Genomic DNA, 144,179 nt, shown 5'->3' on the forward strand with positions numbered 1-144,179 from the left:
CACCAGCCCTATGTGAGCAATTTTGGACCGGCCCAGGGGCAGCCCACCACCCCTGTCCTAATGTGGCTCTCCTCTGCTGAGTGACATCTGGGGCAGACCCCATCCAAGTAGAAGCATCATTTAACACACGGTTACGTGACTCTGCGGTTAAATGTGAGAGCGCTCACAGCTTGGGGTAATGGGGTGAGTGAGGGAAGGAAGGAGAACCGAAGGAAGGGAGTATGCATGTATAACTGTATGTATGTTAGTGTATAAGTGTTCGCATGTGAGCATGTACGTATGTGTGTGTGTGTGCCAGCATGAAGGTATCTGTATAAGTGTGTGAGGGTGGCTTAGCACCGTTAAGCTGCTTGGGTACAAAGATCTCATAGACAAACTGCTTGGGCTCAAAGTTGACACTGTTAAGCTGGGCACAAAGATGTCAAAGACAAGATGTTTGGGGACAAATATGACACTACTGTGTGTATGCCGCAAATGGTGTGTGAATGTACAGTAACAGCAGTTTCTGTTACACACATTATGCTCCCATCATTCTATTTCAATAAATGTGAGCATCTGTGATCATCTTAGATTAAAGCTTATTATCTCTTAAAATAAAAGATAAAACATTTGAAACAAGGTACTCCATATCCATGCTTAACACACAGAGAGGAACAGGTGGGTTTCAGATGAAAAGGTGGAGCCTGAAGAGGAGGGGTGGGATCCAAAGATAAAAGGGTGGGGTTTACCATGAAAGAGGTGTGGCCTGGACAGTAAAAAGTGGAGCAAATTAAAATTAGGAGGAGCATGAGTTTGTCAGGCCTAGGGCACCAGAGAACCTAAATACACCGCCAGATCTACATCATAACAAACTGATAGCAAAATCTGAAAATGTCAATAGTGTACCATACAGAAAAACATCCGTTTAGGCATCGTATAGTATACATTAATCACCACCTGGTGTGAGTCTGATGTACATAAAAATACAGACTTAAGTAGCAGACTCCAAGCCACTTCTCTCCACATGCGGTGGTCTTGTCCCCTCCTTTTTTAGGAACTAAATGACTAATTCTGCATAGACAGAACTCCTGCTCCTTGGGTTTTTCTCTGCATTAAGCACTATGACAATCTCTCCAAAAACAAGAGAAAACTGTTGAAATAAGCACAACCTCTTCTGCTATGATGAGCCTATGCAGGAATTTTATTAAAGGTTCATTCATTTATCTATAGTTCCGCTTAAATAAGCAGATCACAATGTGTCCTGTTTCTTTTATACGCTACATATCCCGATGCGTCCTGTTTCTTCTGTACTGTGTAAAATTCCAGTTTCATCATTAATGCAATTTGTGTCTGCCTTCCTCAAATTACAAGTTAGGACAAGTTAACGTGGTTACCTGCGTCTTTTGAACAGAATTGCCAATGGGGGTTTCTCTTGAGGTTTGGTTGAAAGCAGCTTTTGTAGGAAATGCCCTTTACTTGCACAAAACTGCAGAATCTCCTCTGGGTATTTCTTTTCAAAGCCGGTTTGAATCTCACTTTCAGCTTATACCAGGCATAATTGTTTCTCTATAAGGAGGGGAAGCTGGAGTAAATTGTTATCCAGAAAGTGCCCTCCCATTGTAAAATAAATTATCTCCAATGTGCTTAACTGTAAGAATGCAGAAAAAAAGACTTCTTTGGAGAATTAACCCCTTGCGTTCTAGAAGGGCAATAAGTTATTGAAGACATTGAAGAGTCTCGGTGCAGTCACCTTTTTAATTGTGATTAGGAAAAGGGTCTATGGCTAAGAAGTTCTGTACCTGAATAAATACACACATAAGGACGGTGAGCGTGAAAGTCAAGTACAATGTTGTTGACCTAGCAATGAGAATATATTTAGAAATTGTGAAGAGCTTTCCTTTGAACATGTATTTCACTTTGACATCCCCTTGTTATATTGAGGAACGAGTGATTGCAGCTGTGGCTTTTGATCATTGAAGAATCCTACTGACATAAACATGCCTGATCATTTGTGTAACATGCCAGCAATTTCACATCTTCCATCAGTTTCTCCAAGAGGATAATGACCGTGGAAGATAATCAAAAAGCTTTAACTTCACCCCCTTGACCTGTGCTGTCTGGCTATTCCTTTCAGACTTTAGGTGGAATTACAGAAGGTAATTTCAGGGATCAATATCTACAGTTTCAAATAAGAACATTTTAAAAAAGAACAAGGAAGCTTTAACAATTCTTACAACGCACACTAGAGGCATACACAAGCAAAACAAGATTATGTATCTCCACACAGTACTAACATATCACTAATACTCCATTATCACACAACGTTCTTTGCACACGCAGTATACATCCTATAAACCCTCAGGGACATATTGAAAGTAGGGTCCACCTGATGAACTAAACTGAAAAGACTCGGTCATCTAGGACCAGGGCATCATGTGGCGGTTGGACATTGCAGGGGGTAATAGCAGACTGTAGGCATTTGTCAAGTCAGTGAACTTGTGTAGGTAGTGAACTGAAGTAGGGAAGATATTTCTAGTTGGCTGTGTTTTGGGCATAAATGTAGCAGAACAACATTAGGGTCCATTTTTGCCAGGGACAAACCTACCTTGAAAGCTACCCCCCCATGTCAGACTTTTTATTAATTCTGCTGTGCTTTTTTATCGAGGAATTAGTAACCTTTCTAATGAAGGAAAGGGGGTTAAAGTTAGGGAAAGAACAACATTCAGACTGCCAGGGCGGAATTAGTTTATAGCGGTGATCCCCCGGGTTTAAGCCCTTGACTTTGTGTTTAAAGATTGTTAAACAAGTCTTATGATGTTACTTAATGTGTGTGTTTATAAGGTAAATAAAACACCACAGCCTTTATTATCCGAAATATTGTGTCTACGTGTTTTATGTTTTTGTACCCATATAACCATGTACCACTGGAGCCAAGAGAAATTCCCCATTAACCAAGCATGACTCAGCTCCTGCAAGCTCCACCGCCATTAATTAAACTTGCACAGGGAACTCAAGCAATTTAAGTGCTCTGTGCATTTAATGGTACCAGCTTAGGCTAGAAGAGGACCCCTTTGGGTTTCTGTGAGGACAGGGCCTGGTGCAGGGCGACTGCACTCACCCGGGTGGTGAGCATCTAGGGTTGTACAGAGCCCTGATATAGCGAATTTTAGTGAATACCCATATTTGAAAATTGTATTCATCATACTGGGCCAACTAGGCTCGCCACCAGAAAGGCTCCCATCACTGTAAATGTGATATGGAATCTGTTGGCACTCTTAAGTAAAATGTAATAATATTAAATAATAATAATAAGCCATCCTTCTGGTACTTTGTGGGTAAGTAAGAACAGCTTCTCCAGAATATTTTCATATATCAGCTACCCAACTACCCAAAGTTTAAAGACTGTCATACTTGAGTTAAACATCTGTAACAATGAGAACTGTGGGACACCTCTCACCTTCAGCACCACATTTCTAGCCAAACAAAAAAAGAAAAGATCACATTTCTAAATAATGAATGGAAGGCTTAGAGACAGGCATAGAGAAAGCACTTGCTTTGAAAAGACTTCGAAAATGGTTTCAGGTGACATGGTGGGAAAGGTGAGAATAGAAGGAATGACGAGGGTCACCGGCGCTGGCATTGACCACTTTTGGGGCTTCATGCCAAACCAGAGTCCAAGTACTAGTTACAGTCTGTATAGGAAAGGAGAATTTGCGGTAGTATTTTTTTGAGGGAGGGTAATTTTGTAATAATTGTAAAAATGGTACATGACAGTAAACAGTAAAAATAAAAGAAAAAGCATTAAAATATATATGGTGAAGATGGACTAACCAACGTTTCTGTTGATTGTTTTGTTTGAAAGTTAGGGTATATTGCACATTTTATTCCTTCAAGAATCAAGGGGTTACCTTGTGATCTGTGGAGATTCTTTTTGAAGAACAGGTCCTCAGAAAATTGGCTCTTGGCTTTGGATGTATTTTTTTTTTTTACGTTATCATACAGCCTCCATCCACATCCCTTTTGTCCTGCCCCATCTCATTTTATCATACTAGTGCTGTGAAATCTGTCATTTCTCTATAAGTACAATGTAATGTAGTCCAAATTCACTTATTCATTTTATAGATTGTCGTTGACCCTTTTCTAACTAGATATTGCACCCAAAGTTGCACTGCTTATTCATGGCGGAGTGTTAAAGTCATATTGCGACAGTGTTAAAGCCTTGTGGTACATGGTCCAAAGGGTCCCTATGGCTCTTCATTTAGGTAGCTGCTTACCTTAGCCTCTACGACATCTGTTGGGAAGCTGCTCCACTCATCTACCACTCTCAGTAAAGCAAACTTCTGTACATTGCATCTTAGCCTCTGCTTACCATTTTGGTAGCCCTCCTCTGAACTCTCTCCAGGGTGTCAAGATCATTCTGGAGATAACTGTACACAATTCTCTAAGTGACCAGAGATCTGTACAGAACCACCTCCCGCTACTAACGCCCCTAGCTATCAATGTTTGCATTGTGGGCAAAGACACTTCGACGACATAGTCGTGGGGTGAAATAATGGCAGATGTTTGGTGGATCAGTAAGTATATAGATCATGTAATTGTATTGGCAAGCATTTAATGCATACAAACTACTGACTCCACAACATAAATGAAAAATCAGACGTATTCATTTTTGCCTACATCTGTTAGACATGTCTCAGCAGTGGAACACCATAGTTTTATATAATCAACTGGGGAGAAAACAAATGTATTGGCGTATATCTTCAGCATTTCACAGTATGTTTGTTTTGCCACCTAGTGGAAAAAAGTTCACATCACTTCCAAAAAACTGTAAGCGGCTGAATGTACTACTGATAGAATAAAATAACTGCAATTTTCTCAAAAATTGAAAAACATGGTAGATATCCACCCGTACTTCCTCAACTACTCTTATTATGAGCTAGGCCACAATATCATAACGGAGTCATTTAGTTTTGTGACATATGCTCAGAATAGTGCTCAAATAAATAAAAACTTAGTTACGTTGTTCCTGATATGTGATCCCTTCTAATTTAGTTTTTTAGTAACATATGTATATTTAAGAATACAATCAAAAAATCAAGAGAGCAGTATGTTCAACATGAAAAATTATAATCAAAATGAATTTATTGTTTAATTATTTGAATTGTGTTGAAGTTTTTTTTTATGGTATTAAATTCCTTAAAATCACTCCTTCTAGTAATCACAAACGAAGACAGAAAACCTTACATATAATTCTAGATTTTAGTATTTAATGCACAGAGCTGATCCTGCAGGGCCTATCCATAGGGTGGTAGGAGAACCTCTACTCGCACTCGAGGCCCTTGCATTCTTATCTCATGGTTACGGTCTTGAGTGGTGGAGTTGCAGATGGCAGGGAATGATCCTTACAAAGATTCTCATGTGATGAGTACCCAGGTCGAATTAGAGATAACAGTAAAACCATGTTTAGTTAGCTACTTCATAGGACTCAATTTGGCCCTCATAGGGAAAACATCTGACTGCAACAACAGTGATGCCAGCAAAGCCATTGCAGCTTTAGGTTTAGTATACAACAAGTTACATCGTTTCACACATGTCCTACCGTGTCCAATAAATGCCATGACTCCAAACAACCCCATAGGTAGTTGGCTTTAGGAGAAATGAACAAAGGTCCAAGACAACTGGACTTTATGCATGAAAAGAGAACAGTTGCTATATTAAGCATGCTGCAACACCCCAAGCTTTTAGAAATAGTTTTCATAAATAGTACATTTAATTTCCCTAACTTTTTTAAGTATTATTTTATAGAGCAACCAAAGTTGCAACAACCTTGTAGCTTTGGACTACATGGTTATCTAGACATGTATGGGATCATCAAACATCAAGTAGCTTTAAAACGTTTAAGAAAAAAAGAAAAACAGACAATGCAAACATTTCTTGGTGAAACTGTATTTTTGACATTTGTACACTTTGTTACAAAACTGTATAGTACTAAAATTATTAAATTCCTTTTAAAATCATAATTTGGTAAAAAAAAAAAAAAATCCATGTGCATTTTCTGGACATTTACAAAAATGTTGTTTTTTTTGTGTTAGAAATATTCATTGATTACCCCAATAACACTCAACATAAGACTTCTCTTAAGATAAATATATTAGTAAATAAATATTCCGAGAACATTTCCATAAATGAAAAGGGCACACATATACACAAGATTTTTCTTAGCATTTACAAACATCATAAAAAAACTGTTAATAATTGAAACGTCTGTTTGGAAAATACATTGTTACGACTCAAAAGGTTTATCCAAAAATCTGTTTTGCTTATTGGCATAAATTTAAGTGCTACAAGATACCTTTTAAAGCTGCAGTACCAAACGCCAAAACAACAATGACATTGAAACAAATTTAAATGTAAATAAAAAAAACAAACAAAAAAAACAACCATTGCTCCCTTGGATTAAATGTGACAAAGAAATAATTTAAGGCATAACATGCAGTCCTGTTCATTTATATTTAAAGAGGAACTTTTGCTTACAAAATCCTTTATGTTTACCATTACGGCCATAAAAATTTATTTTTTTAATATATTTTTTTAAAAGACTGTCCAGTGTTTTAGATTTTACTTGTAATAACATATTTCAGCATATCTTGTTTGAATAAGACTCACAATCAAACCCAGGCTGTGCATATTGGGAGTTGTAAGCACAAGAGACGAGTAACGTTAGTGCAAATTTATCATTGAAAATATCTGAAAAACTTTCAAATTTAAAAATAAAATTTTAAGGCAACATAATGTCCTTTAATATATTCTAGTAACGAATGCAAAACCATCATAATGAGTTCCTCTTTAAACATGTTTAAAGCTCTCACAGATTAAACCAATCAAAATATCTTATGTTGAATCACTACAGTCAAGGCACTTGCTTCGGAGGGTAAAAGGGTGTCATGATATTTCAGTATGGGGCATTCTGATTGGGTAATCGGTCATGCTTGCTTATAAAATGAAAACATTATAATTCATTAGTGAAAGCCAATGTGATCTACTAGGCATCCCTTTTACAATGCTGTGTTATTTCATCCCACTGTGCATAAGACTGGACTTCCCGGAAGGCACATAAACAGTCACCTGTAACTCAAGTTTAGGGACCGCCACTGGTCAAGGGGGAGTGGCTTAATGCTAGCCCCTCCCATCAATTATTTCATATAAAAGGAAATATATTCAGCCTATACAATATTTTTACATACCATGATCCCTGTATATTTTACTATTTTTCACAGCGGTTTCAAATGAAAATCTTTCAGCAATCTAGTATCTCACCTCTTTGTGATCGGAATTTAACTTGGTGCTTAGTATTCGCTACCCTAGTCATGACAATGTTGCATGAAGTCTGCCTTTTTCTCAATAATATATATATATATATATATATATATATATATATATATATATATACATACATACATACATACATATATAGCAGCATTAACTCTTCCAGTGTTGGGAAAAATACAAATGCACCCTTTCAGCATTTTTGAGTTATGCTTGGAGTACAGATCTGACCCTGAAAGGGCTGATAGAATGTGAACTTACACAAACAGTTGCAATGACAGGTAGGAAAACCATTCTTTTTCATCCTGCGGTTTTAATTTTTTTTAAAGTCTGCAATGCACCCTGGACACTATACAGAGAACCAGAATTAGCACTAGCTTCGAAAACCCCCAAATTGTCATATACCTATACATAAGACAGGTGTTACCCTGAGCTTATTTAAGAGGAGCTTTTCCTCAAAACAGCTGTCTGCACATATTGTTTCCTTAGTTTCCAGTAGTATTAACAAACAAATAAAAATAAAATAATAAAAACTCTTACTTAGCTTAAATTTGTCTGCCTCTTTAAACTGAACTTGTTTGGTAGCACCATACTGCCATCACATGGCCACTTGCTAAACTGCAATTGTAATCACATAGAATCGACACAAACATAAACAAAGCCAACAAATCAACATTGCCCCGATTTCTTGGGTTTCCGCTATCATGATCACCAGTCAGACAACAAAAGTATTTCTGTAATATAATGTGTCTAATTTTTATATGCGTTAATCGCGTATCTGCTTCATTGCTTTCTAATGCTCTTACTTTTACCAAGACTTACCATTAACAGCCATACAAAACAAACCTGTAGGATGTGCAGCCATTCTATATAACCAAGTGGTGATTACAAGCATTCCCTCAATATACATACATACATACACACATACATGTACACACACGCACAAAGGGGTTATTTCCTGCCTTGGTATGATTGGTATGTAATGATACAAATGAACAGAATTAACATCCTTTATAACTTATGAATCTAATACTCTTCTTATAGAATTAGAAACATGGAAGTTGATAGCAGATAAGAACCATTCAGCCTGTCTGGTCTGCTCATTTTTCCGAGCGGCTGGGTTAGAGTGTTAGGGATTTAGGACAGGCCTTATGTTATGCCTATGCCATTCATGTTTAAATGTTCTCCTGTGATATCTTTATAAATAACCCCATAGTATTATGTTGCCACTAACTCATGCTAAGGGAATGTCTTGCATTACCATTTAGATAAATATATATATATATATACATACATATGTATGTGGATAGCCATGTTAGCCCAATGGTATAAATAAAAAAAATATATAATTTCAGCACATAGTGCCTTTTTATTGGACTAAAATAATTAATTGGGTTTTTGTCAGTAGTGTCAATGTCCCTTTATCATGTCAAAAGCATTGGAGCATTTAAATAGCTCTATACATACACAAAATGTACACATATAATGCATAACAGATATGCCTATATATTTTATGCAGACTCCACCCAAATCTTGACACATTCTGACAATGGCTCACATTTAACATGTTGACCAAGAACTGCTCTTTTTAAACATGGCCCATTGAGCCTTAAAGGGGCAGTCATGTCTATTATGTTTTAATTTCAGGGATCAGTGAATTGAATGGAGTTTGATTTACTGATCAATGGTTTGGAGAAATCAAATCAGAAGGCCAGCTCAGGGGTATGTAAGAACAGTGTGAGGGGTCAGGGAGGCCAGTGAATTTTCTTGACTCTTCCTTCAACAAATAACATTTAGTGTTTTTTCCTTCCTTTCTTCTTATCCCATTGGCAATGTCCCAGGGGCTGAGAGCATGGTCTCATACTTACAATAAAGTCATGATATAACACAATAAAATATGCCTAATACATATTAGGACCAATACTTTGTATGAAGCACATATCTTAGGTAAGGCGAATGACCCCTACCAGGCTTAGTATTCTGAGATTACTTATTATGAGTTACATAAACATAATAGCATCTACAATGGCGATGGGATGGGATGGCTTCCAGAACATACGATGGAACAATGGATTTGTTTCTTATGCTTGGAAAACTAGGTAATATTTAAATTAAAAATGAAAGGAAAGATGGTGTATGCTATCATGCAAAGTTCTGACTCTATACCCAGTAGCTTATTTACTGAGACATGAAAAAGGGACAGTGCATATGCTGTGAGTCTAAGTAGCACTGGAACGTTCACTGTTTAACTTATCACTTCTTAGTAAAATTACCCCCTTTGGCCTAAAATGTCACTAATTATCAAGTTACACTTACTAACACTTTGGGAATATGAGAAAATTTTCTGATGCTTAGTTTGGTGGTCTTGCATCACCATAATCACCACTGGAATGTTCTTGCAAATTGACCCATGCCCAATGTGTTGAGGTGACAAACCCGTTTATTCCTCCCCAAACTTTGTACAGGATGGAGCCTCTTCTGCAACAGACACGCTATGGGAGTCATCCACCAAACCCTAGGTTTGCAGGTTAACTGCTGGGAGAAGAAGCATGTTGGCTTACAGATTTGACTATGTATTAGCTCACTAAGAATATCCTTTCATAAGGCACAGTTCAGAGTTGCAATGTTTCATTTTGCTCCATCTAAAAAGGTTTTAATAAATACATGCCTACGCCACAGTTCAGATTACAAATGTGTGGAGATTATTTATGAAATGTGGCGCACAGTTTTAGACATAAAATGTAAGAAATCACCTTAGCACAATAGCAACCAATAAAATCTTTCTGATGATTCCATTGGTGTTATGGTGAGCAGGCAACATTCAAACTCTGGACTAGAATCACGCTTTATAACTTACCTCCTAAATGTCAAAATATATGTCTATTTTGTTGATACCGTCTTCAAAAATAGCTCTAGCAGCGCAGCTGGGCCACTAGAGTACAACCTTACAATCTATACCACCTAAGACATGGGGCAATGTATAAAGCCAAAATAAGGGTAATGGGCAAATTCAATTAGTTTTCAATTTAATAGATTCTATATTACACATGTGCATATTGTGCATTTACCCAACATGTATAATGTATAAGTTTAGACATATGAATAATATTAAAAAAAAACAGCATAAAAAAAACTATGATGTGTACAAATACATTCATGAAAAGTAAATGATTTAGGTATTTTATAAAAGTGGTTTTAGCTTATGGTCATTAAAATTAATGCATTATAAATATGATAAACTGAACCTATACAGAATAAAAATTAGAAATCTATTTAGCAGAACAATATTTAAATAAACACATTATTTATTAAGTCATTTAAAGAGGCAGAAAAAAAGGATAAATCCCAATTATTAATTTTCTTTTTTTTTTTTTTTTTTTTTTTGTTTTGCCTGGCTTAAAAGCCATCAGATAAAAATAATAATAATATTTTCTTGTTTATTTTATTGAAAAAATATATCTCTTTTTCATCAGGAAAGACAGTTCTTTTGCATGTACAAACTCACAAGGAAAAAGGTTCTAAAACAGCAACCAATATAATATATATATTTATATTTATATATATATATTTATAAAATAAATGATAAAAAATAAAACTAAACAATAACACATTCTCCAATTGCCGAGTCCAGGGAATAGAACAGATAAAAGTGGTTGTAGCAAGTGATGGATTCCAGATCGCTGTGAGCTTTCCATCCAACTTACATTATGATAAAAAGATAGATTTACAAAAAAAAAAAAACTTTAACGTGTGATTTTTTTTTCCTTTAACAAAAGTTCATACAATATTTCCCAGAGTTCGTTAAAAGACCTGGAAAGTTGTCTTTAGTGCTCAGTCTCTGTCTGTTGATTGGAAGTCCTGACCTGTAAGTTAAAAGATACACAAAGAGAAATGTATGTGAGGACAGAGGGGAACAAAAGTCAACTATGAATTCCAGGGCCGGTCCTTGACCAAACAGCACCCTGGACAAGACATACATAGACATGCCAGAGTATATACAGACCCCCTGTGCCCATGCCCCACAGAGTATGGAGAAATATATATATATATATATATATATATATATATATATATATATATATATATATATATATATATATATATATTCCAAACATAGTTAGTCTAAACACTATATATATAGTATATATAAGAGCTCCCGAAAGCTTGTCATTCCAAAATTCTGTTAGTCCAATAAAAAAGGTATTATCACAAGATACTTATTCCATCTGTTATTATATATATATATATATATATATATATATATATATATATATATATATATATATATATCTTACATGAAAACAACCACTGTGCATAATCTCTATAAACAAGCTTTTCAGAGGCACATTCTAAAATAGACTCCAATGTCTATGCATTCTAGTCAGTCTCATATTGTGTAATGTTCTTCATCCGCACAGCACTGAAAATATCTCTAATGCTTTTATTTTAGTGCCACTTCAGCCAAATTCTATAATAAGTTGTAGATGTGCCGAGGCTCCCTGCCACAATGACAGCCTCACTGGCGCCCTGACTATTTGGAGCAGTACTGCTAACCCATTGCATCTGGAAGCCTGTTCTATCAGATGTACTCGTTTCTGTTATTTATTTTTTTTGCTCCATTTTCCCATCTTGCCACCATGTGTCTGGAGTGTTGTACATCCATATTCTGTGGGTCAAATATTATATGATTGTTCTCTATATTTCATCTAGTAACCTTTGATTACTCTACAATGATGTGTTGCAGGGTTATTGTTTTTTGGGTTTTTTTTTTGCATTTTCTGTTTTACTTTTCTGGAGACTTGATTCTAGTTCACTCTAAAGGAAGATTCTAAAATTCCAAAATGCATTAGTGTAAACATAAATAATATTCCCCTGATTTGGTGCTAGACTCAATTTATGGCACATCTAAAGCAAGGGTGTCAAACCACACAAACAATACTCTGATTGGTTGAAGACAATTGATTTAATCAATTTCAACTGTTCTGAGATTATATATATATATATATATATATATATATGTTCAGCAGCACATGGTTTTTGTCACTTGAGGATAACTTTCACTTTGTGAAATGTATTTTGTGTTCTGTACACATTTTGAAAACAAAAATAAACAGAGAATTCTTTAAAAACCTGTTTATAAGGTACCTGTATATCAGTATCAGCCGAGGACATACCACTAGAAATAATTGTCCTGTAGAAATAATACAGATTTACATGATGAACTGCCGCTTATGATTACCTGTGAGATTCTCAGCTTCTTCTTCCCTTACACTGTGACAAAGAGCATATGTTTCGTCTACTAACGCACAGCAAGGTCCATCTTGGCAGTATAGTATTTCCTCCTCATCCTCTTCATCCTGCATCTTTAAGGAGACATGCCGTTCATGGTCCAAGCCCCCCTCACTGCCTGGATCCTCAGGAATGATGGGGATTGGCTGGCTGGCCTCACATCCAGCCACTGCAGCTGCAGCTGCGGTAGCAGCAGCTTCTGCCAGGGCATACTGAATGCTGACTGCATAGTCCTCAGTATAGCAGCTCCCATTGCTCTCCTCATAAAGGCAGCAGGGCCGGGAAGAATGGCCCAAACCTGTCCCTTGGTCTGTCCGATGCAAAAGGCTGGAGGTAACACTGTACAAGCCCCCAGTGGAAGTTGGCCCACCTGGTTGGGGAGGCTCTGGACCCAGATACATAGTTGAGCAGTCTGAGCTGGGTTCTCCAGCTGTCCTCTGAAAGTAACAAGGACAACCATTCTCTGGGCTCCGCCAGTCTCTTCCACTTCCTTGGGACATAGAGACTGGGGCATCTGACATTAACCCAGATGCCAAAGCTGCCCCCCGGCGCTCCAGTGATGAATTGCTGCTGTAATTCATCTCCAGACTGCAGCTGGAAAGACGATCCTGAGAGGAGGAATTTGGAAAAGTCTGATGAAGTCTACAGTCCAACCTCCCTCTCCCTGGTCCAACACCAGCTTCCCCAACACTTCCTGTAGTTTCCCCTCCTCCAGTCCTAGCTGGGCTGCGACTCCTGTACACATACGGATCAAAGTCACTGCTCAGAGAGCTACGGAAAGTGGAGCAGCTGCCATAGACACCCTGGTTGCTAGCCTCAGTGCAGTCCAGTATGGAGTCGCTGGAGGATCCATGTCCCTGGGTGGAGCTGGTGCTGGAACTGGTATCACTGCAAGGAACATCAGCTAAATATCCACTGCATACCGAGCGATGTTGGTGTTGAGCATGAAGGTAGCAGCTCCCTCCAGCAGAAGAAGGTGCCATATGCATCATGGCTGGGGCAGGTTGATATAGCAAATTAGTACCTTGAAAGGGATGTGTAAGGCCTTTTTCCATTCCTCTAGAGGTCTGGTTCCCAGATGTTTCCTGCTGATGAGGATAGCTCAGACCCTGGAAATAGTAGTGCTGGTACATAGTTTCATACTGAGAATAGCAAGTGCCAGTGTTAAAGCCGCGCCCATTATACTTGGTGCGGCGGAAGGCATGACCAGGTGGAGGAACTGGATAAGGAGGGTGTTCCAGGTCACAGTGATGTCCAGAAGATGAGTGGTCCAGTGAAACAGGTCTGTATCCTGCCAAAAATGCAGGGGTGTGAGCTGGGTATAAGTCAGGCTCCACAGGTCTTTCTACAGTCAGTACCGTGATAGGATTACCATGTGGACCCATACTTGTGCGGGTAGGGTAGGCTGCAATAGGTCCAGACCGTTGTACCCTTCCAGGGTAATGGACTGGTAGGATGACTCTTTGTTGCTGTTGCTGATGGCCACGACTAGTGGAACTTTCCACGCAGACAGACCCGTGCCCGCCTTTCTTTTGCTCTGTAAGAAAAGATAACATCAAATAAAACAGGATGCACAGGTTTGCTTGTAACATATCACGTGTAACTACTGTTTTAATAAAGCACCGGAAACTCTTGGACATTTATGTCACTACTTACTGATAGCTTAGTATGAACCATTATTAGGCCAGATTTAGCCCCATGGAATCTATGTTCTTTGAGCATTTAACACAGTGCTATACACTACAGTTTCTCATTAAAAATACAGTTTTCTCATTAAAAGAGTTCATTTTGTTTCAAAAAACTGCCTTTATTTGCATATCTGTAGGTCAATACAGTACAGGTGTGCTCAAACACTGCATCAATCTGTTTATGGCAGCGCTAATGAAGTCCCGCTTATCCACCGCATAGACCTTTATTAGTCAGTGACTAGGTCATTATGAATGAGCCATTCTACTGTTTACTATAAAGCAGTATGATAAGAAGTCCATAGATTGTCTAGTAGATTAGGCTAAGATAACAGAGCTAGAACACAGCTTGACTATCATATCCAGCTATTATATGTTGTTATGACTGCGTGATATAAAACAACTTTTGTCAATTAAATGTGAAGTAAATGCAATTCTCCCTGTAGACAATTTTGCGCTATAAGTTCTTAAAACAGGAGGGGAAATATGTTTACACAGTACAAAAAAAGTTCCTTCAATTGACTGGTTGTTGACAGTCTGACAATGGTTGCATTTAAAGTACATCCAAATGTTCCACAACCCAGCTGGAAATGTGTTTGTGCTTCTCAACTTAGCACACTGGACATTCGTAATGAACCAGAGAACCCAAGAAAACTCAATCCCAACAGATGACCCAAAAATAGATGTCCTTGTACCTTTATTTTTGTGTAAATGTATGATTTAAAGATAAAAACTAGGAAGATACAGACTGCCGTGTCACGCACACCAAGAACTTTGTAATAAGAACACAATAGCCCAAAACAGAATTTTAATAAAGGCACCAGCATTTAAAAGGAAATAACACTACTCGGGGTTGTGTTTGAAGGCAAATATGATTACAACATTTGCCAATAATAGATTTCCTTTCAGATCAAAAAAGCATTTGTCAAGTGTATGTTCTTTTGTAACTTGAGATACTCTTTAATTAACCAACTTCAAAAGAGAGTAAAATGTTGAAAGAGTCATGCTTTTAAAGGCAAAGCATCATTTAAAATAACATTGGATTACTAAAGGACAAGAAGGTGAAAGTCAGTTCTAGTATGCGCTTCAATGCGGTACAACGGTGTAGCCAAATAGATGGCCAGGTAAGAGTAATACCAATGTCACTTATTCAGACCATTTTGGTGCATTAATATTGGCTATCTTAAGAACGGCCAGTTAATTTCCAAGTTACTGATTGTATGATGAGACTTACCAATAATGTTATGTCTACAGTGCGGGCAGGTATGGTTCTGTAAAAGCCATGGATCCACACACCTCTTATGAAATCGATGTGTGCAGGGAATGACTCTCAGCTCCTGGAGGAGAGATAAGAAGGGGGGAATAGTGATATAATGAAAATGAAATTATATTCACCTATAAAACAAATTAACATCCCAGGTCACAACGGTGAGGAAAGTGAAATTCCTTAATTAGAACTACCTATAGTTTGTGCTTTTTGCTTGCCAATTGGAGTTTAAGGATCTGAGTATTGAGTTTATGGAACTTGAGATGACAAAACTATCATCTAAATTTCCCGTCCTCGTGTTGTCTTTCCTTCTTATCCATCAACCGCTAAAAAGGCAACCAGAACAGATCAACATCCACCAAAGATGACGTAGCAAAGGCAGTGGTGGAAGAACCATCCAAATCCTCCAGATGTTCATGATGGCATCAAATGCTTTACTAATACGTACATATTATTCTTTAATCTGTATACACAATTATTACAAAATGATTCATGATTCACAAAAAGCACCTTACCTCTCCGTCAATGTATTTTTCTAGGCATATGGCACAGTCCGAGGTGGAGCTACTACTGGGAGAGTCAAGTCCCCCACCACTCCCCTCCCGCACCCCTTTGCCTTTGGCCTTATACTTCCGGGTTTCCATTTTCTCTAAAGCCTGTACAGCCATTCTGTTCATTGAGTTCTAGAAAAGAAGAGCATGAACATTATTTTAACAATGCTTTGACCTATACATGGCTACAACAAAAAGTTCATTGAATCTGGAATATTCGGGTTCACATATTCCTACTATATGGCTTTAATCTATCAGATGTGGCACAAAGTCTAAATATATTTTAATGCAGCCGACTGCAAGAAAGACACCCAGCAATAACACTAAACCACATCCTTATGTAAATGTAACGATGTCAGGATAAAAACATCCCTACCACTTGAATCATTATATTATATTATATATATATATATAATGGAGGGTTCATTTTGAGCTTCTACATATTGTGCATCTTTAGATCGTGACTAAAAATGTTCTAGTGTGTTTTTAGTTTAATACCTGGCTTCTTCTCTGTTTTAATTTGATCTTGATAAGCAGAATAAGACAAACAAGTGACACCACCACGAAAAAGGCCAAGAAGATCCCCATGTCAAAATACTCCGCAGGTTGCTAGATTAAGATATAAAAAAAAACATTATAATAAACAGGGTGGTATGCAGAAGATAAAGTTTTGTCATCATAGATAGCTTCAAATCAAGCAGGATGAATACCCCATGTCATGCATTTATACAAATTAACAACGTCCATTAATTTAGATCATATGCTAAGAGGGCATGAGAGAACCCTCAACTCCTTCTTCCAGTGGTGAGAATACCCACAATTTAAGTTGTCATTCATAACATATTCATATTAACTTTCATAAGTGTAATACCAGTAGATCAGTAAGTGCTAGAGTAAGTCTTGCATGTCTTACCCGAGGCGGTCTGTGTTGAATTCTTGCACGTGCGCCTTTCTGTTTGTTAACAATATTCATAAGCTTTATGGCATCCATGCCCTTCATGTAGACAACTGGCCTCTTCAGTGGGTCTTCCAAACCCTGATTCAGCTTGAAGACAAAGGCACACAATTAGAATTTCACACCAAGAACCATCTAAGCTCTAGTATAGTCAGCATGCTTTCTCTAAAAGAAGCCACAATGAGCCTCTGTAGCAAGGCATATTATGCATGGTTGGGTCAAGTCCACAAAGACAGATAACACCATTTAAATGTCAAATATATTACACAGTATATATCAGTTAGGTGAAGGTGAGGTATGTATATGAAAGTGACCTTCTTAATACATTTGTCATCATTGTTTTTCCTTATGCAGATATATAGCTCTAGAGATTTCACCTGGGAGGTCTTACCCAGAAGAGGGACTAGATAGGGGCAAGGCTAATGCAAGGAACGTTAACTGGGGAGAGCTAAAAACTACAGTTACTTCAACCAAAGATTAGAAGGACTAACTGGTGGCTTGAAAGCCAGTTGTCATATCTAGAGCCCCCAAGTATTATGGCAACTTGTGATGTCACTTTTCAGGAGGTACTAGGCAGTTAAATGGGAACTGAGCAGCAGCTGACGTGAATGACACAAAGAAATACATCCACAAAAATGTCAACTGTAATATTGCCTAAACTAACCCCACAGTTTTTTGGCATGACATCAGGGTTTCTATGGGGTCTGACCTTCCAGCTTATGCTGAAAGAATGATAAACCAGCTCTTCTCATACCCCATTCACAGAGAAATATATCGTCTGTAGTACTGAAACCTTTATTTAGTCACAGCATTTTTTACTAAATCTAATTGTGCTCTAGATTGTTTGCAATTTATTCTTGATCTTTTATTATGCTTTCTTTCCTGTCGTGTTAGTTTCTTAGTAGTTCTTGTAACAAACAGATGAGCCAGCTATAGGAGTGTGCAAACCATTTTGTTTTCCGGCTGATCTGATCATACCTGTTCAACTGCATCGGGGTTGTCAGAGACATCAAATATGACCGCTGTGGCTCCTCTCTGCACCGCCCTTTTTGCCTGAAATGTGGAAACATAAGATATTGTAATCGAGATCAATCGAGAAACATGCTGTCCCGTGCACATTGAAGTACCCTGAAATCCCATTCCTTATTACAATAATATTTGTTTTATTAAACTCAATGTAGCAGATATAAGTGCTAAAAAATATCCAAGGCATTGCCATAAAGAGTCTGCTCAGTGTGAGGTTTGAGCAGGGGAAGTCATCCCAAATATGGAAGCCTCCAGGTCTGCACATAAAGGTAGTTTATTGTAACAAAATGAAAAATATTTTTAGAACGTTTTGTCAGTGCTAATATACATTACTGTATACAGCACTGTATTCTATATGGAAACATACACAATTCTATTGAAGTTTGCTTTGGGCTCATGATCTGGTTAGAACCTAGTAACACCCCAGATGAGAAATAATGCAGCATTCCAATTGGTCAGACTGTTGTACCACATAGCCAATAGGAATTCAGTCTGCATATCTCAATGGCAATTGACAAGCTGATATGTGTTACACATGTGATTTGTAGAAGTCATAATAGGGTGAATATTTCATCCACCACATACACTTCACATACAGATAAATATCCCTTCGCAACAGGGCTCTGAACAATAAGTGCTGTTTAAGCATCTTGCCACTAGATGTCACCCTAGTACAACCTGTTTCTCCGACGTGTCCAAGAAGTCAATTTACCATATACCTCAATATAGGAAATCTAAACAGCCTCACATGATACTGTATGTGCACTTACTATTTCTCAAGTACATCCATATCTATATCCCAATGATCTGCCAGACTAGAAGATGTAACCAGCACACTCACGCATGCAATGAGAGGTTTGTTGTTTTTTAAAGACAATCATTTTTAACTAAGTAAATTAAAAACAGAATATGGATATGGGGAATATGAGTATCTTTGTATAACGCTCTGTCAACATTACTTTACCTAATTCGAATAACTTCAAATGTGCCATTTGTATAAAGGCATTGTACATGTATATATTATTATGTGATGAACAATAGCACTTTCCAACTAAAATATGTTCATGGCGAATGCCTATTGTGTACAATAACATATGCAACCATAATTATCCATGCATCTCACTAAACCACTGAAATTACGTTATGTTTAATTATATAGTGCCAGCAGCCTCCATAGCGCTGTTAACAATAGGGGACAGTGAAAATATTTAACATTAACACACGTTAAAACATACTGGTACAGAAGAACAAGGCCGCCGGAATGGAGAAACATGCGCAGTAGAGCCCTAGTTCCCCACTTTTGATATTAAAAAAAGTTACTAAGCATGCTGGCAGGTGGGCTTTAGCCACTCTAGCACAAGGGGCTTTGCAGCCACCACCAGCAGTCGAAGAATTAAAAACTGGAGCCCATTCTTGGGTCAGGGCATTTGAAAATCAGAAAGTTATTACGCTGTACAGGGAAAGAGAACGAGCAACAGCGAAGGCACCCATCAAACACATTACACACACTTCATACATCCACTCCAGCATTCCACTCGCTTCCCATATCCGGAACTTTAAGGCTGCCGGCTTCGACCTTGCAGGTTCTCTTGGCAGGAGATCAAAGCGCAGAAGCCACAAACAGCATGGAATGCAATCACTCTCCCTCTCCTCTCTTCGCTTGTTCTCATTTTCCTCTCTCGCCTGAACTCCTGTCCTTCAAGGAGAATTTTTTTTCATCAGATTTTTGTCTTTTTATCCCCCACCCCTGTTTGGATTCTGATTTTTGTATTTCAGAACCTTTCCATTTTGTAAGGTCATTTCATTAGTTTTCTTAAGCTTCCTTGGTCACCTCTTTAGTGTCATTAGTCCTTCGGCAGACACCTAGTAATTAGCATTATCTATTCTAAAATACATGTTTATTTGCGAAGCAGTCACAGAGGCATGTCAGTTGGGGTCCAAGAACATGCTAAACATCTTACAATCCTGTAAGCTACTTTTGAATTGTGTTAATAATGCCACTTTTTAGTATTTTCAAATTAAAACAGCTATCTTAGCTTATGTGTTCTTTTCCCAACTTCCACTTCTCTGGCGTAATACACATTACTTTGTAAGCTTGCGAGCCGGGCTCTCTCCACCTAATGTATCGGTTTGTGTTAGTCTGTCAATTCTCGTCTTGTCGTTCCCCTTGAATATATGTATTGTATTAAGCGCTGCGTAAATTGTTGGCACTATATAAATAAAAGATAATAATAATAACAATCATTTGTAAATAGCTACACAATAATAAAACAAAATACTGGACAGTTGCGTAAATGTTAGGGGTGAAAAATTGAAAAACATCGCTTTGGACACTGAGAATTTGATTTCTGTTCTTTTTTTAGTAAATGACCCAATACATTTCAAGATTAAATATTAAAAAAACCTATAGGTGTCACGGTTATATTTTTAAGGTTTTTGTCATGTTAGCTTTTTGAGTATAGCCAGCTTGGTCAACCTGAGTAACTGGCTGCGTAGATGTTAACAAAGAAACATATCTCTCCTGTAATCCACCCATGTTATGAAGCTTTAAGGGAGCCCCAGGGAAGAAAGGTGGAGCGGAGAAGAGAAATCTTTTGAACTTCTTTTTCACACAAGACGCTTCGCTTTCTTAATTAGGAATGAGGTTGCAACAAGCACAAACCAGTACAGGGAAAGTCTGTGACCGGGGGAATGGTCAGGGATGGAAAAAGCTCAGGATGCACCTGACCACGATGACATCACATGTTAGTCCTCCAGAAAAGTGTATCAATACATTTACAATAGAAGGAAGGCCTGCAAATCATTTCAGCTAATAAGATTTCACTACCAATTATTTCATGTTTATGCTTTTAAGGTCTGAGTCCAATTTTCATTTCATAAGTTAGTAATTGTTCTTTAAATATTTGTTCACCGCTACGGGCAAATATTCACATAATCAGAATACTTCTTTGGTCTGATAATAGCGGCCCATTAAAATGATTCACAATCTTCAAAGTATAACAAGAATACATATGGTTGTGAGCCAGACACAATATAAACAATGATGTAACAACGTAATAAAAATAAGCCTCCGCAACGGACTACATTTTACAGATTCAGAAAAGGGGAACACGATCAGGAAATTTATGAGAATTTTATGTTCTGTCGCTTTAAACAGAAGGAAAATGCCGGACGGGGAAGACGCAGGTGAACCGGTGTATCTCGCAGCGTAAAGATAATGCTGACACGTCCATGTCAGTCCCAGCGCGAGCCAGGGGAACATGTCATTCATAAATTGTTAATTAGCACTTAAGAAGCTTGCAGAAATATGCTTGGCGAAGGCTGTGCTTTTGGTTACAAAGAACAAAGCATTTATATGGCCATGAATTGTTCTTAGTCGTATAATTTTTTTTTTTTTTTTTTAGAACAGGTACACAATACAAAAGCAGCCTTTTAAATGGAAGGTGCAGGTTGTACTGATAATATCCCTGCATACCTGCCAAATGCCTTTGATTTCCACATAGGAGCTATTCAGTTAGCTGCTAGTACTAGAGTCTTAACCCTTTTAGTGCCATAAAGGGTTATCTACTCACCTGGAGCTGAAAGGGTTAAAAGTATATATATATATATATATATATATATATATATATATATATTATTATTATTTATTTTTTTTACCCTGAATACCAAAATGACAGCCTTTCAGAAAAGGAGCATTATATGTCCTTTCCATTTAGTTTTACCCATCTTATTTATTATGTGCTCATGTAGATTTGGGTTATATATATATCTACTATGTGGAGCAGATCATCATTTGAAATAGGCTTCCTAAGTCAGTATTTATGAACTGATTGGATGATTTCGTAACCTCATATCCAGTACGTAGAAACAAATGTAATGGAGACTCCATGCTGTAAAAGCCTCACATCTTATTCTTCTTGTCCCCGTCTTACATTCAGGATAGCATTATGCCATTATCTGCAGTTACATTGCTTACCAATCAAATAGATTGCAAGACCAGGGCCCCCCTTTGCCTTCTGTGACGGTATATTTAACGTCAGTTAATGGTATTTAAATTGTCATATTTGTTTTCACTGTAGCCTTTTGTAACAGCGCTATGGAATCTGCTGGCGCTATATAAAATAAATGTAATGTCATTCTGGCTCTCAAGGGGTTAAAGGTCAACTGACCGTATTAAACGTTTCCTTCTGCGCATTTAGAATAAGTGCAAGTTTACATAAAAAAGTAAAGTGCAGACAGATATATAAAGTTGATAAGTCATGTCACATATACAGTGCATGAGCAGCGCATTAGCAGAAGCTCAAGGACACTCAAAGTCCATAACTTTTTCCCTCTCACTACCCTGTTGCATCACCTGTACTACTACATGCCTTTTATTGCGGCTGCGTTCTGCGTAGTGGAACCTAGGCTACGCTCCCGTGCAAAGGCCACAGATCAAAGCATCAGTTACCTACTATTGCTTGGAACATTGCAGCTTCATGGCCTTGGAAGTATTAAACGATATCAAACGTGGCAATAATTCTAAAATTCCTAGCATGCCTTTAAAGGAGCATTCACATTTATTAATGCTTTACATAGAGCAGAAATATGGCCAAAAAGGGATCTTTGTATGTGCGTGTCCTAGAGCAAAGCCAAATCTGGGTCCCAATATCCGGGAAGGATGCACAATTATTTATAGCACGCGCTTTCTAATGCAAAGGAAAGTTGAGGTTTCCCCTTTTTATTTCATTGGGAACCTAGATGAAGATTAACACATCATTTATCTTCCAAGGCGAAATAAGGATTCCATGGCTTTGCTGGTGCAAAAAGATGTTTGTATGAGAATGTATACATTTGTACCCTATGTGTTGTGTTATGCTCGTACTGGATTCAGACGCAACATTCAAGACGGATCAGCCCCGTAAGTATTTGAAGGGATGGTGCAAAGTGACCTTTGCAGACATAGAAAGGTAGCCAATCGGCATGTCAATACACCTCTTTGTTTCAATATTCACCGATCACGTACAATATACATAGACGTTCCCGAGTGAACGCATTCAGGCATGTAACACCTAGTATGCAAGTTTTAAGGGTTCAAAGCCAGCAGACATACCGTTTAATGAGCATACTTTAGTTCTGTCATTCTGTACAATATTATACAGTACATACTTTCATGTCTCCTACAAAAAACACACACGTGTAACTAGGTCAAACAGAGAGATATAAATGCGGTAACCTGATTTCTGAAAGGTTCGTTCAATATTTATGCTGTAACCCCAAGCACAAATATGTGTATGTGTGTGTGTATTATTTAAAAGGGACACACAGCCATGTAATGCAAATAATAGTTGAGTGGTCCCGTTAAATGTCTGCAGAATCCCCCTCCTTACACTTTTGCCCTTTTACACCCCCCCCCCACCCGCAGCTGTGCAAGGGATGTTTTCAGTTGAACACATCTCCTGCAGCATGATATATTCACCACCAGTCGGCACACTTTGCAGCCACTGATTGGCTACTTCAAGCAGCCAATCAGTGAGTCAGAACGGCCAAGGAGGAGTTGTTACACTGCAGCTTCTCATATTTTAGGTGCTTTTTTCCGCAAAGTCACTTTAATATGCATTCTTTGTTGATGAGGCTGCCTGGGATATTAGAATGTCGCTTTAAGGTTTTAATTATAGGAGGTAGACTGCCATTATAATAAGGTGCTTATTACAGAAGGTGCCCTATTGTTATAATCGGGTTTTGTCATATGATGCCAGCTACCATTATACTTAACATGTACCGTATGAGGTGACATCACCTCTTACACCAAGTTGCTTATTATATGACGACACCTGTATATATATATATATATATATATATATATATATATATATATATATATATATAAAAGTCCTTGAGGAAACTTTAATTGTCCCTGAAATTTGGAAAACAATGGAAAGGCCTACAACTGTTTAATGGGGGTCAATTTAGACAATTTATGTGATTTCACAGAAGCTTCAGTTTCCACAGCTACGACATATGTTTTAACTCAAATGTGAGGCTCGTCTGCCGACAATGTATATACAGAATGTGTGTGACTTTTCTATGGGTGTCTGAGCCACCTGGCTTGATTGCCAAGTTCACCCGGGTAATTTCCCTCGTTCCTCAGGCGACCCCAGCCTTGCGGGCGAGGCAGGAGCGGTGAGAACACAAGGCAGGAGACCAGAGAAGCCTGTTGATTCTTGCTGTATTAACGGACAACATTAATGATTAACAGATCAGAGGCAGTGGGTGGTTAATGTACAATTCACAGGTCATTCTGGCGGTGTCGATGAAAGGGAAGGAAGCAGGCAACATTCCCAACCTCTGAAAGAAAGGAGAAGCTGAAGAAGAAAAAAATGGGGTAGGAGGAATAAAAGAGAAGCATGTGCAGGATATTAGAAGCACCAGTTATGATACTAAACAATGATGGGTCAGCCTAAACCTCCTCATTGTATTCCATGCTAGTATTCATGCATTGACTTTGAATAAAGTGTATGTGGCCAAAATTTTGGGCCCCACAAAAAAAAAAAACTGACCTGAGGGAACCTTTTATAAGATACGTGTCCGTTTACTCCCTTCCTGATCCTTGAATTTAGCATCCTGATTGAGAGGACTGAAGGTGAAATATATCTTTTTTGATGTCTCCCTTTGCACTCCTCCCAGTTAGCATCCTCCTACTGATATGGGGAGCTTCTCATGTGAGAACGGAAAGAATGTTAAAATTCTAATGTAGAATAATTACTGCACAATATCAAAACATAACGCTGGAAATTAAACAATGTGTGATCTAATCAAATGTCATTTCCTTTGCATATACAGTATGTTTATGTCCATGTCTACGTGAGCACAAATGTGCTTTAGCATTACAATGTTCAGAGTATTCTCTCAGGTATTACATGTCATCAGCTAGAAGCGGCAGCTGCCTTGGCTGCTGGATCTAAAGCGCATTGCCTGTCTTTCTCTGATGTCTGCATGCAGTACATCGGCTGTGGGTGGCTGAAGACTCAGGGGGCTTTTTATGTCGCACATGACAAGGACAGCTTCCCAGGGACCATGGTTACAGTCTTATTGGACGCTTCGGGAAGGGAACCGGCAGCAGGGACGTGCACACAGGGTGTAGAATGAAAGAAAAATGGGGCAGTGTAGGATGACCCGCTGAGACAGCTCTCAAACACTTCTCTTTTAAATTACTTTACTTTCTCCCTTTCATCCTAATCAAAGACTTTCTGTGAAATCCTCGAGCCGCCTAAGAACACAATGCTGTGAAGTCTACTTTGAGCAGAGTCAAACGGAGCTACAAAAAAAATTGCACGTCTATATTTTAAAAATAAATACATACCATTCCCACAAGGAACGAACAGCAGGAAAGCTGCCAGTCCGGTGTCTCTCTACCTAATTCTTATGTTCCAAATTTTAAAGTGAGGTTTATATTTGCTACATTTTGTTTCATCTTTTGTTCTTCTACTAGAATACAGCTCTGGGCAGCCCATAAATAATTTGTCACATATACGCATTCAAAACATTCTGCTCATTATGACAAGGATGTTAGCTTGTATGCCAGGGATGGGTATGCAAAGCATCGATACACGTGAAGTTAGCCGGCAATGCTGGCAAGCAGGGTGCTAACATGCAATGCATCCATATATATATCCAAACTGGCATCTTAAAAAGTCAGAAATGCAAGATACAGATCTTTCAATGGACTAAGTCAGAGGCCCACTTCATCAGAAATGTATGTACGTGTGAGATGCGCTAATTTTTTATTGACAGAAAATATAGAACATATACAGCATGACTCCTTTCATTATATAGTGAGCCAGACACAGATGGTGGTACAGCATAACTCCCAGTAACTGTAACTTGGTAACTGTTCTATTTGTAGCTATATGTATTTTTGATAACATTATGCTAAAAAGCTGACTGTTCTCCCTTTAACACTGGTCAAGTCCAGCATGAATTTCTTCATTTAGAGGGATGCTAGACAGATTATTGGAGGTACCTTACCTCGTTTTTTCGTTTTAGTAATTATGGCCTAAATCAGTATACAGGGAATTTACTGAACCCCAGCCATTATCTCTTAACACCACAAGAAAAAAAAAAAACTACTGACAAATGCACATGGTATGTTTATAATAAAACACAATGATCTGCATATTTTCCAAGCTGTTGCCAAGACCCCAATACATTAAATAAATTACTCAGTGTGTGTCCAGGTGTTGTTACCGCAGATCTCTCTGTGTAAAATACATCCTTCACGCACTGGCGAATACCTACAGGGGCTGTTACGGCATGTAACACAAGCCCCCTTTATTCTGCACTGTTCCTAGACTATTTTCCTGCCTCTATACATGTTCTTGCCCATCACACCTGGGATTACCACTTAAAGCGTATGTATACAAATCAAGCAGATCGTCTTCTCTATCCCACAGAACCACAGTGTCTTGTTTGATTTAACTACAATTCAAAGCGATAAAAGGAGTCCGTGAAATCCACTTATATGATAGGAGAGGAAACCATGCATGAAGGTTCAGGAAAATAAATGCCTTGTGACTTCAAATTCCAGAACTTCTCAGAACTGCACGTGCAATCAAAAGGGCACTGCTAATTTAGTGCTTCTTTGAAAGATAAAGGCATAATAGAAAATGACTATAATAATCATTATACAAAACATACAATGTTATTTATGAAAAAACTCGAAAGAAAGGAACAAAAATGCCATGGTGAAAAAAGGGCTTATAGTTTAGCTCAGAACATGTGTCTTCTCCCTTTTAGACTTTATCCCAATATATATAAAAACATACACATCAGGAAGAAACATCTGGAACAACCACACTGCATTAGATTTAACCAATAATGAAAAAGGATACATTAAAGTGAAAAAAGAAACAAAAAAGGTTTCACTAGTTTTGCTGTCGCCATCCTCCCAAGAAACCTTAAGAAGTTAAGGCTGATATGCCTGCATCCAAGTACTTGTTCGAACAAGTTTCTGAAATGTCACTTATCAGAACAAAGCTTCGGGATGGGAATGCTATGTAAACCAGCATGGAAAGAGTTGCTAGCCCAATAGCCCTAGAGGTAACTAAAAGGCAGACAGGTTTTGGCTGTGCAATAAGATAAGCAGATTTAGGAGAAAATCAAATGACAAAGAATAATGAGTCTGTGGTCCCTGCAGCTCCCAGGTCCTAATTAAAAAGTGATTGATGTGACAAGAGGAGCCTTAGAGGTCTCTAGAAAATGTTCAATATTAGTGTGCCTCTTCCTGCCTTAAAATCCCAAGTACCACTTGGATAGCTAGGAAAAGTTCTCCCCAGGTTCCACAGAGGATTAGTAGACCTTAGAATTCAACTCCGTAATACTTTGTACAACAAAAGAGAATGCACATAACAATATATACCAATGGAGATTTGTTATTAATTTATATGAAAAATAAAAAACCCAAATCAACATAAATACACATTTACAAACATAAATTAAATCTTCTAGATCATTGCTAAAACAGGGAACTTGCAAACAAACATCAATACATTCTGCGGTCAAACTATTTTCTGGATGTCTCTGATAAGAAGATGTGGCATTTAGGTTTGACAAGCAGTGTCATTTTCTGGCCTGTGCCAATTAGGCTGGAGAGCAGAGCGAAAGGAGCACTATGGGTGATCTTGGAGAGATCTCATTGTAACTGGACCAAACCCCCCCCCCCAACAGTATCTCCTTCCTTGGGCATCTATCGGAGGTGGACATGACATTGTGTAAGTAAGTATGGGAGCATAGATTATGATGAAAGGGGGATAAAAAAAACAACACAAAGATCAGATGACACGGGAACAGGTGTCAAAAAGGTCAAAAAGGTCATTACACATACTTAATAATGTTAACAAAAAAAACATTATTCCCTCTATAAAGATACAAAATAAGTCTGTACAAGCAAGGATTCCAGACTAATGCAACGTTGGAATACTTAATACAATGAACTATAGGACGCTACTTTACTGCACACAAAGCTAAATACCTATTAATTTGAAGATTCCCTTACGTGATCTGTGCTTCAGATAAAAATACTGCATTGCATGTTCTTTTACGCAGGACACATTCAAGGCTGGTTACTTTAAATCTACTTATCTTGTGATTGCACTATATACAACATCCATGGCAAAGACCATATTAAAGAAAAAACATCTTTCTATGTGACATTTCCCAATTGCATTAGCTTTGGAAACTGATCTGATGTCTGTCACTCTGTCATCTGAGGATTTGTTCAGGATTTCTCTGTTTTACAGGCACATGGGGAGAGACCACCCACTAAAACCTTAGGCCAAGGGTCTGGATCCAATTACTTGTGGAAACTCCATTACTACTTCTATATACAACATTATCTTCTGCTGTCAAAATGTGGAACGCAATGCAATAAAAAAAGTAGCTGGTAAATTATTGAACATTGCATGGCATTTATATCTAAAATCCACTTCTTTGGTGACATTGGCACCCTTATCTTCATAATAGGTACCCTTGCTGATGGCATGAATATCTACCATCAGTCGGAATACTATCGGTTTCAGTGCCAAGCCTAACATTCAGGCAGAAGGCATTTTAATACGTTTCCAGCGCTTATTTATGTAGGAGAAAAAATGAACTTATGGGCACTTGCGTAATGTATGGGCACTTGGGTAATTTAGCTGATCTACTCTATTTACTGACGCTGTTGGGAGATAGTTGACAGGCAGCGTTGCTCATTGAATGACAGTAAATCAAACATGCTTGCTTCACAAAATCACAAAACTTGGCTGTGACTACCTATTTAAAACAGTTATACATTGATTATAAATACAACAGATATACTTCAACAGCTGTTAGAGCCATGCACGTTATACATTCAAGCTGAGTAAGGAATCATGCAATCATGGTTTTTGACTGGTAGAAGAGCTGCTTGGGGGTTTGTAATAAAAAAAAAAAACACAAGAAAAAAAAAAGAAGAGAAAAAATATATGTATAAAACAAATACTAGTATATATATATATATATATATATATATATATATATATATATATATATATATATATATATATATATATATATATAAATATGTATGAAAACAAAGTAAACTAGGAAATAAAGAGGGTCTATGGTGTCAAGAAATCATAATCTTTGCCATAAAAGTACAATATTGTTGAGGTTTTTTTTCCGAGCATTTAACAAAATGTTATTTCATTATCAAAAATAAACCCAGCTCTTCTCCATAGAGAAGAAGGGTGCTAAAACAATAAACCCAGCTCTTACAGAATGTAAAACCTACGACTTAATTCTTGGCCATCTGTACTTACTACAACACAAAATGTACTTTTTATACTAATTCAAGAATAAGAGATCTTTCAGAGATACTATAAGGTGACTTTTTGAGGTCAAGGTTCTGGCACTGTCTTGCCAATGGTTTCCTTGGCCATAATTTTTTTATTGCCCCATGCCTTATCTACCCCCTCTGTGTCATATGTCTTCCCAAAAGTATGTCTACGGCTATTTATGGTTAAACAATAGCCCAAGACTTTCATGATAACTAAAATGTGAATTTTGCATAACATTCTAGTCATTGAGTTTCTTTCTCACGTACAACACATTTAACACAGAATAAAGGTGATTTATCCTGATTTAATGAAATTCCAGTAGAAAACTAGCGTCTGGTGTTGCACGTATCTGGGTACAAAAGGATGTTGTAGTCTATTATTAATGATGTATAAATTATGATTCATCTTCCAATATCTGGATTTACAGGAACAAAAGGTAAGGGGGGCTTGCTGAATCAAGCTTGTATTTAATCAACTTTATTCTCACATTGAAATTAGCCCAAAATACCGTAAATTAAAAAAAAAGTAATACTGAGAATTAAACAGAAAACATTAATAAAGATAATAATAGGTATGACAGCGCTTAGAACCCCACTCTCCCCTTTTTTTTTTTATTAAGAGCGGGACACTCCCGTTTACTACCTAATTGAAGTTACGTGTGTCTATTTCTCATTTTCCCGCTGTCTCAGACACACACCTGAGAGAATGCCTCGGGAGGCTGTGGTTTATATAGATAAACACTCAATTCCTCTTTGACAAGTCTGGACATTGCTTGGCTTTTAGTCTAGGAAGAAACATCACCATTGCTGCCTCCTCCTTCCCACCCACTGCTGCCTGCTACACATCAAAGGCACCATGGTAATTCAGTAGAGGCAGGTGTCCACCCCGCAGGGGGAAGGGGTAGAGAAGGAGACCACAGGAACATGATCGGGGAGATCCAGAAAGGTTTCCACTTGGAACGCTCATGGACTCTGTTTTGAGTAACCAAGGAAACAGACATGTCAGGAGTCTGGCGCTGGAGCCAGCCTTGCTGATGTTTGGCACTTGTGGTTTCAGAGGCTAATAGGATCTCAGCCGTGGAACCCTCACTTCTTTTTTCTGAAATGTCAGGATCTGGTTTGTAGGATTCCTCCGGCATCAGAGCAAGACGTGTTTCAGCTCTCTGTACTGTAACAGCTTTCCAAACAGCTTATGGTTTACACAGACATGGTCACTTTAATTCCTACATCCAGATCTCTAGCTACATATTAAAATAGCTTAACTTCTGGTGCCGACATCTTACAAAATTCTACTGTAAGAGCACACTGAAATATTAAAAAGAATTGTCAATACCCTAACAAACTTGTAAGCTATGTAGTCATAAGTCTCCCCAGTGTGTACATATATATAAATATATATATATATATATATATATATATACATACACACAGTGTGTGTGTGAGTATATGTACACACACACATATATGTACACACACACACAAAATAAATCAATTTTTATATTTATCCATACAATCATTGATCACCAATTATGTCAATAGTATGGTACGAAAAAGGCCCGTTAATATCCCACTTTAGTAATTGCAAAGAATTATCATTAAGTAAAAGACTTAGTCTTGTGACAGCCCTAGAGGAAATCACTATTAGTTGTTGTTTTTTTTTTTATTCACTTTTATTTTTCTTAATTTTATTGGGGACAATAGGATTTACTATAGTTTCCCCTTCACAGTAAGAAAAAAAATGGGGGCTGAGTTGTTTTTCCCGCCCGTACACTAAACTTATTTCATGCAAAGCTGGTCATTAGAGTTGTAGCCCCTCGTGACCTGTCCTACTGATATCCTCTACATCCAGAATTTAAAAGGAGAGCTGCCATCTTTGATGTAGATGAGCATTCTCTCTCTCTCTCTCTCTCTCTCTGATGGGCAAGTTGGAACACATAACCAAGGAAAGCTTTCAGTGTGGCACAAATCGGATTCACCTCAAGCTTCTGCCACTAATTAGTGGCTTCGCCAAACATTACCCCTTGCCCAGTACACTAACCGTGACATGGAACAGATAGCTCTATCTTTGGTGCTTAACATCATTTAAAGGTTTGTTTTTATAATACAGGCATTTAATAAAGTTGTTTTTTGTCTCAATTAATGTTATTTATGAAAAATACATATTTTAATTTGTTTAAACATGGTTGTCAGTAAAAGCAAATAAATGTATGGGTTTTTTCCCCACTGCCTACATTCCAGCAGCTCTAAAACTCAGGTACGATACTGAATTATTCCATGCGCATCCCGGTCAGACGTATGCATTAGCCTTGTGCTCGTCCCCCGGCAGGCAATGAGTTAAAAGCTTCCGCCGACGTGTTTGAGGTATACACAATATGTGGAGTGTTAGCAGGGTGACTAAATGGGAAGAAACTAGACCAATATTCTTTGTTTTGGCAAAACTCCCATGAAACCCGCAGGGAAATAGTAGGAAAAGGTCTGAAAATCAGATTTAATTGATTAAAGGCCTGCGGAAACCAAAAATAAATAAGCTTTTCCATGCCAAAAAGTCTAACACCAGAGTAATTATAGACACACTGAAAAGAGTGTGCATTTCGTGAGCCTTGTGTAATACATATAATAAAAGGGTATATATATATGTATATATATATATATATATGTATATATATATATATATATATATATATATATATAGACAGGGCTTTAGTTATTTTTAGTTATCTTTTCAGAAGTTAAGAGGCTGGTTATTTTTGAAATCCAGAAAAGATGTGTCGACACAGATCAATAATTAAATGCGGCATTAGAAGTAACGTTGAATGCCTAAACATTTCGCAGAATTAATTCTTTAATCAAAATATTGCCTCGTTCATCATATTTGCCAGAAGCACGTAATTGTTCTGTGACAAAATAATGGATTGTTGCCATAGAAACTAAAAAAAAACTTCTTAAAAGTTTGTGCTTCCTCTGTGATTAAAACTTTAGATGAAATAATAAAATGACAGACCTCCTAAAGTTTATTTGCAAAACATGCTATGCAATTCATGTTTGGACTTTGTGGAACAGCAGCTTTAATATATCTATCTATCTATCTATCTATCTATCTATCTATCTATATATATATATCTATATCTATATGTATATATATATATGTATATATATATATATATCTATATATATATATATATCTATATATATATATATATATAGATATATATATATATATATATACACACACACACACACACATAAAAACTATGAACTGAATCACTAAGGTAAGAGGCTAACAAGTGCAGCAGACAATGCGCGTACTAAAATAAAACAATTGGAAATGTATATATAAAAAAGAACGTATTGATAAACATTGAGGTGCAAGAGTATAGGACTGGACTGGCAAATTACACATTTATACAGTAAGGTAGACACAAATCTGCACCTTACCCGCTTTACATGGCTTTATGAATCACTTAAATTGATATTGTTTCCACCCATTAATTTAGAGGGGAAGCAAAAATGTAATTTGGCATAACAAGCCCACCAGCTCAGGTCTCACAAGATGACCTCTTGTCTTCTGGCCAACTAAAGAACAGGTCATATAGACCTTGAATCTGTTTGTATGAGATTATCCTACCACTTCCAGGTGCTTCTTGTCCAAAATAAATAAAGCCATTTTTGGACAGTTCGTTCTTGTAACTGAAAATCTTCCATTTATTTTGCGGATTGTTTCTCAATGCTTACCTGCTGTATAATGTCTATTTCATAAATAGTGGACAATGAAACTTGTATTTAAAGTAAGTTCTTCTTGAGTATTTATAAAACAGGCCAACAGACACTTTGCCTAATTTTCTGATATTTTTGTAACCCTCTGGAGCCCACTGTAATGTTTCGGCCACGTCACAAAGTCTGCCAACATCCTTCTACTGAGGCATACTTTGAATGATGGCCAGATAAAATGGTACATAGAACACGTTGGCACATAAGAACCATTTGGCCCATCTAGTCTGCTTATTTGTCCTGACATAGAGACTCAGACCTTAATCAATCCTTGGTCTTGGTCTAAAGGATAGTTTTATGTCTAACCCATACATGTTTTAATTCTCTCACTGTATTAGCCTGTACCACTTGTGATGGTTGGCTTTTACATTAATCTACCATCCTCTCTGTAAAGTAAGATGGCACTTTAAGAACATGTAAGAGATATTCCAATGCATCAAATGTATTTCCGAACTGAAATATCGCTGGAAGATGGAAGAATCTGGCAGTGCCCACGCATGCTGTCAGATCTTCATTATTTGTTCCCTTTGAAGATCCAAAAGTGTTCATTGACACTGTCTGCATCTGTACTTTTGGGGGCCGGTTCTGACCACTACCACAGTGCCATAAGCATTGGAGAAAGTGGGCAGTTTCTAAAGAATTAGTTTAATAAAACACAATGTTAATAGAAAAAAAAACATTTGGTGAAAGAAGAAAAGTAATGCTTAGTCATCAAGCTTCTCACCTTTCCCAAAACAGTAAGACATGGTTTAGGGTCCATCTCAGGTTGTTCCAGTTTCACGACTCCAACCCAACCGTACTCATACAAATCTTCCTCATCATTGTTGTTGCACAGTCCCAGCGGATGCATCTGAAAAGAGAAAATTGAATGCCCCATTAATAAAGCCATTTTATAACATATACAGGGGTAACAGGATAGATTGCTCGTAGGAAAAGATCAAGCATGACACTTGTTCGCTTTATTAAGTGTTACACATCATTCTTGCCTAAGAAAACAAGCCCAGCACAATTCTCAAATTCAGCTGCTGTATTTGGCAGCACATATTTCAGTTTCAGTTATTTTCCAGTTACCCACTGTTTAACCACCGGACTGCCAGAAAGCAATGTAATCATGGTGAATGTTCTCAAAAAACAGTTTGCCTAATTGCCATACCTGGGAACTCTCAAGGCTTTTGCCCAAGTCCCTGGGTCTTGGGGTGAAGGTTCTCAGGGTCACACAGTCTGTTGCTGGCTATTTCCTATTCACTGCTGTGATCAGGGATGGATTTACCTTCTGCACTGTCCTAGGGCTGACCAACGGCTGCACCCCCCAACTCGTCAGAGTCTACACCGGCTTTAAAGGCGTTCTAATACAGAGTCAGCACAGCTTCCATAGTGCAAATGAGCCGGATGAGGAGATCAAAGGTCTCCCCTGAAAGCGGCCCACTGAACAACTAGATATGGGGGGGGCAAGCTCCCCGGTTTGGCAGAAGGGGGACTGCCGGCCTAGGCCTTAAATGCAGTCGAGTCAATTAAGTGTATCTTTAACTAAAGACAAGTCAAGGGTTAGATGAGGTTCGGCAAAAGAGCCATTTGGGCAACATTTGGGGAGTCACTTCATAGAATCTTCATGTTGGGTTATTAAAGGGTTAATATTTTAAGCGTCTCAGGGTCAGCTCGTTAAGAAAGTTCACAGCTACGCTAATTACCTTTAATATGCGCAGACATTCCAGGCAGATATACAGAGCTGCACTTTTATTAAAAAAAATTATAGCAAACCTGTCAAGATTTTTTTATGTGATAAAATGATAAAACCACAACTTAGATGAATTGGGCTCATCACTAGTTCGTTGGCTAGAGCGGTAACAAGCAAAAGCTGGCTCAGCATCCTGTGCACTCTGCAGCAAAAAGAAATAAATAACAAAACTCAGATTTATAGCCCATAAATGAATAATAGTTACATTTTGTTAGCAGTATATAAACTGCGTGAAATGACGGGCATAACACAGGACTGAAAAGCTGCACGCAAAAGAAACAAGGTAGAATAATCAAAAACTTATGAACAAAAGCGATTCGCACATTTTAATAGCCAAAAACATTAAAATACCAAAAAATTCATTTAAAAAAGAAGAAAAAAATATATTACTACCAAGAATGAAATACGGCTTAAGGTTTTATCATCTTCACACGCAACAGGGGCTCAGATCATTTATTATTAAGATTTCAATGAAGAGGGATTTACTTCTTGAGTAATATTTTGGGGGATGTGCAAGATTAGAATAGAAAGGGGGGAAAAGGGGAGGGCAATCCAAAGAGGGACCTAAAAGTTTCTTTGAAATTTGTGAGCCTTTAATCCGATTAGCTTGATAATGACAAAACAAAAGGGGGGAAAAAAAGGAGTTCTGTGTATTGGGAGGGTGCACGGGGCGAGGAGAAGGGACAGAGGCAAATTATTGTCCTCAAATCTTTCTCATGGGTCACAAATTCTTATGACAAGTTCTACTTTCATTTACAAATCTCCTTTATTCCCCATTTATTAGCACAGACATCTCTGCCATTGATCCAAACATTCTCACCACATTGCAGCAAAATTCTTGGAAGTGGTGGGGTACGGCACCCCAATAATAGCAACCACCATATATACTATTCACTGCGCAGACATGTTATGCGTCCATTTTAAATTATGTTATGGAAAGAAACACGAATGATGCAATAGGACTAGAATAAAAAGTAGGACATTCAGCATTAAACATTCAATTTAGATGCAATGTGCAAGGTTACAGATTAAAAAATGATTGCTCTTGGAGATAATTAAGATGTTCCAACATAAGTACTGTATACAATGACACTCAGGCATATATTAGGTATATATATATATATATATATATATATATATATATATATATATATATATATATATATATATATATATATATATTAGTCCAAAAGCACAACAAATGCCTGCCCAATATCTATAAATCTGTCTATCCATCCAACTATTCACTGAACAATATACTCCAGATCTAGTATACTTGGTTGTTCTGTTTATTATTTTTTTTTACCAGCAGTTCAAAACTACAATTGGGTTCACCTATGGGAAAAACCAGCCGGACCTGACTTCACACCATGGTAGGATAACATTTATCCATATAATGCTTAATGCACCAGGGATGAGCAACGTAATGTTCGCTCCTGAGCCACTGAGACAGTTCAACGTATGAACAAATGTCTCTGCATGTTGGGTTTCCAAATGAGCGTCTTATAATGAGACATTAAGGAGTTGTACATGTCGTACACCAGCCTCGCCATGCAGCCCGTATAAAGTGAATTAATCTGAATCGGAAATTAGATTCTGATTCTACACATAACCCGGTCATCAGTAGGACGTAGATTTTATGGACAATTGGCAATCCCATTTCTGGCTGTCACTTCATATCTGAAGCAGCTGGGCGCAGCCAGAGGGGACCTAAATTATTAAGTAGATACATCATGAAGATCAAGAAGAAGATGCATCAGTTTTAAACAAAATATATCTAAATTATTGCACCTTGGCCTCGCTGGCCAAGGCTGAGATGTAAGAAATCGCTATTAAGAGTGTTAAAGGTTACTTGTTCCTGTTAGATTAATAAACAAGAAGCCGCCGTGATTCCTCACTCCTACACACACAGCCTTAAATATTTAGATTGGCTATTACATTTTTAAGTAGGATGGACTCTACGTTTCAGCTACGGGTTTTGCCTGCATATCCCAAAGCTTTGTACGAAGAATACAGACAGTGTAGTTGTACTGCTGCTGTTACAACTTTCTGTAGAAAACAGGAGGACCATTGGAGCTTACAATCTAAAAAAGTATGTTTTATACATTTAGTAAAAGCTTTCAGTATTATGATCTTTGTTCAGTACTGCTGGTGAGTCAGATCCTTATGCCATGTTTATCGCCCATCACAAGCTATGGTCTCATAGGGCACATCTTTGTTTGGTGCCATGTAAGCCAAAACTATTGCAAATGCCAGTGATATCACTAGTTAGATTTGTAGAACTGTCGTCGGGCTAAGTCGCAGATTCCTACATTTTATATTGTTGTGTCTGTCCTCCAACTTCTACATATCCATGTTAGGTTCGCTCTTAAAATAATACTAATATGAATTTATGGCACCTTAGAGTCTAAAAACCGGAGCCCAAAACAAAGTCCGGCTTAAGAGGTTCTTTCCCCACAAGTATCTGCATCTCTGGAGGTATGGACTTAAGAGCCTGGGTCCCTTCGAATTATTCAGTCATATAAGTTACCGTATATCATAAGATAACACCTATGAGCGGTGTGAAAGAGAGAAAGCAGATCAATAGAGGGAAATTTTAGCAGCACCAACTCCACATGAATAAAGCTTTTCATGAGACAAAGCTGACGTCCCAGCAATTTGGACTACCAATTAACGATGCCATGGAAAAAGCTCTCCTAGATGTGTGCTTGTACATTTAGAGTAAGCTGTGCCAACCACAACACCTCTGTATATGTTTGTACTTTCCTGCGTCAGTCATTCCCCAGCTGGATATGATGCTATAACATCTTAACGTGACACTGAACGTGGCGATAGTTCTGACACAAAAGGTGCCACACAGGACACATCAGTTATTATTTGTTCTTTTATATAGTGCTATCATAATCCGTAGCGCTGTACAATGGGTAGACAGGACATAACAAGTAAGTATGTAACATAACAATTTGCAGATGAGGAGGGCCCTGCTCAAAAGAGCTTACACTCTAGAGGATCAGATGCGATGCATAACTGGGCAACCATTCTGGCCCTCTTATAGTTGAGCAGATTATAACACAATTCTTGACATACATTACCGATTACATTACATTATCCCTCCGACACGTGAAAGAGTCCTAGTTTTTAAACCATGCCCAATGTTAACGGAATTGTTAACCTTCAACTAACCTATAGTGATTCTGTTGCTTGACTAGCGTCTTTTCTAGATGCTCTGATAGGAATTGGAAGTCTGTAGCTTTAGTGCCGTGAAAATAAAAGTAGAAGGTACCTTTTTTTTTGTTAAAAATGATAATACTAATGCATCAGTGTCACTTTAAACACTGTGTGCGCTAATGATATCAATGTTTGAGATTAATGAATAAAGACTGCAATACTTGTCAGGTTTTAGAATAATCCTATTATTGCATTAATCTCAATGTATTATCTTTCTTTGGCTGTAAGTGTCACGGCGCCAAAGACTGGCTTTGGGCAGACCCCTGGCCACGCAGAGGTTAATACCAGGTAATCTGATTCTACTGGCAGGGCTGCCTAATCATTCTACCCTGGCAATGTCAACACTATTTCTTTATGTGGCAATCACTGCACCCAAGGACAGGTACAATAATTGTCATTGTCCTTACGTGCTTGCGGTTTCGGCAGCACATACGTGTTCAAATCAATAAAGACGCTTTTGAGGGTTATTCACTAAAGGAGCAGTTGGCAAGAGAGTCTGCCGGTGAGATGCAGTTTCATCTACCGGACTTTACTTTATGAGGGGGCAGCCTTTTCCTGCAAAAGGAGCTTGGATGGCCCTGTATAAAGCAGTGCAAGTTACCCCACTTACAGAACTAATGCAGAGCCAGCTGAGCCCCTGCAGATAAATTAGCCAGGGGCCCTTTATAATATATAGCGGATTGGGAGTCGAAACCGCCGCTCTCCTGTAAACTCATCTGCCGACACTTTCTTCTTTAATGAATAAACCTCTTTATCTTGTCTGCCGCCAACACTTGTTCTTTCAGTTGGACTAAACATTTCCTTCCTGCCACAAACGGGAGAATTTGCCCCCATTGTCAGATTAAACCTGTTATGTTACAAGGATTATGAGACATTTTAATCAAAAACCTTAATTTACAATTTATATCACTGGTGCAAGTAGCATGAATCAAACACCCTAATGAATGGCCAAAAAAACAATATAGTGTTTTTACCTTAAACTTATGACATCATCTCACACCCAATTTAATTGACATTCATGATTGTACTTTTAAAGAGGTGGAAATTTCACCAACACATCATGCTATCATGTCAATGTTGGATTGAAGAGGATTAAGGGAAATGTAAAGCTCAAATATAAATCCTATATGAAAGAACACCGTGGCATTAAATTTATATTAAACCTTTTGTTTAATAAATTGCATCTGTTTTTGAATCCATAAGTACTTTAATTCACTTAAATACACTATAGACTATTTAACTTCTGGATCTCACTTTGTTTTGTTTTTTTGGACATAGACGTTTTCTGGTCCATGGTTCGTGGTGGCTTTATGCATATTGAAGAAACAATTATGTATTTGTACATACTGCAAAATTCATTTTCATATGCAAGCTTTGGCTGTACTTTTAAGTTAATCCCCGGGTTAGTACGGCCTTGAAGTTTGCCAACAGACGGACAAACTGGAGGCAGTTTAAGGAGTGTTTTGAACGGGCAGTTGTCAACTTTGCTGTTTTTGGATGGCATAAAACCAAAACAATAGAAATGAATGGAATGAGGAGCTGCCAACTGCAGAGAGCAAGTGTCACTAAAGGCATTGAAGGCAGGAACTAAAAAAAATGGAAAACAGAGAGACAAAAGGAAAACTCAGCCAACAGGGAAGGGAATCGGTAAGGAACCAGAAGCACAGTTCTGCAATATGGAGCCTGGAACCAGTTTGACCTCCGTCTACAAAGAGGACCACCGAAAGAGAAGCTGCATAAACTAGTTCACATTACATTTTAGAACAGCTCTAAAAGGGAACTTGTGTAATACCACTAGCCAACTTTAAAATATTTTGATCCTTCTAGGAACATAACACATAAGTGATATGAAGCACTCGTAAAAGCAGTAACAAAGAGTAGGTTGGGACAGGTTTCTAGAACTCTAATTAAGGAGACAATACGTTCATATGATCCAACAGATCTGCTCCTTGAAATGAGGGACAGTTGGTATGTTCATGGCTAAGTAAAGTCGTTTCCATTGACTGTATGACATTGCGTATACTTTTTTGGCATTGTATTTTTGGAGGGTGGACGCACTTCCCTAGTTATTCCTAGGGTTGTCAGATAGCTGAAACATTTGACAATACATCAACATCGTATTTTTCCTCCTGCAAAAAGTGTCCATATATCAGACCATCAAAAACAGGACTCCTGATAAACCTAGAACAGAAGGATGTGACTAGAACACGGGATACCACTGGTTAACGTTTGCCACCAAAACCTTGGGTAGTGTACATCCTACCATTTAATTCCTGGACAAAGTTCCCACATACTAGGCGCTTGAGTTCAGAAGTGGACAAATATATGGTTCCAAAGGTACATGAATGTCTGTCCATACCAGACACTAAATGTTTTAAAACATTTCTAGGACAAACCTCTATAAAAGTTAACTAATTCCTTTTAACACAACAAAGACACCTTTCACGCATTGATTAACAAAAGAAGGAACAGACTAACATGTACATGTTCATAAATATTCATTAAGGAAGTAGCTTTGCACACAATTAAAGAGGGAGAAAACAAACTTTAACAATGAATCAATAATATGTTAAGTATGGTCACCCATCCACCTTTAAGTTTGCTATATAGCCACTGGGAGACAGACAATCAAAGCATCACTGCTTCTAGTGGGGAATGGGTCTTAGAGACAATCACACAGCTTTTGTGGGTCTGAGAGACATTTTTCCTGCACCACACCACTTTCACCACTACAACCATTGTCAATCTCGGTCAATCAAAAATACAACATATCTGCACAGCCATAACTCTGTTGATGATCTTGAGTTTATTAAAAAGTTCTCACAGCTTTGAGGTTCACACTGTGTTAGGATCACCAATACATTAACATAATTACAATGCATTGTGCAATGACTCACTATTAAACCTTTTCCATTCAAGTAAAATAGCACACGCGGCTAGTGAGAAGGGGGAGCGGATAAGTGCGGATATCTCGGAGATATGTGCAGTGCTTTGCACCAACACAGAGAAGGTCAAAGTGGGAAGACTATCAGACACTGGACTGTAAAAAGCCGGCTTCTCTTAGATGCAGCACACTCCCAAATCAAAATGAAGGATCAAATACTTTCCCAATTCTAACCAGGGTGCCAGAAAGAGCAGGATAGGTGGGACCAAACAATTTTCATCTGCTGTCAGATCAAACTAAAGAAAAACAATATCTAGCTTGATTTTATAGCCTTATTTGAAATGTCAGCCTATGCGATCAACGATTTTGCTCTAAAATGCTAGCAGTTTTTAGGTTGTTGCTATGATGATATCCAACTAAAATAAATGGTAATCAGGAGCGTTCAGAGTCGAAATGCGCCTGTTCTATTTTTGCTGTCTCGTCTTTAGTGGTCAAACAGACAGCTTCATTTAATAAATATTTATATGTTGCTGGATGGGTAAGATGTGTTGCAGATGAAGGAACGCGACCAGAAAATTTATATGGACAGAGAGGTTGTATCTAGATCAGAGACAGGCAAGGCCTTCACCCGTTTACGACTGCCTTCCGAGAACAAGTGCAGATTTACCGGCTGCCCGTCTTTGCTAATGAAGGAAAACGGTATTAATGCACTCACAAGCACACACACTGCAGGAGCACAATATAAACTAAAGCAAAGACTTGTATTGGAAAAGTAGAGTCTTGGATTGTGCAATGTTTTTCTGCCTTTATGCAAGCTCACATCAGAACTAGGAGAAGGCTTCCTGTCTGACGAGGCGGACCTTGACATGTGTTCCATCACTCGGTAAGAAAAAAAAAACCTCAGGATCACATTTCCCACCTGGAGGATGTGAATCTGGTGACATAATTGCTGTCTGGAGGCTGTGAACCTACAGCCACACTGCCCACATGTAGGATCTGACCTCAACATCAGGCTCTCCAGAAGATGTGGTTTAATACAAATAACCATTCATTTACATGAGCTAACATGCTAGGACAGCTTTTTCTGCTGACGTCTAAGACCAATAACCCAATGTTTATACCCAACACTGTGACAATTCGATATGATCCACCAGAATTCTCCCATAAAAATTGGGTCGATCAGCTGCAGTCACCTATATACACACTATATATATATATATATATATATATATATATAAATATAACTTTCTGATCTAGATAAGTGATGACACAGGGATCTATGAACTGACAGCTTTTTAATTTGTGGTATTAGAAGTCTGGCATCCTTTGGCAAGACTCGAGGCAGAGGAGACATTAGACTGAGCTAGGGAGGTGTTTAAAATAACTTCAAAAGCAGCAAAGCGAGGTATTAAAGCAGGTTACAGTTACACACAGAACTCGCGGCATCTGAATCCGACAGCACGTAACAAGATCCACCTACAGAGGGACATTCCCTAAATGATTAAGAGAAATTGCTTCCTGCCTTTTGTCCTGAAGAGAACAGCAGCAGTGAAAGGACCAAGCCATGAATATGGACTGGATGTCCCACAGGGAACTACGCTGTAAAACAGGCTGTTTTAATCCATTATCTGCAGGGCTACAGGTGTTGATCACAAACTTTAAGACAAAAAACAAAGGGCTTCATAGTACAAAAGTGGTAATTAGTCTACTACGGCTCAATAAAAATATTTTTTTTAAAAAAGGAAGAAAATCTACACACAGCTGCCCTGGTTTAAGGGGAGATAGGTCATGAAAAGCTCCCCTTTATGTAACTAGATAAAAATAAAATGTCCACCTGGCCTAATTCCACATTCCAGTGTACAGATCACACAAACATAATTTAGGATAAAAAAAAATAAAAGACACACGATAGCTAATTTGTATTAAATATAATAGATGGGGTTCTTCACACATAAGTCAGGACCAAGTACTAGATTGCACTCAAGCACTGAAGTGTATCAGAATATTGAACACTAATTGCACAACTATATATGTCTGCGATATTACTGGTCTAGGTCACGGGAAACAAAAGTTTGAAGACCACTTTAAAATATCCATTCCTGATAGCCCCTTCTGCATTAGGTTGCATCTTATAAGATGTGTTTATTTTACATTAAAAAATCATTTTGGTGACAAAGAAAAAAGTGCAATTGCAACAAAGCATTTATTGGTATAAGGTGGGAGCTTGGCTACATACCAAACCTGGCCCTTTAAGGCGGCCTGATGAAGTGTGCCGATGGCTGGATACACTCACGTAGCGTGCGTCTGGCCATATCCAGCCACCTGCCGTACGCTGCAGCATCAGAGAGCATGGCTCTGTGGGCCAGCGGCCCGCCGGGGTGCCAGATCTGGCTCAATAGACTTCACCTTGGTGATACAAAGAGCATAACGTAGAAAAAAAATTGTCTAATAATATATAGTTTGCTTTACTTTACAAAAGCTTATTTTAAAAGTGCTTGGTGGCAAAATGTATTTCATAATGAAATATATTTTTCTAGAATTTGAGCAATTTTTTAAAAATTTTTCGTTAATATGCCTGAAAAAGAGATCCAGTCAATCTTAAAAGCTCTAATTAACCAAAGGCATCATATCTTTACCAAATTTGCTCGCTTTCCTCCTCTATTTTCTAAATACATCTTTTTCATATTACTTAAAAAATAAAGTCACTATGAATCTAGATTAAACCATAAAATAATTTTATCTTCAAATATTGTAGTAAAAAAAAAAAAAAAAAGGCTTATTAACCATTCAAAGTTGACAATCTTCTCCACTTGGCTAACTGTAATAAACAGGAAATGAGGGCACGGTGCCAGCGGCGGACCACGCACAACAGACAGCAATGTCAAACAACAGATAAGTAGCAAAGGAGATCAAACTCTAGGCGCTGCGCCCCCGTGAAATATCCTGCGACCAGGAAAACTTGACTTAAGAAGCAAAGAGCTATTAGTCACTTCAACTGAATGCAATCACGGTCAAGATACTGGTTTATGGTTAACCCTATCTCTGCTAGAAGGCATGCTAAAGGGTTAAAGCTCCTCAGCAATCAGCAGCTGGGCAAAGCCTTTGAAGTGTCCACCCTCCCCCAATCAATGCTCCTACAAAAGGAAGAAGTATTGTGGAATGTACTCAGAGGAATGACCTCCGCTCTGGAATGTGCTGAGCAAAGAAGCGTGGAATGCAAGGCCCCTTTTGGGGTACCCAAAAAAAAAAAGAATTGGGTGATCGTACACCCCTTCACAGCACAGAGCCATCCAGATTAAGCCCCATTAAGCAAGCATCGAGAATGAAAAGCTGTATATTCGGCGTAAAGAAAAATAGTTGCCTAAATTGCTTTGATCCAAATCATTAAAAGGGAATTATACTAAAACATTGATTTCATAAAGTAATATATCCGCACAAAAGATATGTGTTTCTTCCCATTTAAAGATCAATCTGCCTTACTTTACAATAACGTACTGTCATTTTTAAGTCCCACGATGCTTTTATTACTGACCATAGATTTACCATTACGCACACGTAACCTTATTACTATGCGCTAGACATAATACAGCAGGTTCCTTATTATGCAGAACGCAATAGATACAAATGGTAATAAGGCAATCAAATCACTTTGCATTACAACAGACATGATAGACTGCAAATTCTCATATTAACGCCGGCCAATCAAAGCTTGCGTCTTACCGACCTCTTCCATTCTAACCAGTTAGAGGACATGTTATAATGCAAAGGCAGTCAGGATGAAGACATTAAAAACATGTTTCTCACGTGGAGATGTGCTATACCGTCAAAACACTTGATTGGTTCATTATTATAGCGCCAACAGTTTCTTATTATTATTATAGCGCCAACAGTTTATGCAGCGCTTCTTACAATACATACATTCAAAGGGTCTGACAAAACTAGAATTGACAGACTGACACCAACCAATATGTTAAGTAAAGTGGGTCTTGCTTGCAAGCTTACAATGTGAAAATGTTTGTAAGGTTAACAGGTACCTTTCACAATAAAATTTGCTCCAGCTCAAATAATTCGAAAATGGTCTAATATTGGACATTTGACTGGGAACCATCGGAATACCAACAGAATTTTCTCAACAACTGTGGTTATGCCGTGTCACAGACTTTTCCCGACAGCTCAATGTACCCTAAGAAAAATTAAGATGGTTGTGACATACAAGGAGCACTGTCTTCCATAGTATTGTCCAGTTTATTAGTTAGCTGACTGTTTCCATAGGATGGAGGGATCTGCAGTATTAAATGTATGATTTAAAACAACCGAGAACTTGAGGATAAACTGCTTAAAAGCCACATTATCTTACCTGGGAAATTATCAGCTAAAGCCGTTAGCTCAATAGCATTGAGTGGATATTAAATTGTGGATGACGAGTCAATAAGATAAGAGAGCAAGAAAAAAAAGCCCACATCCTATACAGTACAATCAGCTGTGACAACCCAGAGCAAATCACATGTCTTCTGTTGAACAAAGCCAGATATCTGGACCACGCAGCTACCATACCACATAGTACTCCATAATGATCACGGCCATACCAAATCCCAATTGAAAATTTTACACGTGTTGACAGTACCAACTTTATATAACATTACGGCAATTTACACATCATTTGCAGAATGGTCTACTCCAATCTACGTATCCTTATCCTTTCTTGTTCTCACCCTATATTTAGCAAAGGAGGAATCTGCTTGTGAAATGATTTTACAACATAATAACTTAACCATTTAAACATTTTGTGATCCATCAACCTGTCTCCGTCTCTCCATCCAACAGTCTAGTTCGGTTTGAAGAAGATAGCTCGATTCTATCTCCAATGATTACCCCGTGTAGTCACATGGGCATAATATGTCCATGCTTTGTCCAAGTCACCCCTAGAGGCGGCCGACCCCCCAACTAGTTGTGTACAGTACCAGGCAGTATGTTGAAATGTGTCTCTTATCCCAGTTTTGACATTACTGTTGAGTGTATCAATAAATAAACCCGACATTCTTAAGAACTTTCTCAATTTCAGCTGATTATCCAAACTAGCCAGTCCATTCTCATTACATACAGCAAACCCAATGTGAGGGATATATGCGAGTCAAGATAGCCTTCCTTGCGATAAATATTCTCAGCTTTAACCTGCTTGATTTTTAAATCATTTCCAATCAAATCCCTACAATTTGACCTGTTAAAGGTACGACTAGATTATTTTGCATTGAGTGTCATGATCGAGCAATATGGTTGTCATGGTGGTCAAAAATTTTTTTTTTTTTTTTTAAATCTATGGGTAAAATACTCTTTTCCCATCACAAATTAGCATAACCTGCACTTCTCCCAGGTAGACAGAATATTGTGACTCTTCTATTCTTAACCATATAGATCATACAGAGGAATTTGGGCAGACGTTAAAAAAAGTAAAAAAAAATAGCGGAAAAACAATTTTAACAGTTTAGGAAATACTGTGGTAGAGGTTGAAAGGAAGTCATTAGCGGTCTTAGTTTCCCTAGTGTATCTAAAACATCCACAACAAAAATGTGCAATAAAATGTTATTGCTCAACAATACAAAGGCATATTCAACTCTTTGCTAACTTCAAAGGGAGAGTCATAAAATGATCAGGGTTTGATAATCTCTTTACTATTACTAATAAATGTTAAACATTACTTATCTTCTGAACCGCGGGAACACTCTGCAAACACAAGCTAGTAATTTTTACCTTATGGGAGATAAGCTAAAAGCGAGGTAAAATATACACGGCCGTCAGCTTGGATCAAATCTACAGATTTTCCCAAACAGTTATTTTATTTATCTCAAATCGAAATTCCCGGTAAGTAAACATGGTTAGCGGGGCAAATCAGGAGGAAAATTCCACTGGTTTCTATGGTAATTCCAAAACTTTTACCTTTATGACCCCCATTAGGTCTGAACGTCACTAGTTCAAATTTAAAACTTATAACAAATAAACTTAAAGTGCATACGTCGGTTTCTTAAAACCTATATTTCACAGCTCGTTACAATTAATAATCCCATATTATGGCGTTTGGTGGAAGGCAATTGATTCTGTATTTGTAAAGGTGGGGATTTAAGGACAGATAATGAATTATCATGCAATTTTGCACCTTATACCACCAATCACAGATTCCATACATTAAAAAAAAGCTATTTAGTGTAAACTTATGGGCTATTTTAATCAGTGTAATTGAAGATGTGCAGCTTAAACAAATGCATTTAATGAGACCTAAAGCTGTGTAGGCGACAGATCCTCTTTAAGACCTGTGTATGGCTCCACGGTGTTAAATATATGTATTTAAGGTATTACAGCAGCTATACAGTTCAAGGAAAACTATGGCTATAGCTCCAGGTTTTTTCCCCCCATATGAATAAGCGTGTTCCAACAAGAAAACGATACAATGCTGCACAAAGCCTTTTTGAAATGATGTACATTTTTTGAGCTCCGGTACATAATAAAACTGAAAGTTTTAGCGTGTCCTCCCTTTACCTTCAAAGCCACTGAAATACGTCTAGCGAGACTTTATAATCGTTGTGAAATAACTTAGTGTAGAATGCCGTGCGCCTCTTCCAGGGCATTCCAGTGATCTCTTATATTCCTGGAATTTGTTTGAACCCAGTCTTTGTTGAATTAGTGCAAAGATGGCCACTAATGCGCTGTTCTGAGCATGGTAAGGATTTCCATTTTTGGATGTTTTAAGTATACCACCATCATTTTTGGGGGTCTTTTACATTTTTTTTTTTTAATTCAGACCGCATAGTCGTTGTAAGGAGGAAAAAAAAACTTCTGCCTTCCTCAACGTAACACGCAGGAAATGAACTTTGTGATAAAATGTGATGGAGACGCGGTTTCTAATTGTTTACTGTTCAAATATAGTTAGACGACACTTGAGACACCGAGCAGATTTATACCAAGAGATCCGTATCTCTGTCTTTGATGGTATCTCAAAGGTTCCTAGAGAGGGAAAGGTAAGTTAGGTAGTTGAAAACTGTGTAGGGTTTGAGGCTCATATGCAACTCTATGTTTAAATCTATGCACTTAAAGCCTTACGGCAATTCTTATCCATCATGTCTTTTTTACCCTTACTATCTCGACATCTCATCAATCAGTAAGTAAGCATTGTCTGCTTACACACAGCTCTCAGACAGATAGAAGCCAAAAGAATCAAATTTAAACCCAAGCGGGTATTGGCTCAACATATTCAAGAAGAGAACAATAATTACAAATATATATAGATTTGAAGTATTTGATGCTAAGAAATTATTTCTTACATAGACCATTTCCGGTAGACATTTATGGAATTAGACTCAAAAACAAGTCATTTTTTTGCCACTGAAAACAGGGAAAGGTTTGCTCAAAAACAGTAAAAAAAAATGAAATATTGTGCCTGTGGATTTAGAATATATATATATATATATATATATATATATATATATACATACATATACATACATATACATACTGTATATACATGTACACGCACATTCAAATAATAAAAAATAAAATTACACTTCCATAACGTGAGTGTCAAAATGACGTAAATGAAATTAAAAAAATGAAATAAAGTTTTTTAAAAAAAATTTTTATCTATGGGAATGTCAGTCTGGTTGGCTTTTTAGTTTTTGAAACGGAATGTAAGTTCCTGAAGTTTCCATCAATAGTTGACATGTCACTATCGCTTTAAAAACAAGATAGCCTTGGGAGGGACGTTACCGCGTGGACGCTGAATGCGGTGTCCCGACTGTGACCAAGGGAAGCCGGAAGCCAGCATTCATTAAGCAATACTACTGCACCATTGAGACAAACATAACCGTACCAGCAGTAATAACGCCAATATAGGTGTTATAGAAAGTTACTTAACAAATATGGCCCTTTTTCTTTAAAAATGCACTCATGATGTATTACTGGGGGAGCGGACAGCTGTGGGCCTTTAAATGGGACACGCAATACGACAGATTATTCTTTGCCGACGTAATATTTAGCTACCCCTTCTCAATACTAAGGGGTTAAATAAATGAACAGCTGCCGTTCCCTTCTCTTATTGATAAAATACTACTCAAAGGAGCTTTACCCATGTGTTTAACAGCTGCACACATCAGTGCCGAGGATATATCTTTTGCTCTTTTTTGTCAAAACAACTTAATGTGTTTGGGGCTTTTAACAATACTCCCCAGCAGGATTTTACTAACTCACAAAAGGGCCCACGAGGTACTGCGGAGTCTCGTGTAGGAATTATAACACATTTGTGATTTGAGCAATCGAGGTTGCGTTATATGTTTACACTCTGAAACCGCCACTGAATTTATTATAATTACTTATTATTTATATAGCGCCATCATATTTCACAGCCCAAAATACCACTAAACTCAATTTTTGAGAATATCAATTGAAAAAAAGAGTATAGAGTTTTAAAAAAAACTATTTACGCCAATTTAAAAATAATTTCAATTACCTTTTTAAGCATTTATTTTTAATGAAGCCATATTGTCGACTGTTTTAACCATCACAAAAAGTACTCCTGAATACAATATATCAGCACCTCCATGTTTTCTCTCTAGAAAGGCACTTGGAATGTCATAGTTATAAGTTTGAAGTGTTACTTTGTGTGACTTAAGGCTTTGTTCACAAAAGTTTGAGTTTGATCAGGTGATTTGCTATGAGAACAATCCAACTTCAGTGTGTAATATAAAAGGCTATGCACCTGGTGAGTTTTTCTGGCAATAAGGACCCTCTAGATAGATCATTTCGATTTCTTGAAAGTTCTTTCACCAATTAAATACATAAGCAACACATAAGAATATAAAACGCGTTAAAAATACACACTGGTCACCAAACAGACAGACGGGCAAACAGACCTCGGGCACATCTCATGATCAGGACTCAAAGTAGAGTCTGGATGAATTACGCAGTAGTGGAAGAAAACACCCGTGTGCATATTATTTTACAGATTAAAGGACCAACACCTTCCTTTTGGCTGAAGAAAGTCACAACTGATGCATCAACAAAGAGTTTGCAGGAGAGCTGCAGTTTCATCTCATTTTACATTATGAACGGCCAACCTCAGTGAGCTTTTGCTGCCTTTTCAGGGTAATTAGACGGGGATGGCCGTTTATAATGGATAATGAATTCAGGGAGCGGAAATCATAATTCTCCATTTGGAGAATAAACCCTAAAACAATAAAATGTTTATCAACTGATTGATAATTCCATCCACAAGAACTATAGGTACGTACATGACGAGAACATTACATACCACCTTTAGATGGTCCAGAAAAGTAAAAGTCAAATATTTCAGTGACATTTTCCATCTCTTCAAAGATGCCATGTTTAAGTAGAGCTAATAGGTCGGACAGCACCTTGAGTACAAACATGTTCATTTACATTCCTGCTCATGACACCAAGAGACCAGTCGTTTCCTTTAATCTTATGTAAACTTTACCTCACCCACTTGGGTTTCAGCCAAAGGTCAGAAATCACAGGAAGAAACAATGGAGATTAGAGATAAGTGATAAGTGTCTATCCTCAGGACCAATGACTCCTATTCATAAAGGCAAAATCCCTGCTACATGTACCTGAGAGCACGCACATGTGTGTTATATATATACACATATATGTATTTATGTATGTAGCTGCCAGATGAGCCATGTACAGTATTACACCTTTGAGTTTGACAATCTGCAGGTCACAGTTATACACATGGCTGGTGAGAACTCATCAGGAGCTTGAGTGCCGTATGCAGAATTCATAGATGACATGATTTAAGAGACAACGTTTGAAATCCTATACAAGGATTCAAATAACCTGAGATTTTTAATAATCCCACAGATTAGATTTTACTGCTGCATGCTCCACTGTATGTCTGTATAGCGCATGCATGAAGGAGACAATTTCAGTAGTAGACCGCGACATTCCAAGGTAGGGTGCCTGTGGCCCTTGAGGTCTTAACTAGGACAGACCGACCCAGATCTAATATAAAAAAGAAGATAATGGAGAATATTTAGCCCTTTAAACATGCAAGAACTGGGCACGTTTGTTTACATGTAAAATATAAAGTGAGACGCTTGACCCATATCAGTGTGTAGCAACCCCACAGCAGCAATGACGGAGTTAACAATGACAGAAGAAAGGCCAACACTGCATCCAGGGGCCCAGAAGGAAGCCAGATTATGTAGACCGGTAGCTTCCTGGAATATCCTGCGAGGCGTACAATCAAGGCCAGGCGGCTAGCCCATTAGGGAGGGGACCCCACCAAGGCTCCGGAAGCTGTTGGAAGTACTTAAGACTTACAAGTTGTGGCAAAGACCCTCCCCCAGCTCCCCCAGGGAGTATAATGGTGTGTTCCAGGTCTCAGGGGGGCTCCGGAGGGGCAGCAGCAGCCAAGATTAGAGGAGGAAAAAGGAAGAAGCTGTTACTGAAGAAAACAAATGTGCATAAGGGCTCATCACATGCATGATATATAGCTTGTGAAAGCGGGGCCGTGCACATAACTATCCCCTATGTGTAGAAATAACAGTTTAACAACCACCAAAAGGACATTGGAACTTAACTGCATATACGCAAAACACAATGTTTTATCTACACAAATGTAAAGAGAGATGTGCAGAAGCAATGTGGCAAAGTTGCCATAATGTAATACATGGAGATACAGAACATGAAGGCGTGACATGGTAAACACCAGATCATGACACGGTAAACACCAAATCATGACACGGTAAACGCCAGATCATGACACGGTAAACACCATGGGCCATATACAAAGGCTCTCTTTTTAGGAAGGACAGTCACCCTTTGACAGCCAAAATTGTTTAGGTCTCAAAGTCACATAAAATGTCCCAGTCCAACCCTATTTCTTTCTCTTACCAAAAGTGTCCAAGGGGAGACCAAGAAGTGTAATAATCTAACAAAACCAATTATATACAGATCATTGTAAGCAGTCTGTAAAAATAAGGTACTAACATTGTAATGTGTGCATTTTTAATAGATGCACCTTAACTAAAAGATGACATCTTCAGAAAATGTCTATACTTGGATGCCAATATCTCCTTACAAAACACAAATGGCATAAGTATTTCTAAGTCTAACGATACTAATGATAAAAGGCATCATTTGACAAACTTTGACAAAAAGGTCTAAAATCTGCATAAAACATAGAAATAAGTAATAAAATTAATTCTCTATATTGATCTCTATTCTTGATCATAATATCCATCTCTAAAAATAATATAGAGATACTTTACCTCTATACCTTCATTGTCCCTTAAGTCTAGCAGGTCCATCACTGAAGGCTAAATAAGTTTAAGAGTGGAATATGAGCAAATAAAGCACTTTGCACTGGCGTGATATTGTGAAATACAAATCCCTTCCCAAAAAGTTATTGGCTATTAACACATTCAAAATAAAGCATCTTTTATCGTAAACGTGTTAAATCAGCAAGCTTACTTACATAAGACCGGGGGGGGGGGGGGGGTGATGCATGGCGTCATGGCCTGAATATTTGGTCCATTCCTTTCTCAATTATCCCAAACAGGCACAAAGTGGGTCACAAACAGTGCATAACCAGACTCTTATGGTGGTCCAAAAACATTGTGCCACCCACGAACACTACAAAGTAACTCGTACAGTACCATGAAGTGAATTCATACCTTCTGCACTAATTCTATGTATGTATATATACATATATATATATATATACATATACATACATACATACACAGTATGTATGTCTGTGTGAGTTAATGGATAGATCCGACTCCTAACCTCTACAGAAATGTGTCCAGCCCTGTATAAATATATTTCCTCCTGATCATGGCAATTCCATTTGCATTTATATTATATTATATATATATATATATATATACATATATATATATATATATACATATATATATATATATATATATATATATATATATATATATATATATATTATAACTGCCATCATAATTATATGTAATTCAGTTTCCTACAAGCTGCATTTGTCTTCTGGAGAATTACAGCTTTCCAAAAAGTCTTTGATATAATTTAGGAAAACAGAGAGTGCTTCATAATGAAATTACAAGACACAGCTTTCCAAACTTAGGTGGTTTGTTTTTCAAGGGCACCGTTTTGGTGAATTGATGGATGGTATAAAAGGGGATTCTTAGGATGTTCCTTATGAAATCACAAGGTATTACGTCAAGCTATTATTTCATGTACAGGTTTTTTACAGTAGGTTTGTGACATTCAAGCTCTTGGGATTTGGTGCCCAGCAAAGTAAAGGTTAAAAGAACAAAAACACACATCCAGAGTTTTACAGTTTTCTTTTGTTCAAGCTCAAATTCCTTACTGCTACAGGGCATGAAGCAACAGAAACGGAGTTATGTTCCCAACCTCTTTCAGCTTGGCAAGAACCCTGCACATCACTTCATGCATTCTTCTGTGCTTTAGAAATGAAATCAATGAGGATGTACTGAGGTTTGTTTTTTGGGAGGGGGAAATGTGCGTATGTGCGTGCGCAGGGTGGGACCACGGCAGGGCTGTGACTGCGGTATTCTAAATCCAACTTTTTCTGGTGCTAGGACCGAAGAGTCCTGGAATATAGTCGCTTGTGTTGGCTAGGCCAGTGTTTCCCAACCTCCCCACCATCAATAACTCTTAAGAACCTCTCCCTCCAACTGATTGATTATCCGTAATGATAACATGTATCTGTCAATAGTATCTGTTATAGTTCAAACTATGAACTGGCAACCACCTCTAAACTGCACCTTGCCACACATTTTTGACTGTATCGGCAGGGAAGAAGTTCAGGGCAGCAAGTTGCCTATACCAGACTGCTGTTGAATTAGTTGGCTCTTTATTACATGATTGTATATCTGTAAGGGTTTAGAAGAAGATCAAAGTGAAGGAGAGAGGACCATTAGCCAACTACATGGGTTGGTAGCAAAGGTAAAAAAAAAGAAAATGGGAAAAAGGGCACCAGACTAAAATGAGGCTGCATGGCGCAGAAAAAGGTATGTATCAGAATGATTTCTGCTCTCACGTCGTATAGTTACCATAGCAACCAAGTATGGTGTTCCTTTTCCACTTTACCAGTATAGGGTATCAACGAGTGAGATTTCAAGTGTAGCACTGAGATGGGGTTAATTGGTTAAACATGTATCTCCAGTTATGCTGTAATGGGGCAAATTGGACATGTGTGCTGCCTGGGAAGGGAAATGGTTACATGACCAAACAAGCACAGCTAGCATGCACTACATTAACATTACATGTCATGCACATAAGCACCAGCATAAATCATAGGTATTTCCCTTTAATGCACACACATGCATAGCATATGTGCACATGTATCATGTATGCACGCATGTGAGCATAATTCAGATTAACATGTAAGATGCAAAGTATCCCTGGGAAAACTTACAAGAAAACACTGTGAAGTCCAACCCCTCCCCCGCCCCAAACTCCAATCAATAATTCTACACAAGGGAGACAACAAGCAAATCGCAAGGGGGTCATCTTCAAAGAGATGGTTGCCAGGGGAGCAGTTGCCTGGGTAGAAAGCATGCTTGCCCTCCCAGTCCTGCAGCTGCTACGGCTAACTCTGGGGTGCGGCTGAGCCAAAGTACATAGGAGGGGGGACTCTCAACACAAGCTATTTTTCAGAAGAAAGTTGGTGATGAAAGATGTACAAAAACCCAGGGAGAAATTACCAAATTCCTCTGTAATCACAAATACAAGTATACAAGACGTACAGCATAAAGCAGTATACTTAGAATAATCATGCATACATAAAAGGACCTTTTGGAGGTCATCTGATTTGTGGGCACGTGCATTATACAGAGGGACCAATCTGATTATGGTGTAAATTGTACAAACAAGGAAGGGTTTACCCATTGTACAGTGCTACGGAATATGATGGCAGTATACAAAACAATAAAAAATAATATGATTAAGGACAGAACAGGCAATTCATTCTGATAGTTTACATAAAAATCCATGGGAAACAGTAGTAATTAAGAAACTTTACGCAAATAACAGATGTCCAGAAGGTGGGTAATGCTTTATTCCAAAGACATCCCTAGTTGGAAGGGGAAGTGAACATATAATATTTGATAAAACAAAAATGGGTCAATCTTGGCCAAGTCCTGTGGGTTCAGTATAGCACTTTAACCATCCCATCTACTCTATTCAGAACTGTACGAATCTGTGAAAGATTAAAATGTCACATAGAAAATTTAAGAGCCAGCACAAGTTTCTTTTTTTGGGAGCCACAAAGGGGTTAATCCACAGAGCTCAAAAAAGATAGCACACCAGCAGTAAGCCTTTAGAAGCCATGGCTACCTAGCTAGATTTGTCCAGCACTGGCTCCATATAAAGATTTACTTCTATTGTCGCTTGGCTAATTACTAACATTCCATCATGAGGATATTTCATTCTTATCCTTGTACTAAATACATTTTAATAAGCAAATTCTTAGCTGTCATCCTAGGGAGGAAAAAAAAAGTTATTTTAACTTTTTCAAACGGGTTTTCATAAAATATTGTTCCTTCTCATTGTGCAAGGAATTGATTCTGCAAGCGCAGAGGGATTTGTAATAAACGCCCCTCACAGCTTGTATATTACAGCCAGGGCTCCAGGGTAAAGGAATGCCAGGCCGGTAGCTGTGATGTGCGTGCGTGTGTGTATATGTTTGTGTATTGGAATGGCATGTGTGGGATGAAGTGCCAGTTGCTCTTAACGAACACCCGACCTTGAGGAAGTTCTGACAAGGACTCTATCATCCGAGGTCTCAGCCACACACTCAATATAACAACGATTTGCACCAAGAAAATCATCCAAGTTCTTGTACTGGTCTGTGAATGGAGAATACAACTCTCTTAAGTCGCTTGAAAGGAAATTTTAACTATGTTGCCTTAAAGTGGGGAATGTATCATTACCGCTTTAAGCATAAAATACATTGATTAAAACCACCTATAGCAAATATAAGTTTATTGAATAAAATGTGTGGTTATAAAGTTCACCTCAAGGAAGCTGAGATATGTGGTAAAAGGTGACAAAATTAGTCTGTCTTGACGTTCTTTCACATCACTCCCCTTTAGAAGGCTTCCTGAACCAATCAACAACCATCAGGAACAGTGGAGTGATAATTTAATGGGGAGGAATAGTAGTACAGTTACGGTGGCTGCTCTTTTTACAGATAGGAGGGGTTTGTAGGGCAGATTCTGAGAGCCTGGTATAGGTATGCTTTAATCTTTGGAGGACTTATTTAATTTAGCAAAACAATATCTCAAGGAAAGTAGTATATGCCTTATCCACTGCATCTGAGCAATATTTCTTTGTCCCAATGATTATTAATTATTAAGATTTCTTGGTGGCATCTGGTGATGGATCATCCACGTTGATCTCCTTGTTTAGTACTAAAGTAACTTCAAATGCTGACCGAAAGCAGACAATGACTACCTACCAAAAAAATGCAATCAAATCATGACAATTAACATTTAAATTGTAGATGAGTTTATAAATTATTTAGCACAATTTCACATCCCATCCAACCTGTCTGGAGCTCATTACTATTGTGGCGTTGATGACATACCTGCACAATTAATCACATACTTATAAAGTGCACCAAATGATTAACCAATTCAGAAGAGGAGGCCACATGCTGGTACATCTAAAGAGACATGGACATTATATATATGGCGGGATGAGTTCTACTTTGTCTCTCTGTCTCCAAAGAGCAAATAATTGAAGCAGTTGTCTTAGCCCACTAAGCTACCCTGCAATTTACCCAGGGAATTCCCCAACAACTTTGTCCTTCAGTAAGTATCATCAGTTAACACCATGGCGTTAAATCTGCATCCTGAGAAATCCCTTCTTGAAGACACAGAATGAGCTTTGAAACTAAATCGGAAAAATTCAGGCTACATTCAGAGTCTCCCGCAGATTTCATACCGTCAAAAAATATGCTTAAATAATAATACGTTGTCAGGAATAGAAGATTAACACCGGGTTGAAAGAGTCAGACTTAAAGGCTACAGAGAGGCCTAATGGAAGGGGAGATGGCACCGAGACCTCTGATTTGAGCCGCGGCTTTGAAGAAGGTATAATAGATGAGGTATAGTATGCAGAGCATGTTAGCAGGAAGTAAGACACAATCTTTCCATTGCACATCATTCCTCACTCACTAAGCATTTGGCTGCACTTTAAAGTTCTCAGCTTTCAAAGGACAGCAGGGCTGCAGCCGGCAGGTCTCCTCTCTCACGGCCAGAGACATTAAACTGAGACTTGTTAGCGAACGCTGCACTCAGCAGACAGAAAACCCATTCCACTGGATATAGGAGTCTCTCCACCTGTGGGGCATATACTGGGGCAAGATTCTTGCTGACAGCTACCCCTGCCTATTTCGTGGTAAAAGTGGGACGGAGAAAGACGAGATGAAGAAAAAAAAAAGTTATCTAGGAAAACGACATATTCTCCCCCATACAACTAGTAACAGGCATGTGTATTATACATAACATACACCAAACAAAAGGGCACGAGTGCTCCGCGTAAAGAAGGGAGCGGTAGAGCTGGCGGACTGTAGCCCATATTAGGTATATGGCCAGAAAAATATATATACACAGTGTAGAAATTGGGGGTAATAGACATAAAAAGTAGTATATAGCAGTGTATCCCTAGGATAAATCAAAATACTTCCATTATGCAGGATAATCTCAGAAGCAGCATGACACAAGCATGGTCCTGAGGAGGTTTTTGCATACATCCATGCCAAAAAAAACTAGAACTAGTACGTTTTATTTTTAAATTTAAAAGTTAAAGTTAGACTGAACTTTTCAGAAGTTCGTGAAATAGTGACCCATCTAACTAGCAGCCAGCAGTTACAATGGGTTTGTTAAAGTATGCCAAATCCATATGTAGAACCATGAACCTAATGTTTGAGAATATGAAATTCCATATCGACACAAAAATCTACTCTTTTCTTGAACTATTACAATTCTTGGTAAACATTTCATATAAAAAGCATATTTAACCCAGTCGCTGCCTAACAAAGTGTTTAAAACATGGAACTCTTCCCAGGGTCACTAAGCAAGTGGCCAGACGGGAACGTTAAGTCTTTGTTTTACTGTTAACCCGACATACAATACCCAGTGCTTTGAAAAGGCAAAATGCAGTAATCCATCAAAGAGGCATTGAGACGGCTCAGGAAGTGGGGAAGGAACATCAAAAGAGCCCAGTAATACTCTTGTAATTCAAGGTGACGCTGTGTCCTGCACAAACAGACACACTTCAGCATACTGGCAGGGAATTAATCGGCCTGTAGATAGAGATGCACATCCAAAGGGTGTGAGGCACAAACTCAAAAGAAACACCGGGTTCTTAATGTTCCTCATTTTAAAAAATGATGGGCCGCAAGATAAGAGAATAATTGCTGGAGGACAACAGAGGGTGATGTTTAAGGGAAAATGCAAATATACAGGCAGGTGCTCCGACTGTTCTGGATTCAAAGATCCAGATGAGAAGAACCAATCTACCAGATGATAAATATATATAGCCGATTTTATTGTTTTAGAGTCATCTGGAATGAAACATTCAATCTGGTTCACAGACCACAGCTCCTTTCTAAGGTTTGATATTTGGCCAGGAGGCTTTACTGGGGACCTGGGAGATATATATATATATATATATATATATATATATATATATATATATATATATAATGGAGAGAGGCAGAGTGATAACCAGAGCCCTGGCCTTTACCAACCACCACTAGTAAGCCAACAGCCTCCATTCATTTTATTATTCTTTGCTTAAAATGTCTGCATGGTTCCGAAAAATCTGGAATTTAGAATAATTTACCTGAAAAACATTGTCCGTTTGCACCGACATGCTTTGTTGTAAGCTAGTTTTAATAAAGGAGTCTTTGTGTGATAATTCTCCGTTTAACCCAAGATACAGTTAGTCAGCCAGTTACAGAGCACTTAGTAAGTCACCCACGCAAGTTCTAGTGTTTGGAATCATTGCAATTCATGCACCTACAGACAGAAAACCCACATATACATTCATGTGTTCACGTAGAACTTCTCAAAAATAAATTAAAAAATCTTCTGAACTAAATAATTCAAAATACACAATTAATTATGCACTACGTACTTATAACGCTTCGCAACTAGTTAAAAAAAAAAACAATTTGACAAAACAAATTGGATAGCAAATATAATGGAGATAACCTATACAAAGAAGAACTTGTTACTTTGTTTCCCTTCTCCTCGCCGCTTTATCATATAATTTATTGGTAAGGATAAAATATATCTGCAACAACTATCTGGACTTTGTTACTTTGTCAGTGGATCTCCCTGGGAACCCTATAACCTACTCCAAGTTTATTGAGATTGAAGTAATTACATGTTCTCTCCAACAGGAGACCCAGTGGAGCGATAGGGTATTTGCCCTACATGTACTATGCTTCATTTTTACAATATAATTGTTAGGCTACAGTAAAATATATTTGTTTTATGTTCCAGAACGGACTTAAAATTTACTGCAACTTTCAAATTGTTAACCAAAAATTGCTAAGAATCACAGAACTTGAAAGGGGCTCTGCTCAGCTTTACATTAACAATGTTTCTAGCCCATTACAGAGGTCTCATCCAAACTGCCATTTTTTGCCATGCGTAAAGCTAATTTTGCCATTAAAGCACACTGTATATGCATATTTCCCAACATTCCAAATGGCCAGAGGGACAAGGCGTTTTTATGTGACTGTGACCTATTGATAGCTATTCGTGTAAATTATAAAAGAAGAGTACGTAGTATAATTTATAAACATTTTTCGCCGTTACACATTTTGGGCTGTAGAACACTGTGATAAACTCATAACCGGGCAAAGATTGTGAGCTCCTACAACAGAGGGACATCAGGGGAAGAAAGAGGGAGAAGGTTTGAATATATTAAGTAAATATCTCTTGTGGCTCCTAAATACACATAAACCCCCTTAATGCCAGAAGTCAGTAACAGTCTTGTCCCTACTAGCCGCTCTGTTAAATGTATTATTGCTTAAAAAGACAACCCAGCAGCAGCAATGGGGGGAAGAGACAAGCACCAAATCAACCTGGGTGGCAATGGGTCTCTAATATCTGGCACCGTTCCCCGAAATCAGGCTATAGTTTGAAATACCTAGGTATCTTTTCTAGTTCCCTCCCCAACTCTCAGCACACTTTGCTTCTCTAAATAAACAAGGGTGGCCTTTGTTTAAACAGAGAGATTGAGAGAGAAAAGGAGGGAGGTGGGGTGAAATAAAAAGCTATATTACATCACCAGCAGCTTTTCCGTTTTCAGTATCAATCGTGCATTGCTTTGAAGGATGTGTGTGTGAGTCTGCAGTGTGTGCTTTGATCTTGCCATTTCAATGAGCCTGGAGGAAAGGTGTGGGTTTTTGAAAGGATCATTATGGCTTTGGCTGCGCAGGTTTATGCACTGCCACCCGCTTCCATTAACTATTGACACAACTTAACCCCTTGAACAACAAGACTCCCGAGGCTGGTTTTCATAGGGGATTCAACTGGCCAAGAACTGAATGGAAGGAAGAGGATCATTTTTGCTACCACACACTTCATCTTATTTAATTGTCAGGCTACAGTAAAATATATTTGTTCTAGAACTGACTTAAAGTGTACTGTAAACTTCAAATTGTTGACCACAAATTACTAAGAATCAAACCACTTCAAAGGGGCTCTGCTCAGCTTTTCATTAACAATTTTTCTATCACATTAAAGTGGGCCTGCCACCCACAAACAAAAGGATAACTCATTACATATACACATCTATATATATGTATATATTTTTATATATATACACATCTATATATTATATAATATACATAAGCGCACACACACCACAGGAGCAGGCACTAAGCACCAGCAAGCACCTACCGTATCAGACAAGACTCAAGGTTCAGACCATGTAGGGAGGCTTCTGAGACAGTCCAGCACATAGTGGCAGGTTGTAAGATGCTCGCAGGAACAGTGCACACTGAACGGTACAACTAAGTAGCTGGTATTGTGTACAGGAACAACTGCACAGAGTACTGGCTAAACCCTCCCAAGTACAAATGAGAGATTACAAAGAAGGTTGTGTAGAATAGCAGGGCTAAGATCCTGTGGGACTTCCAGATCCAGACGGACAGTCGGATACTAGCCAATCAACCCAACATTATGGTGGTAGACAAGGAGCAGAGGACAGCGGTGATGATAGAAGTACCGGTGCCAAGTAACAGTGCCATCAAGAAGAAGGAGTATGAGAAGCTGGAGAAGTACCAGGGCCTTAAAGAATAACTAGAGAAGATGTGGAGAGTGAAGTCCCAGTGGTCATAAGAGCACTTGGCTCCAACTCTGTCCAGAAGAGCGCAGCGCTAGGAACAGCTACAATACTGCGCAGAACCCTCAAACTCCTTGGCCTCTGGTAGAAGACCCTAGGTTGAGGAAGACACATACCACCCATAGGGGCGAGATGGGAATATTATATACATATACACACACATAGCAGCCACCAACAATGCAACTTGGGCACTGGGTGTATATTTTCTTATAGTCTTTTGGGACATATGCAAGGACTCTCTGCACTTAGCTGGAAAGTTGGCCATTGCCACCCCACTTGCTGGGCTGCTCATTGTTATATTATCCACTGGGTTTTTCCTCTTTTTTTTTTTTTTTACCAGAACTGGTGGCAGGCAACATATTCTATGACCAATTTTTACTGCCACCTGAATGCATATGTTAAACTGCCCCGCCCTAGACGGTGACAGATTATGCTTTTTCATATGTACCGGTGCGCATGAAACAATAATACTTTTCTTGTGATTCATAGAGATCAAAACATTCTACTTGAATTTGAAAGGCCTCTGAGTGCACTCTGTGACAGTACCCAGCACCATAATATAATTAAGTCAAACTTCCATACGGGAAAAAAATGGGAAACATGGTTTAACAATCTACAAAAGGTTTCCTGGTCTTCCACACAAGATCTAACAAGGCGAACCTATGGTGGTGATCCTATGTCAACATTCTAGATACCAATGGTCAGACACAGAAATATGGCAAAGTGCAGTCAGTCCCATATTTGCCAAGCTCTGTGGTGCTGGATAATCTACAAACACATCAAATATTTATGGTCATACAAAAAGTATATTTAAACCAAATAAATATTTTATATGAAATATTATCCAGTGAATAAAATGCCTTAGTAAGACAAAACATACTCAAAATGTAGGACAACTGAAAAAATGCCAATAAAAGGGGTACCTGCAAATTTCCCCCTTTGCCTCAATAAATACTTTTAGTTGTATTTCTTTTTTTCTGCAGAACTTTAAAAATTAACAGGATTCCCCCGGAGTTCTCACAGGAGACTACATCACTACATGTTGTAAAATGTATTGGACTTTCCCACTTTGTTTTCCTACTGATAGCTGGGCAATTAGTTTAAAGAGATCCTACGTAGAACAATAATTATAGCTATTAGGCCAAATAATAATACTATAATTAAACAGTCAAGGAGGAGCAAACAAGTAAAAAAAAAAATATTAGGCTGATTACTTATTCCAGATTGAGTGAATTACATTTATATGGTGTTTATAAATTATAAACGCTCTTAGGGTGCGGATCAATCCCTTTAATAACATTTGAGGGTTAAATCAAGGCGTAGGTCATCAATATACTCAATTTCCAAATGTTTTTCAAGCCCCGGGAAATATAGCCCACATTGTTGTGTTCCTTTGAAGCCACAAACAAATAGGTAAATAAATTGGATGCCAAGGAAGAAATAATTGGCAGTAAAATCCTATATTGAAGGCAAAAGCTTGGTTTGCATTAATACATATATACCACAGCAAATTTAACAATAGCGCCCGTACAAAAAACTTAATATGACAGGTAAGCATAGTTATAATCTAACGGCTATATATATATATATATATATATATATATACACACACACACACACATATACACACACACACACACACATATATATACATGTATCAATCAAATGCAGGATAATCTCCACCTGGTGTCAAACAAATGTATAAAAGGAGCTGGTGGGAGGCTAAGGTTTCTATTAAGTCATTTTGGCTGTTGATCCACAGATCTTGGGAACCTGGCCAGCTCTGTATATGATTTTTTTAATTTTTTTTATTTAACCGCATGGTGTCTGTTTCTAGCTGGAGTCAATTACACTCGGCTCCGCTTTCAAGAGGAGGTAACTGAACTCCACTAGAAAGGATGCTTTTGCTTCCCAGGCTGGTGCAATCCTATCTCAAGCGGGGGCTTTGCTGAGAGTGTTGCCTTTCTAACAGTATGCTGCGGGCAGGCAGCAGCACCTCCCACAACTCATTTATAAGAAGGAACAAGAGCTTTGATGGCTCCCTAAAGCAAGACACAGGAATAGTTCTTGTTGGTTACAGAGCATATAAAAATAACTCTAAACGGTTAACCGAAACAGCCCCCCTTTGCTTTGTCATTTAATTTTTAAAAGTAGAAAAAAAGAATGAAAGTCCCACTGAAGGAGCACATCATTTGCTCTCTGTCTGAGGGGATGTATTTTGTTACCTAAATGCAGCAATACATCAGTTATTGGACTATAACATCCCAAAATGACAACCAGCTTTTGGCTGTCAATGGCCTTTCAGCATCCTTAGCCACCTCTATGGTCAGTCGAATTATGGGCATCCTCGGTCAGCATTATGTTTATAGTTAGACTATCAGCATGCTCAGCCAACTCTATGATTGTAGTTGGAGTATCAGCAAGTTCAGCCAACTCTATGGTTATTGTTGACAAAAAAGGAAGTAATGGAAGCCCTATTTAAGACAACTGACACAAAATATTCATTGCGTAATGTGTATTTTGTTTAGATTCTTTGAAGGAGGCCCATTGTAACGAAGTTATGAAGTGGCCATATAGATCATCCACTGTTTATAATGATCCTATTTATTTCACTATAATCTGATCTTTGTCGTCGAAGATGTATTTTTTTTTTAGTTTCCTGTCAAGTCTACTGTTGACGCATGCCTATAAATAAATGTTAATCTAGCGCTCTCTCAATTTTAATGCATGGCCATTTAGCATCCTGCAGTGCTTCATCAGACTTCCTAGGTGTTAGATAAAATCAACAAGTGATGGTTCTGTGGTAAAATGAGATTTTCCACAATATTTCTCCTACATATCTCTGCCAACTAAGACCTCAGCCAAGCCCCAGCTATCCCAGTGTTGGGCCTCCCACAAGCAGTGAACAAGCCAACCTAGAGTTTGTAATGATTGCAGTAACAAACAGCCAGGCACTGAAATCCAGTCTTGTTACAAAAGTTACTAATTGTCACCATCAATTTGAGCCACCAAATGCTCTGCTGCTTCCCTAGCAGTGTGCAAAATTTGGATCATTAAAGTCGTTAATAAGATGCACTCCAGCTCGAACAGGTTTCCTCCGCACAATGCGCAATATTACACACTACCCTCTAGACAGATAGAGCATACCAACACATTAATGAGTGGTTTTATCGCCATAGCAACCAGTGGAATGTCTGCACAGATTGGACTGTTCTATTGGCTGATCTGGTGACACTTTTCAAACTCTGCACCAGAACCCTTTGTATTTGTAACATTCAATGCGTTTGAACAGACACACACATTGGTTTTTGGGCATATCCATGAGGAACCATCGTGGGTTTCAGTAAAGCAGAACCTAATTGCATATATGATATGCTTCAGAAAAGTTATAACTTTCTAAAAGGTATTCGAATGAAGCAGAACACTGTCCTATCTGATGCATATTCTATGTTATGTCAATTGTGGAGGGGTGGGAGTGCAGTCATCTGTGTAACATTTTACTACTGAACTCATAATCATGTCTGCTACAAATGAACACCTCCGGCCTTAGCATACACCATAATTTGCTGGTTTATTGGACAATTTCTGGTCCGGTGGTGCCATAAGTAAAGCCAAAGCAAAGCCGTGACTCTCATGGGGAGCTTCATTTTCATAATACAGAATGAGCTGTATTAAACCTTAGAGTCTACTCTTCCTCTTACTAATCCACCACGATGCCTTGACTCTTTTCCCAAGCCCATACTCTTCACTGAGACACAAAGGCTTGTAATCCCAGGCTTTCCCTCCAGTGGGAAGACGCCGCAGTTTTTCTTTTAAGATTGGTTAATATATCCACTGTGTCTGTGCGGCATGTTTACACGGTACAGGGTGAGTTAGAGAAACATTCAACTCCACCATGGACTTAGCATCTGTAGGCTACGTAGGGACTAGCTGGAAGTCTTAGCACTATGGGTTTACTGCACGTTGGCCAGGGATGCTATCATGCAGGTCTTATACTAGCTGGCAGGTAAACAAAATTAATTTACAATTAACAAGATGGAAATGATAACCTTCCTGATTACCATCTTACTTGCTGTTATAAGGTAGCAGCTAAGCATCAATGATGACTTCTGTCAGTTTTAGATGTGCTTGGCTTGTTCTTTTCAACAAAATGCACCTATGAGATCCCCTTGCAACTCTCCATTTTGTTCTATGAATTTGTTGGTGAACAAAAAAGTATTACAAACCACAGCAATATCTATTATGTCATACCGAAAATTATTAGGATTTATTTTTTAGGAATTATAAGTCCAACGTTGACACACCGAACCTAGCTGTAAATTACATTGGTCCATCTTAAGTGAAACGATGTATCAATTTTGCTATAATGCAATGAAATTAAACATTGTCATCAGTGGTGTATTTATCTTGGGTGTTGCCCTAAGCCTGACCCAGCGCCCCCAAGACACACCCTCCGCTGTCAACATCCTGAATGCATTAAGGTGCTACATATATTTAACACAAGGCGTGCTGGGATATGACATTATATCCCAGTGGGGTGTCTCAAAGGCACGAAGCACCTTTTAATGCAGACTCCATAGCGTAAGTAGGCTGCTCAAAGATCTCCCCTGTAACCATCCCATTGTGCAGAGGGACATCCAGGGGCTTGATTTTCACAAAAAAAGCAAGCCCCAATGCCCCCCCCCCTGATTTGGTAGCATGAAGATTGCAGGCTGTCTAGGCAGGCACTGATTGGCATAGATGCATCATTAGATGGATATCTGATGGATAACTGGGGGTCAGATAAGCAGTTTCAAGTCAACACTACCAATGCATCCATAGTAAATAGATCCTAAGATGCTGGAGATCTAGTTTACTGTTAGTAACTCATAGCTTCTGGCCAATCGTGCTGGCACATAGTAAGCATATGCAAGCATGTTTTACCATAAGCTTAGGTTTGCATGCAGAACTGTGCCAGTCTTATCTCACAGCGCAAGGGACGTGATAAAAATAGACACAATTTAATAAAGAATGGAACAATAACAGCCCAAAAAAGGTTTTGCAAAGTTTATTTATAGAACCACTAAAGCACCTATAATGGACAGTAATGTCCATTTAAAAAGTAGAATGCCCATTTACAAAGTATAATAGACTTATGTGCCATTAAGTGCAAAAAAAGAAATACGTAAATTCACTCACACAGAGAGAAATATTTTCACCGGTCCACTTGCCTGTTACAACTAGCATGTTTTAACTACATAGGCTGGAAGAGATATATATATATATATATATATATATATATATATATATATATATATATATATATATATATATATATATATATATATATATATATACACACACACACACACACACACACACACACACACACAGGAATATATTCACACACATAAAATTCCCAATGGAGTTATCTAAACCTGCCTATAAATATTTGAAGAACATCAAAGAGAGCACTATTAAATTAAAAACGCTGTCACACAAACTGGCCCCTGGCGCTGCCAGATCCAACACGCAGGAACCTCTGATCCCTGAACCGACAAGCGGAGGAAACAGTGCAATCCGAGACACACACGAGGCTGGGGGGGTTATGCAATCAAAATAAAAATTAGATGAAGACTAGGTAGGAGACAGACAGAGAGTGCACAAGACAAGCTGTTTACATCTTAACTTCAATCCAAGGTAGCCTCAAACATCACTGAAAGTCTAACATCCCATGTTAGCTAAATCAATTTTAATTTTGGTTTCCCCTCTCTCAAAAAAGCAGATATTGGCTGTAATTCAGCAATGCACAGACCATATACATGAAGAATTCACCATTATATATATATATATATATTATCTTACTACTTCTCACAAATGTACCAATATAAGGCAATATATTTTTTATATAAGCAAACCAGTTACAAGTAGTTTTCTTAAACACTTCTAAAAGTGAATGCTTATGCCTTAAAAAAAAAACACCATCTACTCTCGCTACTACATAACCAGAAATTGTGACCAAATGATAGATATTGCGCAGTGTAACGCTGTCACAATAGTAATTTATGATCCATAGATCCAACCACAACCCTGTCCCTTTCCGATTCCTATATGTATCACCGACAAAAAAAATAAGTTTCCACTCCTACTCATTAAACTACTGTGTCAGTCAATGTCATCGTCATAAAACATTGCGCGGTTATTTAGAAATAGGCTGCATCAAGTGGCTTATCTGTATTGATAACTAGGAAGCATGCCAGTTTTTCTGTACCACCAACCCACGCAAGAATGATCATTCACACCATCCAGGTCTGACAATGGCATGCCACCACAAATTCACTACGATACTCCAGCATACCCACCCTATTTAATTGTAATACACGGCATCGTTAGGAAATTCAATTATAACAGTTGCTAAATCATTCTGTCAAACTATAACCTAGTAAATACGATACCTTTCCAAAACCACATAGTCTGATACATTCACGTAGAACTGGTCCACTGGCATCTCACAATCTAATCCAAAATGACCCCCGCCCAAAAGAAGTGGCATTTTAATCATACTTTCTAACATCACTTGACCGTAATTCGGATACCGTCAAGTAGAACATAACTAAACTGCTCCCAAGTTCATACATGATCCCTTTGTACATTGCTGCGGAATATGATGGCGCTATATAAAATAAACAGTAATATCTAATGTCACCACTCTATATATATTTGGCTATAGCTACCGTAAAATATCACGTATGACACTATTTTCCTTTATTTCAAGAGACACAGTGCACTATACACAGATCTATAATAAGGGGAAAAAGGCCATCAAGTTCAACAGGTCCAAGATGTCCTCAATCGCAGATCCTGGTGAAAGGGGGAAAACCAAATTTTTTTTGCCAAATGCCAATTTTACCCTGAAGGGGCAAAATACCTTCATGACTCGATATGCATGCTTTCCTACAACTTTTGCTTCTAATTGAGCATGAATATTATACCCAAGATTTTCTGAATCACACTTTTTCACTTAAAGGATACTTATATTACATCATATAATATTAACAATTTAAAATGACATACTAAAAATCGCCAGGCACTGTCTGCCACCTACGCATGCCTTTAAACGCGTATACCCACTACTTGGAGTTACTTCATCCTTTAAATATACAAAAATACACATGCATGGAGTATATGAACACTCATTGCTGGGGCTGTGTAGGTGGCTGGCACATCCTCCTAGAGAAATTAAAACGCTGTACTTAAGACTGGCAGCTCATGTTAAAAAGTTAGGAAACCAGACGCCCAAGAGGTGGAGAACACTGTCTGGGTTACCAACGAGGGCCTTTTTGTTCCATCAATCCAAAAAACTACAGGCTGTACTTAACTCCCACAAATAGAAAACACTGTTTATTTAAACACATGCTTTGACAAAATGTGGTCTCCATGTAGGGAAAATTGCTACGTATAATAATGAATATCAATATTATATGTGCGTGTTGCTTTATTTGGGAGCTGGGAAAAGGTTTAAGTAGTCTGCTTAATGTTCTACAATAATTTTAAAAGATGTTCCAGTACTTAGTAATGACAGGTAATAAAGCACATAGAGATGTTACTGGCAAAATGGAAATTAGCCATAGGCCTAGACACCTTTTTCAAAGCCTGGCCGTTGCATTCACATAAACACACACGCACACATATATACACTCATACAAAACAAAATTTACATAAGCATATTTTAGGTAAATACGTATATTTTACCTTTTTAATGCAGTTTGTTCTCTTTATATAATGACAAACCCTGACATAAATGTCTCTTTTATGGATCCTAAGCACAGTCCTCACGGTCAATAAGGCTCAGGAACACCGATTCATAGCAAACTGTATTATTTATTTGCAAGTGCACAAAAACACCCCACAAAAAAACATAAAAGAAAACCCAAGCTCCAAGTTGGAGCCCCAAACTAATCAGCTATTGATAGCAACACGCAAGTATATCAATCAATTATAAAACACATATGATGTAAAATGCAGCACTTACAAGCTAAACATATACACATAATATAAATATACTGTGCATAGTTATAGTTTATACAAATTTATTTATAGGTTTTCTTTTATCGCAATGACTTTTCCCAATTTATTTGCTTACACTTAGGAAAACACATTGTTGATACACACACACACACACACACACACACACACACACACACACACACTTTATTTCAGCTCAGAAAGGATATTTTGCTATTGCCAGCATAATAAGATCATTATTCATTTGCATGCAATTACCAGCCTAAAGTGTGTACAATAAGTACCAAATCATCTTTTTTTTTTATCCGTGAAGGTTGACACTTAGTGGTTAAAATGAAGACAAATGTATATGGGCAATAGAAAATCATCAGTAATCTAATGCAAAATGAATAGAATGAGTAGAATTATCTGCTAGGAAGCTCCGACAGATGTATTTTGTGAAACATTTTTTAACGCATAGCTCTTTAAAGAAAAGGGAAAAATACTCTTTGGCTTAAACCATTAATAACCATAAGAATGGGCAATCACTTAAATGAGTTGTTATCCAAGGCCCGCATCTGACACCTAAAGAGTTACTGAGTTTATGTAAATGTTTGGAAAGTGCAGAAGAGAATAAAATATGCCTCATTCTGCCAGCTCCTGACATTATCTCTTAGCTCGGCAAGATGAAAAACTTTTAAATGGCTTGTGTAAGTTACTAATTTTGTATTAAAAGGATCTCAGTAGAGATTAGCGGAAAGAGAGCAAACAATTGGCACAAAGAACAAAAAACAAGTACATGGCAGACGTTGTTTCAGATGATGAAGAGCATGGAGACTGGCCACGGAGTCCATGAAAGCCTGATGAGTAGCATCAGAAACAATTGTGTAGGTTACTACCATGTTTATATGACCTGACCCATACGATGATGCCAATACATAGAAATGTGCAAGAAAAATGAAGTTATTTGAACACCGGCATTGCAGATCTCAAGCAGAGATGATGTAATAAAAACTTCCACCATTATTTTCAAAGCAAAGGCACATAAGCTGAGAATACTCTGAAAAGGTCTGAAATAAATGTAAAAGCACTGATAATTTGAGTGTAAATGCTTATCTAATTATACTCTTTTTATACGCCAAGAACTGTATTAACAGGTAACAGTATACCCATACCGCCAATCACACCCAGGAACCCAGATAAACCAAATTCCAAATCAATCAGAATAATCCCGAGACATTATCATGTATTTTGCATATTGCCAGCTCCTAAAGAATTATTACATGCAGATAAAAAACGAAACAGCAGCTGAACTGTTTCAACCTCAATAGGAATAACAGAGACACGATAAGCAATCCAGCATCTGCAGACTACAACTCATAGCATGACCATAATAAAAAGATGGAAGAATAGTTGGAAATGAAGAAAATAAACTTTTAATGATATTTGTTATACAAGGGAAACTAGTACACAAAATGAGACTAATTAAAGCCAAGGTACTAAGAGCTAAGATTTGATTAATTTTTATTCATTTTACCTGTGCATATTAGGGCTACAAGTCATTGACTGCACACGACTGCAAGAAGTTGCCCGTCCTCACTGACACCACAAATGTATCTTCGTTAATGTGCGAAACTAAGTACTGCTATTAACAACCCAACATAGACTGGCCATTAACATTGATTAATGCCTGAACAATTCAGACAAGTGCAGTTGAGTACTGGTACTGCAAGCCGTATTCAAGAACAATTATCATCCTCATCCAACCATGACCACAGGCGGAGCTAGAATAATAATAAATAATAATGGCAGCACAATGAGTGTAAAATACATGCAGGTATACACAAAAGTAGACCTTCTTTTCATCATTTAGCTGCTCATCTTGTGTATGTCAAACGCCTTTTCCCTCTGCCTCCTCCTGCTGCCCAACAAGGTGGCATCAGGACTTAAACTACTCAAAAAGACCCTAACCCGGGCAGAGTAATCGAACTGTACCATCTAGACTGGGTTGGCATAATTATGACTTGTAGATTTATTTCCATATTGTTTTTGCACACCTACCAAAAATGATAGTTTTGTACAACAAGGAAAATGAACTCTTCCCCAATTCCTCATGCAGGGAACCGCAGCACCTTACATTAACAGCGGTCCTATGACAGGCCATTGACCACAGACTGGGCTCTCCAAGGAATATCAGAGAGACTTCCAGTGAAGAATGTTCTACGGGAACGTGTCCTGCAAGTACTGGGGTGTTAAAGGCCACTAAAAACATTGGTGGAAACATAATAAATAAATTCATCCTTTGCTATGTGCACATCACTGACCATAAAAGCAAATTTGGAAATGGAAGGTTACAAATCGTGAACACATTTTCTTTAGTTATCTGCAAAATAAACGTTTTCTTTCAGCAGTACTCCTGTGATAGCTGACAGTATGAAATTAACAAAAAAGGGTCTATTTCCGGTAGCAAGTTGTAGGTATAATAACTAGAGTATTACAGTTTATTCCGCTTTGTGACCTCTGTGGTCTTCGGTATAAGTCTAACGACTTCACCACTGCCCAACCAGTAGCCACAAGCCACCGAAGAAGGCACCAAGTAAGCACCCAGCTTCACTTAACAAAAAGGCATATTCCAACATAGATATTGGACAGAACTGTGGAATTATTCAATGGACTGCACTAAATGGCTCATACATTCAAACCAAAAAACCAAGCATGCTTTCGGTGCAAGAAGTTGACATATTTGAATCATTAAATTCTGTCCCCCAGTTTGGAATTAATCCTATATTTTTGCTGTGAAAAACGTAATTATTGTGATTTTTGTAACGCCTTCACAAGCGATAAACCTATAGCGACAACCTATAGATTTCATTAAAAAACGCTCTACATAATCAGATTAAACATAGCGTTTGCCAGTCACAGGAGTAAGGACTTTTAAATGATGTCCATAGAACTCAATAGATGTAAAGCTCTCAATATGATAAGACGGCATACTAAATAAGTCATTCTAACAAAAAAAAATACCCAGTTCAGCGACTTTTGGGGATTACGTGTGAGCTATCCCTGCCCTTGTTCCCAAATTCTATGGAACGCTGGTAAACTCCTTGATCTAAATGTACCATCTGTCGAAGAAATGAGGCTACAAGATCCATTATAACACCACAAAAATCTTTATTTCCATACAATCATGAACAAATTACAAAGTTAATTTAATCAAACGAGATGTGTTATCAGCTTCATACAATATATCTTCTCCGACTGGCTAATGATTAGCAGAGGAAGGATGCATTTATCAGTTACAGGAAATATCCTTCACAAAGCAGATCCCACCAACGTCTACTTGAAACAATAGGTCCTCGCACTTCCAGCAGACCTGGGAAAATAATCAGATCATGGACTCATCCCTACTGATGTCTCATACTCAGACATGTTTGTTTCCCATTGGTTTTGTCCTTTCCCAAACCTTTGACATTCCCTGATAACATTATAGATGGCTACGATATCCTCTCGGATCAAAGCATCTCAGTTTCCTACATGACATTGTTTAAGTGCGCAAAACTTCCAGACAAGCCAAGTATTTTATGAATTTTGCACCTAAAAAAAATTGGTGATATCTTCCACAATATTCTGATGGTCCCAGAACTCAAAAGCCAGTCTCTCTCATGTTATAAAGTTAAAATAATGTTTTAAGATGGAACATATTCCATTGCATGCATTATTTCCACTACATAAATAGCACAAGCATTGTATAATAAACAACTTTTAACATATTAGACTTCTGATATCATCCCGCCATGAAGATGGAAAGTCCAGCAGACACAGTTCTTTTTCTAACAATTGTTTGTCAAGTACAGGTTATTACACTCATCATAGGCCTCCTTTTATAAATATAGTTTAGTCGTATGTACTTCTAAACAATTCATAGTATTATCGTCGTAGTATATATCTTAAGCATGTGTCCCATTTACATTGAGTAAATTGCAGGATCAAAGGCACCCAACCTTTATCATCCAAGACCACTGAAACCCAAGTCCACAATGTCACAACCTTGCCACTGATCAAACGGCACTAACCCACTTATGAGCATCATCACATTCCTTCTAATATACATGCCAACATATTCACTGATGATGTCATCAAATGTCATTTTCAGCGAGATTCCGCCCGAGTGTTCTATTGCTTCAGATAGAATAAAAGGTATAATATTTTAATATACACGACCTGTTGGTATTATAAATACCTAATAATGTTGTAAATCATCTTTTCTTATGTAACCCTGGGGAAAAATAAAACACGTTATTTTGATTTGAAACTCAATCTACACCAGTTGTAATGTGTACAGATCTGACATGCAGAGGTACAAGGGTTACAAGCGATAATTCGGTTACATTTTGGGCCAGTGAAAAATATTCAGCACGTGGCACATAGCAGAGAATCATCCAGGGTCTTTTATTCTACACCAACCAATCACGTAAATCAGCACCACCTCTAAGGAGTACAAAACAGGGTAATAATAGGGTAAAAACTAATATCAGCCCCCTTTAACACGCCACAATAGAAAACCCATCATTTAACTTCAGAAATTCAAAAATAAGTTTTCTGCGTGATTTTTAAACCAGTCCCCTATCCTGTAACGTATAGGAAAAGCCTGTGGGTTGTATAAGAGGGGAATGCATTGAGACCAGTTTAAATCCACATGAAAATAATGCATAGTTTGCCGCAATATTCAAAATAAACTATATGAGAAATCAAATCCATATCCCATGTAACAACACACCACTACTTTTCTTTGATGGTTAAGATTCCTACGGATGCAGCCCACGCCAAATCTATTAAACTGGTTCTAGACAATTTGACAAAAAGTAAACACGCCATTGGAGAATGTGTGATGGATTGCAAATTTAACACACTTAATTATGGGTTCCTTAAGAAAAATAAACTTCTGTATACCGTGTCAGCTAGAACACAAAGCTAAAAGGGGTCAAGATCAAAAACTACAACAACTGATCACACATCATTCCAAAGTGCCACTGAGTAAAAACACATGTATACATATGAATCAGGGATGGATTATAATACTGCTTGACTAAAGTGTTATTCTGATGTGTGCATAAACATAACAATGTGTCCATTCAACATAAGCATGGTCTGCAGCATAGGTTAAAGAGTTTCAGTTTGCAATAAACATACACAAAGACACAGATATAACACTTGTAGCAGAAGGAAGCTTGCAGATGGGATATGGAACTGTGAACCAAACAGACCTGCTTATCTCAACTCGCACAGGGTTACTCAATTGCAGTGTGCCTTGTTATTGTGAATGAAGCACACACACACACTCACTCATAGTATAGAAGCCATCTTGTGACCAAAGTACTATACAAACTGCCCCTTCCTAAATCACTCCCCCTGCTACAAGTGAGAAAAGTTTTCTTCTCTCCAGCAAGCAGATCGCATGGGGTTTAGCAGGCAGAGAATGGGATGCACAATGCCAGGCAGGCTCCTCCAGCCAGGCTTTTCATGCACACCAGCACTGGTGTGTTTAGTGGGGTTTCACACAGGGGATCCCCCCCCCTATAGGGATCAGTCTCTTACCTGCACGATCTCCCCCTCGGCGCTGATTGTGGCTCCAGCTCGGGAGAATCTGCCCTGTAACTCTGTAGTGTGGGTTTTGTAATCTCCATTTGGACTGGACTCGAAAAGAACCACTTCCACAAATGCAGTCTCCTTGCTCAAGGATCCACTGGGACCCACAGCCAACAAGATCCCCAGCCAAACCAGGGGCAGACCTCCCTGGATCTTCGGCTGCTTCATCTCTCAGGATGGGGATCCAGTAGCGACGGGAACATAATTTCCAAGTTCTCAGGGGTGCTGGGGGCTTGAGCCGATCCAATACGATCCAGTGGGTTAGGAGATCTGCTCTCTTTAGATCTTGCAGGCACAACCTCAGATAGAAATGCAAATGCCACCCACCCCCCCAAATCCAAAGCAGAACCTCCAAGCGATTGTAGCAAACGAGTAAACAGATCCCAGAATCTCGGGGATGGTCCCAGTCAGTAGATCCCCGCTTCGGGGAGAGGGGATCACATCTGGAGCAGTCCTATCATGTCCCCATTGCCGCTTTTGTCACTTACATGGCTGTGAGATCCTCTCTTATTCCCCCTCTCCTCTCTCTTTTCTCCCTCTCTCTCCCTTCTCTGCCAAGCGGCATCCCTTTGATCTTATCCACGTGATTGTCTTTCTTTTTTTTTTACCCAAAAGGGATTGTCCCCGCCTCCCAAATCTCTCTGACCCCTCACTATCCACTCCCAGGCAGGGGAGGGGAGGGGGAGTGAGTGAAGAGAACACAAGGAGAATTAAAAGGCAGGGAGGGAGGGAGCGTGTGTGTATGTGTGTGTGTGTGTAAGAGGGAGAGAGAGGGGAAGATCAAGAAGTACTTGCAGAATTCCAAGCTGTCCTAATATAATGTATAGAATGTGTGCATGAGAAGCATAGCATGGAGGAGGGAGAGGGAACTACAGTGTCAGAGGGTTGGAAGTGACAGAGAGGGAAGGTGGGAGGACAAAGATCAAAGGAAGAATTCTCTAGGGACACTGCTCCAAAGGAAAAAAAAATGACAAGTATAGGGCAATAGAATTTTTTTTTCGTACTAAAAAAAAACCCCAAAGCGCGTTTGCTGACAGCTGCAAAAAAAAATAAATAAATAAAAAAGTTGAGAATTTTTTTAAAACATAAAAAAAAACTTGTAGTTGGTGCTTCAGCCAACCTTTGAAGCCTTTATCAAGACTATGATAAAAGTGTTACTATTGAGCAGGGGAGCGAGTCCCTAATGTGTCCGTTTGGCTTGGTCTATCGGTTTTATCAGACCCTTTGATTGTATGTATTATAAGAAGAGCTGCATACCCTGTTGGCGCTATATAAATAAAAGATAATAGTTTTGTAAATGTTTCCGTATACACAAGGGCATCCACGTTTGCATGGTGGTATAAATGCAGCATTGCAGTCCCGGCCAGCCCTAGGGTTTCTAGCACATGAATGTATAGTATGTACTTATGTATAGCTTTATTTCAGTAGCTCTAAGCAATGTACGTATGCTTTACAGTTTAACCTGAAGGGGAAGTATAAGCAGGTATATAAGTACTATAGTTCTACAAACATTTGATCGAGTAGAATACTTAAGTATACTTTAGAAAAAAGGTAGAAGCGAATTGGTGATAGCACTCCAGTACCGGGCTAAAAGAGGAGTTAGATTAATATAAAATGCAGCTTGGCGAAAACTCCAGGGGATCCAATGAGATCCTCATACACCTGTGCGGAAAGTGTACCTTTTGATTTTGACATGGGCACTTTCCTGCCACTAATGGGCTGCTGAAGTGTAATTAACTAGAATCAACAGTGTTGGTCATCTCCAGTGATCTGGGGACAGTAGATTGTTATGTCGTTAACATACATTTGCTCCACATTTACTTTTAAATAATATGCTGTGATTCTCCTATGTTCTGTATTTATTCATCTGTGATGCTCATAATGTGAATTTACAGAACTTTTTTTTTTTATTTATCAGGTTACGATTAGAATGATGTTAATTAAACCAAAACGAAACATTGCATTTATTTCTCCTGAACTCCATAGGAAGCCATACGGCTAAAATGTAATGCATAGTTTCGTATCCATATCTGTAATATATTTGACTGAAAATGACCTACCAATTACCGACCAGCTAGCTGACACAAGGTTGTTTGAGCTGAGGTCATACCTTCAACAGCCCTGTCCCTCAGAGGCTGGGGTCCTGAGTTTGCGTGGCTGATGGATCATTGTGTCTACTGGAAAGTTAAAGGTCAAAATAAGTGGAACGGGCTTTCAGGAGAAGACAACACCAAAAATAGATGACGAGGCAATCAAGGATTTGGTTGCAATTTACTATGGCTAATTACTATGCTAAAGCCAATAATACGTCAAAAGATCTAGGGGATATACTCACCATAAACCATTCTATCAAAAAAGAGTGGCATAAGATCTGCTTCCACTATTGTATTGTAAATATAGTATAAATCATTCAGACATAAAATTACACAACATCAATTTACAAACATAAATATTTTGTCCCAAGTTTGAATCTCATATATTCCCAGATCCTGTTCTTGTTGAATAATATGCCTTTCCAGGGTGAAAGATGTAAAATGCGAACTGGGTAAAAGATTAAAGGGACACTTCAGTGTCACAGTCAACCTCCTACTTGAAGCAGCCAATCAGTGGCAGGAAGGAGCATGTGCACAGGACGTCTTGTTAGACCCCATAAAACACTCACAGAACCAGCGCTGGAGCCAACTGGTGCTCTGAAAAATACCCCTCGTCTTATAATCAGGGTTTACTTCCTTTTATTTATAGGGGGTTAAAATGCATTTCTAGAGGCAGAGTGGCATGAAGGGGGTTCAAAGGCATATCATGGGGCACTCTGCCTCCAGAAAAGCCTTAAGCCCCATATAACAACCCCCCCCCCCCGACTTACCACTGCTTCTAGTGTCTGGTGAGGGCAGCGGGTGGAGGCCGCATTCATGAAGTTAAAGGGGCTGGTGTTCACGCACCGCGTCGCCCAATGGTCATGAGGCACTGCCATTGGGCGGCGCGGTGTGCGCCGGCCCCCTTAACTTCATTAGGCGACGGCGGTGGGAGGAGGCGGCTCAGCGGATGTTTTGAATCTTTGTCTCCCGCGACCGGCCCACGGAGCGACCGACCCACCGGGAAATTTCGACCCTGTCTGATTCTGTCATCTACTAGAAAGAAAAATGAATAATGCCCTTTTAGCTCAAGTATTGTTTCAATATACATTTTTGAAGCTGTTGAACACTTTCACAAAAGTTCGGTCTCTCCTAAAGATTGGGCTCTTTCAAATATCTCCCTTAGTGACATCATAATATAAGAAAGTCTTACTTTATAGGTAGGGTGTGGGACCAAGACAAGACCAAAGACAGATTAAGAAATGGGCAGACTAGATGGGCTGAATGGTTCTTATCTCCTGTCAAATTCTATGTTTTGTATCAACCTCCCAATGACAGAAATTGAGTGATATGTGATTGGAGTATATGGTTTCATCAGTATCACATTTATATTTCAAAACAGTCATTCCCACTGAGATATCTTATCATTCTACACTGCGTGGACTTCATTTGCCAGAAAAATTGTGAGATGATTTCCTATTAATCTGTGACCTTTCACCTCTAGCAGAACTGAGTGTTAACGGTTTTATACTATGACCTATGAAATCCTTATCTTCAAAGCAGTGGCAAACATTTCACCGCTAACAAGGCGTGGTCCATGGTCTTTTAAGTCTCAGATATAGTATCTGATCTGGTAAAATAACCAGGGCTGATGTCATATTGTTTTTCACTGGCATATTCCCATAACATGCCTTCCCCTGGGGAAGCGCCACCTGAGCAGCTGGATAGGTGAGGTCAGAGAGACTTGTTTGTGATGCCATAAATATATTTTCTGCATCTCAATAACCTCCACAGGCCACATCACTCCCCACTGAATTGTCTTTTCTCACGTCACTGCATATAAGAGTGCTATTCCTCCTAGTCTGCTGAATTTAACACTTTTATGACTAAATGCGGCATTCGAAACACCGATCCCAGTAGCGCTGAATGGCCAACACTCTAGAAATAAATATCCCAAGTTTGGTGCACCCACACAAACTATATTTTTTTTGTTTTCAGGACAAGCAGGGTATTTATGTATAAATACCTAAATTTATGCTAAAATAGAAAAAAAATGTTTGCAATTTTGCTTGGAATTTCTTCTACGGAGTAGGTGCCACTGGTGAACAATAACCCAGTTTGTGTTCCCTGATTACAGTAATACCTCACATTTATTTTATTTATTTATGTTCTAGAGGGCCACATTGATCCGTTTCATAATATCCTATTTTGTATTTTTTTTGTTTTTAATAACTCTAGGTGCGGGGGTAGCAAAGGGGTTTTATAATCCTACTAGTGGTACTTTTTCTTATTTTTCAAACTTTTTTTTGTTTTAATTTTTATTGCTATTTTTATTACAAATATTATTACTGATATCTTTTTTTTATTTTTTGGAAGAAGGAAAAATGTTGTTAACCCCTATGATTTCTTCTGTACCTATCACACTGATTGCAGTGCACGTGATCAGCCAACAGGGGAGTGATCAGAGATCCCAAAGGTCAAACCTTCGACTCCTCTTGTGAGTCCTTTGTCAGCATTGACACCTGCTAGAAGGGAATGCCTGACCATAGGCGGTGTCAGCACTGAGCCAGTTTTGCTGGCTCCTGCTGACACAGGGGCCTGTAGCCTGCCTTCAGACAGCTTCATTTCCTGTGCGGGAATTCCTGTTTCACTACAAGAAAGGATAGACATAATATATACATACACGGATTTACATAAAGACACCATCACATACACATAAAATACATTTTATATTGTATATACATACTGATTCACATATACTATTATATATTCATTATTAGGAAGCCTTGGAAACCATGTTGATTTCAGATTTAATATTATACATACAATCATTACAGACATGAGTGGATTCAGAGAATTAACTCATCTATTACCAGACGTTATGTGAGTTCACTCAGACTTCTCCTTCCGGGACAATACATTCTCTTGCCTCTTCTTGTTCTTCTGTCTTCTTTCTTGTTCTGCTTCTCCTAGTGTCTTCTTTCTTCATCCGCTTCTCTTATAACCAGGCCTCCCAGAGGACTTCTGCAAGGGGTGGAACCTCAGGACACACCCTCTGCCGGATTGCTGTTCCCGTGGCTCAGCCCTTTTTTGGAAGAGGCTAGAATAATGCATTTGTGGAGAAAGAGAGGTGCAGAAAGGCTTCTCTTATTTCGCCAATCAGTCTTCATTATCCTGAGTGCCCAGAGGCTTAACCCTTATATGAGAGAAATGGACGAAGAAAGAAGACACAGGGAAAAGTGGGCAAAGAAAGGAGAACAAGAAGATGCAGGAGAAGAAACGGAGCTGCGGGAACAGAGAGAGTGTAGGGAGACATTGAGAGAAAAAGCTTTTAAACCATACAACTAGACACAGGATGAGGATGAGAGAATGGCACAGGTGGACTTTGCTTTTCCTCCAAAAGTGTATTATTTGCCCCTAACTGCATACAGGTTTGGAGAAAAGGACAGTATTATATTTTGTATGTTTAAATGTAAACATTTTACATGATTTTGGAACCTATGCATGTTTTTTCTTAGGAGACAAGCATCAGTTAATGCATAGCATTGTCTAGAAAATAAATAAATGTCTGCCAAAACCCAGCAAATAATTCCATTGCACAAAGCAGTGAGGATACAGAATATAAAGGAATAGCAAGTTATCCAAATCTTGGCTGTTACACAGTGTTGTGTGGGCTTTTTGTGCTATGTTACAAGGTGTGGGTGGCATCATTAAAAAACCCAAAAATTCAGTGTTAATTAAAACATAGCAATGTCCTTCAATTGTTCCTGGAACTGGATGATCAACCTGGAGTAACCCAGCATTCTTGGGCATGAGTTCTTCGCCATTAGTAAAATGTTTTCCCATAAAGAGAAGGACAAAGCCACACTGCCAGTAGCAAACAGAGATTGTTAAATATAAATGGGATTCAGACCTAAATGTTTGGTTGTAAAGACATGAACAATTTAAGGCTCATGATTTTAGATCTCCAGCAGAGGTAGAAAAGAATGCGGAGAAACTGTCTGCATAAAGAGACAACTGTACATAGTTCATATACTGCTAAAGCAGGCATTAAATAATCCCATCTTCAAGTAATCAAAACATATAATTAATAGAAGCGGATTCTAGGCATTCACAGCCTTTCATACTGCAGCAGGGGATTGGAAGAATATTACTCAGTATGACACCAATGGGAGGATGGTGTACTGGGTTTACTGTGGGGCATCTCAATGTTAAAGACATCTGAGAATCAGGCTGTAGCCATACAATAAATAATGCGGGACATATTCCAAATTAACGAATATATACCCACATACATACCCATACATGGTCCACCCTATAACTAGTCATATTCTATGTCTCTAGCCCTGAAGATACTAAATCCATAACCTGGGGCTACACAGTAAGTGATTATACTGCATGCATAAGTGCTTGTGGCAAAGGTGGGACCTTATGACACTGCCACGTTTAAACACCTAAACTCAATAATTAGGAGAGGTTTCCACATACATTTGGTCATTTAATGTATAAAAATAATTAAATATTTGTCAGTATTGGTTTTCAAACTACATATAAATAGTAAATAATAAAATAATTAGCCCAACATTTTATAATAAAAAAAAAAAACCTCCAGGGCAAAAAATAAGAAAAAAATCAGATTGCTTATTCAGCAACAGTTAGATGCTGCAGCCGCCACTAACTGCAATCTGATTCTAGCATTTCTTTTCTCAAAGACTACCCATGACACAACCGAGAAAATGACACAGGTTGACAATCACACTTCCGTTGCAATAATGTAAGCATATAATTACAATGAAATATCAGGCTGTCTATCCAAAGAAATATTGTTTATTTTATCTGGTATATTAGGACTGACCCCTCTGTGTCTCAAGTTCCTAGGGAGAAGTCATGCAGCCAAAGCAGACAATTAGCCATTGAGGTTCGCTCTTGGCTTGCATCCAAATCCTCTCCGAAGATAGTAATTTTCAGAAAATTGTCTTTTTTGTAGATTGGATATAAACAAGAGAGCATTTTTTTTATTTCTTTTAAAACCAGCTTTCATTCAGCAGCCTCAGCTAGTTGATTACGTGCATACTATAGCCAAGCTTAAATCAAATATGAGTATACATTTTCAATCCAACATCTAAAATGTATTTTTCTGGCTACCCACAAGTACTAGGTGCACAAATGGAGCAACTACATAAGCTGTTGGATATAATGCCCCATTGGCCCATGAAACCACCATAATGGAATAGCAACAATTTAATAAAAACAAAATTAAACTATTGTCATCCCACTGCCATAAGACATCTAAAATTAAACAGGAATTCACAAATCATATTGTTTTGCATATAAACTTCTACTCTTTTCTGCCTTAGTAAAGAAGGCTGTCCATTAGTAAAGAAATCTGGGACCGAGAAAAAAAAGAAAATCCATCATAATCTGAGGTGTTACTATTTTTTTTAAATTATTTTAGTTTGGTGTATTTTTGGACAAAAATATTTGCCCAGGTAAAAAAAAAAAAACATGGCACTGTTGTTTCCTAATCTGCAGTGCCTCCTAGTGTTAAAATAAGTGTAATGCAGCCATTACTCAGTTTTGTAGAAAATGTTTCCAGTTATATGACATTGGTCATATAATCTTAAATGAATTATAGTAACATTTGCAGTGTTAACCGTTTTTATTATGCCTTTAAAAAATAGATATGCATTGGTATATTTATATATTATAATTTTAGTATGAATCTTTTTATTGAATTTTGTCAAAAAACTAAAAGTATACAACCAGGTATAAAAAAAACAAGAGGAAACAACTACAAGGACCTACTATTTAGTGAGAATTTATTCATTGTGTATAAGGCAAGGCAAGTATTGTTGCAATGAGTGCATACATGAATGTAGTTTTCTCGCCCATTAAATGTGCTACAGCACAAGAGAGAACAAGCGTTTTGTGGAGAAGCCATGGCTACCCGGGTATCACTCGGAATCATTTCGGACAGATAAAGAATCCTAACAAATAGAAACATTAACAATATTTAAAACCCTTGTGACCCATATAATCAAGTTTACATAACTTCATATAATCCATCCTAAATAGATGGATCAATTTCTGTTGGAATTTTGTTAAAGTTTGTGTCATGTAATCAATACTGTTGAGTGCCTGGTACGAAACGTATTTATCTCTTTCAAACATGTCATGATTACTAGATATGCTAGAAAGGCAATGGTACAAATCTGCATATGCTGCCTTGTTTGATACCCATAAGACATTGACGGTTAGAGGAATAGTAAGGCGTATGTATAATTTTGTAACCCATCTCCTGATAAGATGACATAGGGGAGGCATTTAAGGGCTGTCGATGTGTCTTTACTTAACTTTTCTGTGTATACATTTGGAGAAGGGTAGTCCGGTAGGTTACAATCAATGATAAGATTGCAAGCCGGTATCTTGCAAAGTTAAATAATAGGATAATGGAGTGAGATGTGCTCATGTATTGTAATATAAAGGTCTCTACACGTCATTCTACCAGTCTGCCTCATTCAAAAGTGCAAGAACTAATCATAATTGCACACTTTTCTTACATTATTCAAATGTAAACCATTTTTATAAAGTAAGTCAATGAAAGTCGGTTCGATGCATGCAGCAAAGAATGACAGTTCCGTATAACAAGCTGAAGGTCACATAGCCAGGAGTCCAAAAAGGGGAGCAGGATCAACATAATAAGGAGCAGGCAATGAATTGCAGGTGTGTTGGGGCTTTATAGCCCCAGCTACTTGGACAATACCCTGTTGCTGGGGTGATGAAGGTGGGGCCATACTCTTCCCAGGGTAGCTTTCTGGGATCATAGGCATGAACTCCCCGTCCTCCTGTGGTGGGCATGATGGGGGGGGTGCACACCACACCCCTAATGGCTCTGAGCACCTGCCGTATCGAGCACTGCTAGCGGTGCTTATCGCGGCGCATGTGTCTGCCAGCACATGCCCCAGCTGCCTCGAGACCCTTGCTTCACGAATACAATACCACAACTAAAATGAAGTAACTCAGTTCACCTCGGATGCATTTGTTTTCATCAGATATTCCAAAGCAAAAAAGCAAACAAAAAAACTTTGAGACTATTTGAAAATTCCAGATACAGAAAATCCCCCAGTTGGAAACCCTAAACATGTATTGGCTGCGTTATATACTCTTCATTATGTTTAGCCGGTCTGCACTCTCCTCTTCGTATGGCTGTTCTCAATATTGGAAATCAGGTTAGCTTCAAGTTGGTAAGACTGGCCCATGAAAACAAGATGGAGACAAAATAGAGAACAGATAAGCTTGAAATGCAGCGTTGCCCATGTGGCAAATGTATGATTGGAATAATTTAATAAATAGAGATTACCGTATTTGCTCGATTATAAGACAAGGTTTTTTTTCGGGGCAGCGGGTTGACGTCTACGCGATCCGCGCAGACAACGTCCGCTGCAGCCGGAAGGAGGTGTGGCTAGCAGCGGGGATTGTCTGCATCCGTCGCGTAGACCTTCCCCGACTGTCAGAGACCAGAGTTCCCCGCACCGGTGCGGGGAACTCTGATCTCTGACCTCTGACAGCCGGGGAAAGTATACGCGACTGACGCATACAAACCCCCGCTGCCAACTCCACCTCCTTGCGGCTGCAGCGGAAGGCGACGTCTACCCGCTGCCCCGGCTGGAAGCACCGGTAAGAGAGGGGAGAGAGGGGAGAGAGAGAGGTGAGAGAGGGGGAAGGGGGTGAGAGAGAGGGGGAAGGGGGTGAGAGAGAGGGGGAAGGGGGGGAGAGAGAGAGAGAGAGAGTGTGTGTGTGTGTTAGTTAAATGGGGGTATAGGGTGTGTATGTGTGTGTTAAATGGGGGCATAGGGCATTTCTGGAGTGGCGTTAAGAGGGCATTTAATAGAGCACTCTGCCTCCTGAAATGCCTTATACCTCCCTATATGCCACTCTGCCCCATAATATGCCTTTTAACCCCCTAAATGCCAGAGTGGCATATAGGGGTATAAGGCATTTCTGGAGCCAGAGTGCTCTATACAATGCCTTTTAACTCCCTTAATGCCACTCTGCCTCCTGAAATGCCTTATGCCTCCCTATATGCCACTCTGCCCCATAATATGCATTTTAACCCCCTAAATGCCAGAATGGGATATAGGGGTATAAGGCATTTCTGGAGGCAGAGTGGCACATAGGGGGTCAAAAGGCATACCATGGGGCACAGTGGCATATAGAGGGTTAAAAGGCATATCATGGGCCACAGTGCCATATTGGAGTGGCAAGCCTGGGGGCAGATGTGTGTAACTGGGGGACAGGTTGGAAAATACAAGAAATAAAAAGAAAAAAAATATTTTTCTCAATCATAGCTTTTATTAAAAAAATAGTTTACATGAATTAACATTTACTGGTAAAACTTTTTTCCTTTGGGGTCGTCTTATATTCAGGCTTTTTCTTTTTTTCCTAAGTTAATATTCAGATTTTGGGGGGTCGTCTTATAATCAGGGTCGTCTTATAATCGAGCAAATACGGTACTAAAAAAAAAAATCTTTTTTTCTAATTAGTTTTTTTTATTTATAATATTTATATATTACAATGCCAATGAGATCAAGGATAGTTGATTCAAGCATATATTTTATTTGCCAATTCAGTTTACAATGAGTTGGACCTAAAAAATATCATGTTGACTAACCCAAGGTCCGCATAGAATCAAGGTTTTGGGTCCCTGCGTTAAATAATATATCTGGGCCCAATCTTTAGCACAAGTAATACAATAATTGTGCAAGGAATAACTATATGGGAAATCAATGTTATACTTGTCTGGGTTTTTACCCTTTCTATCCCCTTAGACCTATTTGGATCCTAGGTACCTGCTTAATCAGCTTATATGGTAACACCACCCTTCTCAAGGAGAAATTGTCATCTCTGGACCATTTTTGGCGCGATTCAGACCTCAGATCCAGGTGTAAAATGTGTTGATTGCACTTGGGGTATCTCCATGTTAGCTTCAGCAGCTTCAGTTATCATAAAGCCACTCCTCCTCGAAGACGGATGGCTCCGGGTAGCTGGAGCCTGTAAGTCCCTAGGTACGCTTATTACTGGACTTCTGGAGCATGTATGTGTTCCCTTTTCTGTCCGGGTCTGTCTACTCGTCAGTCCTTGTTATGTAATATGGGTCAAGTGCGAGGGCCGTTCATAATGGTTAGGGACACTGGCACTTGTTGGCTGCAGGCTAAGCCTGGTAAGGTACCCTCCATAAATACATAACGTCTTTTCTATTACAGATCTTCCTGCTCCGCCTTCGGCAGATTCCCAGAAATACAGGTAGAACCAGGTAACATTGCCAGTTCATCTTCAAAACATACCCTAGGAAAATGGTTGAGCAAAACAGCATTCATCACATTTTGTTAATTGTCAATATTAAATTAATATATGCATTAAGCTTCAACCTCACCCATTAAATATGCTATGTGCCATGTATAAAAAAATTTAAATACTTTATTCCTCCTCCTGCCAATTGCAGCAAATCCAGTTAGACTGACTTCAAGATAATCAGAAACCAATGTAACAGGACGGTGCTAATCATGTGTGGCTGTGGTGGACAATTTAATGATGTTCTATGGACCTTTATAAACCTTGCCATGGACACTGGGGTCCTTGTGCGGACACTTTACCTAATTCTGAGCAAAAGGGATAGTTGTTACAGGAATTCAAGTTACTGAATGCATGTTAACCATGTCAACAAAAGGAGGACTTTTTAGGTTGTTTACTGAATCAGAAGAGCCCATGAGTGGTTTGTTTAAGTAAAAGGTGGTACGACATCCCATTTGGTTGGTCTTGTTTTGATTGTTGGTCCATCTGACAAACTGTGAAGGTTTTAATTTGAGTGGGGAATTTTCAAGGTAACACAGCTTTAAGTTGCTTCCCGAGGCTCCCAATATGTGTTGATATTGGGTACCTGCGATTGGCATGTGTTGTGAACCTTACCATGCTGCTTAGAGCTGAGCCATTGGAAATCCATGCGCATAAAAAAAGGAAAATGGCAAAATGATAAAGTGGGAAGGGGAAACTGGTTGGGTATACATGTGAAGAACAAGGACATAACCCATGGAAATAACCAAAGCTGAGGGTCCATTTAACTGTATAGTTGGTGTAGCATCTACTATGTGATCTTTTGTAATTGCTTCCTGTGATACTCCATTACAAGTGAAGTATTTGTAATCTGGATGTATAAATGGCAGGTATAGCCTTGCCAGTGCCCTTCCCTGTAAAAAAAAACCCCCAGCTACTTTAAGGACAACACTTGTGAGCAGTCTGTCTCCTATGGCATGCTAGCCCTTTGTCAACTTGGCCTTTAAATGTGAATAGCGTTAAGTTATTGTTTCATGAAGCCCCTAATATGTTCTAATGACTGGGTTACTAGGTCTGATGTTACACAGTACTATTAGTGGCATGCATTAGTGATGGGAAGTTCGGTTCATTAAAGTGAATCGGATCATTTCGATTCGTTCACTGAAATGATCCGATTCATGATCCGAATCTTCGGATCACTCAGTGTGACTCACAGGAGTTACTGTTTTCCAGTAACTCCGTGCAGGCACACTAACGATTGGCCCCGCCCCTTTCATTATGAATCCTCCCCCCTGCCTCCAGTGATGTCAATGAAGGCAGAGAGTCGTTCAAAGATTCGGATCTTACAGGGATCCGAATCTTACAGTGATCTTTGAACGACTCTCTGCCTTCATTGGGATTCGAATCAGTCAGATAATATTACCATACTGTTATAAATAAATACATTAATAATCACTGCCCCCAGGATTTACATTCCCCTTTACCTGCAACTGCACCTTAAGCTAACTTTATTAAATTAATTAAATTAACCCTCACCATTAAATTAACCCTAAACACCCCATCAACCATGTCTGCCCCTAAAATTAACCCTTAACACCCCATCAACCATGACTGCCCCTAAAATTAACCCTTAACACCCCATTAAGCATAACTGCCCCCAAATTAACCCTAAACACCCCATTAAGCATAACTGCCCCCAAATTAACCCTAAACACCCCATTAAGCATAACTGCCCCCAAATTAACACTAAAGACCCCATTAAGCATAACTGCCCCTAAATTAACACTAAAGACCCCATTAAGCATAACTGCCCCTAAATTAACCCTAAACACCCCATTAAGCATAACTGCCCCTAAATTAACACTAAAGACCCCACCAACCATACCAATTTATTAGGTAATTTATCTGGAGTACGTGCAATTAATTTAGGGGCAGTTATGGTTAATGGAGTATTTATGGTTAAATTCAGGGGCCGTTATGGTTAATGGGGTCTTTAGGGTTAATTTCAGGGGCTGTTATGGTTAATGGGATCTTTACGGTTCCAAAGGGGTGGAAAAAACATGGTCAGTCTTTCCATTTCACATGTATGCAGGAATACAAAGAATGGACCTCCTTCCCCGTGTCAGGGCTTGCAAGGGGCTGAGCATTTTATAAGAGTTTGTTAAATCCCTTATCCTTTCACACCAGGGTAGTGGCAAATGTGTCTGATGGGAGTTAATTTATTATATGCAGGGGCGTACCTAGAGTATTTGGCACCTGGGGCGGATTCTGTATGTGGCACCCCCCCAAACACTTTAAAACTGCATAGCTTCTATCGTTATATACTGGCGCAGACATTGAAGGTGGTACAGCATTACTGTTATTATATACTGAGGCAGAAATTGATGGTGGTACAGCATAACACCTACCACTATATACTGAGGCAGACATTGACGGTGGTACAGCATTACACCTATCACTATATACTTAGGCAGACATTGATGGGGGTACAGCATAACACCTATCACTATTGTCACGGAACTGGGTCCATACAGACGACTGTAAAGACCCAGAGCGCCCAAAGATGGAGTTCAGGAGGTATTGAACAGAAGTGGAGTATGTCCAGAACTTAGCAAAACTAAACTTGGCTGGATGTGGAAATCCACACTAAACTTGGATCTGAATAAACGAGCAAAACTTTGAGATATCCTGCAGGCACCCTGGAGCAGGCATGAAACATAGCACAAGAATCATGTGCAGGATGCCGCAGGCTGGGAGTATGGAAGCTAAGCAGTGTACACAATGGAAACATAGCAAGCAAGGACAGAGCAAGGAACAGGGAGACCGAGCAAGGAACATAACTATACAAGACATACATGATACAGGGTACAACAAAGGACAGGGAACAAGGAAAGGAACACAGGGGAAGGAGTGAGGAGCCGGAATCCTCGGACGCTTCTCCTTTAAGCAAGGATAGGACATATTAACTGGGACCTGGGGAGAGGAGAGAGGAACTAGAATCCTCAGATGATTCAGGGAAGGAGGGCAAAGGTACATAAGAGACAGACGCACATGGATACAGGAACTAGCCTAGGACTATATGATAACAATTGGAGATTCCTTCACATCACATGGCCATAGTATGCTTAGCTCACCACTACGCCAAAGTACTCCAATGACGGTGGGTCCTAACGCTAAGCCCTGCATACGAAAGTACTGATAAACTAAACATTGCATCCAAACACAGAACCGAGAAGGACAAACCTTTAGACTGCAGACTGAGACAAACAGAACAAACGGGTGGGACACACCTTATAAAGGAAACAGAGCTGAAGCTAAGAGCAGACTGGAATCAAGGAATCAGAGGTTCAGGACAGAGCATATGGAAATCCAGGAGTGGACCACAGCAAAACATGGGAACTGAGGCAAGGCAGGGAAAAACAGATATGCAGCTCCGCAGCCTGGATGGACCCTGACAACTATATACTGAGGCAGACATTGACGGGGGTACAGCATAACACCTAACACTATACATTGAGCCAGACACTGATAATAGTGCAGCATTAATTCCTATAACTATATACTAACCCAAACATTGATGTGGTGTAGGCCTACCACTTCATTGTCTGGCTTAGGGATGCACCGAAACGAAAATTCTGGACTGAAACCGAAAATCCAGCATTTACCTGTCCGAAACCAAATCTCACACTTTTATTTAAAGTAAGTAACACAACAAAATAGGACAAAAAAAATCAATAACAATATTAATATAATATATATATATATATATATATATATATATATATGATTAACAGCAATAACACTCCTATCATGCCATCATGCCAAGGCATACCCAGATTCCAGCATGTACTAGCTGACTTGGCATGATAGGAGTGTGATTGCTGTTAGTAATTATATATATATATATATATATATATATATATATATATATATATATATAAATATTGTCATTATTATTGTTCACATGTGAACTCAGCACTGGAGGCATAGAATCAGACATACAAATCCCGTATGTCACGTATGCTAGCACCAAAAGGCACTCACCGCAGGAGATCTTCATAACAGGGAACCACCAGGTAACTCAGGATGATCCCAACCATGAGGAAGCCGCAGTGATAGCAGAAAAGGGTAGATACTGAGCTGAAGCAGCGAGGCGCAGCAAGCAGCAGATGATAGAAACAGCCAGGGGTCAGGTACACGATGCAGGTAGTCAGACGAGCCAAGGATCAGGTACACGATGCGGGTAGTCAGACGAGCCAGGGGTCAGGTACACTAAGCGGGTAGTCAGACGAGCCAGGGATCAGGTACACAATGCGGGTAGTCAGAGGAGCCAGGGGTCAGGTACACTAAGCAGGTAGTCGGACGAGCCAGGGGTCGGTAACAAGAGTCTCAGGCAGAGGTACAAAATCAGCAGGCAAGAGGGTAGTCAGGAAAGCCAATGGTCAACCAAATTAGCAGCAGTACAAACTCAAACTCAGAGAACAGACCACAACAGGGTGACTGAGAGGAGTACTACAGGGTTTTTAAATCTGGCGCCATCTAAAGCCACGCCCTCAACAGTGCGTCAGGGGCATGTCCTAAGAAGTCCCTCTGACTCACGGCTCCAGCCGTGAGAATTGACTGCGGCCCCAGTGGAGACCGGCGAACCGGTAAGTAAACCTCTCTAGGGAATTCCTAAGGCAGCGAGCAGATTTTATTCTGATCGCTGCCGAATCCCCAGACCTGTCATCCTGCTTCCTGCACCGGCGATCGGGTTGCCGATTGCCAGTACATTGAGATTGGGGACTCCGGGCCCCACGGATTTTACGTGCGGATGCCCGCCCGCCGGAGACGGAGCCCGAGCTCTCTTGCTCGGGTCTCCGTGACCCGCAAGCGGATCGCCGCACATGAGATCCCGGGGCCGCGATCGGACCCGGGACCGCGACAGAGCTCTCTTGCTCGGGTCTCCGTGACCCGCGAGCGGATCGCCGCACACGAGATCCCGGGACTGCGATCGGACATGCGACACCGTATTTGTAGGTATACAATAATAATGTATGGAAAAATAGCAAGAGATAAAACTACAGGCATAGATGATAGGTTGCACAACCCAAAGCCAGCTCTGGCGTCCACACTGCCCACATAGAACCTGACCAGCACCCAGATTACACACATAGGATTTACCATCTTTGTCCCCAAACAGCCCAGCATGAGTTAACTTTGTCCCCAAACAGCCCGGCCTGTGCCATCTTTGTCCCATAAACACCCTGCCTGTGTCATCTTGGTCCCCAAGGCTCAAACATCCTGCTTGTGCCATCTTTGCCTTTCCACAAATCAATTATATATCTATCATACACACAAACACTTTAACAGTCACTCACTAATTCACACTTTCATTCACATAATTAATTCACACAATCATTTATTCTCTCTCATTCACACAAATTTACACATTCATTAATGCATTCTCACAAACTCATTAATTATCTCCCTCATTCAGACAATTCATCCACACATTCATTCATTCTCTCCCTCCCTTCTCACTATCTACCCCCTCCCTCCTCACTATCTACCTCTCCCCCTCCCTCCTCACTATATACCCCCTCCCTCCATCCTCACTATCTACCCCCTCCTTCCCTCCTCACTATCTACCCCCCCTCCTCACTATCTCCCCCCTCCCTCCTTCCTCACTATATACCCCCTCCCTCCCTCCTCACTATCTACCCCCCTCCTTCCCTCCTCACTATCTACCCCTCCTCCCCACTATTTACCTCTCCTCCTTCCCTCCCCACTATCTACCCCCCTCTCTCCCCACTATCTACCCTCTCCCCCTTTGTAGTTAAAGGTTTTGGACTTACCATCCAGAAGTCCTGCGGTGGGAGCACGACACCCCCGCCCCCTGCTAGGTATGCTACTGATTATATGATATTGACTGAATGACTCAATCTCAAGAATCCAGAAGCTTTTAAAAATGTTATTATTCTAAACATTCCTTGTATCACAGAATTCACTGGGTATTTATTAGACTTGGGCACCAGGGGGCTCTTCATGTTCGTCTTCGTACTCGTCTTCGGCAAAAAAAAAAATCTTCGTATTCCGTGAATATTCGCCCGTTCCTGTCTTCTCTTCAGGCGAATATTCGTGGACATTCTTGGTGTTCGCTTTTTCCGGTTTTGTATAAGGGGTTAATACGGAGTTAATGCATACCACAGCAGCTCTGGCGCCAGGAGTTTAAATGGCCGTATGCGTTGCCGTGAAGATAATGTAGGCTAGATGGGGAAGGGACCAGGGAGATTAGTAGATGAAGACGAACAAGAAGATTCTTCGTGTTGTGTGTCTTCGTCTACGTTTTACCGCCGCTATCTTCTCTTCTTCATGTCTTCGGAACGAACACGAAAACGCACTCTTCGTGTTCATTTTCATGTTCGCCCGAAGACGAATGCACAAGTCTACTATTCATGCTGTTATTGACATGCCACCAGTGCGCACTAGTTCTGTAGAAGAAAGTGTGCATAACTTAGATTATGACACTGGGTCCCCTGACATCGACAGTCCTTGACACTTTAAGCCAGATGGGCACCCCTACCAAGAAGCAACAGGGCCTTTTCAACACACTCCGCTACAGCCAAATTAAACTCATTGAACCCCATGATGCGCCAGGCATATGGTTGGTCCTTACCTGTTTTTTTTATTTATAACATGCCTGGTCGTTAAGGGGTTAAACGTGAGTGTATATTATAAGCTGATAAAAAGTGTGTTACCCAAATGCCTCTAATACTGGTCCTCATGGAATTCTTGACATGTTGTTACTTTAAGGTACACTTAATCGAGTCACCTGCATCCAAGCAGAGATATCAACCATATCATACTGGGAGGAAAAGTACCTATATGATCACCACGGGGAGAATAGGAGGGAGTCGGCTCCAGACTGTGTGATCCTGAGAATCTGCCCCTTCACCCTGAGACCCTGAGTAGGCGTTTATGCCAAGTTGGAAACAAGCGATTTCTTGGTCAATCTTTTTTTTTTTGCTATTTCCAGAGATATTTGAACAGAAATAATCTTATCATGTGTTTGATAATCTATTATTGCTGTATTGATTGTTTGCTTATGTTATCTCATCTGATATGAATAGTAACGTTTGATGGAAATGTTTTTAGTGAACATGCGCCACAGCTTTATTTTCATTTCTATAAAAAATATCAAAATGTGCTGTGTAGACAATTAAAGAAGAGGACTACTTTAAAAATGTACATATTCTGCAGTGATGAACCTTTAGGCCTGAGAACTTGGTTGTTTGGTTTTGACAGTAAAACATCGCTTCATGTGTTCATGCCATGAAAATTGAAATGTATTAATAGCTTATATAATTATAATAATGTAATAACATAGTAATTATAAAATGTAATTAAAAAATAGCAGCTCTCACTCCATACTTTTGCTTGGCAAACAATGTTGTTGTTAATGTGCAGCAAGACTTTTTCTTTAAAACAGGCCCTGTCCCAGTCACAGGTTGTGCTGTAGCTCGTACCTGGAAAGACCCGAATCCTCCGGGTCGCGGGAGCGGGGTCTTGACACGCCCCGCTCCCCGCCCATTTTCCCTTTAAATGAGGGTGTCTCCAGCTGCCGTCCGCGGGAACGCCCCCTGACATCGGTGGGACATCCCACTGACATCAGCGGGAACTTTCACCGACACGGGACCACCCCCTGGCGTCAGTGTGCAGTCCTGGCTGTGTCCCGCAAGGGAGGGCTCCGGGTAGCCCTCAGAGTGTCTTACGCCGGCACTAGAAGATAAGCACATGCAGCCCCTTGGTGAAGGTTTGAATTTCCCCAATATTAAAATTTTTTTACATTATTCCCATTGAGTAGTGTTGAACAAAAATCAACTGCATGCCCACTGCTAGATTTCAGATTCCTTTATTTTACAGTAAGACAACAGGTTTTATAAGCATTGTTCAGAAGAAAATAGCTGATACGTTTAGTCTTATTTTAGATATATGAGGTTTATTTATTTATTTATTTTTATTATTCTTAATAGTGTCGGTTATGTAAAAATTAGAGGAGAATTGATCCAGTTTAAATGTTGCTCAAGGTATATGTTGGTTCGTTTAGATTTATTGAATAAACCTTGTAAAATGTAAGTAATTCTGAGTGTGAACGCTAGATGGCGCTAATACCGCGTTGAAAAATTAAACTATTTCTAAAAGCATTGCCTCCAACCCACACAAGGGCATGAGTTCTGTGCTTCCTGGGTATACATTTATTTATTCTTCTGGTGAAGGTCCTGAAATGGTAATACCAGCACTTTTAGATTACATCATGTATTATGACACAGGGCCGACCCAATATATTATGCCGCCTGGGACGAAGTTTAAAATGCTGCCCCCCCCCGCCAACACCATGGGTCATTATCTACCCTTCCCTCCCTCCCTATTATCTACCCTATCCCCCCTTTCTACTTCACTTACTTTTCAGCAGTCCTGCGGCGAGTCTCCCTGCTCTGCCATGGTGCGTGCTGCTATACTGCTGAGCGCCGGAAATGACGTCATATTCCGGCGCTCAGCATTACAAGCCAGCACCGAGACCGAGCTAGAGTGCTCGCAGAGGAGAGAGAGGGGCGCCGAGCGGGTACTGAAAACTTGATAAGCGAAAACCACTTGGCGCCCCTCTCTCCTCTGCTTAAAAAAAGGGCGGCAAATTGCCGCCTGGGGCAATTGCCCCACTCTGCTCCATGGTAGGGCCGGCCCTGTTGTGACAGAGAATTTAGTAAAAAAAAATAATATTACAGGTTTTTATGGTAAGTTTCTGTAGAAATCTGTTTCTTTGTTTAAGAAAAAGAATAACAAGTTTTCAATGTTTTTTTTTTCCAGTGGGTGGCTTTTTAACATTCGTAACTTCTAATACTTTGCTGAAATCTGTGAAACTTTAGCTAAAATCTAAGCGGTTGCAAAATCAATTTTAGGACTCCGGTTCCAGGTTCAGTAAATAGTCCAGTGTAGCATGCAATCACTGTTACCAAGCTTAAACTTGGCAGCTCTGTTCAGTACTAAGTATTGACCTCAATGTCCTTCTGTGTATGTAAATAACATGTATCCCATTAGAAATACTACAGTGCATGGTGTCCTGGCATTAATCTTTCATAAAATGGTACAACTTTTTTTTTTCAAGTCTCCATTTATTGAAAAAGTAACATTGCATAGTTCAGTGGACATAGTATATCAGGCATCATAATACAGTAGTATGCATCGGGCGAGAAGTACACAGGAAGAAGACAGTTCGAGTAGGGACTGCGGACATCAAAATATACTTCAAGTGCATCAGTGGTTGTTATACTATACGAGGGGGTACGGTGCGCACAGTATCATGGATACAATGTTACAGGTTATGGCAATAGGTAGGTCTGTCCCGGAGAGTTGCCAAGATTAATTCGAGAACCAGATAAAGAAACAAACGAAAATAAAGATAACAATAACAATGCACGTGAATGGATGGATGGATGGAGCGCCGTCTAGGAAGTCATACTTAGAAAAAGGGCAACGCTGTACACCAAACCGGTGTAGTTCGTTGCAAAATGTATGCTTACGATTCGACATGTGATGGCTGGGTACCAGGTCAGCATTTGTTTGACTCGGGGGGGGGGGTGTCAACAAAGCTGCCAAGGACGGCCTGAAAAGAAGGGGAGGCCAGGAACTCACTTCAGTACGTTTTTGTATCCAAGGCCCCTGGAGGTCATGACCAAGTCCTCCATCTGACAGATGAAGCAAACTTTCCTCAGCCACACGTAGACAGGAGGAGGTTAAGCCTGCCGCCAGAAACAGGGGATGGTGGCCTTGGCCGCAGTAATGAAGTGGATAGTGAGCGACCTCTTGTAGGAGCCCAAACTGGAGGGATTGTGATGTAAAAGCATCGCCTCGGGAGAGGCCTGGAAGGCAGGGTCATCTACAGCCCGTATCACCGCAGTCACAGCTGCGAATAGAGGCTGCACAAGAGGACAGGTCCACCACAGATGCATATAGGAGCCCTCAGCGGACCCGCACCTCCAACATAGGGTGGCAACTTGCGGGAGGAAGCGGTGGAGGTCTGCGGGCACCCTGTGCCACCTGGTAAGACGCTATGCAGATTCCTGTAGTTTACTGGATGTAACCCCCTTAAGGGCGAGCAATATCATCTTGTCCCATTCCACAGACTCAAACGAGCGGTTCAAGTCCCTTTCCCACAGGCTAAGGAAGTACGGCTTTCTAGGGGTACGATATGTCAAGAGAAGTTTATATAGTGTGGAGAGAAGATGTGAGTGTCTGGAAGAGTCCGTCTATGGTTCCACGGTATAGCAGCGATGTCATGGGAGTTTTCAATATGGACCCATTGTTTGTGGGTGCTGGACGACCATTCCACCACTCTCCGTAGATGAGAGGCAACCCAATACCCCTCGACATCTGGGAGGCCCAGGCCGGCTTGTTCCTTGGTGCCAATCAGGTAAGAGAGGGCCAATCTAGGGGGGTGGTTGGACCAGACGTACCCTGTAAAGGTCCTGGTCCATCTCTTAAGGAAAGATTGGGTCAGGTAAAGTGGAAGGGTTTGAAGTAGGTATAGAAGGCGTGGGAGGATATTCATTTTCAGTACACTCACCCTCCCGAACCAGGAGATGTGGCTGAAGGACCATTTCTTAAGGTCCTTTGAGACTGAGGACAACAGGGGAGCGAAATTCACCTCCACCACTGTGGACAAGTCTGCCGGGATACGAACCCCAAGGTAGGTTAAACATGAATCCGTCCACCTGAAGGGGTAGACAGCTTGTATCTGCGTTTTGACGGAGGGGAGAATATGCGTGCCCAGTATTTCACATTTTTGCAAATTGATTTTGTATTGGAACAAGTCGTGGAACTTGCGTAACTCGGTGGTAATGTGTGAGAGAGAAGTTAATGGGTTCGTGACTAAACAAAGCATATCCTCGGCGTATATGGATAGTTTATATTCCACACCCGCCACCGAGAGACCCGTGATGGAAGGGTTTGCCCGGGTGGCATTGGCCAAGGGTTCCAGCGATAGGAGGAAGAGTAGGGGGGGAGAGTGGGCAACCCTGTCTAGTACCGTTAGCCAGGGTGATTTTACCATTGACTTAGGCAGAGGGAGAGGAGTATAGGGCCCGAATATGTTGAAGGAACCTGGGACCAACAGCAAGTTTTTCTAGAACTTGGAAGAGGAAGGCCCACGAGACCCTGTCGAAGGCCTTCTCAGTGTCCATTGATACCAGGAGGAAAGGGGTTTTGCGGGAATGAGCCAGCGCCATTAGGTCCAGGACCTTGAGGGTATTGTCCCTGGTCTCCCGTCCCGGTACAAAGCCGGCCTGGTCGCTGTGGATAAGTCTGGGGAGGAGGGGGTTAAGTCTAAAAGAAAGGCGTTTAGCTAGTATTTTAACATCGGCGTTGATGAGTGAGATTGGGCGATAATTGCCGCATATCTCAGGGTCTTTACCCAGTTTTGGGATGACCGTGATGTGAGCGGTGTTAGTTTGGGAGTCTAGGGGAGTCCCGGTGGCTAGGGCGTTAAAGAGGGACACCATATGGGGGCCTAGGATACGTAAAAATTTGCTGTAGTAGAGTGGGGTGAAGCCATCTGGGCCGGGGCTTTTACCCTTTGGAAGGGACTTGATCGCCCTCTCCTCCTCCTCTAAGCTTATGGGTGAGTTGAGGCCAGTCCTATCTTCTACGGAGAGTCGAAGTTTAAGGTGTTTGTCTAAATATGCTGCCATGCGATTCAGTGCAGTTTCATCAGGGTCTTTCCCCCCGTTGAGGTTGTAAAGTTTGGTGTAGTAGGCAGAGAAGCAGCGGGCAATGTCTCTCGTGTGGTGGTGTTGTGTGCCTGATGTGTCCCTAACCCTGGGAATGTATGTGGCTGACCTCTTGGCTCTGAGAGCCCTGGCGAGAAGTTTCCCGGGCTTGTCCCCCAATTCATAAAAGTGTTTCCTGGTAAGGAGAAAATTTCGCTTAACCCTGGAGTCCACGAGGGCGGAAAGGCAGGTGCGTAGGGCTTGGAGCTGTTCAAAAATTTCGTGGGACAGAGTTAATTTATGTCTGAGTTCCAGGTCCGCTATTTGGCGCGATAGGGAGATGAGGAACAGGTGGTCTAGACGTTTAAGTTTGGCACCAAGCTGAATTAGATGGCCTCTCATTACCGCCTTGTGAGCCTCCCAGACCACAACTTTTTTTTTTGAGCTACATTGATTACTTTGTTGAGTTTTGTAAGCATTGTCAAATCGTCTTTTAGCTTAGGGTACAATTGAGGCAGTAAGTTTAAAGCATAAACCATGTATGATTTCCTATATTCACCGTGTAAATCTCCAAGTTCCGGATCCTTCTGTCTCAGTTGGCCCATGGATGGAACTGGAACATCTGGCTGCTCGTTGGACCTCTTCACCAGCGTTACACTCTATCACATGAACGGCTTCTCGGAGGGTGGTAGAAGCTAATATAGTGAGGGAATTCAAACATGGATAGGATAGCTAGGCTAAGACAAGGCCAAGCACCATTAAAGTCTAAGTATGATGGTTCTGTTTCTATGTATTGGTAGTGATTGAGGTAAGTGAGTTAAGATAGTAAGCCCCTTAAAGAACTGTCACTCCATAGACACATCCATAGTCAACCTTATTGAGATTTCTGCCGTTTTTGTAATATCCCCCACTGTGGCCTAAGAAACCCATCGGCTTGAACCGAACCCTTCACTAACACCAACGCTACTGCTGCTTATAGTTCAAAAAATACATTGAAACAAGCAGCACTCTTTATGGTTAGTGAGGTGGCAATAAATCTTGGTCAGATGTGATGGTATGGCTCCATCTGCAGATTGACATTTGTTGCATTAAGTGCTATAACAAAGACATTGTCAATATTTATCCGCATTAACTGAGTCAACATTTACAACTGATATCAGTGGAGTAATATAAGGAGCCACCATTCACCAACAGGGCTGCTTTAGTATATTGTATTTACAAAACCAAATAATGTGAAAGTTATGGGCTTATGAAACACACGGACAATAGGCATTTTTCCAAAGACACTCAGTGAATTGCCGGTTTCTTATGGGAAAGAAACATATTGTTTGAGAACGAAATTTTCTCACCCGATTGACATTATGTATACTGATATTAAAATATCGGTTTCAGCCCAACACTTTTAATCATTCTTGCTGAGAGCTTAGTTTTTACTAGCATGTGCCTGATCTGTCTTCCTGACAGGCTTGCTCCTATGTAATATGTAGCACCATATATTTTTTGTGTGTGAAGTGGGGCCACCAATGGGTCCCTCATCTGATCGGCAATATTTTTAGTCATGTCCCAGAGGAGTCTTGTGAGTTTTGACAGGTTCCACTAAACATGGTAGTATTGTGTTTGCTGTCAATAAATGCCTTAATGCTGGCAGCTGATCTATAGAAGGGACTGGACATGGCGGCATAACAGGAGCACCAATGTTTTCTGCTTTTGCAGTGAGACTTCCCAGTGGACCCTCATTATAAAGTCTCCCAAAAGCACGCCTTACCAAAGTATCCAACTTCAGGGGCCAGTAAGGCACCTCATTTCCCCCTTACTGAGGTGTAGAGTAAGTTAATTTAGAGCCAGAAGTATGTTTCGCTTTTGAGTCTTGTTTTATATTAACGTTTTCATTACGATGAAAAATAGAGACTGAAGTACCTGCTACATCCGTGCTCTGTATTTCCATAAACGTCTTTTATATAAATAGGGTTTTTTTTAATTAAATGTAGGGGAGTAGAGTAACATAGCTTAGCAGTGAAAGTATGTTGTACTGGTAAGGGTAACACCATACTCCATACACCATACCATATATACATGCACATACTATCCAACACTACAGTACACATACATACACATATACACACACCACTGCCTCTCTACTCAGTTTCGTAACATACGGTTGGCTCCCTCAAGCACTTTCCACACAGTAACATGCTAACATACTTACACACACATACAGCAACATATTTTCACACATACTAACTTACACATTAACTAACATACTTACACACACATTAACATACTGACATACTTACACACACTAACATACTTACACACAAATACTGTAACATAGCGACACACACAGTATCATAGAGTATCATACACAGACTAACAAACATATACACATATACTTACGTGCCCACACATACAGTAGCATACATACAAATACTAATATGCTTAGTTACACATACTAACATACACAAATATAGCAACATACTTACATACACTTATACACACACAACCTACCTTTATTGGCTCCAGATGGGGTAGGGCCATGTCAGCTCTTCTCCTCCCGCAAGGTCCTCACACTATGTTTGAGCGCGGGGAAATTATATATTGGGGGGGGGTGGAGCTGGTGCTAGGAGCCCCCGGGAGCCTGCTTCCCTGCAGCAAAACATGGGTGCCTTCCTCAGGCGACAGTAGTTCCGGTCGTACCCACCTGATGGCGGCTCTGTCCACTAATGCAATTATCTCACCGTCTTTTTCATTTAATGTTTCACTGTATAATGTGAGGAAATGTAATCACTAATATATAATTCCAGTTATAGTGTTAAGGGCATTTGATCATAACAGTAAGGCTTCGGCCAATGCGATCACCTGCTCAGCAGCGGGTACAAGCTGAGCCAGCTCTAGTGCTATCCTATGCGTATTTCCAGAGGATATGACCCCATGCATGCAGGAGCATTTGGTGCTCCCATTGATTTAATGGGAGTGCTTTCCTGCCAAGACTTGCTGCTTCAAGCAGCCCAAACTGTCAGGAATTGTGGAGTGTCAAAGTGGCGGTACATTTTGACGTAACCATTAATGCTAGGTTTCCTGGTAGTTCTTTCTTCAGTGTGCCCGTGTATTCCAGAATTCTCCCATGTAATGACCATACTTTGTGTTTCTCTCCATATACTTTCAGTGTATTGACTCACATTCTGGAATCCTTCTGTTGTCATACACCAGTAACTGCTGTTCTGGTGACCAGAACAGAATCTTAGATTATTGTTGCGTTGCAAAATGCCTTGATTGAATGCATGCATTTATATGACTGCATGAAAATATCGAACATGAGAGTGGTTTCTTACTAAATGATCCCAGGATTAGATCTGCAAATAATGAATTACATTGTATTTGCGTACACGAAAAGCACAAATACTTTTACAAAAGAGAAATACTACATGGAAATTAGTAAAACCAGGTCCTCGCGGGTCCAGATAAACCATTACATTTCCTAGTGTGCCAATTGGAAACACTTATCAGATACTAATGTGGTTTTAATGAAGTCGTACATACAGTACATATTTACACTACATACCGTATGTACAACTTACTTAAAGGTAATAAAACAGTAGCAGATAAAGCATTCAGATGTATGAAGATATTCCCGCAGCGTGCGTCAAGTGTCACAAGTACCTCTGAAAATCATGGAAACAGATGCCATTACTACTAATGGACTTGAATAAGAGTAGGATGAGCATAAGGTTAAATTGTGGGAAGACTCCTGGTTTGGACCCGGTCGCAGTTGCTGCTTGCTCCAGCAACAAGGTAAGTAGGGTGGGGAGGAAGGGGGGTGCAGTGAGAAGGGGCAGAGTGGGGGTTAGATAGTGAGAAAGGGGGAGAGGGGATAGATAGAGGGGGTACATAGTGAGAAGGGGCAGATAAGATGGGGAGAGGGGGTAGTGTGAATGCGTATGAGAATGAATGAATAAATGTGTGGATGAATTGTGTGAATGCGTATGACAATAAATGAATTCATGTGTGGATGAAATGAATGTGTTAATGAATGTGTTAATGATTTGTGTGAATGAGTAAATGCAAAGACGGTACATGAAGGGTGGGCTTTAACAATAAATAAATAAAAATGGGCTGCTCAGGCTTAAATGCCTGGGCCTATTTTTTGTCCCAGTCCGGGCCTGAGCGTGACTGACATGTTCAATACTTACATAGGGAATCAAAGTCTTCTGTTAGTTACTACCAATGATAGTAATTGCATTATGACGTAAAGATTCTGCCCACATGTACCATCACTACTTCCTAGTAGTTGCCACACTACATAAAAATGCACCTCCTGATAGAAAATAATTTACAGATCGTCCTGTCTTGCGATTCCCCGTTTAACTAAGGCTTCTGGGCACACACTCTGAACTCAGTGGGTTATGCATTTATTTCCAGTGTCCCCGGCACTTATACAAGTTACTGGAAAACATATTATTTACTAAGGCTTATCAGAAATAATAATTAAAAGACAAACAGTGTGTGTTACAGCAAACTCTGCGCTCTTTAAATCCTATTCTGTTGGTCAGAACAATTTCAGGGTCACCTTAGCTCTTTACATTGTGTCAGGGTTACAGAGAACAAAGATAATGACAAGCTCCAAAGAGTCAACAGATTTCAGGAAGGTCCTGATGGTGGTTAACTCTCCAGTAGCCCAAAGCATAGCAGATGACTTGATCCTGTCTATATCTGATGCTAATACGTTATCCTATTTTCCTGCTAACCCTGTATTTGTAAACACATAGGAATACGCATTTATATTCATCTACTTTATAATACTACTATCATTAAAAACAATATCCAGAAACACATTATACACTATACAATGCTTGTTCTTTATAGTAATTATGTGCAATATTGTTGTCTGTGGGGATCTATTGTTATTGACTGTGATCTCTGCACAAGCAGCAGATCAGGATCAGTTTTAGGGGAAGGGGACCACAGACAAACTCAGGGGACTGCCATGCAGCTCAATTTGTTATTCCGACAAAGCTGCCTCAAAGTTGTAACGACTAACTGAATGCCCACCACGGAAGACGTATTTAGATAAGTCATGGAAACAGAGATACTATGTGGTTCTACATTGATATGCATGCAGTACACAGACACACAGAGGGGTATAATCAATTAATGCATTAACAAGAGCAAACCCATGTGAGCTTCCCTGCAAAAAGGGCTAAGCTGGCCCCGTATAATGCATAGATAGATCAGTGAGGGGAGTTTTATAAATTCTCTCTCATTACTTTTGCATAATGCAGAGCCAATACAACCCTTCTTGCAACAAAAGCTCACTGGGGTTTACCCTTTTTAATACACAATGATGTCATGGAGCTGAAATGTTTAACTCTACTGTAGACTCCTGATTTTGTGGACATAAAATGAGCTTGCTGCTCACCTTAAACTCCATTTGCTCCCTGTCCCCTTCCCATGAATAGTTTTGTTCCCAGATGCCTTAAATGACTTAGTCTCATTCCTTCATCAACCAACCAACATTTATGAAGTCTCTCGCCTCATATCCTACCATATCCCTATTTTTCAACCCACCCAAGCCCCTTACTGCTCTCCACACCCTCCCAACAAAAACCATTTATCAGGACCCCAGGCAGTTACTTTCCGGGATGAACTGGCTTTATTCTAGGTAGTATAGGAAAGGAAGCAGATTTGGACCTCCGGCAGAAATATATCTTTCCTCAGGGCCAGACAGGCGATGCCCAGGTGGCCCTGGTATTTTTAGGCTGGCAGTTGGCTGATGATGTCAGTGTGGCCGACAGCTTGGTAAGCAAGGCTACGTGCTACTTTTTTTACTCAGATTAATTCAGCGTTGTCAAACAGTTCCAGAGGTGGACAGGACAGTGTTATGGCACAACCTGAACCAGTGCTGAGACGGTGAACAAGCAGAGCTGGAGTCACTCACTGGATATTTAGGTTCTTATGCCTCTCCTTCGAGGCCAAGCAAGGCAGGGGGCTTCAACCCACTCTGGCTCACCCAGCTCTACGGAATATAATCCTGCCAGCGTTCTAGGATCCCTTTTCAATAACATGTCATAACCATTAAAATTGTGTATCACTGAGCATTGTGCTAGTTTTATCTCATCATTGGGCGGCGAGAACTGGCATTACATACCCTTGCATTTGTATTGTTGGTACAGAGGATAAAATGTCATATTCTTCTGAATAAACGGAGAATGTTCCCAAAATTTCGGGTCAAGCTGTCTAACGAGCGTGTCAACGACAATAGTTTGATTTGTTACCTTCCAAAATGCTTCCCACTATGAGGCTTTTATTGCGGGGCCTGTGAATATTGTGAGAGCAATTGTTTGAATTTCCAGCGGTATGACCTCCAGCATTAAATGCGCTATTGTGAAAGCCTGGCAGCAGTGCCTGTTTGCTTAGGGAGGCAGAGAACTACAGTACTTCTGTTTGCCGAGCAAATGTCACTTTGACTTCCTGCTGCTTAACATGTGAGATCCCACAGCACCTCTCTAAAACAAAACCCGCAAAGTTCAACGCGACCCAATTCACCCATCCATCTCACAAGAAGAGAAATACTGATGACAAGAGGATGTTAAGAAACATATATATATTTAGCCTATATTTTATGAAAATATGAAAATGTTGGGTGATGTACAAAGTTTTTTTTAAAAACTCGTTTTAAAATTGCTCGTTAAACTGATAAGAGTATTTTAAAGCATTGAACCAATATAATTTTTGACACATTCTAAGTGACTTTTAAGTTTTAAAGATATTTTTAAAAATGTATTATTAAGAATGTATTATCGATCAATATACAGATTCCACAGATCTGTAAAATGGTATATATATATATATATATATATATATATATATATATATATGTGTTATAACATCTGTTGTATTTAGAATACTATGAGGTTACATAAAAAGTGACCCCCAACCTTGTAAAAATCCTGAAAGTGGTATATGATTGTCGAACCCTTCCATTGGTTCCTATGGTGATAAAAACCTGTATTCAAACCAGAATCGGCTTAAACCTACCTGCCTATATTTGCAGCCATGCACCTAGCTCCCCTTATGTGTGGGGCTTGTATGTATTTTTTAACCTCTGTAACTTGTTTCATAACTGGTACAGGAATCACAAGAGGGGAGGATTCTGCGGGAGAGAATGTGGCCGCGTTGACAGTCGCTATGTATTTACTGCTTATTGTCCCTCATTACTCCATGCCAGTGTGATTGATGCCACCTGTCCATTTAAATATGGTAATCTGAGGTACAAATCAGCCAATTATGTATGCATGCGCAGGTAACTCAATGGTAATGAGCAGTGGTGTGGGGTACAGCACAGGAGAGAGAATAATCAGAAAAATAAACATGCTGCAGCAATCAGCCCGGTCAAACGGGGACATTATGCATGCAATAAAGTTGATTTGGTGGAATATATGAAGGGCTTTTTGCCGGAAAGGTTAAAAAGCAATATAAGATGGACAAATTAACCCTTCCTATGGATGGATTTCTAACCCAAAAAGTAAGCATCTGCACTACCTAATCAACACCATACCCATATTTCTAATTGACATTAGGTTTATAGAACGCCGGCAGTTTCCGCACTAATATTTTAACAATCTTGTATGTTTACTGTTCAAGAATATAAAATTTTAATTTTCCAGCCATCTCTACAAACATAGGTTTTATATGGCAATAGCAGGATTCTAATCGTAACACGATGTCAATGCCTTTGACGCCACGGTCGGTGTTTTATGGCGTATTGGTGAATGCAGCTTAGAGAACAGTGCGCATATCATACTTTACACAGTTTTCTGGGTTCATCAACCTTTAATGCATGTAACCCGGTGTGTTCACTTATCATTACTAACATAATGCGTTCCATTAAGGAATATTCATGTTTATTAAGTATATTTGTGTGTATGATTATGTCTTATGACCTGAACTGAGTCTCCCTTTGGTCTGTCATGGTGGAAATTCGTAACTGTGTGTTAGCGATGTCTTTACATTGCAAATATTTACTATTGTTCTGTAAATGTCTGTTCCCTCGCACACTGGTGTTGACATTTTACATGCGTGAAATGGCACTGGATTCAGTGACTTCCCGTTCAGTTCATTTACATTTCCATAGACCAGTCTAAGCAAAACAGTGAAAAGGTGAAGGTGTTTTTGAAACAACAAAAAATATTAAAACATGGATTGAGAGACAAGATGCAAGAAATTAAGACCTTCTAGTAATTAAAAGAAGACCTTATTAATTATCTGGTAGTTCCAGATAAAGCTTTGATAGGCTATAGTAATTAATTTAACTATATCCCAGTTCCTGTTCCTGAACCAAGATCCCGGGGAAGGTACAGACCCCAAATAGATGCACGGCTGAGTAATTATGAGGTCACTGCCGTAGATCTGGTTGGGGGCACTGCCCCAGGGCCTCAAGTTGTGCATGTTCTAAGAGCCAGGAGATGATGCCCCAGTGCTCCACCTCTGAAGGTATGCTGGCTTGCCCATGGATACCAAGAATGCTTTGGAGATCATGGCCCAGTACTTCCCTTTTCACCCCTTACTTTTTTGGGTCTTGAAGATAACATGAAGACCTAAATAGAACCCTTCCATTAATGACCACAACTGTGGTTCATTTCAGGAGAAAACAGAACTAGTCAGGGTCATCCCTACTCCTCTTCCTATTTTTTCCCTCACTTCTGCCTACCTACAATGATTGACCCCTGACATACCTGGGATTGGTGTGAGCTTTGTACTGATAGTCTGCCTAGTTCTTGTATAAAAAGCCTTCAGTGTTTTCACATTTTGGGCAGTAGAAAAAATATACAAAAAGTGGAGCACACAACCTAAAAAGTATTACAGGCATACACATTCAGATTCCCGGGTTGTAACTAAAAATGAGACTCTCAAGCTATTTAAAGCAATTTAAAGCCTTCTCATAGCCATTAAAAATTAGATAGCACTCCCCAAACTCAGGGTACTTTGATGTAGTTGCGGGCTCTGGTGTCCCGAGGAAGCTGAGTTCTTTCTTTGTTTTATGTTTTTACACTTTGGGGTCTACTCTACTGGGATGAAAATCAATTTCTGGGTAGCTCTGTGCTAAAACTCACTTATCGATGAATCACTATAAATGATGAATATTCATATACATTTCGAATGCATGATTCTGTTGAATAACATGGCTTTAAAGTAAGGAGCCACAGATGAATGCTGATACCTTGTTATGCTGTTATTTAAATTAGTACAATGCTGGACTATATGACATATCGTGAATCCAGATTTCTTCATTAATGTTCGCTTTTTTGTGTTTGGCCCTATAATATGAAATCAATAACTAAAGAGTATTTTTGAATATAGTTGTGAATATTGTATACCTTTAAACCCGAACATCTACATGTACCTTGCATCTTTGTCCTGAAATGTTGTAATCTCAATAAACCTTAATTTATTTAATGCTATTTAGTTACAAATGGCTTCAGTGTTGGTTCGCTTATCCCTTTTGCGTGTCTGAATAGAGCCATGTCTAGATGGCTATTCACTAAAGTACTGGCATAATCAGGAATATGTATTTGAGGATTCGTTGTGAACAGATGTTCCCATTACAAATCATTGACCACCTTCTAAATGTGCCATGGAGCCCCACTCTGATGCAATTTTCGAGCTCAAGTATGCACTTTTTAAAAAAAAAAAACTGGACAAAACAAATTGTGGGGATATTATAATGGATTTCACTTGTGGATAGCTATACACATCTAAGGGAAATCTTTGAGAAAGGTAAATAGAGATAATTGATTTTTTTTTATTTAACTTAGGTGGCAACCAACAGTTAAAAAGTGATGATGGGGAGTGACGTGTTAACTACCTTTACAAAGATGAGAGGTGTGGGAAACTCTTGTTCTCCATCTGCGTTAAAAACTCTGTTTTGATCTACTGAAAATCATATTGTTCATAAAAAATACATTTTATATATATTTCTGTATTTTTTTACTTGTTTGAAAGTAGTCAATTGTAGTCAAGTATAAAAGCAAAAACAAAATGTATTTTTTTTTTTTTTAATATTTGATACGATTGACCTTAAACAATAACAACAGACAACATTTAACGTATTAAAGGTAAATGAAAACTGCTCACAGCTGACATGTTTCCCTAGTATTACAGATCCCAGTAGCCAGAAGCCTAGGTTTGGTGTAAATTTTTGTAACAATAATTACAACTTTACGCTTGTACTTCTGGTGGATCCAAGGTGGATCTGTTATACTCTCTCATAAATATGTTCCCCATAACCCTGCAGGATTAACCACTAAAAGGCAGGAGAACGTGCAATAATGAATAAGACTAACAATTTATTTGCCCCAATGGGATGCGCCGTCTTGCAACAAGTTGAGGCAACAGCTGCCCATATTGACATTGTCAGACATCAAACAATGCAAGATGGACGTTTGTTTTCTAGTTAACCTGCCAATTCTGGTCCAACGCATAACTCACAAGAGTCCCTTTGGATTCTTTATGTTGTCTTCACTACGTTTTCCTTTGTGTTGGCAGTTACGCTTCTGGGAACATACTTATTGTTTTTTTTTTTAGTATAACAGATCAGCTTCGAAATGACTGTCCTCTGTATAAATGTAATGTTAATGAAAAGATAGTTGAAAGCTGTATATGTCCATATGCGGTTTTGTAAGTAAATTGTGATGATTATTCTAAGAAGATTTCAAATGTGAAATGGGATAAAAATATGTCATCTCAGGGCTATTTTCAGCCCAGCACAGCCCTTGCTTAATGGACTCCAAATGTGTAATGCAATTCTATAATTATACCCCATTAAAATACTTTAATATTGTAAGTCAGAACAGAAGGCAAAAATGGGCAGACTCGGTGGATTGAATGGTTCTTATGTGCTGTCAAATTCTATGTTTCTAGCAACAACCATCTAATTGTTTCTGGTCAACGTCAACAACAGACATACTGTTATTGTCACCCAGCCCCACTCTATTCTATATTGTTGAGGAAACATGGAAATATTTTTTTTTCAAGAGATTTTCCATCACTGTGTATTTAGTTAACCTGGGTGGTGACCTAGACGGTCTGAGTTGCTAAACAAAACATACGTGTGCTGTGGAATTACAGGTAAGGAAATACATACATGGGGAAAGGTGATTAAATAAAGGTCAATCAATAGAGGATTATTGTGTGCTGGTGAAGCAAACTAAACCTCTGGATAAACAGATTAAGCTGATGACCAATTTTACTGTGTTTGGAAATCCTTTTTAGCAGATGTATTACAATTCATTAGGTGTAAGAGACTGCATTCACTACACGGTCTGGAATCCTGTGGCAGAGGGCAACAACGTCAGAAGGCATTAAAATCCAAGAAGGGGGCAAGCAGAATCGTGGTCAGGCGGTCCGGGGCAGGCAACAAAGAATCACAGGTCCATATAACAAACCGAGGAGGCCATAAAGGGGAGCAGGAGCACAGGAACAAGGACAAGGCAAACAGGAGAAACACAAGGCGAGCGGAAAGGTGGCCCCAAATCTTCAAAGCGGCCCAGGGGTTTGCTGTCAATACATGCAACTCAGTAGCACATTGTGCCGAAATATGCTATAAACCAGATATAAACAAAATCTCCTAAAGTGAGCTAATCAGAATGACAAACTACTTATTATAAATACACTAAAAAGTACATGTAAAGTATACATGGGTATCATAGTTTCCTAGTAATACAGCAACTAGCACAAATAGAAACTATGATATAGTGAGAAAAGTTAGAATGCAATATTTCACAAGACATTAGAAACAAAAATGAGGGCATGAGTTACGAAATAACACCCTCGCGCACACACACACACACACACACACATCCACATCCACACATACACACACACACATTCACACACACATATACACATACGCACACACACATACACACACATACACACTCACACACACACATTCACATTCACATACACACACACACACACTGCCCCTATACCTTGTTTTACCATTTGCATACCTATTGTTCTAAAGAATATAAAGAAGAACAGATCTTTCCTGGATGACCCACATAACTCGAGTTTTTTTTCTTTTTTCACATTGACTGATATGAAAGTGTGCTTATTGCTCACCGCTAATCAGCGAGCAGCTGTCAGGTGGCTGAGAACTATTGCCACTTTATACTTTCAGTCTGAAATAAATATATATCACTCACCTCTATTGTGGAAATCGTGACTTTTGATAAATGGGGATATTTGTATTATATGTAATTATACTGCTAGAGTCGAATTTTTTTTTAGTAATATACGTATTGTAGCAATTGGTATAGCAATAAAGTAAAAAATCCTTTATTTGAAGTTTTAAAGCTTTCATTTTACTAAATGGAGGTTTAACAGGAATACTCACCTATTCATGATCCTCTACTACTTGTGACCTGGAAGCTTCCGTAACTTGGAACAGCGCAGCTATGATGTTAAAATGCGACATCACTGCGTTACTACAGAGGCCACAAATGGCATATCACGTCCCATAAGGAAGCTGCGTATTGCCAAAAAGCCAGCAGATATTTGCTCATTTTCATAGCTACGCGGCTTTGCTCAGAGGGCATCTGACATCAGTCACGTTGCCTCTCCATTCCTAGCGCACAACACTAGGCACCCTACTGACTACACAGCCATACTTTGAATCAGTATGCTGAATAGTGTACTTTTGTGATCGTATTTCTGTAAATTTTGTGTTTTGGACGTGTTTTTCTTTGATAAGACATTTTTATGGTGACTTCTAGCCCGCTTTATATTGACATTTTGGTAAAAATAATTATATGGTCGATAACAAAACTAATATCTGCCAACTTTAAGGTATAAAAGACCTGACTACAGTAGATCAAATGTCCTGCAGATAATTTCTACGATGACATTTTATGGCTTCTGTGGCGTTTCACAGACTGAAAATAAATAACTCATTGTCTGCTGATCTCTGAATACAAACCATATTCTTTGTTTCTTTTACTAAAACTGTATTTTGTACTACTTTAATTTGTATTGTGCTCACAAATACACAGCTCTTCTTATGTTCTCTTGCACTGTCGCAGTCAGGGTGTTCGGTAAAGAGATTATCCACATGCCAGCGGTGGTCCCGTGTAAATCAAACCCTTTGGTGTACCCTTGGAGTCAGGCAGGCTGACCACATTACCCCGCATCCTGGCTGCATCATGGAGATCATTCCTATTAGAAATTAAAAAGAAACATACAAGTCAGTCACTCGCTTATATTTAACCAAATACTGTCTACATTATCCACTCTTTTCTGAGTAAATATCTCATGTTTTTTTTAAATATCTCACGTGCACCATACATTAAAGCTCCCCTTGTTTTTTAATAAAAAGTGTTATTTAACTCAATCTAAGTTTGATTGGTACTGATTTAAAAATCTATATTTCTGCGTTCACAGTCTGATTTATCTAGTAAGAGAAAGGGTGTCAATATTGTGCTTTCAGAAGGATCCAGACACATTCCTGTCTTGATTTGTGTGGGCTCCAGGTGATAGTCACAGTATGGGAATTTCCTATACTCAGGAGCATACCTAGAGTATTTGGCACCTGGGGCGGATCCTGTATTTGGCAACCCCCCCCCCACACTTTAAAACTGCATAGCTTCTATCGTTATATACTGGCGCAGACACTGAAGGTGGTACAGCATTACTGTTATCATTATATACTGAGGCAGACATTGACGGTGGTACAGCATAACACTTATCCCTATATACTGAGGTAGACATTGACGGTGGTACAGCATAACACTTATCACTATATACTGAGGCAGACATTGACGGTGGTACAGCATAATACCTATCACTATATACTGAGGCACACATTGACGGTGGTACAGCGTAATCCCTATCACTATACATTGAGCCAGACATTTACAATAGTGCAGCAAAAGTTATTTCACTATATACTAAGCCAAACATTGATGCGGTGTAGGCCTACCACTTTGTTGTCTGGCTTAGTAGTAGGGATGCACCGAAATGAATTCTGGACTGAAACCGAAAATGCAGCATTTACCTGGCCGAAACTGAATATGACCCCCTCACCATAAAAAAAAAATCTAACACTTTTATTTAAAGTAAGTAACACACCAAAATAGGACAAAAAATGTAATAAGAATATTAATATATATCTATATATATATATATATATATGATTGTTAACAGCAATCACACTCCTATCATGTCCAGGTTCTAGCATGTACTGGTTGCCTGGGCATGATAGGAGTGTGATTGCTGTCAGCAATCATATATATATTAATATTGTTATTATTATTGTTTACATGTGAACTCCACACTGGAGGCATAGAATCAGACATACAAATCCTGTATTTGCAAGTATACAATAATAATGTATGGAAACATAGCATTGCAGGTATAGATCAACTGGAAATCATATAAGAACTCAGCAATAAAGGTAGAGATACAGGCATAGATGATAGGTTGCATAACTTAAAGCCAGCCCTGGCATCCACACTGCCCACATAGAACCAGACCAGCACCCAGATTACACACATAGGACCTCCATCTTTGTCCCCAAACAGCCTACCATGAGTCAACTTTGTCCCCAAATAGCCCGGCCTGTGCCATCTTTGTCCCATAACCACCCTGCCTGTGTCATCTTGGTCCCCAAGGCTCAAACATCCTGCTTGTGCCATCTTTGCCTTTCCACAAATCAACTATACATCTATCATACACACAAACACTTTTACAGTCACTCACTAATTCACACTTTCATTCACATAATTAATTCACACAATCATTTATTCTCTCACTCATTCACACAAATTTTCCACACATTCATTCATTCTCTCACTCATTCTCACTGTTTATTTATTCCAATATACTTACTACCCTCTTTCTCACTATCTACCTTTCCCCCTTCTCACTCCCTTCTGCCCTATCTACCCCTTCTCACTCCCTTCTGCCCTATCTATCCCTTCTCACTCCCTCCTGCCCTATCTACCCCTTCTCACTCCCTTCTCCCTATCTACCCCCTTCTAACTATCTACCCTCTCCCCCCTTTAAAGTTCACTTACCTTTCAGGAGTCCTGCGGTGGGGGTGGAAGGCCTCTGTCTCCCAGCTCTGCCACTGTATGGAACAGTATAGAGTGATGGGAGTTATGATGTACTTTAGAGCATAATTATATAATGAAAGACATTGGAAATGGTACAGCATAACACCCATCGCTCTCACACACTTACCAATCCACATTTACCAATCCACATTTACCAATCCACACATACCAATCCACACATACCAATCCACACATACTAATCCACTCTCACTGTCACTCTCACTGAAACTGAATGCTTTCCTACCTTTCCTCTTTTCTCCTTACAGCAGTCAGCTCCTTTTCCTCCTCTTCGCTCCTCTTCTACTTCCGGTTCAGAGGGCACAGATGGCGGTGGACACGGCTTCAGTGTTGTGCACCGGGATCTGACAACAAACCCCGGCGCACAGCAGCAGTTGTCGCGCGGATCGCAAGGGAGCGGTATCGGAGGTCTTTAACAGACCTCCGGCTCCCTTGAGTGATTTTAAGCCGGGTTCAAGGGAGGGGAGGGGTGCCGGGTGCTGGCAAGTTGGCACCCTCCTGATGAGCGGCACCAGGTGCGGACCGCCCCCCCCACCCCCCGCTAGGTACGCTACTGCCTATACTGTATATCCAGATTTCTCCATACTTCGCTACATCTTCTTCTTGGCATTGTATTATTAACGGAGCCCAACTGCACACAGTATATAGGAGCGTGCACAGGCCATATTTTCAGCTAAAGGACAGAGCACTTATTTAGTAAAGTATCAAACCAACATTAGTTTGTTGTCTGAAGTGGCCGTCTGCAAGTAATTGTTCTTGAAATATTCTGGGTGCAAATCCTTGCAAATAACATAACACAAAGGGCAGAAACAGCAAAGTCATTAGATGCTTAGGCGTTAAACTTATTATCTTTAATTTATATAGCCCCAACAATTTACACAGCGCTTCTTACAATACATATATTCATGGAGTATAATAAGACTAGATAGCATAAGATAAACCGATCCATTAGATGGAGAGGGCCCTGCTCGCAAGCTTACAATCTTGAGGTAATGGGGTGATGACAAACATAAGGAATAGAAAAAGGTGAAAGGCAGTGTGAGGGCATCTGTTGCTAAACCCAGCAAACCATATGAATGCTTCACAATGTACGGCTGTCTATGGAATTATGGAATCAAGGGACAGGGTTGTGCTTTGTAACCCAAAAGAGGGCAAAGATGGCCCCATTATCCTTGAACCAAACACATGGTTACTAAGAAACTGACTAATGAAAAGTGACCTTCACATACACATGATATGACATTGGAAATGTTCCACTTGTATGGAAGACCATATGTTGCCATAAAATCCTGTATGTTTATCTGGGTTGCTTAGTGTTAATCCTATAAGCCTACTGGCAGGATAGCAGGGAAGGGGACTAGACATGAAATAACTGTCCTTATATAAAACACCATCACAATTTAATGTAAATTGCTGGGATAGTCAGGGAAGAGCCAAAACTCATCAGAGGAAGGATAGACTAGTGGGTAAATAGTAAATGTGTGAAACTAGCAAATGACTACATGCTAAAAATACATTTCTCTTAAATGTATGGTAATGTAAGCTTTGGAGTGACTATAAATGCCTATATGAGCAAGCAGAACCCAAAGGAGAGCAGATCTTTAGTAAACGAACCTTATATCAAAAGACAGTGTTCATATAAATAACACTAGATATTTTTCTTGTATCTTTTTTAACACCCATTACTATTAATGATGAGTAGTCTTTTAAGCCACCAAGAATTTTGGAATATACCCTCAATAACTAAAATAACACTTTTTTTCATCCAGATTTTGCCGAGATCTTGTATAAACAAGTATAAAAAAAAAACATTTTATATGATATATAAGTAAAATAAGATGTATCTCATGGTGTATGAGAATTGGAGTGTTTTTATATTATTTGATGGTTTTAGAGCAACATCTTGACTTGTTTTATTTTGTAACATTTAATTTCAGTTGATTGACTCCCTGTTCTGGGAATGAAGCCAAGCCACATAAATGGCGTAACGGCCAAGACTATCTGACGCAAGACACCGAAACTAACCTTAGATCGTAGGATGTAGCCATTACTTCCTACCCAGTCAACCCAGTATCTATTCACTAAAACTTTTTTCACCTATAGCATGCAATAAAGAATTGGATATAAAGTAGAGACAAGGTTATGAGTGAATATAAAAGGGACCCTAGTATTAATGCGCTGAATTCTGATATTCAGGATCACAACAGACATAAAAAAAGACAATATTATGACAGAGATGGACTGTTTCACTGGTGACATGTCCAATATATTCCTGCATTTTATATAAACACTAACATTGACCAAAACTGTCGGCTTTGGGACAGATTTAAGAGCTCTAAAGGGTATGCCTTATATGTATATATGACATTTGAGAGTAAACCACTTTTAAAGGCAAAGCAAACACATTTTATAACATGGAGAGGCTGGGGCAGCATACTGTATAACTAACATTCTGCATAGCATGGACCGGCTGGGGCAATTAGATCTTAACACCCTATAGCATGTATATCATATTGAGGCTGGGGGGTACAGATTAAGTACTTTCTATCACATGTAAATGATTTCATATGACTGCTCCAAAGCAACTTATCTTCTATACCAGTGCAGAAATGTCTATTAATGATTCTTAGTATTCAACCTTTCTATCAGGTCAACTATGAAAAGTGGCTAAAGAAATCTCATATAATAATGTCATAAAATTTACATCCCAGCTAACAGGCAAGAGCTTGGTGGGATATTAAGTCAATCCATTATGCACAGAGTTAAAGAAATGAATATGTGAAGCCATCATTTACATTGATGGCCTCATTCAAATGCAACTTGAATGTCATCTCCGTTCATTACATGCAGTCAGAGTTTAGTGGGCCATGATGCAACAACCACATCCCAGAAGTCACACCTTTAAATGAGCCAGGTGTTGGGCTTGAGCAAACCTCATCTCATCCTGCATCCTGTGGACCATAGGTATATATATATAATACTTGAAGTGTCCAAAGTAGGGAGAGGCATTCACGGTAGTTAATTCTGTACACGCAGATATTTTCATGCCTGATTCTGTAAATTGTTTAACACAGTCATTATTCAAACAATTTCTTAATGCATATAATTACACAATATTTCCCTATCATTGAACTCATTTTAAATTATCCTATTTTTATTTCTTACCTCATCCATGGCCCAATTGGAATCACATTTTATTTACGCCCCTTTCATAATACCCAGCTATTTAGTCTGATCATATAATCATGGTTAAGGTCAGGTCATTTTGCTTCTCAAATAACATTAGGTCTCCCACACAAATGTATAGAATGTTTTGCCTAGAAAAATGCTTATTGAACTCTGATATGCACACATTTTAGTTGTATTCACAAAGTAGGCTATTACTGCATGATTTAATGAGTTGGCCCTTCATAATGCTTAATTGGGGTAGCTTTTTCAAAACCTCTGCTTATGAAATGTGCATCATGCAGGGCCAAGATTGTTCTTCTAGAAAGGAGAACCTTACAGGATTTAGCATGTAGCTTCCACATAAGTGATCTAGGTTGATAGCTGGAGACTCAGCTGTGGTGATGGGCGGCCTCCATCAGGTCCTTTCCTGTTCCAGCAAGCAGGTTCATGCGGGAGAAGGGACATGAGTTACACTTATATTACGTTCTTTATAAGTCTTCCACTTCTTGGACGTCCCAACCAGTGACCCTATTTTGTATATCAGAATAGCAGCAGTGGCGAGTGTGCAAAAAGTGAATAGAACTGTACGCTGCATGGGACCATTGTGACTTAATGGCTCAAAGACACCACACAAGATTGAGAGGGATTGGATATGACTTCTTGCCACCATCATATAACATAGTTGGAGCTGTGATATGATGTTACCATTATTGGGTACCTTGGGAGGTTTCCTAAATGATGAAGAAGTTAGCAAGTGTGTTGAAGTTGTAGAACCAGTGGGTTATGCAGTTACTCTTTATGTCTATGAACAGAGGTGTAGACCTGCTGACCAGTACAATAAAGAAAACGACCGAACAATTTCAAAAACTGAGCTAGTAGTTTAACTTGCCAGAAGGCATTTTACTATGTCACAACTTAATGCATGAATTCAAGCAAATCGAATATTTAAGGTCACCAGGTATAAAGTATTTTCAGATATGGCTTGTAGGGATGTACCCATAAAACATTTATTCTCAGAATGTGATATTTACTTTAGGATTGGTTTGTTTTAATAAAAGGAAGCAGGGTTTACTTTGTATGTTGCGGCTGTTATTTGGCAGGTTACTGTCTAAATATTTTCAGATGTCAACGTCAGAATGGAAGAGCAAACACTGATTAAAAGAGAACTCAGTTCGTACCTTTCTGTACTTTTTATCGGGAGGATCCCCAAAATACATCACAATTTCCGGATCAAAATATATAAAGACAAAATACTGATAAAGTGTGTACTTCTATGTAGGTAGGTACAGGAGGTAGCTGCTGAGGGTAAGGCAGCCATATAAGTCTAAGTCTTAAAAAAACACGTAATATCTATCTATTAAGACATACATGGCAGCTCATCAAAAGAAAATATTTGGGAAGCTGGTGGTAGAATTGAATAAGTTAATATCTTTAAAGGTAGATATGAAGTCAGTCTTTACTATTGCCATTGATCCAGTCACATTCTGTATCATGTGGCTGATACCTACAAATACTAATGTAGGAATATGCAGAACTAAGTGTGTGTTTTTTGTGGGGGAAGGGTATACAGCAGAAGGTTTAGTTAAGAAATAGCAAATATTAACCAAATTAATGATAAAATGTCAAGTAAAAAAAGGCTTTCAGAGGCTGCAACAAAGTAATCAAGGCTGGTCTTATTGTCAGGTGACTCGGGCAGCTAGACCATGGACACTGTAACCAGGGCCGGACTAGGAAAAGGTGAGGCGGCTCTGGAACTTCAAGGCCAGTTGCCGCCTGATGACGTACTATGGCTGACATCTGGATATGCCCAGCTGCATGCTATGTTTTTATGCTTCTGTAGCGTATCACTGGGCATATGCTGGAGTGGTAATCAGGTCCTGGCATGGCTGTTACCCACAAAATGTCCTCAATATCTGAAAACCGATCTGGCGCCTGCTTGGGATGCGGTGGAAACTTTCATGAGGGATGGGCACAAGACTTTTATGCCTACATTGGCATTCTAAATGTGAGGGGAACAAGAAAGATGCAATTCGCCTGGGATGCTATTTAGCATAAGAGTGGCCCTGACACTGTTCTTGAAGAAATAATGTGGCGTGTACTTTCTGTGCTGTCTTATAGCTGAGACTTTTGGCAAACCTCATATGTAAGAAAAGCTTCAGTTGATGGCTGTTGGAGTGGAACCTTTGATCTCCAAACATGTGACTATATCTTCATACACTGTAAAGATTCAACAAAATCATTAGCGATCTGCCATAATATGATAGGCTTCCATTCCTTTTTTATTTGCTATATTTTTGTAGAAATATCTGATATCAGTAAAGACATCACAGCAGATCATTCCCTGCACTTATGAAAAGACCTTTTTTCCTGAGAAGTATCTGATGTTGATAAAGCCTGACTACTTGAGAAGTTCATTCGCTCTAATGAAAAGACCTCTGTGAGCAAAATGTTAACACCCAGAATTCTGATACCTGTATTTTAAAAAGTGTGATGGTGAGATAAAACAGATCTCATGGTATTATGAGAACTCTGTGACGTCAATTATCATAAGTCTCTGCACAAAACAAACTCTACTACAAGGCTCACCCATTGTTAAACAAGCACTACTACTGCAGATAAGAAGATCGATCAGCAAGTAAAGTTAAGATCCCTGTTTTTTCATGTAGTTTAGAAGCTCAAGTCTTGGGTCATGTATTCTTAAAGTGAAAGTCCAATAAAATACAGCGCTGTACACAGTAATGTAGGTTAGCAATGATGAAAACCTGGTTTTAATTGTGCACTAATAAACCATTGTTGTCATTGTGATATTTTTGGTGACAATCCCTGCCCAAACACCACACTGAGCTGATTCTTTATGGCAATCCTAATGAAGTCCCTTCCTCCAATTTGTCCAGTTGAGTGTCCCGTCGGTTGAACCGTTTGATTGTTGACCACAAGCAGCATGATAAGGAGTCGGGGTGTATGTCTTGCAGAAAAGGGATATTATGCAAAAACTAGATGACTTAAAACACAATATCTTTATTTTTTTCAGCTTGTAAAAATTAAAAGGAGAAGCAAACTCCTCCGAAACAGTCTATACAAGGTGAGATATTATCTAGCCATTATCTTGAAACACACGCAATAAACCTTGGTGGTTTCACAAACAAAGATAAACAAACAACACCAACAGATTTAGTGTCAGTTATTTCCATACATATTACACATATATCCGTATGAGGTCATATTACACCATGAGGTCTGGGCCCCCTGAATAATTTACCCTTCTATGCCCCTAATCATTGCTAGGCTGAAAACATATTTTTAATCTGTCACTAGTGATAAAAAAAAGATGGGAGATCACCCTAAAGTCAAGTATTTAGATATAAATATCATAGCATCAGCAAAAATGTGGTTTCACTGAGTGGAAAGTAACATAGTTGTGTTTGTTATGGCATTTATCTCTCGTACCTAATCCATTTTGCTTTTGCTACATAGCATTACATATTCTTAGTATTGTTTAGCCTTTTTTGTAAAAATATATTTTAATATAAGATGATCTAACTGCAAAATATAACTTCCACAATTCCAGGAAAATACTAAAGTCTGATGAATAGTCTCAAAAAACATCAATATGTTCATCTTTTGGTTAAAAAGACACCATGATGCTTCCAAACATAGTAGACTGGGGTTTAAGATTTTTATATAGCTACTAATAGACTGCAGCACTATACACTTACATATAGTATCGGTATAGACTGAATGTTACTGCCCAGCACTTGTCACAGTGTTGGAATATACCGTATAAATAGGCAGCCACAATTCCTATAGATACAGCCATAATTTACATTATACATGGATCTGGTGGTGCCAGACCCCCCCCCCCCCCCGCATGGCCATATTTCAGAATGAAAAGGCTCTTTGTTATAGTCCTTTGATTTTTTTTATAACTGTTAAATTATGCATTTGCTTTTCCCATGCAAGGGACTGAGCCACATTGGCACAAGGTCATAGTGGCTGGGTCATTTGGCTTTGGCAGCAATGTATACAAGCCAAGACTAACAAGTATGGGCAATAGTAGGCCCTGCCACAAACCAGGGGCAGATCCCATAATTATTTTGTTCTGTTCTCCCGCCTTCATAGTAACTTGTACCTGATGTTGTGCATGTTTCTGACGTGGAGTACTGGGATATGATGTCATGCCATCTCCTGGCGCTCAGTAGAGAGGACAGCCATTGATCCTGGGCCTTGGCGGACTTAAGCTATGAATGAATCTGGCTTATCTGAGCATCACAGGAGAAGTTGTACTCAAGATACTTATACTTCTTCGTGTTCTTTTGTGAACCAATAATCTAATTATATTTAGGTAACACAACACCTGGAGGTTGTAAGAGCCTAGGTACAAATGTATGGGAACCCAGCCATTGGATGAGTTCATAAGATCTATATTGTTCTATATACGCAGGTAAGGCAGGTCAACAGGAATATCGTGTCCTGCAACTACTGTCACTCAAAGAAAGAGAAAACTAAATAGAGAAGAAAGAGATTGTAAGTGGAAAGTGAGATAACTGCAAATATGATGAGTGAATCTATCAGTTATGAGATAATGTATTCAAATGCTCTCTCTTGTGAGTAACACTGATAAGTTCTGTACAGGAAACCAGAAGCATGCATTCTAAACTGACAAATTCCATACACTGAATAATTTGATAGATAACACCATCAATGCTACTGTAACACTTATGGGTTTTTTCTAAATGGATACACAAAAATCATGTTATAGAAATAAAATCTATAGACTAAGGGGAAATTAAACATTCTAAAATGTATTAAAGCATAAATACCCATTTTATATGAATAGTAAAATCTAGTGGTAAAATGTGTTGCAGTTAAAAAATTCCTAAAGGTTTTTTCTTTAGGGAAATGTTTAGTAAAGTGTTTTTTTTTTTTTAAATTTAAATTTAGGTGTTAAAAGAGGACATTTAAAGGTATCTGTTTAATACTATGAAGAGCAGATTGTTTTTACAGTATAGTTAGAAGAACCTTTTTATGTGTATTTGCTAAATTTTTATGGTTTAAGGGATTCTTTTTGGTTTCTTGGAATCATGTCATTAGCCTCATACCACTAGGGGGCAAAACTAGATACAACAGTCTCTAGAGAGAAGATCCTAGATTGTATAGAATTGTACATTTGTCCTCCAGATCCTTCACAATATTTCTTCTCATGAAATTCAGCCAATGGCTGGAGTGCCATGCATTTGTTCGATCTCCAGCTGCTCTTTCCAAGTGTTGGTTTTAAACCTTGTTATTCCATTGCTTGGCAATCCGGTTCAGGATTACTCTAAGAAGTAGTACAGGGAATGTAGAATACTCCTGGTATCCAGGCTATATGGTTGCTTTGTGTGGAAGTCATCCAACAAACCTACCCTTCTCACTTCCTACTCTTCATTCTACTCTATGAACTTTGTGCCAGCTCCATGGCAAATCCTGGACCAAATGTTTTGACCAACTTAGATGGCATAAGATGAAAATAGCGTGAGAAGCATATCTTATATAGAAGCTATTATGACTATATGACTAGTCTGTAAAATGAAACTTGTACTTTAACAGAATTTCATACAATCCATTGTTTATCAAGGGTGAAAACTATATACTTATAAAAGAATTGTGTAAGCCTATAGAACTATTTTATTATTTGTTTATGTCTGCTATGTACACAGCTGGCAGGTCTACACGCAAGGAAGATAACAATTCAACATATCTAGAACCATGAAGGAATATTTTTCTTCATGTCTGCTTTGTGGAGAAAAGTAACAGCAGGACAGCATTCCACATCACGTAATCTAACCATGGATTGTGCACAGGCCTTCAGGTAACCAGCTGTCCATATATTATGGCCAAGAGCTGCAGTATCTCTGTATTATTATTATTATTTATTGTTTTATATAGCGCCATCAAATTCCATAGGTCTGTGCAAAGGGTAGACAGCACATAACAAGTTGTATATAAAATAACAATTTGACTTACAGAAACAATAGGTGAGACGGGCCCTGCTCAAATGAGCTTACAATCTGTATCCCCTTTTCCACTTTAAATGTGACCAACCCTTGCTCCCCTTCCTATAAAGATGTGGCACTACACCATTAATCTTTGTTTTTTTATGCAAGTCTTGACACAAACATCCCTTTAAATTTACTCTTATGGCTGAACTGGAGCTTTTTCCGCACATGTACCCACTCACACTACCCTCATTTCAAATCCCTCCTCTCCTGGTTTAATTCTGCTAAACAGCACTATTATTCTTCAATAGTAAATACCAACAAATCAAAGTCATGCAGACTATTCTGTGCCCCTGCCCTCCTGCCTCCACCCATTCCTTTCTTACCCTTTCAAGTGTTTACTGAATTCTTCAAGCAAATATTGATAGTATCCAATGCATTAAGAAATTCTCTGTAGTTTCCCTCCCTGACCCTTTTGATTTTTTGCCTCTTTCTCCATGATTACAGAATCTGAGCTGTACATTTTACTTCACCTCACCACTCGCACCTCTTAACTGGATCCCTTACCTTCCCACATCCTTAATCCTCTGTCATCTTCCATAGCCCCATACTAACAAGTATATTTATTTCCTCATTATCTGCTGGCACTTTGTCCTCCCTTTTTCAATAACGTACCACATTCTCAAGATGAATACATTAATATCTGTCTCCAATTAGTGCCCTGCATCCCCCTTACCATTTGCCTCAAAGTCTAGTCTACTCTCTCCCATTTGCCTTCTTGAATTCACATTGTCTCCTGGGCCCAATGCAATCTGTTTTGCCATGCTTTTCTCATCTGAAACTGCCCATACTAAAGTATTTAACGATCTCCATAAAGCAATTCTCTCCTCCTTTTTGGTCTGTTTGCTGCTTTTGACACGTTTCAGCATTCAACACCTCATCTACAGCATTTCCCCTTTCACTAGGAATACCCCAGCTCTTGGGTTCCCTTCTGTCTACATACTATTCCCCATGGGTGACTCATAAAATTTTAACTTTAACTATTCCCGCCATGCAGATGGCACTCAAACTATCATCTTTCCACTCCCTCACTTTCACCAGAAATTCAGCAAAAGGTTACAGTTTGCCTTGATGTATCACCACCAATTAAAATGTAGTATCTCAAAGACTGAGCCACTTACATTTTCCACCTGAATTTCTCTCAGCACCTCAGGCTAGCTCCACATTTTACCCTGTGGCAATTAACTACACACCCAAGGAAAATTCTGGATTTTTTTTACATTAAGGAAGTAGATAAAACGTTGTTCAAAATTTTCCTTAAATCCCCCATTGCTCTCTCACTCTACAATAAAAATAGTTATGCACACACTAATCATTTCCCATCTAGACTACTGTAACTCCTTGCTCATTGGGCTTCACATATATCTCCATTACATTCTGTTTTCAACTCAGCTACCAGAATTTTCTCTCTTTGCTCCAGAAAACCACTTGCTCCCACAGAAGAACTGATGTCTTGGCTTCTAGCACATCACCTTCAAACTCCTTCTTCTTACGTTCAAGGCTCTTCAGTTCTCATAAATGATTAACTAATAAATAAATAAAATAAGTTTAAATAAATAGCATTTACTGAACAGATATGGTACAGCATAACTCCTATCACTGTATACTGTGACAGACATTTATGGTGGTACAGGGTAGCTCCCATTACTATACACTGAGTCAGACATTGATGGTAGTGCAGCTTAGCCCCTATCACTATACACTAAGCCAGACATTGAAGTGGTAACTCTGCCCCTTTAGCAACCTGCCTGTGCCACCTCCGCCCCTTTAGAAAGCCTGTCTGTATCACCTCTGCTCACCCCAAACAGCCCACCTGTCTCATTTCTGCCCCTAAAGACTCATTCTCTCATACATTCATTCACTGTCCCACACCCCCTATACCGCTGTTGCAGATTTCACTGGTCCGGGGGCCAGCCGAGCATCACTGGGGCCACGCAGATGTCTATGTGGTGCAATGGCACGTCTAACGCAGGCACACAGCTTACTATTGTGTGAGGAAACTCTCTTTTCCTGCCTAGGGGAAGCAGGAACCTGGGCTGGAAAAGAGTCTCCTTGCACAGTGTGCGAGCTCTGCAACAGTAAGTTGCGGGCCCGTTTTAGGTGGCAGTTCAGGGCACACCCCTGCCCCCCTTAGGTACACTACTGCATCTAGAGGTATCAGCAGTTTAAATGACAACAGTATGATCGGTTAAAAAAATATTTCTTTCCTAACTTTCCTAATGTGAGCTTCACTGTTGTTATATTCATCAAATTAGAGCATTTTCTATTCTGTGACAGGTTGAAGACACATTTGCTCATATCATATTTGGCCTTCAAAGCAAAACTATGGTGAAATATTCACAGTTAAACTGAAAGGAACATCTGAGAAATTCTGATATGGAAATCATGGCTAGCCTCTTAACAGGTCGCATAAGATGCGTGCCTGGAATATATGATACTGGCTCTCATATTTTTGCTGCTGAAAATATGTTTCAGTTTTTACTTTATATTGAAGTAAACAGTATCAAACATTATTCAATATTCAGCTGCTGCACCTAATGCCATTTTTTAATTGCAGTGTCTACATTTTTTCATTACAGCCTCAACACATCATCGGAAGAACCAGATCAACTCATCCCCATCCAAGCAGTCCTCTCTATTGTCTCACTCCCCTCAACCACCGACTAGATTGTAAGCTCGCAAGAGCAGGGCCCTCTGCACCAGTTTGTTATTGTATGTGTTATTGTATGTGTTTATAAATTGTCCTTCTGACTGTAACAACACTGCAGAATCTGCCGGCGCTTTATAAATAAATGTAATGTAATGACTACAGAATAATCCAGTTACTGCTGCAATCTAGAAAGTAGAAAGTTTTTAATCAAGTGTATTTTATTCATTTTTTGGTGATGGGTCCACAACAAGGGCAAGTGATTGTAATAGTTAATACAGGTGGGGGAATAGTTAGTGTTTGAGTTAAAAAGTTAAGGCACACCCAACAATGTCGGTTTCCAGGATGTACACAAACATGTGCAGGTGAACTAAATCTCTAACACTGCAGGTTTTAGGGATCTGCTCACCTGTGCCCAAGAACACCTGCCCTGGTAATCGCGTGTGAAGGACCTTATTCAGGAACACCTCTTGTCAGCAGGTTGTAGTTGGCTGGTATGTTCATCCCTAGTTATGCCACCAATTCTATAAAACTAAATTGTATATCTATGAAACTGTTCCTGTTACACATTTTAGCAAAATTGTGGTAATTAGTGGCAACTCCCTATTAATTTTTTAGTTTCCTGTACTCTGTTCCCCAAAAATTGTAATTATTGAGATAAGTTGGTAAGTACATAATGGGGTTTCACATTTTGAAAGCAGTTTTGTTAGAAGCAATAAAACAATCAGCATTTGAACCGGAAAAACATTTGTTTTGATAGAAAGCTAATTCCAGGACAACAAATGGGTTTTTTGAAACCTAGCAACAACCCTGATAATAGTCCAACATTTAGTATGAATCATTTATGGAAAGAAAAGCATCAATAGACTAGTTAATTGCCAAAAATACCCCTAAAATGTATTAATTAAAGTGTCCTGGTTTTGGAAACACCTTGTGTGTTTAGAATTTCCATACATTTCTGACAATTATAGGGGCAATATTAGAAGGTGTACAGTGCTGTGAAAAAGTGCTATGAAAAAATGCTGTAAAGTAAGAATGCTTTCAAAATTTGATATGTTAATAGTTAATTTTTGTAGTTTAACAAAATGTAAAGTGAGTGAACAGATGGAAAATCTAAATCAAATCAATAATTAGCGTAACTACCCTTTCAAAACGTTTAAACAAATTTAAAAAGATTTGGATTTTATGCCAAACGTGTGGCGACTTTTTAGCCCGCGCAGGGGTTTCTATCAGGCTTAATAAAAACCCCAGGGTTGAAACATCGCCACACGTTTGGAACAAAATTGCACTCATTTATTCTATTGCTGAGCATCTTTTGAATTTGTTTAAACGTTTGTGGGGATTTCCTGCTGTACCCTTTCTCAACAGCATCAGTTCTTCTAGGTACATTTGCAGTCAGGGATTTTGTAGGCATATAATTAGGTGTATAATTAAACAATTTTACTACAGGTGCTAATGATCATCAATTTAATATGTAGGTTGAACCACAACCATTAAGTGAAACAAAAAAAGCTGCATAGGAGGAATAAAACTGGGTAAGGAACAGCTGAACCCAGTAACAAGGTGAGGTTCCTGAAGACAGTTTAATGTCAAAAGTCATACACCATGGCAAGACTGAGCACAGCAACAATATACAAGGTAGTTATTCAACTTCAAAATATATCCCCCCTCCAATGAAAGCCAGAAGTTTACCTGCTACACCCACTGTAATCTTTATGAGCAAAAGTACATTTTGCAAGGACATGGAAGACTCAGTTATATCTGTATAGGTCATCCACCTCCTCTTTTCTGTACATGGACAATGATAAAATATTAATCCCAAAACGAAACTAGATCCCCATAAACAAATATATAAATGTAAATTACTTGTATCATTATTCTAATGAGACACAAAATAATATCTTCTCTTAATAATTATACTCATATCTAGGTAATTTTTTATTATTTTATATTATTTAGTATTCAGTGTGCTCTCTCAAATAGTCTGATCTCTACTAACTTAAGCGCACAAAAAAAAAGAATACAGGTTTAAATACATAATTATTAGGTCTTTGCACCATTTCAGAAGTCTCTAGCTATTCAATACCCAGAACCACGTATAATTATCTGTTGCGAAATAATGATCTGTAAGAAGATCTCTAGAGAAAACAAAGTTCATTGAAATGCTATATAGATGGAAAAAGAACCTTATCGTCTTTGTAAACCAGTGAATTACCCACGTGACCTTTACATTATCTTGTGTAACCTCCTCTGTTGAATAAGCTTTCTAGAATCCTTACCTAGAGTTCCTTGAGCAGATATATTTAGATAAGACCTCTGCATAATTTGCTTATTGAAGTGTTTATGTAACATAACATGTGTTAGCAACAAGTTGACATCGTAAAGGAAAATATTGGCATATCTAAGTAAGTAACAAGGGGCCCAAAATTCTTGTAGCAGGGATGCTACTGTCCCATAGACCGGTGGGTCTATAGGGTATATTCAGTAATCCAAGTTTAACAGAAGCTGAGCATTTCCAACCCCCTATAAGATGTTTCAAAGGACTGGACTCAAAACTGTTAACACTAGATTGTTGCTTTACTACAAGACTTGGCAATCTGCAGTAGTTAGGGACTCAAGTGAGTTCGCCAAAAAAACCATCTCAGTAGTTAAAAAACATCTCAGTACTTAATTCAAAAAATGGAGAGAATGATAATTTTTACCTAGTCTCCGACAATTTTTGCAAATGCTGTTTATAGACATATGACTTGATTGCCATGGCAGATTTGAACCCAGTATAGCATAATGTCTTCTACAATTTTAATACAATTAGTACAATTTCTCTACAAGTAGGTTCCTTAGGATATGAGGATGGGGTTTGTTTGCTTTTCTGTGGTTTCCTAGCCACTGGCTAGGCTGCAATTATGTATTTACAGGCTGCCAAATTCTCCTTAAAATACTAAATAATAAACAATGGTGCAGGATTTCCAGTCCCCCAAATTTAGCTCAAAACAACAGTATCTCTTATCTATATAAGTGATATGACTGCTTCATAGTGTTGTGTGGACATCAGTCCATGTCTCTCTGTTTGTATACAGCGTCTGAGTATACAGTCCCATTAATAAAACGTTTTTAAAGTATAAAGCCCATTAATTGATCATTGATTCTTGATTCCCTTGGTTCACATTCTTCCTGAATACTTTGAGTTCAGAAATCCTGTGCGTCTCTCATGTTGGTTGTGCACTCCTGGCTTGGGTCACCCATTGCTGGCACTGTATTGTCCACCATTGTTTTTTTATTGCCTGATGATATTCTTCACACCAGACCCAAAAGTCAAAAAATTTGTATGTAAGAATGTCCGCTGAAGTAAAATCCTGCATTACTTCTCTACACCCCGGTGCCAGAAACCTACATGTTTTTCTGCTTTAATCTACTGTAACTCATGATCTAAAATTAGTTATATGATTAGAAGCAGTTATGCTTTCTCTCAGGAGATGCAACAGGTGTTCAGAATTTCCATAGATAAGAATAGCCTTGGGATTATTAATGATCTTATATTACATATGAATTTAGAGCAGCTCCTACTGAGAGATTTTTACTTGTTTATTTCAGTGATGCAGTCCTAAATGTGAATCATTTAAAATGTCTCTCATATTTCCAGGGTTTTCAGGCAGCGGCGTGAATTTCTACACACAACAAATAACAAGTGTGCTGTGCACACCAATAATATCATAAACTAAGGCTGTAGGAACGCTTTATATACAATCCATATTTTTGTGCACATTTTTCAACTCTCCCATAAAGAAAAGACATTGCAGAACGTACAGGTATCTAATGTTATGCATGAATTAATGTATGTATGTATGTATGTATGTATATATATATATATATATATATATATATATATAATTGAGAGTGTACAGTATGTATATGTGTGTTTGGGTATGTGTTTGAGCATATATGTGTAAGGGTTTATGCGTGAGCATGAACAAGTAAGTGCAGGAGTATAAATGTGTATGTGTGTGTGAGCATGTGTGTGTGTGAGCATGTAAGCGTTTGTGTGTGTGAGTATGAATGTGGATGTGTAAGTTTGTGTGAGGTGGTGTGTGTTAACATGGATGTGTAAGCGTGTGATGAGCACATGAATGTTAGCGTAAGTTTGCGTTAGTGTGTATTCATACGTGTGCCAGTGCGTAAGGTGGGAGGCAAGAAGCTGATCGGTTTTACTTGCCCCCCCCCCAAGCCAGGAGGTGCCAGCCCTTTCCTGATTATAGGGCCAGTAATACCTCAATATAAGCAACACCATATATTGTATTCTTTCTGTATAATATAAATATATATATATATATATATATATATATATATATATACACTCACATCTTACTAGTACTGGGTTGGACCCCCTTTTCCCTTCAGAACCGCCTTTATTCTTCGTGGCATACTTTATACAAGGTGCTGGAAACATTCATCAGAGATTTTGGTCCATATGGACAAGATGGCATCATGCAGTTGCCGCATTTTCGGCTGCATATCCATGATGCGAATCTCCTGTTCCACCACATCCCAAAGGTGCTCTATTGGATTGATATCTGGTGACTGTGGAGGTTATTGGAGTAGCGTGAACTCATTGTCCTGTTCAAGAAACCAGTTTAAGATGATGTGAGCTTTGTGACATGGTGCATTATCTTGCTAGAAGTAGCCATCAGAAGGGTACACTGTGGTCATAAAGGGATGGACATGGTCAGCAACAATAGTCAGATAGGCTGTTGCATTTAAATGATGCTCAATTGGTACTAAAGGGCCCAAAGTGTACCAAGAAAATGTCCCCTGCACCATTACACCACCAGCAGCCTGAGTCATTGATACAAGGCAGGATGGATCCATGCTTTCATGTTGCTTACGCCAAAGTCTGACCCTACCATTTGTCGCAGCTGGAATCGAGACTCATCAGACCAGGCAATGTTCTTCAAGTCTCCCATTGTCCAATTTTGGTGAGCCTGTGTGAATTCTAACCTCAGTTTCCTGTTCTTAGCTGACAGGAGCGGCACCCGGTGTGGTCTTCTGCTGCTGTAGCCCATCTGCTTCAAGGTTCCACGTGTTGTGCATTCAGAGATGGTATTCTGCATACGAGTGGTTATTTGAGTTACTGTCATCTCGAGCCAGTCTGCCCATTCTCCTCTGACATCAACAAGGCATTTTCATCCACACAACTGCCACTCACTGGATATTTACTCTTTTTTTAACCGTTCTCTGTAAACCCTAGAGATGGTTGTGCATTACAATCCCAGTAGATCAGCAGTTTCTGAAATACTCAGACCAGCCTGTCTGGCACCAACAACCATGCCATGTTCAAAGTCACTTAAATCCCCTTTCTTCCCCATTCTGATGCTCGGTTTGAACTTCAGCAAGCTGTCTTGACCGCGTCTACATGCCTAAATGCATTGAGTTGTTGCCATGTGATTGACTGATTAGCTGTTTGTGTTAACAAGCAATTGAACAGGTGTAACTAATAAATTGACCATATATATATATATATATATATATATATATATTAATAAATAATGGTCATGATTGAATCATGACTTATCTTTGAAATAAATTTGGTGCTATAATAATAAATTATACAATGGGGGTGGTCTGGTGGTGCAATAACAGGATAAACAGGAAATACCAGCTATGACGTCTTGAATGTTGTATTCCTTACAAGTTGTATTGTATTTTCAACAACTTATCTCGTATTCTATTCAAAATAAAGATTCTGCTCAAGGCAACCAATAAACAAATGCTGTGTTATCCCATCTGAGTTACATCAAGACTTTCTATCAAAATGAAAAATTATCTTTTGTTCACGAAGATTACTAAGAATTTAGCATTTAACTGTAGTTTGACGTTAAATATGACGCATACTTATCTTGAAAGCATGTAGAAAATTACAACAAAGAAAACCAAAAGAAATCCATTACTTCGGCATAACGTAGAAATGCACAAATGAAATGTTTTCATCTCCTTATTTCAAGTATGTCTAAAATTCTTCTTGATTTCTTTTGCCTCAAACCAACATACCATATTGTCATAGCTAGATCTTTTGAAATTGAAGGGTATGGCAGTGATGTATTAAACTACTACACTGCCCTAGGTTGGGCCAAAGGCTATACTCCCCCCCCCAACTAGGACAACCCCAGCTGAGGTCTGTTACTAAACCAGCTTGTGCTGCTCTCAAACCAGTAAAGCTGCATGGTTGGAATCAGGCTTCATGCCACTCTATCAGAATTTCTGTCACCCATACGTTGCCTCCAGTAAGCAGGGCCGGGATGACGAATGGCTCTGGCACATTATGTTTTTATGCTCACAGTAGTGTGCGGTTGGGCATACATAGCTGGTGGCTGCACGCGATCTGCTTGTCCAGTGGCAGATTGTGTTCATATAAGGCACTGATGGCCAGCTGCCCAACAAGCATTTGACCAATGTGCCAGATGGCCAGTCCGAGCCTGCCTATAAGCTTCGTCTCAATCCATCACATGCATACACAGCAGCAAGGCACTTACGGTATATAAGTGTTTAGGCACCTTTCATGTGGAGTACATGGATCACCGCACCACATATTTTTCATTCTGGTTCAATCACTACATTGTTTCTTCTTTGTTCAGCATAGCGGAATGCGTTGTAACATTATTCATAAACTTATGATATTGTGTAGACATTTGTAGCTAACTCATGCAGTGTACCAAGATATAAAAAGATAAAGCAGGTATGTGTTTTTTTACTGTTAATTTGGGGACAGATACCATTCTTTCCATTCTTGTTTTAATACATCGCAGCCTATATAACCATCCTTATAATCTGATATAATAAATAGTGAAGAGGTAATGTGCAAAGGGCGAGCTGATCAAAGCCTGGGCGTGACCTGTGGCTCCAGACTGCATTCCTTCAGGGCAATTAACAATTAGCCTACATAGAAAAACCCCCACTGGGGGTATCAGCCAAACCTGTAATCACCTCCTGGTAGAAGGTGTAGTTACTATAACATTTCTGTGGACCGCACCTGCTACTTTACCTGATAATAGGTTTACCACAGTGATTAAGATTCAATGCTAATAGGCTAAGAAGACACATCAGAGTACAATTCTATGTATTTGTTTATGTCAGAGCTAAGCTTTATTGAACTGCAGTTCCCATATGTCTGGACCAGTCTGATTTATGGGAAGAGTAGCTCAATGATAAATAGACAGACAGACAGACAGACAGATAGATAGATAGATAGATAGATAGATAGATAGATAATGTATCTATTGTATTGATTGCAGTCTTGTAACTAATTTGTACAGACAGTGATTTTATTAGTTTTTGGCACTTATTCAAATCTTTAGCATACTAAATCACTTAACCAAAGAACATCTCTAGAAAGCAAATTTGACCACTGAGCATTACAAACCAAAAGCAGCATTGCTCTCTGACTACAATAAGGTAATTCCTTTGTGAACTAATCCATAGAAAATGTCGAACGTAATTAATCAAGTCCCTCTTATACATTGAAGAACAAATATGCACGAGTTCTAGAAAGAGAACATAAAGAACAGATTAACCATCATAATCTATGTTTGTGTCTTTCGCATCTCAGACTGGTGTCCTGTTGTGTCAGCGGTAGCAGCATCCTACGGTGAGACTATAATGATTATAAATAGAGTTTTTTTTTTAATAATCACATTAGAAAATATGTTTTTAGGGATGCGTGGTATATTAACATGTGATGAATTAATATTAAACACATATGTGCAGCAACATTTGATTAGCTGCACAAGTGCTTCATATGGTGGTAAATAGGAGGCACAAAGGGCACTGGCCGCTGTCTGCAACCTTTAGCCATTTTCCTGCACTTTCAGTCCACATAGCTGCTCAGATGAGGAAGAAGGCATAAGATAGGGACGGTCTGTTTTTCACTCCATGACTTGGGAAGAGAACTCTGGTACCTATATACCTGAGTTTTCTCACCCTAACATGGGCCGTGTCACATAGAGCGAGGAGAATTCCACTCTGCTGGAGGTACTGTGGGCCAAGTTACCCTGAAGGAAATGAAGCAGCTCTTCTCTGAACTTCGCAACAAGCTTCAAGAGGACATAGAATGTGACAGCACCTAAGAACCATTCGGTTCATACAGTCGACTCATTTTTAATGATGTAATGACTCAAGATTATATCCAAGATAGATTTATGCCTATCTCATGCATGTTTGAATTCCCTTACTTTATTAATTTCTGGTAAAAATATATTATAAAGGATTGATTATGTGGTCAGTAAATCACTTAAATATTACAAAACTGCTTACAATGCTATAACCAGGGGTGGCTCTACCTTATAAGATTAACCAGCTGCTTAGGCCTATATTCTAAAGGCTCTTGGAAGGTGAAGGACAGAAAGCTATATAAATATGTTACACAAAGTTCTGATAAAATTATATCATTATATAAATGTATTTTTCTCAAATACAAATATCTGATGGTAAATATTTATGCATATTTTTATTGCTTGTGTTAAAGAAGTATAACTCATTTTGCTTAGCGCCGTTACAGACCTAGAGCTGCCTCCTTCTATCTCTATTTGTCAAAATCAAATAAAACCCACTTTTCTTGAACAAATTTATTGTATAAAGCACTTTATTTAATGCTCAAAGAAAATTATGTTTTTTCTATTAGATATTCAATTTAAGAAAGTTTGTAAAAAATGTACTGCATGATTCCATGTTAAAATTGTGACCGAGAAGAGGCGATTTGGCTGACTCTCTTCAGGAGCCCATGAATATTCTGTGATTCATTGAGCAGACATGACACACGGGATTTTAGATCTGGGAATTGGGTGAGGGAGATGCAGAATGGGAGGATCCAGCGCAGAATGTGAATATCGGGTGCCAATTCAACTGTTAATCTCAGCCCTCTAGTATTGTGAACCTGTTATTCCTTTCAACACCTCAGGCAACTTTTCCAAGTTAAATGAAAGGTTTAGACATTAGAACACATATTATATATTTAAACAACTGCAATTTCATTGAAAATGAGTTAGTCACGTGTGTCACACATTCATTGATCTGTATAGGGTTTATAAAGATGGATGGTGTCAAATTACTCTAGAATTATGGTTTCATTAAAAAAATGTAATATACACCTGGTTATTTAAGCTTTCTCTACAGAGCCAGCTATTGCTTTTTTTTTTTTTTTTTAAGATTATAGATTATAAAAATCAGTAGAGTTCTCACTTTGCGCCTTTTCCATGGTGGTGTTCTGGATGGAGATTCACCTCCTGTGAAGATCCCGGAAACCCTTTGGATAAGTAAATAATCCAGTATGAAAAAAGGTGTCTGAATCCTCCAAAATCATGCTGACTTAGGGACCAATGTAAGTTACGCCTTGTTTTAATTAAGTCTCTTGCTTACTATTAATGTTCTAAATGAATTATAAACTTACATCATGTCGAAAGCAGCATTACTAATATTAATCTATAATCAACCCCCAAAGTCTCCTCTTGCCCTCTAATTGTGAGGGAAGTATGATGTGAGTTGGGAACTATCTACCTACTATAGACTGGCAATCCCTTGATGCAGGGAAAACAGAAATTCGATTGTTTAAGCAATTCTTTGTATCATTAGGCCCTCAAGATAACCATATTTGCTCAATTATAAGACCCCCCCCCCAAATTTGATTATTAATTTAGGAAAAAAAGAAAAAGCCTGGATATAAGACTACTCTATAGAAAAAAAGGTTTTATAAGTAAATATTAATTCACATGTAAACTATTTTTTCATATTTAATAAAAACTATGACTGAGAAAAATGCATGTCTTGTTTTTATTTCCTTTTATTTGCCAACCTGCCTCCTAATTATGCACATCTGCCCCCAGTTATGCACATCTGGCCCCCTATATGCCACTCATCCTCCCTGATATGCCACTCTGCCCCCCAGATATGCCTTATACCCCCTGATATGCCACTCTGCACACAGATATGCATTATACCCCCTTTTTGCCACTCTGCCTCCCTGGTATGCCTTATATCCCCCAATATGCTAATATGCCCCCCTGATATGCCACTCTGCCTCCCTGATATGCCTTATACCCCCTATATGCCACTCTGCCCCCCCAGACTTACCAAAGCATGCCCGGACTTGTCCCCTGTGCTCCACACTCACTGGTGTCTAGTGAGGGAAGCCGGCGGACATATGCATGATGGGCATAGACAACCCCTGTTGCTTCTGTGACTGAGCACAGGAAGGGCAGAGGAAGTGCTGGGCAGGAGCGTAGGTTGTCAACTGATCATAGCAGAATGTATAATATAGCATTTTTTTAATCATCTTTAGTGGTGACAAAATGAGACATTATAGACAAAGTGATCTGAAGAACCATGCAGAACACTCATAACATTAATAAATGCATGCAATTGAATGATCTCACATTTTTTTATGAAGCCTATTCCTCACCTTAATTTTGGAGATATCTGGTCAATCTACCTCACACTGTAACATGAGGTATTGGATAACATGTAAAACAGAAGAAGCTCATCTGTTCTGGTCTTCTAGTTGCTAATGGGCAACCTGCAGTCTTTTTCAAGGGACTTCTGAACAGAAAAGGAGTGTGAAACACTGATCTAAAACATATGAGGTTACCATTATAATATTGGCACCCTTGGTAAATATAAGCAAAGAAGGCGGTGAAAATTTCTCTTTATTGTTTAACCTTTTGATCCTTTCTTTAAACAATACACAAAAATACTCTGCTCTCATGGATATCAAACAATTGCAAACACAAGTTTATCCAAAACAAATATTATTGGCACCCCTATGAATTTGTATGAGAAAAATATATTTAACGTATATTTACAGTGATGTTTTATATTTTTTTGGAGATTGTCCAGCTGTGACTTCCTGTTTCACAGGGGTATAAATATTAGGTAACATACAGGCCAAATTCCCTTAGTCATTCATCACAATGGGTAAGACCAAGGAATATAGCTGTGATGAGCGTCAAAAGGTTGTTGAGCTTCACAAAATGGGAAGTGGCTATAAGAAAATAGCAAAAGCATTGAAAATGCCCAGTTCCACCATCAGGGCAATAACTAAGAAGTTGCAGTCAACTGGAAATATTATGAATCAACCTGGAAGGGGACATGTGTCTATATTATCTCAACGCACTGTGAAGAGGATGGTCCGAGTGGCCAAAAAAACTCCAAGAATCACATCTGGAGAATTGCAGAAGTTAATTGCATCTTGGGGTCAAAAAGTCTCCAAAACGACAATCCGACGTCACCTACATCACCACAAGTTGTTTTAAAACGAAAAGCCTCTACTCTCATCCGAAAACAAACTCAACCGTCTTCAGTGTGCCAGACACTACTGGAACCAAAAGGATTGGGTTCTATACATGGCATCATGGACTCTATCAAATACAGATTATGAACCTCTGACTGCCTCTGCCAAAAAGCTAAAAATGGGCTGTGGTTAGATCTTCCAACAGGACAATGATCCAAAACATACATCAAAATCAACAAAAAATGGTTTACTGGCCACCTCTGTCCCCCGATTTGAACCCCATAGAAAAACTGTTGGGTGCACTGAAGAGGGGAGTCCACCAGCATCAACCTTGAAATTTGAAGGATCTGGAGAGATTCTAAATGGAGGAAAGGTCTCAAATCCATTGCCATGTATTCTCTAACCTCATCAGGCATTATAGGAAATTACTCAGATCTGTTTTCTAGGAAAAGGGAGTTAGCACAAAGTTTTGACTAAAAGGGTGCCAATAATTGTGTCACACATATATTAAACATTTTTTTTATAAACTTGTGTTGTGTTTGCAAAGGTTTGATATCAATGACAGCAGATTATTTTTGTGTATTTTATGAAGAAAAGATCAAAGGGTTAAACAATAAAGAACATTTTTCATGGCCTTCTTTGCTCATATTTACCAAGGGTGCCAATATTTGGAAGGCACTGTATGTCATCCTCTTGGTTAAGACGTATATTTATGACGCACCTGCCCATCCTGGAGGTCACCAGCAAATTGAGAAATCTAAATGTAGATTCAATTGCCTGTTTCTATTAAATTCGTTTGTAATCCCTGGAGCCTATGTATTATTAACTGACCTAATCCCTTGATTAGTGAGCTTTGTGCAACGTCTGTTCTTCCATTCATTCAATTTTCTACTGATGCTAGATTGATACTTCTAACCACGAAACAGTTTGCTTCCGTCATATGCAAAGGTTGATTAGTTGAGTCAGGAGTTACATAATATGTAGTGAGCCAACGGAGTACTACCGTGCCTAGACATTTTATCAGATAATGTTTTATGTAAATGCAGAATACAAAAGTGGCTTGAGAAAGAAATTAATATTGAATATGTTTTATAATCACAACATTAAAGTGTCTTTGTCATACCATAAAGGGGTACTCCCACCATAATGTGTATTACAAGTATCTCATTATTAATGGGTTTTCTCTCTAATGTAATTCAGTTCACCAATAAAGATCACACTCTATTGTAATTCATTTTGTCAATTAAGCTTACACTCTAATACAGTATAATTCATTTTGCCAATTAAGCTCCAACTCCAATGTAATTTATTTTGCCAATCGTGCTTGCACTGTAATTCAGCTAATGGCCGTAGTGTTTGTAGTCGGTGAAGGTGTTTGGGAATAGTAGACTATTTACCACCATCAATAGCTCAACGCTGGGATCTGATAGACCGATTACTACTAAACCTGGGGATTCCCAAGTTATATGTTCTGAACTGTGATTTCACTGAGCATTAACACTAAACGGCTCCTTGTAATGTATCGCAATTAAATGTGGGGCACTGGAAGAAGTAAATTACTGTCAAAGTCATGGTGGTACGCCCAAATGATACAGGGATTCCCATATCTCTCAAGCAATTATCGGCTTTCGGATGTGCTCTATTACACTGCAACCTTATCATTAATCCAGATTAACTACCATGCAATTTACAAATTGGATTAGCCCACTAGTGACAAGTAATTCCCGTCTGGAGGAGCGTAGTTCAATTTATGTGTTTTTAGCATAAGACCTCATCAACATATTAATAACTTTTACTGATACCTTAAGTCGTCTAGAAAATATTCTTATCACATATTGACATTTTCTAATGCAAGGATACTCATAATGGGAAAATTCTTATAAAACAAATATAAAATCCAGAATTGGTGCCAGAGCAAAAAAATCTTTTGTGTAGATTTGTCAAAGCGTCTTTTTTTTCTTAAACTGTGAATAAAAATCAACATTTCAGTATTGGTCCCACAAGGCAAGATAGATTATGTATCACTATCATCTTCAAGCTGTGCATGTAATGTTACAAACACACAATATTATTCAGTGGTCACGGGTGTGTTTGGCATTAGGGTAACCGTCTGAAACACGATCTGCTGAGGGAGTAACTTTCTGTAGATACATCAAAGCATACACATGTCAAACACATGTCAAACTTTTGTCTTTAGTCACCAGTTCTACGGTGGAAGAAGAGCTGCATGGTTTTCTTAAACATATGGCATCTGTCGTTTACAAAAAGTTTAAGCTGGAATGAACCTTTTATCTTTTGAGCTGGGAAAAGGCTTGCCAGCACCCTTATACCAGGATGCTCTGCTGCTGTTTGAACTGGAAATGCTTTCAAGTTGATGTAGTGTCTCGAAATGTTTTAGAAGTGTTTGCATGGTTGTGTGGGACCTCTACCCGTTGCAACATCAGGTGATTGACAGTATTGCCTTGAAATGGGTAATTTACCCCACCAACACACACTAGGTTTTTTATTTCTTTTGCGTTGTCTTTTTGGCAAAAGACAAAATATTGTTTTGACCAGAGTACAGGGCAGGCATAATGCATGCACATAAGGGTGCCTATAGATATACACCGACCAACCATAACATTATGACTAATGACAGGTGAAGTGAATAACACTGATATCATGATTATCATGGCACATGTCAGTGGGTGGGATATAATAGGCAGCAAGTGAACATTTCGTCCTCAAAGTTGATGTGTTAGGAGCAGGAAAATGAGCAAGCATTGGGATCTAAGCGACTTTGACAAATCGTGATGGCTAGACGAGCATTTCCAAAACTGCAGCTCTTGTGGAGTGTACCTGGTCTGCAGTGGTCCAAGGACGGAAATCCGGTGAACCAGCGTCAGGCTCATGGGAAGCCAAGGCTCATTAATGTACGTGGGGGTGAAAGCTGGCCTATGTGGTTAAATCCAACAGACGAGCTACTGTAGCTCAAATTGCTGAAAAAGTTAATGCTGGTTCTGATAGAAAGTGCATCACAGTTTGTTGCGTATGGTGCTAGGTAGCCACAGACCAGTCAGGGTACCCATGCTGACCCCGGTCCACTGCCGAAAGAGGCTACAATGGGCACGTGAGCGTAAGAACTGAACCACGGAGCAATTGAAGAAGCTGACCTAGTCTGATGAAACACGTTTTCTTTTACATCACGTGGATGTCCATGTCTCTTATCTGGAGAACATATGGAACCAGGGTGCATCCACTGAGGCCCCACCTCGCAACTTACAGGACTTAAAGATCTGCTGCTAACGTCTTGGTGTCAGACACCATATGACAATATTAGGCAGTTGGCCATAATGTTATGCCTGATCAATGCAGGTAGGGTTGCTTTTTGTCCACATTAATGAAGCTAGAAAAAAAAGGTGCCCTGGCTGACGTGCCCTAAATTTGGCTGGGTTTGCTACGTTTATGTTTAACTTCTAAAACAGTCAAAGTGATACCTTGGTGATGATGGGAATGAGTGTCGCTGTATCAGGTACACACAAAATACTGCTTGTATAATAGTCAATGATGTTCAGTTACACCTCACCGTGGCTCAGTTTGGAATGTAAATGATCCCTTTTCCTTTCCAGACAGTATGCTTCATGTTTCTAATTACCTGAAGCGGTTGGGGAGAGGGGGGCTTCTTAATGGAATCACTTAGACACGCGTGTGACAAAAGAAATAAAACCTATCGTAAAATCTACAGGGTTAATTCCAAGCTGGGTCTGCAGAACATTGAGCAAGCAAAATATGATGCAAGTTACAGGAAACAGCAACACAAGTTTGGGCAGAAAGTGGAGTAACTGATGACAACAGAGCTATTATTTACATATATTACAACACATCTGAGACTGCCACCAACCTGATCCATGCCTTTTACTGGCCAAGCTGCTATACATGCAATTAATAAATAAATCAAATAAAATAATTACGTTAAAAGGAAATTCCCTGACAGCTTCCACTAATGGGCTTTCATCTGAGCCAGTGATCCACAGAGAGAGCTGTACAAGCTGAGTGCTCATGTACTATCCGAGGAGGACAATAATGTGAAAAAAATAGGTTAGAATAGATAAAAAAAATTGTCTATTTTTCTTCATAAAAACGTCATTCACCTGGAGTCAGATTGTTCGCCTGGGTGATTAAGACTAGGACTTTCTATTGTTTATAGCAAGGGAGTATGATAAAGAGTCAGGGTGTTTGTCTATTAGATTGGGTTAAGATAACACAGCTAGAATACAAACAAATGACTGATGTGCAGCTGCCTGAAAACATTATATTATACAGAACAGTTTTTTCTTTTAAAAAAAAGAAAATGGCAACATACTTTAGAAAACATATTTTTAACTGATATTAGTAATATTTTGGGTGGGAGTTCCCCTTAAATGTCTTCAACTGTGACAACAGTTGTCAGGAAATAAGCGTCATCATCCTAGAACATGCCTTTAAACCGGGCAAAGTATCTGGGAATGGCTATGTTCCATTTATGTCCATTGCACAGCCTGTTGTTGCCCTACACTGGCTGTAACCCCTGCTGAGAGCGGGATTCCCGTGTTATTCCACCGGCATAGCAATATCAACGTTTGTTATTTTGCTTATGGAGTCACTTTGTGTATGTAAGACATATAATTACATCCCATGATCCCTCAGCTAACTTTTTTATTCATGCACCTTCACACACAACAATGAGTGGTATCGAAAACCCTAAAGGGGAAAGTATAGACAGTACAGTGTGTGACATGAAGAACTATTTTTGGCCAGATTTTGTAATGATTGCACCACATTTTAAACTTTGCTCCTAAATTACACTTTGTAGAACACTGGGCATTGACTAAAGGCAGAGGAGGTTTGTTTACTTCTGGTGTTGACTTTTTGTGACCTTGCACTACTTAACTCGAGTGCCCCATAATGAGAAATGTCTTTTTTTTAAAGGACACAATTACCTAAATCATGGAACCCTACAGAATTTGTTGCCAAGCTTAGTGGTCTTTAATGCCCACTGTCTCTGGATGTCAAATTGCAGCAGCACCTCCACAATGAAGAACCAAGTTCTAAATGCTGAGGGTGCCCCCACTCATCACACACACAAACCCCCGGCTCGCTTTGTGCACGTAACGTATTGAACTTTCTCCCCCTGGCCTTTGCCACCCTTACTTGTTTTAGATGGTAATCTTGTGAGGAGGGCTCCTCTGAGCCTACAGTTTCAATATTTGCACTGTGGTTATAAGCCTTGTGATGTTTGATCTACCAGAGAAATAAATATCACAGATTAATACGGTATTCTATCTTGCTTTCATTGGACCACCAACTGCAATTATAGATGGTAACCAGAGCTGATTCCAGAAATACAGAAACATCTCACTTTCTTCTCACTAGAGATACATTGTTATAATAGAGATGGTGTAGATTAGCATTACATATTAACAAACAGCACTATTACTAGTTACTATTTTGGATAAAATGTACAACTGGGGGTATAGAGGGACCCATCTGTGAATTATGTTGGTATTTCAATAAGGTCCTGCCAAACACGTATGATACTTTAAACATCTGCCATTACTATGTGCTCAAGTGGGGATTCCAATAGAAAAGAAAATGCAACAGATTCTCAAAAGTCACTTTATTAAAGCATTTTAACACTTTCGCCCTCCTGTAGAGGCCAATCATTTCATTGATGAAACAATTAGACCCCCTGATAACATGAATTTAAATATCTCCCCCTGGACTGGACACAAAAAAGGTCTACAGATGTTTGAATCATATCTATGCGTGTGTTATACATGTGTTATAGCTAAACTTTCTGTTTGTGTTTAAAAATAAGATGAGCTAATAATTGATATTTTTTTATGGATTATCAGCAAGCCCAGGCTGGCCATCTGGCACATCGGGCAAATGCCTAGTAGGCTGACAGTACTCACCCTTTCAGTTTATTACCCACCCGGCAGTTGGCAGCTACTGGTCTTAACGCCAGAGCTACCAAATCATCCCCGATTATCAGACAATGCTAATGTGTTATGGTTTGAGACCCACAGCGTCCTTGCCTGGTGCTCCCGTGTCTGTAGATTCATTTAACCCACTGGCACCCTGTCCACAGCATTGGCATACAATCCTGTCATACAGCCTAGAGCGCCAAGGCTTACAAAGAGCCTCCTCTAACCAGCCCTGCAGAACGTTTTGTTCTTCTGAGAAATGCAGTGGAGGCTGGGGGCTATCATTATTTGCACAATAAAATCATTATAGGTTTCATTTTTCACTTTGCTTCTTATTGATAAAGCTGGCAGCTCAAATGACTTGGACCTCAGAAGTATTTATGGATGGAAGCGCATAAACCAAGATAAAACTGCTTTGAAGTCCTTCACTCCCAAAAAAATGTCCTTTTAGGTCTAAAATAAGAAAGAGATAAAAGAAAAATAATATTTATACGTACAATATGCCAAAGTAATAAGGGATAGATATGATGCCGTCTCCAAGCGGGAAATGTGTTTATAAATAAAGCTTTAGTAACATTGTATATAAGTAAAATAATTATTCCTCTGCCAGACCAACGCTATGATTCAAAAGGTTGTCTAATATGTAACATATAGAGGACCAATATATAGCATGTCCTAATAAACCTATTATTGGCATTTCATTCTATCGATGCCCGCGAGTTCCGTGCCATCCCTCTGAGGAGTAGGCTTTCTGGACTCGCAACTAGGTTAGCAGATTATTATTATTTTTTGTTTTATATAGCGCCATCCTATTCTGTAGCGCTGTACAACGGGTAGATGGGACATAACAAGTAGTTTGTAACATAACAAATTCACTTACAGAAACAATAGGTGGGGAGGGCCCTGCTCATTAGAGCTTACACTCTAGATAGCTCTAACCAGTAAATAAGAAAGTCTTGTTATTGGAAGAAAAAGTCGGAAAACTTAACTTTGTAATTGAAACCTAGAAACATAGAATTTGATGGCAGGTAAGAATCTTTTTTTTACTGATGTCCGAATCAGATCATAATCAGTTCTCGATCTTTTTTTAGTTTTATCCCATTCATGTCTGAATTCCCTTACTGTATTAGCGTCTACCACTTCTGCTGGGAAGCTGTTCCACTCACCTGCCACCCTCTCAGTAAAGTAAAACTTCCTTACATTACATTTAACCCCCTAGCAACACTTCACATGCAGGTTTAGTCCAGGAAAACCTTGTGGAATTAATTGAAACCTCTACATTTCGAAACAAGAAGCCTCGTCTTTGTCTCCGTTGTAATTAAAACGAACACCTACTCGGTTTGTTTTCTTTTTTCCTTCAAAGAATCTGAAGCGGAACCAACCGGGCCCCTCCCTTCCCAGGAACAAGAGGTTGGGGGGCAAGGAGCGCTGCTGCCGTCAGAATCGGACCAATGGCAGGTCGCTTTACTTGACGTCACGCGGTTTGTCCAATAGGGAGGAGACACGCTGGATAGATATGCCGGGCGCCCGGCGAAATTCAGTAAGTAAATATCCAGTGCAGCGAGCTCCTCGCGCCTCCTCCAGGCCCCTGCCCTGTTACCCCCTTGTCACCAAGCCCCGCTCCCGAACATGGTTGTTATGGGAGCCCCCAAAGTGATTTTTATGTCCGAGCAGGTGGAGTGTAATCCCGGGAGTCTGAGCTCCGTCATGTTACCCATCCACAGCCCGTCCAGCCCGGAGTCCACCGCCGGGGATCAGCCGCCGAGAAAGAGGCAGAGACTCACCCACCTTTCACC

General features: G+C 39.2%; 2 protein-coding genes across 2 annotated transcripts in view; one reads left to right on the forward strand and one right to left on the reverse strand.

Annotated features, from left to right (window-relative positions):
• Nucleotides 1–10,314: 10,314 nt before the first annotated feature.
• Nucleotides 10,315–75,925, reverse strand: ZNRF3 (zinc and ring finger 3). The gene is made up of 9 exons (XM_053473445.1): nt 74,998–75,925; nt 33,906–34,031; nt 18,031–18,105; nt 17,011–17,142; nt 16,596–16,706; nt 16,062–16,229; nt 15,514–15,616; nt 12,545–14,131; nt 10,315–11,168 (listed from the first exon to the last, which is right to left on the reverse strand). The coding sequence occupies exons 1-9, from the start codon at nt 75,214–75,216 to the stop codon at nt 11,137–11,139; spliced, it is 2,553 nt and encodes an 850-aa protein (XP_053329420.1). The 5' UTR covers nt 75,217–75,925; the 3' UTR covers nt 10,315–11,136.
• A 67,990-nt stretch (nt 75,926–143,915) lies between these two features.
• XBP1 (X-box binding protein 1) overlaps nt 143,916–144,179 on the forward strand; it is a 5,861-nt gene continuing 5,597 nt past the window's right edge. The window contains 1 exon segment of the mRNA XM_053473519.1: nt 143,916–144,179. This exon segment is cut by the window's right edge and continues 21 nt beyond it. Within this exon segment, the coding sequence (XP_053329494.1) occupies nt 144,013–144,179 (167 nt within the window). The 5' untranslated portion in view covers nt 143,916–144,012.

Source organism: Spea bombifrons, chromosome 1, assembly GCF_027358695.1.
Source record: "Spea bombifrons isolate aSpeBom1 chromosome 1, aSpeBom1.2.pri, whole genome shotgun sequence".
Lineage (NCBI taxonomy): Eukaryota > Metazoa > Chordata > Amphibia > Anura > Pelobatidae > Spea > Spea bombifrons.

What these genes read in the sequence shown, in the direction of transcription:
- ZNRF3 (XM_053473445.1), bottom strand. Translation starts at nt 75,216, where the DNA reads ATGAAGCAGCCGAAGATCCAGGGAGGTCTGCCCCTGGTTTGGCTGGGG. An exon ending in ACCCCGATGCAGTTGAACAG is followed by an intron (nt 17,143 to 18,030) that starts GTATGATCAGAT and finishes TTTGTCTTCAAG; the next exon opens with CTGAATCAGGGTTTGGAAGA. An exon ending in TAAAACAGAGAAGAAGCCAG is followed by an intron (nt 16,230 to 16,595) that starts GTATTAAACTAA and finishes CTTCTTTTCTAG; the next exon opens with AACTCAATGAACAGAATGGC.